At 37.5% G+C, this 116,113-nt stretch overlaps 3 protein-coding genes and 2 pseudogenes across 4 annotated transcripts; all 5 read right to left on the minus strand.

Annotated features, from left to right (window-relative positions):
• Window positions 1–39,988: 39,988 nt before the first annotated feature.
• On the minus strand, window positions 39,989–45,009 carry LOC137253094 (carboxylesterase 3A-like; annotated as a pseudogene).
• Window positions 45,010–46,389: 1,380 nt separating this feature from the next.
• LOC137253105 (glutactin-like) lies at window positions 46,390–49,063 on the minus strand (annotated as a pseudogene).
• Window positions 49,064–59,184: 10,121 nt separating this feature from the next.
• LOC137254492 (carboxylesterase 3A-like) lies at window positions 59,185–62,083 on the minus strand. Its single transcript, XM_067792194.1, has 5 exons — window positions 61,861–62,083; window positions 60,483–60,632; window positions 59,873–60,388; window positions 59,429–59,564; window positions 59,185–59,364 (listed from the first exon to the last, which is right to left on the minus strand). Exons 1-5 carry the CDS (start codon window positions 62,056–62,058, stop codon window positions 59,348–59,350), a joined length of 1,017 nt encoding a protein of 338 aa, XP_067648295.1. The 5' UTR covers window positions 62,059–62,083; the 3' UTR covers window positions 59,185–59,347.
• Window positions 62,084–75,161: 13,078 nt separating this feature from the next.
• LOC137251662 (putative inactive carboxylesterase 4) lies at window positions 75,162–78,080 on the minus strand. Its single transcript, XM_067786371.1, has 5 exons — window positions 77,842–78,080; window positions 76,464–76,613; window positions 75,851–76,366; window positions 75,406–75,541; window positions 75,162–75,341 (listed from the first exon to the last, which is right to left on the minus strand). Exons 1-5 carry the CDS (start codon window positions 78,037–78,039, stop codon window positions 75,325–75,327), a joined length of 1,017 nt encoding a protein of 338 aa, XP_067642472.1. The 5' UTR covers window positions 78,040–78,080; the 3' UTR covers window positions 75,162–75,324.
• Window positions 78,081–99,275: 21,195 nt separating this feature from the next.
• LOC137233581 (glutactin-like) lies at window positions 99,276–113,670 on the minus strand. 2 transcript variants are annotated; one of them, XM_067756685.1, is made up of 7 exons: window positions 113,442–113,670; window positions 106,496–106,648; window positions 105,873–106,388; window positions 104,878–105,013; window positions 104,618–104,808; window positions 104,238–104,559; window positions 99,276–99,497 (listed from the first exon to the last, which is right to left on the minus strand). In XM_067756685.1, exons 1-7 carry the CDS (start codon window positions 113,637–113,639, stop codon window positions 99,370–99,372), a joined length of 1,644 nt encoding a protein of 547 aa, XP_067612786.1. In that variant the 5' UTR covers window positions 113,640–113,670; the 3' UTR covers window positions 99,276–99,369. The 2 variants fall into 2 exon arrangements, with proteins under 2 accessions (XP_067612786.1, XP_067612788.1); XM_067756687.1 differs by lacking the exon at window positions 113,442–113,670 and adding an exon at window positions 107,979–108,190.
• Between the last annotated feature and the right edge of the window lie 2,443 nt (window positions 113,671–116,113).

Here is a 116,113-nt window from a genome sequence, read left to right on the forward strand (position 1 = left end):
TTGCTGCTCCGACAACCTCGGCAAGTTTTATATACCAAGATAGCCCAGGTGATTCACAAAGCAAATCTGTCATACCTTCATGATAGCTGACGCCAATTAAAAATAGCTGCATAAGGCAAAACTTTAAACAGTCGCACCTTTCCAAGCATTTTATAGTTCTCTCTGGCGCTATACGCTGGTTAAAAATAAAAAATCTGATTTGACTTCTCTGCTGCGCTTCAGTGCGTTACAGTCGTAAAAATTGTATCTCGAGTACCGCAAGGGTCTTGTATGATGTACTCATAACTAATTCGCGTTGCAGTAATTGTTATAAAGAAAGGATGACTGGTCTAGCTTTGCAGCTAATCGAATATCCAAGGCTTGTTTTGTACTAAGGTTCACTGGACCTTTCTTTGTATCCTTAGAATTCAAAGGTGTATGTTTGCATCGACACATGAGATGCAAGTTTTAATAGAATAGTCCCCTCTTGACCTGGTGTTGATACAGAAAGCTATACCCTTCAGATTAGGAAGGGATTTGAGTATGCTTGCTGCCCATTCACTTTAAATTATCGACATATTGAGAGGTTACTTCATTAACAAAAGCAGATTGGCGGGCATAGTTTCAAGTCTTTGACAAAAAAGTTGGGAAAATTCTAGCACGTCGAGTGCATCCGGGACGTTTCAATTTTTTCATATAATCCCTACTTCAGATTTAATCTGAGTATGGAATTTCTATTAAGTCATGGTTCTCTTAGTGCACTGTTGAATAACAGAGCCTTGAGAAATGGGGAGATGTATGCGTGGGGATTGTTTGAAGATTGGCTTCCTGTGTTGTGTATGTCCGCACCACTAGACATAAGTAAGTAAGTAGTTAGGGAGTAATTGTTGCGGTTAATGCGTTCGACGTAAGTAGGGCCTTCTCCACTATTAATACGTTGGAGTTATTAAACAAATTTGCTGTGGATGTTTTAGAAGGAGAAGATGGAGGATGGGAGCTGGTGGTTAAAGTGGTTAGGACGTATGGCCGTTTTAGCCCCAACACATTTCTCCTTTTATATTTTTTTCTATTTTTCATTTTGAACTGCCGATCCGCAGTAGGTAGAAACTCAACCGGGAGAAGCTACACCTGCTCAAAGGATTTTAAGTTGGTACCAAGAGGAGCATATATCCCGTGGAGCTTGCTTCTTCTCTGTTCATTTTGGATAGAACCGGAAACATCGTGATGGCATAGCATCGCAAATTACTACCAATGGTACTAGCTGCCGTGGTTTGGCTTGCTCCTTCGATTATTAAAAACATATTAGGGATGACCAGAAATGTTTCACAAGCGATATTATACAGTTAAGAAACTCGCATCCATAACTTGTCTTCGTCTGAGCTCGGAGTCCGCATTGTATCTATACAACCCAGCAAAAACGAGTCCGGTGTTAGCGGTTTTTTTCTAGAGATCTCACTGGGCTGATGTTTATAATATTTCGGATATTATTAAGGTAGGCACTTCCAAAGGTTTGTACAAGCAACTTCCTCCTAACATCCACCAGCTGCTGGGTTCGGAGCGCAATCGGTAATCCACTAGATCGCACGTGCGGCACAATCTTGTTTAATGCAATCAAAATTAAGCAATACATCAGGGTCGCTGATAATTCATGTTTTGTTGGCGGCTGTATGAAATAAGAGCTTTTGCGGCTTATGCAATCTCAGGTGAAACTCGAAGACCCCAGTGCTGTTGTTTTATCCCATACTTTGCTTCTCGTTGACGGTAGATTTTCGCTTTGTGTCTGCTATTTTTCCCCGCGTTATTATTTTCGCCATTTATCTGCATTATGTAAGTCTATAATAGAGGTACTAGGGATACGACTATCGGATACCTTCCAGATAGTATCAAAACAAAAGTAATTAATATATAACAAAATACTTTTGTCTACCAAAGGTTAGATTAGGTTGAAATGGCCGCTCCATAAGGACCTCACATAGACTGAATGAGCCCGTAGTGATACCAGAAGTTTGTTTTAACGACCAAACTGAAAAACCCTATTAAAAACCAGAACATATGTTATAAAATAATTCCGTCCTCTTGGCAAATACTAGAAGCTACGTAAAACTTAAGCCACTTGCTGTTTCTAATTCTGACAGCTGTATCACTCCTAATAGCTGGAGTCTTAGCCTGGCAAGCGCAGGGCACGAGCACAGAGCGTGCTCGTTCGTTTCCTCCTCCAGCCCGCACTTCCTACATCTGCTATCACTGACCAATCATAATTTAAAGGCATGTGACACTAGAAGGCAGTGCTCAGTCAGAATACCCGTTATAAGTCTATAGTCCTCTCTTTTTAATGATAGAAGCAACTTTGTTAGTCTAAGTTTGTATGACCTACACATAATCTTCGACACTTTACAGCCCCGCACCTGAACCCATGCCTTTCCTGATTGGTCGATCATGTGCACCTCTCGCCTTCGCTTAATCTCGCCCAGTCTAATTGGGTCGTCTACGGAGCAAGCTTCAAGGGATGCGCCCTTTTTATCTAGTTAATGCGCTTTTTCATTCCCATCTATTCCCATCCCTGGGACCCAACACAGATGTTTGCTTCTCCCTGTTCCGATTCTCTCCAGGGACTGCTTACACTCTAACACGCATTTACATGCTGTGCTATGCGAGATTATTGTCTACCAAAAGGAGGGTTACTAAATCCCATCAAATGGAACCCTATTGAAAGGTAGAAGCTTCCGCAGCTTATAAGGGTGTACAGAAGCACACATATCGCTTAGCGTTCTTAAAATTTCTATGATATAGATGGATGGCTTTATTTCAAATTAATAAAAATGTTTTTGTCAAAGAAGGAAGCCTTTTGTTAGTTGACAAAATGTAAACAATTCTAGTTATATCAAGGTTTTGGATACTCCATAGCCAAAAATATCATAACAATAGCAACAAGTAGAAAAAACGGTGTAAGTAGAGCGATAACAGGGTCGATATGTTATTGTATTTTATCGAAGTTCACGTCCCTATAAAGAACTCACTGTAATATTGCATAATGCAAGGTCCTAGACACGATCGGAGCCACAACTTAATATACTCAAACACCGAAAATATTGTTGTAAAGCAATCGAGTATAAAATAATGGCATTGATTAGCGAAAATGTTGACATGTTATCGTATCCAAATTAGTATTCCCAAAGTACTTACATAAAACATGCGCTAATGAAGTATGCCAACCAATATCTATAATTTTAATTAGTGGGTACTACATTTTGTTTATCAGCCATTTCATTTGTTCGTTTCTTTGCTTTTACTTTGAACTTAAACTAATTATCAATAAATTGCATACAAATTTTCATTGTCAACCGATCGATCAACGAGATCAAACCTGATTTTTACGAAAAATTCGTAAGTTAATAATTTTCATTATATTGCGACAATTTCGGCGGCACTACAGAAGCTGTAAAAATTCAGTCCTTTGATCTCAACCTTTAAATATTTCAAATATGCCACTTTGTAAAATACCGACAAACATTACAAGAGCATCGGCCAAAAAAACCTGAAAGCACTCCCAAAAACACCTTAAAACACTATAAACACCGCAAAGTCCAACGATTATCATTTCTCATATCATCTTCCCCCCCCCCCCCCCCCCCCCCCCCCTGCAACAAATTGCAAATCACACAACAAAGTACTCGCAAACACAATTTTCGAAATTCGTTAACGGCGACAAATAATTATCGGTAAACTTCATTGATTGGTGATCAAGGCAACAAAGATCAGTACGATCTGCAATACCAATAACACATGATAATCACATAAAAATGATCATAATCATCGATTAGCAATAAAATAATGCACATTTTAAAAGCCATCGAACAAAAGCTGAAAATGTTAAGGGGCAAGGAAGAAATGATAAAAGCAGAAAGGCATTCTGTAATCACTTTCCAAGTACGCGAGTAAATGTGTCAAATAATTTTCGTAAATCTCTTTAAAAGTTGTATTGATTTTTAGTTTTCGTTTTTTGTGTAAGAACAGGCGTCATCACACACAGGGCCAGATTAAACCTCATGGGGACCTAGGCAACCATCAATTTTGGGGCCCATTTTTTCACGTCCCTTCTCTTCTTTTTTCGATTAAAAAATACAAACTTATATCTTTCATAAAAATGTTATTGTCACAATGTAATAATATCAATGAAATTACTATCTACATTTTAAACATGTTGTTTTCTACATTTGTTTTCGGCAAATTCATCAATTATATCATAAATATTGATTTTGTTCAATAAATTTAAGTCAATTCAAAGTATACCTAACATCTCGATTCGTTCTTGTCACGTTGGAGCTCTTTCAGCAGCTTTGATTCTTTTTAATTGCGAGAAGGATCATTCGGCAGAACAATTTGTGATCACTAATGTTAAAAAATCCGAAGAGCTATTTCTGTGTTAGGAAAAACATCGGCTAATTGATCTGCCATTAAAATCTTATACAAATGACTATAAGTTTTTTGTGCATTAGTGTATCCGGAGTTCACGTAACTTTGGAATTATTTCATTTCAATGAAATATTCTTTCAAATCTCTAGAATAAACAAGAACTAAGTTATTTATAGCTCCGTAGAGGTCTCCATCACTTAGAGAAAAGTTGATGAAAAATGCAAATCTCTCTGAAACTTTCATACACACTTTCGCACGTCGTTTGATTTCACTGTGCAGATTGTCGATGATTTCGAGAAAACCTTTTGTTTTAAAATCATCGCGAGGCGAACTTCTACTTCTGGTTGGTTTTTTTCAACGACGAGTACGTTTTACGATTTCTGTATAACCTACACCAGGTAATAATTTGTTTTGTTTTTTTCCTCGAAATCATTGAACTTTTCACGGAATGAAACTAAACTCTCTTCTAACGATCCGTACAATAGATATCAGGAAATCCCCAAATTCGTTACAATACATTCATTTATTTTTCATCCATCATTAATCATTTTCTCTAATTTTAATCTAGTTGAAATTTCCGCTTAAAGGCTTCTACACACTCTGTTCCAAAAATAACAGAAATTTTTCGAAATAAAAACAAGCAGTGTACGTTTTGAGATAATTCTTTTTTATTATTCAATATACTCTCCTTTCACTTCGATGCACTTCTTTACACGCTCATACAATTTGTCAAATGAGTCGGAAATGTCCTTTTTAGGAACCTTGTCTAGCTCGTCGGTCGTCGCCTTTTGAATGCGTTCAATTGAGTTTTATTTATTTGAGTAAGATTTATTTTCAGTTGCGATTATATTTTTCTTTTACTCTCTAGAATTTTATGTCTGTAAGAACATTTTAGAAGTCTTTTTCATTTTTCGTGGGCCCCAGGAAACTGCCTATTCTGCCTACTTGTTATTCCGGCCCTGATTACACATCAAACACACACAACCCCTTCACCTGCGCTGCTGTGAAGATTTCCAAAATTGTCGTTTCCACAATCGATCATAAAAACAATGCCGATCAACGATCACCGATGAATGTATGTTTTTATGTAGTTGACAAAAATTTTGCAGTTCTTTTACCTTGCAACAATTTGTTGCAAGCTGAGTGCTAGGCGCGCTGTACACCGCTGAAGAAGGCTACAGCGTGAAATATCTACTTAGTTGCCAAATCAATTTGAGACATCAGCGAATTTAAACGTCTGCGCCAATTTGTTGACGAAAGCCACATTTTTACATGTCTGTCAAGGACTTTTGCGCGCTTTGCCTCCGTTTTAATTCGGCAGCTGACTTGTGATCGTCATATTTGCTGCATCGCATTTACGCCGCCTGCCTGCTGCTAAAAAGCCGACAAAGCTTAGGGCGGCATTTTGAATAGCATTATTGGCATTATCGATGCCGCCTAAAACGTGATAAAATGTTTTAACGCATCAGCAGCGCAAGATCATTTAATTCGACAGTTTGTAAGCATAATTATACTTGAATAGCGCTCTGATTTTTCTAATATAAACAAATATGTTGTTGATGTAAACTTTGTACTTATGTGTTGCACTGAGTTCAAGTTTTTGCTTAGTCAGTTGTAACTCAAAGCTATAAGGAATAGTATGGTGATCGAAGACAGGTGGATTATTCTCAGTGAAGGCACTGACGTGAGGATGTGACCCCTGGACCTTAATGCAGGTAAACATTGATGAAATGCCTCAGTTGTAATTACTTTTCTTTCATGCAAACTGAATTCTTAAAGAATTTTCGGTGAATCCGGAGAAGACATCTAACATGTTGCTGAATTCGATGGACTACACCTTGTCGTTCTCAGAAGATTTCTGGAAATTATGTTTAAAAATTATTCATATTGTAACGAGTTTTGGTAAATTCCGCATATCTGCAACCTTCTATTAACGTTCGTATCGCTAAACTGTTGAATAAATAACTCCAATATTCAATAATGCAAAATGGTCCTTATTAGACTACTTTCACAATAATACTTCTACTTCTCAACCGATAGCGTGCTTAAATCAAACTGATTACTGATTCTTAGCTTTACCTCCTTTTATACTCTGTGATTTCCTCGTTCGCATACTTCTAGGCGTTTCTAGAATTTAACTTAGTTACCAGCTATAAAATGACCAGCTATAACTACAGATGCACGTTATAGCTTCTCATATGCCTGTGTATATGTGAGTGATACTTGCACAAATGATTGCCTACTTTTGTGAGCATCTCAGATAAGATATATGCATGTGTTTGTGCGTTTCTCACCGCTGCGTGTACGTACATATGTGTAGACATAATGATTGATTTGTTTATGTAGATACAAGTGACTGCTTGCTTTATTGTTGTTGTGGCTTTATTTACTTAGTATCAGATTAGTGATGTGAGTATGACTTAGTGTCACTAATATTCGTCACAATATAAACTAAAAGGTAGAATTATTATTACATCCATCATCATCATCGATTGGCGCTTAATCGCCTTAACGATATTGGTCGTTTTGTTATACGCCAGCTTTCCCTGTTTCGCGATAACTGACCCCGAATTGGAACAGCAAGAGAGATCAAGCTTACTTCTTATACATCAAACTTAATTATACATCATTCGATACTCTCCGTCAACAACACGGACAGGACCATAAATCTTCTATAAAAATGTTTCTCTCAAATACTCCAAAAGCCGTCAGATCTTCTCCCGATACCGTCCATGACTCCGAGTGTAGTAATTTAAACCACGTATTATTTTTTAAACAAAACTTTAAATTATATTTTTTTTAAACACGCCTAAAAGTATGCGTCTATTTTATTTTTTTATTTTTCACAATAATGAAAATTTTTGAAAATGTAAAATCAATTTTGAAACTTAAAATATTGATAATACATTTAAAAATTAAAAAGTTCAAAGTAACTAAAATACAAAGTAAAATAAAAATAATAAGAACCCCACATTACTCCCCCTTCAAGAAAATTTATCATTAAACAAATTGAATGTAACTCTCTTTTTATGTAAATTCTTGGTGTTGTTTGTGTCTGTTGTCTCAATTATTGCAGGCTTTAATCTATCAATAGGAATAGTTTTAATATTATTATCTATTTCAAGTTTAAAACATTTTTTGTCTTTTTCCACAATTTTGTAAAGTCCTTCATATGGTTGTTGTAATGAATGTTTATTAATGACTCGAACGAATGCAAATTTACAAGGTTGAAGATCTTTTGGAACATAAATTCCAGTATCAGCATCTTTATGATGACTTAAATTTGATCTAACATTTCGAAAATGTTCACGTAAATTACTTAAAACTTCAGTTGATGAGAAATTTTTAGCTGATGGCACAACAAGTTCCCCTGGCAAACGTAAATTCTGACCGAAAACCATTTCCGCTGGTGTAGCCGAAATATCTTCTTTGTAAATAGATCGCAAACCAAGTAATATGACAGGTAACTCGTCATACCAATTATTTGTGTCCTCTCTAGCTATTATAGTAGTCTTTAATTGTCTATGAAACCTTTCAACCATACCATTTCCTTGAGGGTGATATGCGGATGTTGTAATTTGGTGGCTACCAAGTAATTTAGTTAACTCTGAAAACAATTTCGATGTAAATTGGCTACCTTGATCAGTTGTTATCTTTAACGGAACTCCAAACCGAGAAATACTTACTTACTTACTTAATTGGCGCTTAACCGTCTAAACGGTTATGGCCGTCCAACAAGGCGCGCCAGTCGCTCCTTCGCTCCGCCAACCGGCGCCAATTGGTCACACCAAGGGAGTTTAAATCGTTTTCCACCTGGTCCTTCCAACGGAGTGGGGGCCGCCCTCTACCTCTGCTTCCATAGGCGGGTTCCGATAGAAACACTTTCCTGGCCGGAGCATCATCTTTCATTCGCATAACATGGCCTAGCCAGCGCAGCCGCTGCGTTTTAATTCGCTGGACTATGTTGATGTCTGCGTATAGCTCGTACAGCTCATCATTAAATCTTCTTCGGTACTCGCCATCGCCAACGTGTAGAGGTCCATAAATCTTTCGAAGAACTTTTCTCTCGAACACTCCCAAAGCCGCTTCATCTGCTGTTGTCATGGTCCATGCTTCTGCCCCATATAGCAGGACGGGTACGATAAGTGACTTGTAGAGTATGATTTTCGTTCGCCGAGAGAGGACTTTACTTTTCAATTGCCTACCTAGTCCAAAGTAGCATTTATTGGCAAGATTGATTCTTCGCTGGATTTCAGTGCTGATGTTGTTGCAAATGTTGATGCTGGTTCCCAAATAAACGAAGTCTTTTACTATTTCGAAATTATGGCTGCCAACAGTAGCGTGGTTGCCAAGGCGCATATGCGCTGACTCTTTGCTCGATGACAGCAGGTACTTCGTTTTGTCCTCATTCACCATCAAACCCATCTTTACCGCTTCTTTTTCCAGCTTGGAGTAAGCAGAACTAACAGCGCGGGTGTTTAGGCCGATGATATCAATGTCATCAGCATATGCCAGTAATTGCACGCTTTTATAGTATATTGTTCCAGTGCGGTTAAGTTCTGCAGCTAGTATAATTTTCTCCAGCATCAAATTAAAGAAATCGCACGATAGGGGGTCACCCTGTCTGAAACCTCGTTTAGTTTCGAACGGCTCGGAGAGGTCCTTCCCAATTCTGACTGAGCTGATGGTGTTGCTCAACGTCATTTTGCACAGCCGTATAAGTTTTGCGGGGAAACCAAATTCAGACATAGCGGCATATAGGCAGCTCCTTTTCGTGCTGTCGAAGGCGGCTTTAAAGTCGACGAAGAGGTGATGTGTGTCGATTCTCTTTTCACGGGTTTTTTCCAAGATTTGGCGCATTGTGAAAATCTGGTCGATGGTAGATTTACCAGGTCTGAAGCCGCACTGATAAGGTCCAATCAGCCGGTTCACGGTGGGCTTCAATCTTTCGCACAATACACTTGAAAGGACCTTATATGCGATATTAAGAAGGCTGATTCCACGATAGTTGGTGCATTTTGCAGTATCCCCCTTCTTGTGGACTGGGCAAAGAACACTTAGATTCCAACCGTCGGGCATGCTTTCGTCCGCCCATATTTTGCTAAGAAGCTGCTGCATGCGCCTTACCAACTCCTCGCCGCCGAACTTGAATAGCTCCGCAGGCAATCCATCAGCGCCCACGGCTTTGTTGTTTTTCAATCTGGTTATTGCTATTCTAACTTCGTCATAATCGGGCGGGGGGACATATATTCCATCATCATCGATTGCGGGATCGGGTTCTTCATCTCTGCGCGGTGAATTGCTGCCTCCATTTAGGAGAGCAGAGAAGTGTTCCCTCCATAATCTAAGCACTCTCTGGACATCAGTTACAAGGTCGCCGTTTTCATTCCTACAGGAGTTTGCCCCGGTCTTAAAACCTTCCGTCTGTCGCCGTATTTTTTGGTAGAATTTTCGGGCGTTATTCCTGGTAGTTGCTGAAATATCTTTTAATGCATATGCCTCAGGCCAACGGGTAAATCTTTCAATAATCGTTAAAATATAGCGATGTCCTTTTGAAATAGGTAATGGTCCAACTATATCTAAATGGATGTGTTCAAATCTATTCTTGGGAATTTGAATTTTGACAACAGGGGATTTTGTATGACGATAAACTTTAGACTTTTGACAATTAAGACACTCTTTTGACCAAATATTAATATCCTTATTCATATTAGGCCAATAATATTTTTTAACTATGAGCCGTCGTGTAGCTCTTATACCCGGATGTGCTATTCCATGTAAAATATCAAATACTGTCTTTCGCAAATTATTCGGTACAAATGGCCTAGGAGTTTCTCCTGAAATTTCACACCAAATATCAAAATTTAAAATGGGAATATTAATTAACTTTAAATTTAGATATTAAGAATCAGATACAAATTGATTTAAGTCATAATCTTTTTGTTGTTCAGTTTGTAAAATTTTAAAATTAAGTTCTGTTTTATATATTGCATTAACCTCAAAAGCTCTAGATAGCGTATCTACTACAACATTGGATTCTCCTTTAATGTATTGTATGACATCAGTAAATTGTGCTATAAATTCCAAGTGTCTCGTTTGTCTAGGACTTCGTTCTGTTTTTGAATTTAAAGCAGTAGTCAAAGGTTTATGGTCCGTATAAACTGTAAATTGTCGTCCTTCCAAAAGATATCTAAAATGTTTTATATTTAAATAAATCGCCAATAATTCCCTATCAAAAGCACTATACTTAATTTCAGGTGGAGAAAGTTTTTTAGAAAAGAATGCAATGGGCTCAATTTTATTATTGTAATTTTGTTGTATAACGTCCCCAATCGCTGTGTTAGATGCATCTACTGTTAAAGATAATTTAGCATCTTTGTTAAAATGATTTAACAATATCGTAGATGCAAATTTATCTTTAATGCATTCAAAAGCTTCATTCGAATTCTCATCCCATACCAAAGTTTTGTCACGTTTCTTATTTACTTTGTTAATTAGATCATAAATTTTGTTTGTAAATTCTGCTATTTTTGGAATGTATCTATGATAATAATTTACCATACCAATAAATTTCTGTGCCTGCTTAACTGATTTTGGACGTTCGAAATTGCGAATAGCTGATACCTTTCCATCAGAAGGTCGAATACCTGTTCCAGAAATGTTATGTCCTAAAAAATCTATATTCGTTAAACCAAAAGTACATTTACTTGGTTTAATGTTTAAACCGTACTCTGTAAGGCGTTGAAAAAGGATACGTAAATCTTTTAAATGTTTTCTTCGTCTGTACTTGCAATAAGTAAGTCGTCGATGTAAGCATATACAAAGTCTAAGTCACCTACTACCTCATTTATGAATCGTTGAAAGGTTTGTGCAGAATTTCTAAGTCCGAAAGGCATTCTCATGAATTCAAACATACCGAAAGGAGTTGTAATAGCAGTTTTATAAATATCTTCTCCAGCCATAGGAATTTGGTGATATGCCCTAACTAAATCTAATTTTGAAAATATATTTTTATTATGAAGGTTCATATTAAAATCTTGAATGTGAGGTAAGGGATAACGATCGGGAACAGTTACAATATTCAATCTTCTAAAATCACCACATGGACGCCAATCAGTCAACTCTGTTTTAGGTACAAGGTGAAGTGGTGACGCTACTGAAGAATTTGAAGGCCGACAAATGCCTGTTTTAACTAAGAAATCAAACTTTTCGCGACTTTGTATTTTACCGGATCTAAGCGCCTGGGCTTAGAAAATGGAAGATTACCTTCTGTTACAAGTCGATGTACTGTTGTATGTTTAACAGGTTTAGTATAATCTGGTTCAGAAATAAGTGACGGAAACTCTTTTAATAATTTTGTAAATTTATTGTCAACCACAAATAATTTCGGTAATGGAATATCACAAAAGTAGGATACTGTATTAACTGAGAGATTGGTTAATGGATCTACCAAACGTTTATGTTTAATGTCTATAAGAAGACCATATTTAAAAGAAAATCAGCGCCAATTATTGGCTTGGCTATATCTGCAATCAAAAATGTAAACGGAAATTCACGTCTTAAACCCAAATTTACGTTTAAAATCCTTTTCCCGTAAGTGACAATTGTTGAGCCATTAGCTGCAGTGAGAATTATGTCTGAACGTTTCGTATGAGGAAATTTAGACGCGGGTAATACCGAAATTTCTGCTCCACTATCGATTAAAAAATTTTGTTTGTTTTCTCTATCAAAAATAAATAAGCGACGCGTCGAAAATTCTAAGTTTCCGTTGTTCGTCGCTGCAACAACGGAAGAATTTAGTTTGTTGAGTCTTTGTTTTTTGTTATAAGAACAAGGATGTTCACAACTTCTAGCATTATTTCCAAATTTGTAGTGAAATCTACACAACCAATTTGGATTACTACTCGAGTTAGATCGACGCCTAAAAGAATTTCTAAAATTGTTTCTAGGATTAGAACGCGACCTAGATTTATTCCGATACATTTCTGTTTTAATTTCACCTAACTGCAAAGAAAGTTTCTGAAAATTTTCACTCACCAAAGAGGTGGTTTTAACCAAGTTTTCAACAACAGAATTTGTGCTTTTGTATCCGAAAAATTATTAACCGAAAATACTTCATTTTTGTTTATCACTTCCAAAATATTGTCTGCTAATTTTGTTAATTCGGTAATATTATTAGAACTCGAACTAGCCAAAATCATACTCAAATTTTTAGGAAGTTTACGCATCCAAATTTTCTTTAAAATATTTTCACTAAAATTTGATCCGGCTAATATAATTAATGAACGATAAAATTCTGATGGCTTACGATCACCCGTCTCAGAATCGTTTAAAATTTTATCAAGTTTCGAATTTTCGCTAAGTGAGTGTCTTTCTATCAACACTTTTTTTAAGTTCAGTAAATTTGTTATTAATGGGGGGATTTTGGATAAAATCCAAAATAGTTATTATCACTTCCTGCGGAAGTGCTGTAATGATGTGTTCGTATTTAGTGTTTTCTTGTGTAATGTTTTTAGTACTAAATTGTGTTTCGACATGAATAAAGCATGCTTCAGGACAATTAGTCCAAAATTGTGGAAGTTTTACTGAAACTGACAAAATTTCATTTTGAGTAACATTTGCATATGGATTTTTAATTTGTTGTTGAGAAGTGTCATGTGGTAAATCTATCAAAGTGTCGTTTAAATTGTTAGTAAATGTAGATGTTTGCGTTGTATGTTGTGGTGAACGAATCATATTGAATTAAATGAAAAAAGAGTTAACTAACAAAAAAGTAAAATAAACTAGTAATTCTATAAAGAGAGAGTTTACAATAATAATAATAATATATCTATATATTAGTATACATACATAAACACATATAATATAAATATAACTGTTCACCAAAATACTTGCTGTGAATGTGCAGTTTGTTGCTGTTAATGCAATGGCTTTTGATGTTTTAGCTGCTCAATCAGGGAACTCAAAAATAACAGTTGTGTTTATGCAATGGCTTTAGAAAGGATTGAGCCTCTGACAGATTGATTGATGCTGGTTTCACTGTTTTGAAGCATTTGCATTTGACAAATGTGGACCTCCTTTTTAATAATTTTCGTTAATTGTATGTGATTTAATTAAGTTAAATATTTTAATAGAACGTTTCATTCGCACAAACGCATAAATGACTTTTGTTCAAAGAACTCATAGGTTCCAAATCAAAAATGCATAGCAGGTGTTAGAAGCAAATGTCGATTATGATACGACTTAAATTGCGTACATATATATTTTTCATTGAGTTATATTGTTTATTTAGTTTTTTTTTTAAATACAAATTGTTTAATTTGTGGCGTTGTGCACTATATTGCGATTTTTATCGAATTGAACAGCCGTCTGAATTATCTTGGTCAAATATGACCTCAAAATAAAAACGTTTTTGATAATTCCACCACACCAAGTTAAATTTTTGAAATAGGCAGAGATCGCCAATGTAGTAATTTAAACCACGTATTATTTTTTAAACAAAACTTTAAATTATATTTTTTTTTAAACACGCCTAAAAGTATGCGTCTATTTTATTTTTTTATTTTTCACAATAATGAAAATTTTTGAAAATTGAAAATCAATTTTGAAACTTAAAATATTGATAATACATTTAAAAATTAAAAAGTTCAAAGTAACTAAAATACAAAGTAAAATAAAAATAATAAGAACCCTACACCGAGCCATACGTCAGCACAAGTATGATAAGCGACTTGTGGAGCGTGATTTTTGTTCGTCGAGAAATGACTGCTTTTCAATTGCCTTCTCAGCCCAAATTAGCACTTATTGGCCAGAGTTATTCTCCATTTAATTTTTAAGTTGACATTGTTTTTGCTGTTAATGCTGGCTCCCAAATAAACGAAATCCTTCACATTTTCGAACTTATATCCGTAAACAGTGACGTGCGTTGGCTTTTACTTCCTTTATATTAGGTCGGTTGAATGTTTGTCCGCTTTTCATACAAATCTTGCAATCGATTTTTAAGTAACTTCTCAGTGAGCTACAAACATGAAACTTTACACATAAGTTAGAACAACCTGACAATGCAACAAAAGGAAAGAAGTCCGTTAGGTGGCGCACGGATCGAAATAATAAGATAAGAATTAGAAAATTTTCAAATCAGCTTTTAAGTAACTTCTCGATGAGCTAGAGACTTGAAATTTCAAACTTAATTCAGAGGTCTATGACAGCTGATGACACGATAAAAAAGATTCGCTAGGTGGCGCACGGGATGAGATAGATAGAAAAATAGAAATATCGTACGAAACGGAAGGAATTTTAAGATTGATTTTTATGTAAGTTCTCATTGAGCTACAACTGTAAAACTTCACAGATAGGATAACACGCCGAGAAAATTTAAGAAAAGGAGAAAAAATTCCGTTAGGTGGCGCACAGATCGAAACATTTAGATAACAATTTGGAAATTTGAAACCGGGTTTTGAGTAACTTCTCTATGAGCTAGAGGCTAAAAATTTAAAGCTTAATTCAGAGGTCGATGACAGCCGATGACACAATACAAAAAGTTTCGCTAGCGGGCGCATGAACTGAGATATTTAGAAAAATTAAATGGAACGGAGGGAATTTTGGGATTGATTTTTATGTCAGTTCTCATTGAGCTCCAAGCGTAAAACTTAACAGATAGGTTAAGACAACTAGAAAATATAAGAAAAAGAGAAAATAAAAATAAGATACAAAAATTTTAAGCACTTCCTTTATGACAAAAATCAGCGAAAAATATTTCCTTATATAAAGACATATTCTTGGTAAACATTGATTTTTAGATTTTCACATAGAAATTGGAAAAATATTTATGAGAAGTAAAAATAGAAAGGTGGAGCGCAATTGATTGACTAATAATATCTCCTTTCCTACCAACTTTACAATCCACGTAATGTGCGCTCCACTTTCATATTTTTATTTCTCATAAATATTTTTGCAATTTCTATGTCAAAATTTAAAAATCAAAGTTAGCAAGAATATGTCTTTATATAAGGAGACATTTTCGCTGATTTTTGTCCATTTATATAAAGGAAGTGCTTACAATTTTTTTAATCTTATTTTTATTTTTAGTATGACAGCAAGTAATTCATCTTGTTCTAATTTACCGTAAGGCCAATTTTTTTTGAGCGTCTTCATCATATCCAGAGAAGGCAGAACTCAGGCGCGTCTGTTAACGCGAATAATATCAAACACCAATAACGTACAATCCTGACCATCTCGGAAACAATTTAATGTGACTACATTGAATCTTCCATCCACTAAGCTACAGTATCCGCAGTTGCATTCACCATCACTTAGCTCCACCGTTGATTTGAGACACCTGCCAACTGGTCATCGATTTGCCGACTCCACCAGCAATTCTGGGTGTCTGTAAACAAATTCACTCTTCACACATTTAATATAAATTTTTGGCATCAGTCAGCGAAATTAATGAATATATAGGAGTACGCTTTAGACAGCGCTTTTGCTGTCTTTAACCGCAGTTCCTTCCAAGCGGAAGCCTATGCTACAGAAAGAGTAGGTCCCATTTTACAAGGGGTTTCAGTAATATCGATAACTACAGCTAACTACACAGCCAGAGAGCAGTTTGAAATAGATTTGAGCACAGCTTTCAAACTCGGTCTTCTTTAAGTAATCTCGTTACGAAAACGGAAGGCTGTTGTTTAGGCAAGGAACCTAGTATTGACACTCACAGACGATTACGGATTATTAACACCCAAGCTCCTAAAAATAGTGTCCAAAATTTCACGAAGTTTAGTTAAGTAATTTAAGTGTGATGCTCTTACAAACATTCTCACAAACTTTCGCATTTATAATATGGTTTAATCTTACTTGTGAACGGAATATACACAAAAAAAAAAATAGTTTTGACAAATTCCATTTCAATATTAGTAAATCCATTGTGTAGAATTACAAAAAAACGATGAAAAGCTGAATCAGATCCATAGCATTGTACTAAACACAAAATGTAACTCTGCGCCCCAAAGTGTGGCAGGTGAAAAATAATGGCCTCACAAACTTGTTCATTTACGAATAATTGTACAATGTCTGATCGTTTAACTTCACATATCCGTATCTCATCTCAATTTGGTTATCTTAGCATGCCGAGTTTTCGAGCAACTCAACAACCTAAAGCGAATGCCTAAATCTCTAAACAGTTTGTGTGTTAAGAAATCCAGCTGACTGCTATTGGCATCTGCAACATATAATTTCCAGCCAACAAAATAAAAAATAGAAAACAAAAAATTACAAAAACAACAAAACTATGAAAAAAAATCAAAATATCTACAAAAGATGCTATAAAAAAATTAAAACTCCTAAATTAGGCGCGTGTCTACGAAATAAAATCACAAAATCAACTCATCTTTAGTGCGCGTTGACTGTTCGTCGTCCGTCTGTGCGCAGAGTCCGTCCTCAATTGCATATTGCGGCGATGCTCGTAAAGATGACTGTTTGTGTGTGTGTGTGTTGTTATATCCTTTAGGCCAGACTTTCAGCTGATGCACAGACAAGAATTGTGGCCAAGAATGGATGCAGGTATAAATGTTGTGTGTAGAGGGGCTTGTGGCAAGGATTTGCTCTGTGACTGAATGCCAATGGTGCTACAAATTAAAAACTGCGCGCACAGAATGATCGTTTCCTTTTTTTATAATATCATTTTTTCTAGATTTTTTTTTGTTTGTTTTTTGTTGAACGAGTATTTCTTTTCAAGCTGCAAGCGGGAAATTGTTGAACGCACCTTTCGTTGTCAGTCGTTTTGCTAAAGCGACAGGTGCGCATGATGGAGGCGCACAAAAACAACAACAAGCTACAGAAGAATATACAAAACATTTAAAACATAAGCGGCGACAAAGCAACAGCACAACAACAATGCCTGTTTAGAAGTCCTGACAGCTCTTTAATCTATATACACACACATATACATATACAAGTTATAAGGTGTGCGTGTGTGTATGTATAAACTAAATACGTTCGCAATCCCCATCAAGTGAGCTGCTCAAGGAGATTCGTGTCCTTTTCGCTGTTACTTATTAAATCGCAGGACGACGACCACAAAGACCGTATGTTGGCTGGCTCTTGGCTGCTGATCCTGATTATTTGCAACACAAGTCAAGTCAAGTCATGTGGCGCAATGAGAGCAGATTCGCGCCCTTCTGATCTGTCATTGTGTGTGCATTAGGGCGGGACGATTTAAAAATCGCTCATTGCTCTGTGAAAATCGTATTCTAGGGATCAAAATAAGAAACTTTGCCGAAGGAACCATACCTCTAAAACGTATTCTGATGCCCCCCCCCCCCCTTTGGGTCGAACTTTTGGGTAGGGGCAATTTCAATTCTACCTGCTGTGTCTTGTGGTGGCTTAAAAAAAACAACACAAGCAATTTTACGATCTGCAATTGTGTTTTTTAAAACGGTTGAATAAAAAACCCACACAACTATGTTTACGACATGCAAATGCATCACAGTGATGCCTTGGTTTTAAAAGAGGGTTGTAAAAACGCTAATTTCTAATAATTTTTTTTAATTTCTTTTCTATTACTAAGTTAAATTCATTTTTTCATTTACACATGCTCTCACTAAATAAATGTCTAAAGAGAAAAATAAACTCCAAAAAGAAAAAACATAGGCATTTCAAAGTGGGATTCTACGACCCAAAGGGGGGGACATCAGAATTCGTTTTAGAGGTATGGTTGCTTCGGCAAAGTTTCTTATTTTGATCCCTAGAATATGATTTTCACAGAGCAATGGGCGATTTTTTTTTGCCTCCCCACAAATCGACCCGGCCTAGTGTGCATGCTTTTACTTTTATTTTGCGACAACCAGTGCAGTGTGTTATCCTTTTTGCCGCCGCCGCCAACGGCAACAAAAATCTACAACATATATTCGCAACTGTTTGTTAGTTATTATTGTTATTGTTTACGGCTATCTCAAAGATTCACAGTTGCAACTGCAATTGCATGTTGCATGCCTTCGGTGAGTTGCGCGAAACAACCAAACGAGCAGCGAATATTGGACGAGAGGACAAAACAAAATTAATTCTTTGCAATAATTTATAATTCAACAGATGACACGAGCCAAGCCACAAGGCAATTGCACTGAACCAGTGACGAGAGCTGTGAAACGGATCAGCGCTACAAGCCAGTGAATTAGCATTCGGCGGCGAAGCAAGCAGCGCCCAACATACGGCATGCGGTTCAAATAGGGAGACGTGAAGCACCACTCAATGCGACCTTAATGTGCGGCACATGCCGCACAGGTTGCTTCTTCGCAAATTGTTGTTGGCGTGCGGCAACTGTTTTGCGTGCCAATTTTGTTGTTTTTTTGTTGTTGTTGTGACTTTTGTTATTTTATTTTTTGTGTGGCATTGTAGCACAATGGAAAGGGTAGCAGCCAGCGTCTCTTACTTTAGCTACTTCGCGCAAAGTCAGATCGGTAAAATATTTATATTTTGTGTTTTTTTTTTTTTGTTCGTTTCCAATTTAATATCCTCTTCATGCTATTGTGCAACTATTTAAAGAATCGGTTCTAGGAAGTCCGGTTCCAAGATTAGGTTGAGTGTTCACTTCCCAATCAAAGGACAGCTAATTTTGGCTCTTTTTTTGGTTGTTGTGCTACCACGTTCTCTAACGGTGATAAGGTACACATCTAGATCGGATATTTCAGATGCAGAGTCGAATACATCCCCCCGATATACTTTCACCTTCTCCGACCAAAGATTGGACAGCTGAGCATAAAGTTAGTGGATAATTCCAAAGCGTCGATCTCCAAACAGCTAACACATCTGGGCTTGTTCAGGATGTTTACGCGCACTGCAGGAACTCCAATTAGGTAGTGCCATGTTTACACTACCATTGACGTAGAAGTCATAGAAGTCCATTGACGATAGCTTGCAGCCAACAACTGGCTAAAAAAGCTCACTCCTTGGCAAGATGTCTTCTCACTCCAGCGCTTGCTTAACCAGGTCGAGGCCCACATGGCTAGAATCGGAAGCCAAGTGGCTAACGGAATCCCAAACCACTATCTTAGTAAATATTAAATTCCCTCACAGCTAGAGCGGCGGATAGCATCCCATTGCCATCCGTGCTGCGGTCATTTTGCCCACTACAGCAAACGGAAGTTGCTTCAGGAAGAAGTAAAGGTTACGGTAGATAACCATGCCCACATTTTATAAGGGTAAGGTTGAACTGGCTAGTCAGTAAGAACCTCCCATTGACTGAATGAGTCCATAGTGTTACCAGAAATTTTCTCAACGACCAAAAACCTGGAACTATATTATAAAATAAATACGTTCTCTTGGCAAATATTATAAGATTTGTAGGACCTATGCTAGCTGATGCTTCTAGATCCCTTTAGGTTAGGTTAGGTTAGGTGGTAGCTGCCCTGATAAGGATAGCTCACTTGGACAACACGAAGATCCGTTGTGATACCACATACACCAAAAATAACGGTTAGATACTTAGCGAATCGTTGGGTAGCTACGATAAATCTCCGAATGATACCGATCTTAACTTTGAATAAATCCTCGGGAGATCCAAATGAGTCGCGACGGAAGTGTTTTCGCCTAGTTCTGACAAAAGCTGGGCAATCAAGCATAAAGTGATTTGGTGATTCCACCTCATCATCTTCCATACAGCTGCAGCAGGATGGAGTTTCCAGTATATTGAGACGTACCGCATGGATACCTATGGGACAGTGCCCTGTCAAAACTCCAATGACCATTGATAGGTGAGCCTTACTGAACCAAATTATTTCAGCAGACCTCCTGCCATACACTTTCGGCCAGAAAGGTCCTGCTACCCTGCAAGACGTGGTGTCTGCCCAACGTTAGCTGAGCTGACTCGAGGCCCAGCTATGGAGGAGCAACCCACAGGTGGAAAGCGAAATTCCGAAATCCCTACAGCCATCTTCGTCCAGTTCAGTTGTACCGATGCGGGCTAAGAGATTCGCTTGACAGTTACCCGGGATATCACTATGGCCCGGGACCCAGATAGTCTTAATTGTAAAATAATTCGATGCAATCGCAAGCAAGGTCAGGCACTCCCAGACCATCCTCGATCGCACTGTAGTTGAGCTCAAGGCCTTGATAGCCGCTTGGCTCTCAGAGTAGATGTTAAATTCCCTAACCGTAGTAGTACTGAATAGCATTCCATCCACCGCATCCTTAATCGCAGCAACTTCCGCTAGATCCCTTTCCTGTATCATTCCCATTCCTATATCTTGCTATCACTGAATAGACGTAATTTAAAAGCATAAGACGCCAAAAGGCAATGCCCCGTAAGAATGCCCATCATCGACGATATGTACTTTAAAAAATAAAAATAAATACAGATGTTCTTCCGATGAGGTAGGAGATTTTCGAAACGACAGGCAATACAGCGTAATTTTCCACTCATCCAGCTCAGCTGGGGGCCATTTTATTATCACCGTGCTATCGGTTTGTTATCGACGAGTCATCGACTTCTCATTGGCTTCTTTTCGGCTTGCTATCGACGGGTTATATGTCGTCAGTTTTATATTGAAGTTTTATCGGTATCTGCCTCGTAAGTAGCCGATGACTCGTTATCAATAAAAAGATAACACGCCGGAAGGCAAAAGGTAACACTCCGATACGAAATCGATAACTTTTCGATAGCTACCCGATATATTTTTGATAAAAAACCGAAAACTTTGCGGTACCAAATAAATAACACACCGAAACCGATTTAGTAACACTGTTTAATAAAGAATTTTTCAATAGTACATCAATAACTCTTCGATAAAAATCGATAACTTTTTGGTAATCGATAACAGGCCGGTGTCAAATTGGAAACACTCTAATAATATATTGATAATTTTTCGATAACAAATTCATAACTTTTTGGTAATACATCGATAGTTAAGGGATATCCTTCGATGAGCATGATTCATTAAAGTACCCTCTATTCTGTATTCGGTTCATCGCATAACGACCAGCTACACTAAAACCACCAATTTGAGCCTCTTTGGCGGTTTTGCCAAAATTATTGTATTTGCTTGTTTGTTGTATTCATTTGCAAAATTATTTGATATTGTTGACGCCGTTGTTATTTTATGTTCACAAAACATCAGTTATCGGTTTGTTGAACTTTTGTGTCACCGTCGTTGACCTGTTAATCGGCTCATTCGCCTAAACAAAAAGAGGATCTAAAGATCCTTCAATCAACCAAACACACACTGAGTCAACCGATTGCCATTTAATTTACAAACATTTAACAGTTATTCTCGATTGTCCTGCGGCAGCATTTGCCAAAAAAATGTACCGCAATGTTGCCTTGTTTGTTGTTATATTGATTTCTGACGCATACTATTCAATGAGGTTAGTTACCTATGCAAGGCTTTAGGGGGCTTTTTCATCTTTACACAACTCAGATGACTCGTAAGCTCTCATGCACCTGTGCTCTTTGGCTCGATCAACAGGTCATTCAATGCGTGCTTGATCTACGTAACTAATTTATTGATTCTCGACACTAATAAAGAATCGTCCTTAATTGAAAATGTTTAAATTCAAAATATTTGCAATAAATAAGAATTATCGCGAAATCAAATAAGAAAAATCAGCAAATTCAGTGGGACTACTTAGAAGTTACGAAAACTACATATCTCTTAACAATTTTCCGAAGCATGAACGTTGAGAACCGAATATTTGGGAATTTGGAGTAAAATATTTGGGAATGATAATGTTAAGACTATGCTGTCTGGATCATGTTGTTCGAGTGAAGTAGATTCGTAATATATTTTTATCGAAATTTACAGGTGGTGGCATAAGTAGGAGGAGCTCTCACCTCGCAAATACCATATCTACAATATTACAAGATTTGAAATTGTAGACTAATCGTATTTGTTTTTCGCACGTTAGGGGGTCAGAATATACCCGTGGTAGGTATGCCTGTCGTAAGAGGCGACTAAAATACCAGATTCAAGGGGCTGGTTAGCGCAACCCTTCAGGTTGCTAGCGCAATATATAGCTTCCCCAAACCCAATTGTCAACCTCACCTATCCGCGGCGAATCCTGTTTCACTAACAGACGAGGCTCTGGCGACCCCAAGCTTCTCATGGGACTTGGTGGTGGGGAGGGAGGGATGGCCTGAAGGCTTAATTTGGCTACATAATTCGTTCCCGAGATGGTCGGGCTAGCACCTTAATGGTGCTGTGTTACCGGAGCGTACTGGATCAGTATCCGGCAAATGATCATGACATCGATAACACTCCCCAAAGCCTTCGGTGAGCAACCGTATCGCTACAACAACAACAACAACATGAAGGTACGAATTTGCGTCGTAACGCGTGGAACATAATAAAAAGGAATTTCTTACACATAGTTTTCGACAGTTTTCAGTCCTGCGCTTGGTTACCTGCTTGGTTTATCATCCGTAACTCATTTCGTCCTTTTTGTCTTTGCCAATCTGGTTGGAGTTTCTAGAGTAAAGGCTTCAAACGCACCCTCAGTTGCAAGCTCATCTGCACTTTCATCACCATTTTTGTATGCCTAAACGACCGAGGACCCAATCCTGATTTAAGTATCTCCTTATGATAACTCTTTGTAGTGCTTTTTTGTACTCCAGTATGTAAGTAAATGATGTGCTTAATTACGTACTTAATTGGCGCTTAATTATGACCGTCGAATAAAGCGCGTCAGTCGCTTCTTCGCTATGCTAACTGGCGCCAATTCATAACGATAAGAGCATTTAAATTGTTTATCACCTGGTCCTTCGAGCGGACCAGTCCTCTTCCTCTGCTTCCGTCGGCGGGTTCCGATAAGAAATCTTTCGTAGCTTCATCCTTCATTCGCAGAATATGCCCTCGCCAGCATAGTAACCGCGTTGACTTATGCGTAAAACCCGCAAAGCTCATCATTAAATTTTCTTCAGTACTCGCCGTTGCTAGTGTAAAGAGTTGCGTAATTCTTGATAACGCGATAATGTTCTGTGTCAGATTAATGCACTAATAACACCAATATAATAAGCAACGCCCTCGTTTTGCAAGTCTAGCCTGCTTAATCCAGTATAACTTCCACCATCGTCAGGTATTTACGCAGGAAAGGCACCGCAATGATCTAACAACTGGGACGATCCCCTTATTTCCGGATCGGCACAGTACAAAGCAGACCCTACCTATTCCAGTAGCTTGCATATTCTACACGTCGAACTTAGCTCACTTGTTTTCGCTACCTTGCGCCAATAATCAATCTCTATTGTTCCTCTGAGTCCCTTTTTTGGCTTTACGATGAGCCCTTCGCCCTCTCCTCAACAAAATCCTTCATTCCACCATGTGTTGACTGGTTGCTCGACGAATCCTCTAAGCAATTAGTGGATAATTAGCGTCCACAGCAGATTATACCCCGCCCTGTTCACGGATTTTTTTGCCTTACATAAACCACATTTTACATAATCTTTCTGCAGTTTGGCATGCAGCAGCAGGGCTTCCCCTTTCGCTTATTTTCATTGCTCTACTCACAATGGGAGTTTCACGGTTAGCGCATCTTAAGTATAAGCAGGTCAGTAAGGTCTATGATATGGAGACCTGCTTCACTTTACCAGCCAACTTCGAGGAGCGTTGTCGATGTGATGGTGCTTTGCCGTTTATAAACCCGATATGCGCTAGTTACATCCGCTCTAGGTCTGTTTGCAAACAATTTAAAAGACCGTTAGCTGTTTACCAAAAATAATATTTGGGATTGAAAAATTTCACCTTATCTGGTTGAAAATTTGTCTAGGGAGAAATCAAAACTGTCACAATGTTATGTCAGCCAGTTAGTTCCACATCAACGACATTAACTGTAGGAATGCCGGAAAATCGTTCCGATATACTTACATCAATTATCTACACTGTCGGAAAACCCACAAAACAAAATGAATCGCATACAAAGCTTCACAGCTTCCGCAACCCAATTGTCAACCTCACCTAACCAAGGGAAATCCTTTACTCATATTTATCAGGCGAGGCTATGGCGAGCTCAAGTCTCTCATGGAACTAGGGGTGCGGTGAGAGATGGTCTAGAAGGTTCAATGTGGTCACACTGAATTGTTCCCGAAATGGTCAGGGATGTAACTAAACAGTGCTTATTACCCAATGGCGGATACAGGGGGGGGGGAGCGATGGGGCGATCGCCCCCCCCCCCCGGCCTACCTGAATAAATATTGAGCGTGCTTAATTTGCCAGAAATTGAAATGCATTTTTTAGATTTCCGTAAAATTGAGATTGAATGAAATATTTCTTATCTTCTTTTGTCTGCTTGTCTAGCGAAAAAAGGTAAATAATAAATAAGTGAGTTTTGCTTTTTCCGCTTATTGCCGCAGATATGCCATGGTTTGTGAATAAAATAATTGAAACATGGTGACCTTGCAAAACATAAAAAAATTCTTCATATCACCAACCAACTTCATTTTTTTTTTTATAAAAGTTCCGGAACACACCTAATATGTCGTTTCATTTATGCAATATCAGAGCCACTGATGACCTGATACGAAACTTTTATTCTCTCTCAATTCGTTTCCAGGAATGGGGCTCTTAATCAGCTGTCTGTTCATTCAATTGTAAACAAAAGTTCATTCGTTGTAAACAAAAGTTCATTCGTTTCCAAGAATGGGGTCTGAAGTCAAATTATTCATCTCTTTTTTTCCTCTTTTGATTGCTGCAATAGATATAGATTCAAAATAACTCCACTTAGTTAAAGCCACAAGTGAAACTCTCTTATCAGAAAGAACTAGTTTCTACCTTTGAGCTGTATAAAATCATTTCTTGGTTGTTTTTTGTTCGAATTCTTTCAATTAGTTGAGCTAATTTGAGTGCTTAAAGATAAATTCGATACGTTTATTTGTAGTTATGTCAAAATTGTGTTCTGAAGTTAATCATTAATTTATATTACTGACTTCCATGGCAAAAATTGATTTTGAGCTTTCGGCCATGATCGCCTCCCCCCCCCCCTCATCTGGAGACCTGTATCCGCCCCTGTTATTACCGGAACGTACCTGGACTATATTCGGCAAAGCAACATCAACATTGATAACAATCTATAAAACCAACGCGGAGTGTCTTTATCGCTACAGCAATAACAACAAAAATAAGTAACAACTTAACAAAATAACTTTACCAATAAATAAAAGTTTCTGAAAATTTGTTTTTTGCGCCAACAACGCGCCGGACAATAGCTAGTATGTATATACGAGTATTTACAATCTAACTAAATAACTATGTAAAAAGTAACGATCAAAGTATTTACGCACCTTTTATCTAGTAAATAGCTATAAAGATAGTCTACCTATACTAAAGGGTTAAACACCTGCGCCCGCATGATTTGTCAGGCTTTTCCGGTCGCGTCGATCGCGCATCCCTTTTTTACCTCATTTTTAAGCATTCGCAGTCAGTTTCAATATGAAAAATTACAAAGTGAAAGGCTTAGCTTTATGCGGGCGGAATTTCTAATATTAAATTGCTTAGTCGCTTGATTAAATTAGTAATTAAACAAAGCGGAAATGCATGGTCTAACCTCAATAACAGGACAAAGAACCCATTATTAGGTTATTTGTATTCGAGACGAAGAACATAGTGGATTAGGGAATAAATGCCTTTACTTTTAAGCGTTTGAATGAGGGCACAGGTAACAATCATTCGGAAATACTCAGAATAAACAAAAAATCCTCAAATAGGGGTTAATGCGCCCTTCTAATCCTGACACTTGAAGGCATTGTCCTGCGCAATGCACCTACGAATAAAAATAGCAGCAACAACAAACAACAAGAATATCGCCTTTTTTAAAGTGGCAAATAAAGTGACTGCAACAATGGCCCAATCCGGAATGCGCAGGTGACTTTTTCGAAACAAAAAAAAAAAAAAAACAACAAGAAACCAAATTGTACCTTAAACGCGCTTAGCTCAGCTCCTTTGCCGCAATATTAACAAATATAAAAGTATCAGTTAATGAAATAAATATAAAAAAATGAAAAATTTACTTAGTAAATTAAATGAGCAAAAGAACTCAAAAATGCAGAACAAAAATGAAATAAGTGACGAATAGCGGAAGAGCGGAGACCATGGGCATTCTGTAATATGTATTTGTTGTTGCTTATTGCCTACTGCTAGCCTAGCAGGTTACTTACACCAACAGAAAAACAATGTCTTAGGTCAGGATGCGTAATTCAACAAAAATAACAACAAAAACGAAAATATGAAAAAAGAAGACTGAATTTAGCGGCAACAGGCAAAACAGGTGGGCAGGTGATGGAGTTTTGGTGTGCGTTGGTTTGGTTGTTTGTGTTTCTGCTGTTCGAACTACTTTTGAGAACAAGTGTTTTGCTTGCGTGAATTTTATATGTAGAGGAGATGTGCGGCACGGAGAAATTCATGCCGACAACAATTAAAATGATCATTATTTATTTAGTTATAATAAAACAACAATAACCAATAAAAGCTAACACTTTAATATTGTAAAAAAGCTGTTAATTTGGCCGAAAGCTCAATGCAGAAAGAAGAAGAAAAAGAGGAAATTGCGTGCAAGGAACGTAAACATGTCGTAAATGAAATGAAATTGAAAGTAAATTTTCGAAAATGTTCGAAAAGTTCAGTTTAAATGGAGTATCTTTGAGAGCTTCGTAAAGCTCCACTACCGACATTCCTGCAGGAGTAAAAGTGTGACCATGGCCACAACATACGGCATAGATGTTTAGATAGGCGATATATCGCTGGTCTGGTAGAAAAAAATTACAATTCTTATATTTGCATTTATTGTTTTAATAAATTGTATTCCTTCCATGATTGTCATCTATATAAACTATACACACTACCCTTCCAAGTAGGAATGATTGTAATTGTACCCCATATTAGCTAATAACAGGAGACAAATCTACTTCGACGGCTTCATGGTGGAGTCTAGTGTGGAGGCTGAATTATATTGGAATTCTCTAGAAATTTAAACGTCATTCATACTGGCATTGTTGTTGTTTGTTGTTGTTGTAGCGATAAGGCCATGGGGAGTGTTAACAATGTTGATGATCCTTTGTCGGATGCAGATCCAGGTACGTTCCGGTAACAAGCACCACTAACGTACTAGCCCGACCATCTCGGTAATGATTTGGTATGACCACATGAAACGTTCTAGGCCATACCGCCCTCCCACTCCCTAAGTCCATAAGGAACTTAGGGTCGCCAGAGCATTAGCTGTTAAAGAAACCGGATTCACCACGGGTAGATGAGATTGACAATTGGGTTGGAGAAGCTATATATTACGCTGGCAACCCCCTGAAATGGTTGCGCTACACAACCCCTTGAATCAATTGTGTATTTTGGTCGCCTTTCACGTCAGTCATACATGCCGCTGGTATATTCTAAGCCTCCTAACTCGCTAGGGTGTTCAAACTGGCTTCATACTGTAGAGTGTTTTAATTCGAAGTAGGTATACCACACGGGCTGTGTACTACAAAAAGCTGATGGGCAGACTACAGTGAAAGGAAGATAAGAAGTCTACTAGAGACGGCACCCATCATCTCTTGGCAGTCTGCAGCGGCCATTGGGCTCTAGGCACGCATTCGAAAAAGATAGATGTTACACATAATGATCACAGCAAAAATGTACAAACGCAACAACCAAAAAGAAGGGCGCAGTCATTATACCTGCCTACCTACCTAAGATTTCCAGCTATGCTGGGATGTCAGTACATCAACAATGACACGTAACTTGGTTTATAACCCAATCTTCAAAAATACCTGGGCCATATGAGCACCGCTCATTTAAAAATGGGTGGGCATTGTTTAAAATCTCCAAATTTTATAAAAAGTTTGTAGCCTTCACATAACACAGGTAATGAAGGCCGTAATTCACTTACCTACTTACTTAATTGGCGCTTAACCGTTTAAACGTTTATGACTGTCCAAAGAGGCGCTGCACCCGCTTCATCTTTGAAATATCAGGCCCAATTGGCCACACCAGGGGAGTTAAAATATTTTCCACCTAGTCCAGAGTGGCGGGTTCTGATATCAAAACATTTTTGCCCAGAGCATCATCTTTCTTTCGCGTAACATGACCTTGCTAGCATAGCCGTTGTATTTTAATTCACTGGACTATGTTGGTTGGCGGCCACCGTGGTGTGATGATAGCGTGCTCCGCCTATCACACCGTATGCCCTGGGTTCAACTCCCGGACAAAGCAACATCAAAATTGTAGAAATAAAGTTTTTCAATTAGAAGAAAATTTTTCTAAGCGGGGTCGCCCCTCGGCAGTGTCTGGCAAGCGCTCCGAGTGTATTTCTGCCATGAAAAGCTCTCAGCGAAAACTCATCTGCCTTGCAGATGCCGTTCGGAGTCGGCATAAAACATGTAGGTCCCGTCCGGCCAATTTGCAGCGAAAATCAAGAGGAGCACGACGCAAATTGGAAGAGAAGCTCGGCCTTAGATCTCTTCGGAGGTTATCGCGCCTTACATTTATTTATTTTATGTTGGTTCTGCATAAAGCTCGTACAGCTCATCATTAATGGTCCATGCTTCTGCACCATATGATTGAATGAAGGCCCATTATTCAATTATACTTAATTTATTATTCGTTAATAAATTGGTACCTAACCGTCTAAGCACTTCTGCCCTCCAACTGTTTTCCTGCTCAATGAAAAACTTGGGTATCAAAATGAATGTTTTCTGGGCCAGAGTGGCCTTATTCATTCGCATGACGTAATTCTGTCTGCAAAACCATCGCTGTCCTTTATTTATAACTGCACAAAATATATGTTCATATAAATGTCGGTTATAACTAGGAATTGGGCTATTGGTTTTGATGAACGAGGTTACTAAATCCTCCGCCCCTTATTTAAAACATAGACGTCCCAAATATCGACCATTTTGAAAATACACGTCGATGGCACTACGCTACCTACTGTCCTACATCCCAAAATTTTCGGTGTGACTTTTGATCAGGATCTACATTTTGGTGAGCATGCAGCCGCAATTGTACCGATAATACAGAGCCGTAATAAAATCCTCAAATCTCTTGCTGGCAGCACTTGGGGAAAAGACAAAGAAACACTCATTACCACTTACAAAACAATTGGTCTGCCTGGGCGAGAATACTCCCCATCAGGGAGAGAAATGAGATTCTAACCAAACAGTTCCTGTTGAATACCCAGAAACCTGAGCATCCCAACAGGCATCTGATTGATGACCCAACACCGCCCAGGGGCTTAAGGAGTAATCTCCGTAAGCATTCTGAAGAAATAAGGCTCCTGATAACTCAGCTGTATGAAGCCAAAGAGCACAAGCAGGTCCTCAGCGAACTCCACAAACAGGCGTCGGACCTTTATGCCAGGAATTGCCCGGTGAATCCAGTACTCAAAGAACAGTACCCAAAACTAGCGGAAGAGGAACGCATACTCCCCGGGGAAACGCGAGTCACTCTAGCTCAACTTCGTTCTGGATACTGTAACAGGTTAAACTCTTACCTATCCATAATCAACCCCGACATAAATAATGTATGCCCGCTTGCAATGTGTCCCCACATGATACCAACCATCTCTTCAATTGTATTGTGGAACCAAAGCCTCTAACACCCGTCTCATTATGGTCCACCCCTGTTGAAACTGCAGGTTTCCTTGGACTCCCGTTAGAGGATATTGATGACAATTTGTGATCGGTCGCACCTATTGGATGGGGCGAAGCACTGCTATAACAACAACAACGAATGAGCTTGAAATACAGCAGTCATGTACCATCTTCCGGAGGCTATCAACAGAACACCTTCTGTGCTGTAGTTGCTTAAGATATGTTGGAACACCTTTCTTCGGCAACTGCCAATATGAAAACCCATCAATCCTTCACTATTCCTAAATTGATCAAAATCCCTTTATTCATTTGGTTCTGGAATGGAACACGCCGTGGCAGCTGTAATTTTCTCTCATAATTTAAAAGTCCGTAGCAATTTACTTCGTTAATTTGTCAAAATTCTCGAAGCGGATTCAGTTGGCATCGATTAAGTTGATACAGCAATGCAAAGCACTAATTACAGGGTTTAAGAGATTCTTATGGAAAAAATGAAACATCTCTATATGCCTCTTTATCAGACCTCCACGAACTATCGGGATCTGTTTAAAGTATAGCAATATCACTAGCAGTAACTATAACTGCATTGCGGAAGCTTGAGACCAAAGCTCCATAACAAATTTATGGATGTGAGTAAATAAAAAGAAAAAAACCAACGAAAGAAATCTCGAATGATTGGCTGGGCTTTGCTGTTCTCAAACGTGGAAGCCGAACGCGTCATCTATCCTGTTAAGTGTCTATTAGTAGGAGCAAGTAAGATTGAGTAGGTTTTCTGGGGCTGCCAAATGTTAGGCCATCATTGATTGGATTATATATACCCCGAGCATTCAGTCTTCTATTCCATACTCCTTCGTTAATTGCTCCTTTCCTTTTTAATTTACTTTTATTATCCTGCCACGCATATTTCTCGATATTTGACTCTGTCTACAGCTATCTCTATGCTAAGAATCCGAATTATTTTTTCTACTTACAATAGAAACTTGTATGTTGGAGCGAACACTACAATATTATTACATATTTCCTTTCATATCCTTTTTTTTGTCTGGTTGTAAATTTTACATACAATGAATGCCTACTTTATAAGAAATCTGCACCTGTCTTCATAAATGAGTCCTGGGTGTCGACGTTGCTATTCCTTATGCTGCCTCCTTAGCTCAATCAAACGAATAAATGACTATGACGATTGACTGACTGACTAGTTGTCTGCTCTTGACTGTTGTAACCTGCTGCCTGCTGTTAGCGCAAAGTTACATACTTACACAATTTTGAACGTCGCAATGTGCTCAATGCGCCCAATGTTGAGCTACAGTAGCCGCCGGTTCGCTGTGCAGGCCTGGCAGCCGATTCTATGAATACAATGCTTTACAATGCTCTACACTAAACAAGTAAGGAAGGCTAAGCTCGGGTGTAAACGAACATTACATACTCAGCTGAGAGCTTTGGAGACAAAATAAGGGAAAATCACCATGTAGGAAAATAAACCTAGGGTAACCCTGGAATGTGTTTGTATGACATGGTGGACCAGGGGTGACTCTAGAATGTGTTTGTACGATATGGGTATCAAATTAAAAGTATTAATGAGGGTTTTAAAAGGGAGTGGTGGTAGTTTTATATGTGAAGGCGTTTTCGAGATATCCACCAAAGTGTGGACCAGGGTGACCCAGAACATCTTCTGTCGGGTACCGCTAATGTATTCATATATGTCATACCACGAACTGTATTCCTGCCAAGATTCCAAGGGCTTTTTATTTCGCCCTGCAGAACTTTTTCATTTTCTTCTACTTAATATGGTAGGTGTCACACCCATTTTACAAAGTTCTTTCTAAAGTTATATTTTGCGTCAATAAAGCAATTCAATTACCATGTTTCATCCCTTTTTTCGTATTTAATATAGAATTATGGCATTTTTTTTCATTTTTCGTAATTTTCGATATCGAAAAAGTGGGCGCGGTCATAGTCGGATTTCGACCATTTTTTATACCAATACAAAGTGAGCTCAGATAAGTACGTGAACTGAGTTTAATAAAGATATATCGATTTTTGCTCAAGTTATTGTGTTAACGGCCGAGCGGAAGGACAGACGGTTGACTGTGTATAAAAACTGGGCGTGGCTTCAACCGATTTCGCCCTTTTTCACAGAAAACAGTTATCGTCCTAGAATCTAAAATTTTACGAGGATTTGTAAATTTTTGTTCGACTTATGGCATTAAAGGTATCCTAGACAAATTAAATGGAAAAGGGCGGAGCCACGCCCATTTTGAAATTTTCTTTTATTTTTGTATTTTGTTGCATCATATCATTACTGGAGTTGAATTTTGACTTAATTTACTTATATACAGTAAAGATATTAAATTTTTTGTTAAAATTTGAATTTAAAAAAATTTTTTTTTAAAAAGTGGGCGTGTTCTTCATCCAATTTTGCTAATTTTTATTTAGCTCATATAGTGTAATAGTAGTAACGTTCCTGCCAAATTTCATCATGATATCTTCAACGACTGCCAAATTACAGCTTGCAAAACTTCTAAATTACCTTCTTTTAAAAGTGGGCGGTGCCACGCCCGTTGTCCAAAATTTTATAATTTTCTATTCTGCATCATAAGTTCAACTCAGCTACCAAGTTTCATCGCTTTATCCGTCTTTGGTAATGAATTATCGCACTTTTTCGATTTTTCGAAATTTTCGATATCGAAAAAATGGGCGTGGTTATAGTTCGATATCGTTCATTTTAAATGAGATGAGTTCTCAGGAGCCTACATACCAAATTTCATCAAGATACCTCAAAATTTACTCAAGTTATCGTGTTTGCAGACGGACGGACGGACGGACGGACGGACAGACATGGCTAAATGCATTTTTTTTTTCACCCAGATCATTTTGATATATAGAAGTCTATATCTATCTCGATTAATTTATGCCGTTACGGATTACCGTTATGCGAACAAAATTAATATACTCTGTGAGCTCTGCTCAACTGAGTATAAAACGCGCCGCATCACTGATGTTGCCATAAATATCATTGGCTGGCGCTTCTTTTCATACATATCTACATACATATATATTTTGCATGTTGTAAACAACGCGTTCCGCATGTTGCAAGTGATGGCCTCACAAACACGTTCCAGCTCATTTGAATGCAAATCACAGCCGTAATATCCTTGAATAGTATACAAAACTTGAATTAAGCTCAGTGGCAGCTGGTAAGTAGAAACCCGGGCATGCATCAAAGAGTTCCCTAAGAGAGAGAGAACCTAAACAATTCAACCGATCTCTGGGCGTCATTAGTAGAAATATTTCGCTACCATACCAGAAATAGTGTCAGATCAGCGCCTGCTTGAAAAAAGTTCAATTAAATTTTATCCGCTTGGAGTAAAACGGCTGTTGCACCTTCTTACCAAATTTTTTGTTAAGCTCCATACTTTTGCCACATTCATCAATTCTCCATCGTACCAACTCAATATAGAATTTTGTTGTTGTTGACCTGCTGCCACATTGGCTACACCTGTCGTCAGTGCTGGTGCTGCCCTCTTCTTGTACATTTTTTTCTGCTTTCGTTTGCGCGTATTTGCCTTTTTATTTGTATTATTTTTTCATTTCTTCAATTTATTTTGTTGTGCCTGCTGCTGGTCTGGGACTCCCTTACAACAACACAACTTTAGTCAATCGCATTGACCTAATTTTTTACGCCCGATTTTTTTGATTTTGGAAATTTTTGTTTTCTTTTTACCTACTGCAAAACCGTTTCGGGCAGCTGAGAGTCCAATACATACACATATATAAATCTGAAAATCGAGTTGAGTATGATAGAGGTAAAGGGTGGTTGAACTACTTACATACATATAATTCCAAACCTACCTTTGCGAAAATATTAAAATCAACGAAGTAAAAAAAAAAAAATACTTGGCGCGATTCACCACCGAAGAACTTTAGATCGAGCTTCTCTTCCAATTTTTCCTTAACAAAGCAGATGAATTTTTACTTAGAAGCTTTTCATGGCAGAAATTCACATGGAGTGCTTGCCATATTTTCGGGACTTGAACTTAGGACCTTTGGTATGCTAGCCGGAGCACGCCACCACTACACCACGGCCGCAGTTGTTAGAATTTTTTAAGCGAAAATGCCGATAGGCAATGTATGCGCCGTATCATTTTCAGAAGAATGGCATAAATAAAACAAAAATAAATGTAAGGCGCGATAACCTCCGAAGAGATCTAAGGCCGAGCTTCTCTTCCAATTTGCGTCGTGCTCCTCTTGATTTTCGCTGCAAATTGGCCGGACGGGACCTACATGTTTTATGCCGACTCCGAACGGCATCTGCAAGGGGATTGAGTTTTCACTGAGAGCTTTTCATGGCAGAAATACATCCGAAGCGCTTGCCAAACACTGCCGAGGGGTGACCCCGCTAAGAAAAATTTTCTTCTAATTGAAAAACCTTATTTCTAAAATTTTGATGTTGCTTTGCCCGGGGTGTGAACCCAGGGCATACGGTGTGGTAGGCGGAGCACGCTACCATCACACCACGATGGCCGCCAGAAGAATGACGTACTTCCAGAAAATATAAAGGTTGGAAAACCTCAGATACACCGATCTTAAGTTTATTCTTGAAAGGAACTTTCAGTATAACATTGACAACAATTTTCTAAGTTAAGGTGTATCGATTTATTCCAACTGGTTCTAGGTAACAGTGGATCGAACAGACCTGGATTGAAGAATTATCTACTAGTGGTAAACAATTTGTTTTTTCGTTTATCTTTCGAAACGATCGTCCAACAAAGCAGACCAGTCGCTCCAAGGAAACTTAAATCGTTTTCCATGTGGTCTTACCAGCAAAATAATGTTCTCTCTCTTCCTATGGTTCTATCCTAGAGGGGAAAAGGGTAACATTTGACCCAGTGGAAGACCTTCGTGGAATTCCGTTTCAAACATCAAAACGACAACATTTGCAATATTATACCCTCATAAAACGTCACTGATCCCCATGTCATTGATTTTCACCTACTGATATTTCCAATTTCGCAAAATTGTCTTCTTATCGGTTTTATTTTGCATTTACGAACAATCGGAATCCATTCAAGTTGCCAAATATATTCTAGGATTAGACTTGTTATTTGTGCAAAACTTGTGAAAATCTTAATCCGTTTCGATTAAGAAAGACGTATAAATAAATAAACAGAAAAACAATGCAGTCGATGACTTGTGAATGGAAAAGGAAGCAAAGCGGCCAAAGACCGCCATGACCGCCATGACCGTCATGATAAATCCAAGTTAAGAACGCTTAAAAAATCAAGTAAAATGAAAATTATAGAGCTAACAGAATGCGGGGTAGACTTCGCATTGTACATGTGGGTTGTTTAATTTGATGTTAGGGTGCGCCAGAAAAAAAGTGCATACGTAAAAATTTAAAATTTTGATGATAAGACAAATGTGACGCTGTAGAAGGTCAGTAACACATTATAGTACAGAGCTTAAAAAGATACAGCAAAATATTACATTATCTTCATTATCTTGTAGCTGTTATTTTTGTTGTTGTGACGGCGAAATATTTCGCGAGGGCTTGGGAGATAGGAAGCCGATAGCCGCGTGGAGTCAACATATTTTTCTGTCTAATAGTGAGTGGTTTTTGATCTACAGATCCGCAATCAATTTTACACCACTAGCCGTGGAGGCAACTCCTTATCATCTTCTTCTTAATTAGCGATCAATGTCCTAAAAAAATTTTGAAATAAGACATTAGAGTGTGTTCGTAGCAATACGAAATAAAAAAGCTGTAGAAGTCCGCCGCTAAATGTCAAGCCCTGGAAAAATAACCTTTAATGAAAGAACTTTTGAAACTATTTTTTAATCTAGTCTAGAGTAGGTATATTCCAACGGTATCTTCCTTTTGAATCAAATGGTTTTATGGCGCATTTAATTCCTAGTAATAAAGTCGTGAAAACCATAATATGAATATTAGATAGAATTCTGAATTTCGTAGCTAAAATTATCACCTTCTTAAGCTCAACTTTAATCAACTTAGAAAATAGCATTCTTGCAAGAATGGTTAGTTTAAGAGGGTTCAGGAACTTTTTGAGCTAGTGCTGTAACGACAAAATCTGAACTTTGAATCCGTTAAGACAGCCACGTTCCGATTCGTATACCGGCAGACGCGGAATCATCAATATCGATTTTCAATATATTTTTTTCCATGATTTATAAACTCTTCTCGTTAGGCTCGGTAAATCTAAGTTTATCATTGATTTGAAAAGGTTTTTATGATACCTACCGTGCGCGATATCTGACAAATCCGTTGACGTGTTACGCCTAAGTGTATCTCAGCCCCGCAGAGCAATGCCTAAAATTGGAGTATGTTACTAACTGTATCCCTAGCTTTAAAGTTGTTGTTGTTGTTGTTGTAGCAGTGGCCTAGTAGCAGTGCCTAGCTTTAAAGTAATGTGTTACTTTAATGCACAACTTCGATTAGGAAAACTGTTTTAACTGAAGAAATTTGTAAATTCTTGTCGATATTTTGTGCATGTCTCTTCTCAAAGTTCTACCACCCTAACGCATGTATGTATGTATGTGTGGTTACTTAAATTGCACAAAGGGGTTAAATTAAAGCAAAATGGCTTTGTAAATGCTAAATGACAAAAGCAGTGAGATATCAGTCATTACAAATGATGAGGGTTTAAACCTACAAATGAGCGTTAAATGGGAATGCGCTGTAAAGCAATTAAATTGCAAAATCTAGAACTTGCAGGCGCGATTTGTTTGTGTTTAAATCTAATGCACTGTTCTAAGTATCTAGAGAACAAATACGCGTGGCTTGTCGCAACGTACGAGAGTCAAAACTAAAGGAAACCATAGAGCTATTTACCCTCAGCCAATCCAAACTGATTTCAAATCAATCGATAAAGAAATTTGAGACAACCTTTGTATTTAGAAAAGTCGACGACACAATAAGGAAAAAGATTTATTTTCATTACTTTTGCACAACACGATTTTTAAAAGAATAACAACAAACATTTAAATGTAACATGGAGAATATTTAACTACTTTACAAAATTATTTTTTGAAGAACCAAAATTTTGAATTTAAAAATCTTTATCAGGACGATCTAATTTCTTGTTTTCCGGATCTTTCATGGTCACTGTTAACTCCTTCAGAAGATCATCGTCCATTTTAAATTGTTGATTGATATGAAAATATGGACCACGTGCCGCTGTAACGTAAAAAATTATTTATTTAAGTATATTTTAATTTAACAACTAAAGGAGAAGATTTAAATTTTGGGTGGATTGGAACAGCTGCGTTTAAAACGGTACATATTTGAGAGATTTATCGTACCGTTTAGCACATTTAGTTTGAGATTTTTTACAGTTAGGCCCACTTGCAGAACTGCAAGTTATCTTTTTTGCGCAGCGTTAATTAAAACCAGTAAGCATGGGACTGTCTTCGGCTGTGCCGCAGACTTCATACCTTTCATAAATGGGGCTGAACAATAATCTTATCCCGTTCGTAATCTCCAAATAATCGGATGTATAAGATAAGAAATATATAGTGAACAGACGTACATACCTAAATAAAATAAAAAATGGCAAAAAACCCCCTTATCTAAACGATCGGTTATATGGGATATATATTATATATAGTTCCGATCGAAATGATTCTTACAGGAAATCTTCTATGATATATTAGAATATATATCACCAAGTTTCACGTTTTTATATTGGAAACTAAGGGAGAAATGGCCAAAATTCTTTCTATCTGAACGATCGGGGTATTCTATCCCATTTTGACCAATTTTGAACCCGACCCCTTTAGTATTGGCTGAAAGTTTTTCTTCTTTTTCTAGCTTACGAAACGTAAGAATTTTTTCAAATTTTTTCATCCAACTCAAAAAAAGTTATGAATTTAAAATTGAGTTTTTAAATGCTATAACTTTTTCAAAAATTGATCGTTTGGGATACTTTTTTTTAATTTGTTTTTAAATGTACTTTTCGAAAAAAATACAAAAAAATTTTAAGTTTTTTTTTTTTCAATTAAAAAAAAAAAAAAATCGGCCCACTCCGGAATTAGTGGGGATGATTGCAGAATTAATTGAAGTTTTTTATGAGAAAAAAAAAATGGCGAAATTCGAAAAATCTCGAAAAACTGAAAAATTACAAAAAAAAAAACTTTAAAAATTTTTTTGTATTTTTTTCCGAAAAGTACATTTAAAAACAAATTAAAAAAAAAAAGATCCCAAACGGTCAATTTTTGAAAAAGCTATAGCATTTTGAAAACAAAAACGGTGTTTTTTATAAATTCATAACTTTTTTTGAGTTGGATGAAAAAATTCTGAAAAACGTCTTTCGTAAGCTAGAAAAAGAAGAAAAACTTTCAGCCAATTCTAAAGGGGTCGGGTTCAAAATTGGTCGAAATGGGATAGAATACCCCATATATACTATATGGCGGCCACCGTGGTGTGATGGTAGCGTGCTCTGCCTACCACACCGGATGCCCTGAGTTCAAACCCCGGGCAAAGCAACATCAAAAATTTTAGAAATAAGGTTTTTCAATTAGAAGAAATTTTTTCTAAGCGGGGTCGCCCCTCGGCAGTGTTTGGCAAGCGCTCCGGGTGTATTTCTGCCATGAAAAGCTCTCAGTGAAAACTCATCTGCCTTGCAGGAGCACAACGCAAATTGGAAGAGAAGCTCGGCCTTAGATCTCTTCGGAGGTTATCGCGCCTTACATTTAGTTATTTTCATTTTTTTATATACGTATACCTCCGATAAAAGTGATTTTTTCAGGAAATCTTCTATGATATATTACAATAAATAAATCCAAATTTAACGTTTTTATATTGGAAATTAAGGCAAAAATGGCTAAAAATCTTTCTATCTGAACGATCGGTTGTATGGGATATATATTATATATAACTCCGATCGAAATGATTTTTTCATGAAATCTTCTATGATATATTAAAATATATCCCCGATTTTCACGTTTATACTTTCTAAATTGCGGCAGGAATGACTAAAATCGTCTTATATATACTATTGGTTGTATAGTAGATATATGTTATAGTGGTCCGATCCTACCGGCTCCGATAAATGTCTAATATAATACAAAAATACATCCTTGTGCCAAATTTCATTGAGATATCTCAAAATTTGAGGGACTAGTTTGCGTTCAAACAGACAGACGGGCGGACGGACAGACGGACATGGCTATATCCACTAAGTTCGTCGCTTTGATCAATTCGGTATACTTAATGGTGAGTTTATCTTCTATATTTCTCAATGTTACAAACATCGGACCAAAGTTAATATACCATTTCATGTTCATGAAAGGTATAAAAATTTCTCAAAAATTTATGAGTTAACCCCCCATGCCATGTTAACTCTGATTTAAAAAGATAACTTGCCGTTCTGCAAGTGAGCTTTGGTATTCGTTTGTGAAAAACTAACCGGCTTAATTTTATTATATTTGTACTTGTATCGTAAGTTTTTAAATTAAAATAAGGTAATGTTTCCAAGAAAAGATAGTGTAAACATTGATAAGGATATTTTAGCTTCAATAGTCCTGATCACGGACGGACAAACGGGCATAGTGGGAAAGATTGATCTTTGAAATATTTGAGAAGCCTACATATATTATTCCGTTCCTCCCAGTCCAATTCTTTACACTGTGACAATTAACCTTTCGTTGGGCAAATATACCCTATTAACCAATATTTTTGTATATAAAAATGTTCAAACTCACTTTTCATAGGCAAAATAAGCGAATCTTCCGCCAATTGCGGCGCTCCCGTCTTTGCAAAGGTAGTCCACAAAGCCACCATTCTTTTCGCCATCTCAGTATCTACCTTGTTTAACGGTTTCATTTCAAATAAATATAACAAATCATCACCATGATGTACTCCACCGTTGAAAGGATATTGTCAGTTGCCCATATCGAAACCGAAATGGTTCTGTTCACCCGCGTAATCAAAGGTGTAGAAATAAATGGGCGACGAATTAGATTTAGTTAGATAGTTTTTGTGGAGACAGCAAACTAGTCACTGCATTATTGATCAACTCAGTGGTGTCATACATCATATTCAGTGGCAAGTTGTCCCACCGTCATAGCACTAAAGCTTGCACCTAAAGCTTTGAGCTCATCGTACAACACTTTGTATAATAGAAAAAAAGAGCGCGAGTTTTCATATTTTAAAGTACAACCCCTAAAACTAGGCATAAGTATACTTACGAGCAAGGTACATCGATCCATCATGTTTTGTAAAGCCGCTCATTATGGGAACACTTATGCTCGATTTCTTAATAAGCTCGGAGGGTTGTTGCGGCAGGGTTCCGTGAAAGTCTCCAATTATTAAGCCAAAACTTTCCTAATAAAAAAATGTAATTTTGAGAGCTGGCTAACAGCAGTTTAAACTCTTGGTCTTAAAGCTTTTAAAACCGTAATTATTTCTACTGGCAGCACTTAAAATTGCAATATTTATAAACAGCCGCTAGTTATTGCAACTTTTTCGAGTTGGTGCTATTTGGGAAAAAATTTACAATTTTTCAAAAGTTCCATCAAAAAGAGCTATGAGCAATTTTCTCAAATAAATGTTTTTTTTTTTTTTTTAATTTCCAAACACCAATCTAAATTCCTGTGGTTTGTTTTAAACCCAGATGTGACAGGTTTCTATGCTTGGATTTTTTTTTTTAACTTTTTGGTTTGATTTTAAACTAATTTCAATACTTTTAACTTATTGTTCAAATAAGTTTTAAATTGAAATCGGATCAAATTAAAAAAACACCTTAGAAAATTAAGAAGTTTCCACTTTAGCAGAAAAATTAAAAAAAAGTGCTTTAACCGATGAATGATTTAAAATTCAGGCTCAAATTTCTAACCGTGTGGTTAAGCTTAAAACAGAAACAGCATACATACATTTCGCGACACTCTTAAAATATCCGCTACAGCAGCTTTTTTCAAACAACTCTCCATTTCTTCAATACGTTCGCAATCTTGACATTGCAAAGCGCGACATAGACGTTCCACTTGAGCTTGGGGCTCTTGATTCAAAAGAAAACTGTCCACAGCCGATCCAGATTGTATAATAACACGTTGAAAGCTCGATGGCCGAGTTTTAGGGCTCACTAGTAGAGCGCCATTCAGATCAGCACCTGAACTCTCACCAAAAAGCGTTACCTGTGACTTGTCACCACCGAAAGCTGAGATGTGTTGTTGTACCCATTCTAAAGCCAACATGATGTCCATAAAACCGAGATCCAGGCATATTCGATGTTTTTGTGCCAGAAAAACCGAGCACACCAACACGATATTGAATTACCACTAAAACAATATCTTGCTCGAGCAAATAACCTGGCGGATAATAAGAGGCAAAGCCAATTTTTAAACCTCCACCGTGGATATAGAACATAACGGGTTGCTTTGCATTAAGCTAAGTAGAAGAACATGTTTTTTAAGTTTTCCTGTTTGAAAAAAAAAATATTTTAAGTATATCTAAGTTTTCATTTAACTCACGTTTTTGGTGAACACATTCAAGGTAAGACAATCTTCGAGATCATCATCCGGTTGGTCAACTGGCATTTTTAAGCCACCGAACAATTGAGGGCATATACGTCCATATTTGGTAGCTTGAAGAGGGGTTGACCACGGTTTACGTGCCACCGGAGTCTACATGAAAACAAAATTTTGGAGAAATTTAAGTGGACAACTTGTTCTTTAATTTTACGGAAAATTTTGAAAGTTTCATAAAAGTTTTAATTCTAAATAACTAAAATGACCGATAGGTAATTGGTAGTGCTCAAGTCACTACTAGTCAAGCAGACATATGGAAAAAATTTTGTTATTATTTGAATACTGGCTTTTAAGCATAAAGGGATGAATGCTTAATTTCTCAATCGTTTTCTTTAATCAAATTTCGTCTTTTTTTTAAAACGAACCTTATTTTTCCACGATGAGAGAACCTACCTCAAATCAATGTTCACCACTAGGTGCCTCAGCATATGGTATACTACGGAACTGCATATAAGTTTTACCCGTCCAAAGTGTTATATTTGTATTTCCAATTACTGTACCAAGTCCTGGTAGGTCTACACTAACTTCCGAAACCAAAACGTTGGCAAAATTTGCAGGAATTAGCACAAAGCATACGCTAAACGTGATTATTGGAAGATAAACCATACTGAACTCAAGCATCGACTGTAACCGACTAAAAATATATATAATATGTCATTTTCGTAGTTTATTCAATTGCCCCGTGATCGCATTGTCGCAAAATGTTTGCCGTATCAAAATATGGCTTCGTAAAATAAACGATATTTTTTAACAAATATCTACAGTTTGTCACGAAAAAATGAAGTAAACATGAACGAAGTAAACATTTTTTCGTGACAAACTGTAGATATTTGTTAAAAAATATCGTTTATTTTATGAATCCATATTTTAATAAGGCAAATATTTTGCGGCAATATGATCGCGGGTTTGTGTTTCTAAAACGCCCACTGGTTTTCAGACAAGAGTATTGTAGTCTCAAAAGCAGAGCTGCTCAACCCCTATACACTTGTAGCACTTTTGTTTTTGTTTTGCCCTGAATCATAGGTACATATTCAAATTCACACTTTGAATAAAAAAAAAAATTTCATAGCACTCCCGTATGCCCTCACATATAATTTCGAATCATATAAAAATGCTTGAATTTCTTATGAAAGTGCCAAGAAAAAGCACTCCCGTATGAAGCTCAGCCACTTGTGTATGATAAAAAAATTTACACTAACAATTTCACAACTAAAAATTATTCAAAAACATTATTATAGCACTGAACAAATTTTGTAATCAAATTTGATTCATAAATAAAATTAAAATAGATAATTGACCGCGGAGCTGAAATATATGGGGCATATAGTTACATAAATGTATCCACACCCCTAATCCTACATATACTTATAGTACTAATACATAATTTATCTATTTACTACAATTTTTTATTAAAATTTTGACTTTTTGGTAATGAATTAACGCCTTTTTTCGGTTTTTCGAAATTTTCGATATCGAAAAAGTGGGCGTGGTTATAGTCCGATTTCGTTCATTTTAAATAGCGATCTGAGATAAGTGCCCAGGAACTTACATACCAAATTTCATTAAGATACCTGAAAATTTACTCAAGTTATCGTGTTTACGGGCGGACGGACGGCAAAATGAATTTCTTTTTTCACCCAGAGCATTTTGATATACAGAAGTCTATATCTATCTCGATTAGTTTATGCCGTTACGGGGTACCGTTATGCGAACAAAATATACGCTGTAAACTCTGCTCAGCTGAGTATAAAAATGGTTGGTGTCATGTAGAGACACTTGAAATGTAGGGGACACACATTGCGTATTTAGGGTTTGGTTTTGGATAAATAAGTGTTGAACTTATTGCAGTACCCAGATCTAAGTTGTCACATAAGTGATACGCGTTCTCCTGAGAAGTCCGCTTTCCTCTAATACGAGAATCGGGTATTGCACACTGAGGACAGGGTTCGTCGTGTTTTCATCGGCATAAGACTTTGTCGCATCTTTTTGGATGAGGCTGGGGCCCTGTTTATGCTTTTTTGGATCAAACGGCTGAATGTTTGTGTGACAGATTTATTCATAGTTCTTGCCGAGACGACTCGTTATATACCTGGGAGCTGGGGAGCTTAAATCAGTTGTCTGTTAGAAAGCCCAATTCTGGTGATACGATAGACTCATTCAGTCTAAGTTAGGTCATCACGGACCAGCCAGCTCTACCTAAAATGCTCAGATTTCTGAGCATTCAACAGAAACTGTTTGTAAAGCGCTTCCTTTCTCTACTTTATTGGGAGTATTGCCGCCTCATTGTGTTCACAATGCTCCGAAGACATAAGAAAATATCCCGTTTCCATTCTAGTGCAGTGTTTTTAACGGCTTGCAGCTTTTTTATCGCTTCTCCTAAACTGGGCCCGTATCATGTTATACGATCCGTGATCGAAATACATTTTTTAAAGCCCAATAGCTTTGAAATTATTTATCGGATGGTATCGGAAATGGTGGCTACCAGCACTCGTTAGATCCATAACCTACAATTTTTATGAACTTTTCGAACGACTTATATTTATCGTTTATTCGTGAAATTGCTTCTCAATACGTAATCGTATAACACGATACGGGCCCATATTATAATAATAACGGTGTCGTCAACAACATAACCTCACTTTTTCGGTAGCTCTATTTTCCAGTATTTACTTGTATTACAAAACTATTAAATTTTGACTGCTTCATTTTCATACTTTTTCTTTTTGACTTAACAATTCTAGTAGCGCCACCGTGGTGTGATGGTAGCCTGCTCCGCCTATCACACCGTATGCCCTGGGTTCAACTCCCGGTCAAAGCAACATCAAAATTTTAGAAATAAGATTTTTCAATTAGAAGAAAATTTTTCTAAGCGGGGTCGCCCCTCGGCAGTGTCTGGCAAGCGCTCCGATTGTATTTCTGCCATGAAAAGCTCTCAGTGAAAACTCATCTGCCTTGCAGATGCCGTTCGGAGTCGGCATAAAACATGTAGGTCCCGTCCGGCCAATTTGTAGGGAAAAATCAAGAGGAGCACGACCTTAGATCTCTTCGGAGGTTATCGCGCCTTACATTTATTTATTTATTTATTTCTAAACGTAAAATCTACTCCAATCGTAGTAGAACTCAAAGGCAGTTCTTTATAATAGGCAACCCTCTAAAATATGCATGCCGAACTTGTCAAAATAAGGGAAAACGTCAACGGGATGAGTATTCATCACATCATGCCGCGGCCTGATGTGTGGGTCAACCTTATCCTCAGCACACTTCTCTTCTTTATAAATTATAGTGTTCATATATCCCCACTCCTGGGGAACTTCTCTTTCAAACCTAATGTTTGGGACCTAAAGCGAAGATTGTATTGGCTTATGTTAGTAGACATAGGACCTCATTCTCTATTGCGAAACGAACATTGGTTTCTTCTCAGAAGCGGTTGCATTTTGTTAAACGGTAGCAGCATACTATTTGACTATATTTTCGCCTTCCTCTTTGACATAACGCACATCGTTCATTTGTGAGAATACCATTGCTTGACGAAATCGCTAAGAGACGACTCGTTTGTCTGGGCTCTCGTCCGCAATACAGAATGATGCCCTTAATGAAGCATCATAACCACACTAACTGTCGAAGTCTGGAAGACGTGAATTTGGTATGACAGGTAAACTTACTTACTTACTTACTTAATTGGCGCTTAACCGTCTAAACGGTTATGGCCGTCCAACAAGGCGCGCCAGTCGCTCCTTCGCTCGCGCCAATTGGTCACATCAAGGGAGTTTAAATCGTTTTCCACCTTCCTTCCAACGGAGTGGGGCCGCCCTCTACCTCTGCTTCCATAGGCGGGTTCCGATAGAAATGCTGGCTCCCAAATAAATAAAGTGTTTTACTATTTCGAAATTATGGCTGCCAACAGTAGGGTGGTTGCCAAGGCGCGTATGCGCTGACTCTTTGCTCGATGACAGCAGGTACTTCGTTTTATCCTCATTCACCATCAAACCAATTTTTACCGCTTCTTTTTCCAGTTTGGTGTAAACAGAACTAACAGCGCGGGTGTTTAGGCCGATGATATCAATGTCATCAGCATATGCCAGTAATTGCACGCTTTTATAGAATATTGTTCCAGTGCGGTTCAACTAGGTTGAAACAAACATTTTTGTTCTTTTTAAAAATGTACGTCGGATCTGTTTGAGTATTCTCAGTATTCGGTAGAAAATAGAAAATCGCACATAGAACATTTTTAAAGCGATAAATAGAACAAAAACAACAACAAATACCAAGTTTCTCTGAAAACCGCCTTACAAACAGGCATAACTTCAACACATAATTACATACGAATTATGTGATGTGTGGAAGATAATATATGCGAAAAAGAAGGCAATTGGAAAAAATTTTACAACAACTAAGGCATGACGTAGCTGAATGCGTTTATAACCATTTCAACTATCGTAGGAGTGCGGGTTCGACTCCCGCTCCCGGGAGAAAAGGCTTTGAAGAGATTTACAAGGTATAATCGAAACAGCTGTCGCCTTATCCATCCTGATGTCACGTTGTTCATCTTTTTCCCAAATTATTAAATAAGCGATAAAGAGATATTTACCCTCGATCTATCAAATTAGTTTCCAAAACAATAAAAAAGAATTTTTGTGTTTTTGCGAAAAAAGCGAGATTATGGAAAAAATGTTTATTCAAAAATAATATAATCGTTGGCCCACTTCCTGAACGGAAAAGTTTTCTTTTAAATTCAATGTTAGCTTCTCATGCCGCTGTTAAACTCTTACAATTTTGACAAGTTTTAAAATTTACTTTGAGTTAAAAAGTACTGCAAGTGGGCCTTATTAAATATGAACATATATAAAGTTTTTTACACATACAATTAACCAGTGAAATTATATAGAGCCGAAACTATCAACTTAGAATGGCTTATTCGGACGGTATAGTTTCTTGTTATCCGGATCGTTTATTGTTACAGTAAATTCCTTCAGCAGATCAGCATCCATCTTAACTTCTTGATTTATATGAAAACATGAGCCATGTGCGTCTGTTAAAGATAAATTGAAATAATAAAATATACAGAAAACATTTAGATCTCATTCGCTAAAAAATTATCAAATTTAGCCTATGAGTTTTTATAATAACCTGTCAACCTGAAATGTCGCGAGTATAAAAATGTTAATGTTAAAACTTACGCTTCAGTGGCAAAAGAAGTGGACCCTCCGCTACTTTCGGCTCTCCAGTCGTTGCAAAGGAAGTCATCAAACCCACCATTTTCTTTGCCATCTCACTATCGACCGCATTCAACTGGTTCGATGCAAACAAATATAAAAAACCATCACCGTGATGCACTCCACCGTTGAATGGATATTGTGAGTTACCAAAACCAAAACCAAAAGTGGTATATTCACCCGCATAGTCAAATGTGTAGTAATAAATGGGCGACTTATAAGACTTAGCGAAAAGACTATTTGTGTAGCCGATCATATTTGATTTGAAAAAAATTGTACTAGCTCATGACTAGCTCCTTAGACTCAAATCAAAGTATTGTGGTATTGCGCGCTTATGATCAAAGCTCTCCCATAGTTCTTATGGAAATAGCAATTTTGCCATTACATTATTGGTCAACTCGGTGGTGTCATTCAACAAACTCATAATACCATTGGCAAATTGTCCCACCGTCACGGAGCTAAACTTTCTACTTGCAGCTTTGAACACATCGTACATTGCTATATAAAAAAAGAAAAGTGGATAGTTTACATTTTTTAATGTAAATCAACAAAAATTTCGTAAATGTATACACACCAGCCACGTACATCGATCCATCATCTTTTGTAAAGCCGCTCATTATGGGAACATCTATACTGGAAGTCTTAATAAGTTCGGCAGGTAGTTCGGGCAGAGTTCCATGGAAGTCTCCAATTGTTAAACCAAAACGTTCCTAATTTATACAATTCGTGGTTTTAAAGGTGACTTACCATGGATTATAAATTCTTATGTTAAAGCTAAAAAACCATAACCATATCTAATATTAGAAATTTATAATGCAATATTTATAAACAGCTTATTTTTATATAAAGTCAAGAAATTAGAAGTGCAAGCAAGCAATGAAAATAAAAGCTTAAAATGCAGTGATCGCGAAAAAATTGTGTTTTTAAGGTAAATTTTATCATTTTTGTCAACAACTCCTTCAGTTTTGAATTTATGATGCTAACATTTTTTTTTTTAATAATCTATTTTGTTTTCAACAACTATCCATAAAGTAATATCGAAGAAGGTTTTCCATAACATAAAGCCTCCATGCGACTGGTTGTCATAGCTGTTTGCAATAGCTGTTTGTTTATGATTATGGTTCTGGCACCAGTAACTTTAACTAACTTCAATCTTCAAAAAAAAAAAAAAAAATAATAAAAAATCATACATACATTTTCCGCCACTCTCAAAATATCCGCTACGTTAGCCTCTATCAAACAATCCTCCATTTTGTTAACTTGTTCACATCCTTCACATTTCAATGCGCGACAAATACGTTCCACTTGAGTTTGGGTTCTCGAATAAATTTACCCACAGCCGAATCAGATTGCATGATGACACGTGCAAAGGTCGACGGCGGAGTTTTAGGGCTTGCCAACAATGCTCCAATCACATTAGCACCTGAGCTCTGCCCAAAAACGGTAACCTGTGATTTGTCACCACCAAAAGCCGAGATATGCTGTTGTACCCATTCCAAGGCGAGCATGATATCCATCAATCCGAGATTGCCAGGCATATTCAATGTTTTTGTGCCAGAAAAACCGAGTACTCCGATACGATATTGAATTATTACTAAAACAATGTCTTTCACGAGCAAATAATTTGGTGGAAAACGTGAAGCCCAGCCGATTTGTAAAGCACCACCATGAATATAGAACATAACGGGTTGTTTTGTAGTAATCTAAAGGCATTTTTTTTACTTTACTGATTGAAACAAAAATATTTTTAGTGCATTTAAGTATTCCTGAAACTTACGTTTTTGGTGAAGAGATCACCAGCCGGTTGATCACCTGGCAAATTTAGGCCAGTGAAAAATTGAGGGAAATAGCGTCCATATTTTGTGGGTTGAAGGGGTTTTGGCCAGGGTTTACGCGCTACCGGAGGCTACTTGAAAACCAAAATTTTGGTTACATGTTGAGAATTATAATAAATCAAAATTACTGGGGCAGATGTGAACTACAATCTACAGATTTAATTTAATTGAAGTGTTGTTCGCAGTATAAAATAAAAAGGGTTTCATTAAATGAAAATTATTAAAAAAACACCACCTCCCGTGTTACTGCGGAACATTATCAGAATAAAGGAGTCTAGAGCCTTAAGTCGGCAACGCTCGAATCGCATTTCACTTACCTTAATTCGATGTTCAGCACTAGGAGCCTCAGCATATGGTATACCACGGAACTGCATGTAAGTTTTACCCGTCCAAAGTGTTGTATTTGTATTTCCAATTACTTTACCAAGTCCTGGCAAATCTACACTAACTACCGAAGGTGAATCAACAGCATTCGCAGGAATTAATGCGAAGCTTAAGCTTAGCGCAATGATTAGAAGGAAATTCATACTTAATTGAAACATCGAATACAAGCGTTCAAAAAGCTGTATGAATTCGATGTGATTTCCCACGTATTTATTAAGAAAATTGGACCCATCGCATTTATGTACGAAATAACGAATGATAGAACAAACGAGATGTTTGCACAAATACAGTTTCAATGTTTGCTTTCCAGAAACTTAAAGAAATGTTACTTTGTGTTTACAAATATAAACAAAAAAGCTTCCCGATGTGGCCCAGTTGCTATTTGATAAAATAGGATTAATAGGTGCTTTCAAAAAACACAAATACAACACAATATTTTGAGAACCATTGTTTGATTTAGCAGTCGCAGTTCATAAAACACAATTTCTATCACTCAACTGTCGGAAACGTGTTTGCAACGTCAGCTGGCGTGCCATAGTAAGATTAAAAACAAGAGTTTTATATGGGAATCTCGGTCCCAAATCCGACTCTCGACTGATCCCAATATTACGGCAGCTTAATCAGTAGTGATAAAACTTTTAGAAAAAGTATCGATACGTGTATTCATTTAAAATCCTCGAACCCGCGATCTAACAAGTAAGGAGGTTTAGTTTGGGAGAAACCGTATATTATATATTTATATGTGTGCTCTCACATACATATTAGAGTCACATTTGAAGAGAAACATCATGAACGGCCCGATTTACAATGCTTTTAAAACTTTCGTTCGTTGCACTACTTTGGTACTACATCTCTATTGAAGTGTAGTTACGTCCCGTAAATATATTGCAAATTTTGGTAAAATTAAACCTTCAAGCAAATTTTTTTTACAAAACAGGCGAAGACCTCGATTTTGCTCAGATCTATACCAGAGACCATACTTCCGCAAAATGATAACAATGGCATGTAAAACTTAAAATGTCTTCTACTATTAGAATTTTACTAAATTTTTATTCAGCGTCATAAAGTTAATGTTCTTGCTGAGTTTCACCACTATATCAGTGGGCGTGGTTATATTCTGATTTCGAAAATTTTCTTCACCAATATACCAATCGACAATATGCTGTGGCGGACGCCGTGGTGTGTTGGAAGCGTGCTCCGCCTACCACACCTAAGATCCTAGGTTCAAGTCCCGAGCAAGCAACATCAAAAATTGAGGAATAAGTTTTTCAACTAGAAAAAAAATTTCAAGCGGGTTCGCCCGCGGCAGTGATTTGACAAACACTCCGAGTGTATTTCTGCCATTAAAAGCTTCTCAGTGAAAACTCATCTGTCTTGTAGATGCCGTTCGGAGTCGGCGTAAAACATGAAGGGCCCGTACCGCCAATTTGTCGGTAAAACTAAAAGGAGTACGACAATATCTTCGGAGCTATAACGCGCTTTTTTCTTTTTTTTTTTAATATGCGAGCTCCATTTAACAAAATTTCACAGTAGAACGAAAAAACTCAATTAAATGAAAACGTCACCATAAACTCGACATTTTAAAATGTACTGAAAGTTTATGGAGCCAATAGCTTTTCATAATTTTGCTGGTATTGTGAAATTTTCTTTTTAGAAATTTTTAGTTATTCTGGACAATTAACACGTACTTTGCTTTTACCACCATATGCTGTTATCGTCTCCCTTTCCACCATCATCAAAATGTCGTGAAAGTTTTTACCGCGTCATCGACGATATCATGAGTTGAGATAAGCTCCGCGTACCAGATTTGGTGAAGTCATACCAATTTTTGCCAAAGTTGTCGTGTTAATGGACTGTACTTTGTTGGACTTAAACCTGTAAACCATCGGCACTTGGTAAAGTATCGGGGAAAGTATCGATATTTAGCTCACTACTTGGTTAAAGGAATCGAGTACAAAACACTCGAGTATATTTTGGAAAAGTATCGATACTACTCACGCAGTACTCGCAAAATCTTATCAATATTAATAAATAAGTTAATGATATATATTTGAAATCGCGCTAATGTTAATAAAAGAGTTTTAACATAAATGTACACCTTTATTCATGAAAAAATACATTTTCATAAAGCTTTTTAAAATGTTATTCAATAAGGGGGTACATTTAGACCGTATGTTTCTTTCTCTGCAATTAGAAGAAAATTTTTCTAAGCAGGTCGCCTCCCGGCAGTGTTTGGCAAGCACTTCGAGTGTATTTCTGCCATGAAAAGCTCTGAGTGCCTTGCAGATGCCGTTCGAAGTCGGCATAAAACAAGAAGGTCCCGTCCCGCCAATTTGTAGGAAAAATTTAAAAAGTAGCACGACGCAAATTGGAAGAGAAGCCCGGCCTAAAATCTCTTCGGAGGTTATAGCGCCTTACATTTATTTATTTTTTAGACCGTATGTTGCCTAGAAAGTTGGTTTTTTGATTGATTGCATGAAGCGAACACCTGCAAAACTTTCCATAGATTTGTTATTTATTCACGTTTATTAATCAAATAATTGTGAATTTTAGAACCCCTTGTGACTCAGACCTTGTGAGTGGACCGTCAGCAAAGAAGAAACGAATATGAATATGAAGATGTTAAAAGACAACACATTGCGATAGTTCCTGTTGTTGTTGTTGTATTAACGATAAATATACTCCCCGAAGGCTTTGGGGAGTGTTATCGGTGTTGATGATCCTTTGCAGGATATAGATCCGGTACGTTCCGGTAACTAAGCACGATAAAGGTACTAGCCCGACCATCTCGGGAACAATTTATATGGCCACATTAAACCTTCAAGGCCAACCTTCCCTCCCCACTCCCTAGTTCCCTGAGGAGCTTGGGGTCGCCAGAGCCTCCTCTGTTAATGAAACAGGATCCGCCGTGGGTAGGTGAGGTTGAAAATTGGGTTGAAGGAAACCCCTTGAGAAAGTTGCGCTACACAACCCCTTGAAACCCGATAAATCCTTCTGTGATTAAGAGGTTTCGAGATAACAAGACTAAACAGCAATAATGGAGATTTTGGAGTTACATTCCCTTAGTATTGGAAAAAATGACAATAAGGGAAAATATTTATTTTCAACAGCAAAAAGCTTATTAATACATATTATAATTAGCCCTTAAACCTGAGAGCCTTAGTAAAATATTTCGGATTAGGTTAAGTTAGGTTAGGTTAGGTTAGGTGGAACTGGTCGGTCCATGAGGACTTCACATAGACTGAATGAGTCCGTAGTGTTACCAGAAGTTTGTTTTAACTACCAAACTGAAAAACCCTATCAAAAACCAGGGCCTGTGTTATAAAGTAACTCCGTACTCTTGGCAAATACTAGAAGCTTCCTAGGACTTAAGCCACTTGCTGCTTCTAGATCTAACAGCTGTATCACTCCTAATAGCTGGAGTCTTCAGTCCAGTGTGGAGTCCAGTCAGAATACCCGTCATGAGTCTACAGTCCTAACTTTTTAATGATAGAAGCAACTTTGTTAGTCTAAGGTTGAAAGACCTACACACAATCTTCGACACTTTACAGCCACGCGCTTGAACCCACACCTTTCCCACTTGGTCGATCATGTGCACCTCTCGCCTTCGCTTAATCTCGCGCAGTCTAATTGGGATATCTACAGAGCAAACTTCAAGGGATGCGCCTTTTTTAGCTAGTTCATGCGCTTTTTCATTTCCATCTATTCCCATATGCCCTGGGGCCCAATATAGATATATGCTTCCCCTGTCCCGATTCTCTCCAGGGACTGTTTATACTCTAACATGTATTTAGATGCTGTGCTATGCGAGATTATTGCCTTAATTGCAGCTTGACTGTCAATATAAGAGTTAACACGGTTGCAGCTTAAGCTTTTCTCTTCCAAGGTTTCTACTGCTTTGGTTACGGCTACTATTTCCGCTTGGAAAACGCTACAGTAATCTGGCAGCTTGTAGGATCTGTTTATTTCTGGATCAGCACAGTATACCGCAGACCCAACTCCTTCCACTACTTTCGAACCATCTGTGTACACATGTATCGCCTCGTCCGCCATTTGAGCACCCTTGCGCCAAATAATCCACCCCTATTGTGGGCTTAAGATCACCCTCGAAGCTAAAATAGGGAATCAGGTAGTATGTTCGTCTTGTGATTGATGACGCTATACTATTATGGCCGTATGGTTGGCGGTTAAGCTGCCCCGAGCCACCGAGCCTGGTTGCAGTTGTTAACGCTATGTTCTTTGCTACCAGGTGTACAGGTGGAATGTGCAGAATGGCATACAGTGCAGCCGTCGTGGTTGTTTTCAGGGATCCCGTAATGCCAAGCATTGATAATCTGCATACCTCCTCTAATTTTTTGAGGTAGGTAGTTTTTTGTGTGGCTTTCCACCAAACAAGAACTCCATAGTATAGAACAGGGCTTACAATCACTGCAAAACCCAATGAGAAAGAGAGGGCGATAAGCCCGACGTACATCCCAGCAATCTTTTACATGCATAAAGTGCCGTTGAAGCCTTCTTCACTCTCTCCTCCACGTTGAACTTCCATAACAAGTTACTGTCTAGGATGATTCCTAGATACTTTGTCCAAGGTTTTTCCTGTAGGGTCAGCCTTCCTAACTTAGTCCAGATCCAATTTGGGACCTTGTACCTCTTTTTAAACAATACCATATCCGTCTTCTCCGCGTTGACTTTCAACCCTACATTTGATGGTCAGGTATGAATATCCAGAAGCGCCCGATCCATGAAAGAGTTAATCGTTGGAAGGCACTTTCCACTTATGACAATTGCAATGTCATCTGCGTAAGCCGTAAGTTTTACGGGTCCGTCATCGAATCGTCTGAGCAGTTGGTTAATGACCAGCATCCACAGCAGAGGTGAGAGCACCTCTCCCTGCGGCGTGCCCCTTTCCACTGATTTCGTGGCCTCGTACAATCCCCATTGTGATGTAATCTTCCTGCAATTTAATATGCAGCCGATCCATCTTCTTAAGGCTTGATGTACTTTAATATAATTAAAACCATCCATAATCGCCCATTTAGAAACATTATTGAAAGCCCCGGCAATGTCTATGAAGACTCCTAAAGCGTATTCCTTATATTCCAGTGCTGTTTGTATGCTTATTATCACCCTATGCAATGCGGTGTCTACCGACTTGCCTTTGGTCTACGCATGTTGTGTTGTGGAGAGCAGCTTTTCATCCACGTTGGACTTTATGTACACATCTATCAGCCTCTCAAAGGTTTTGAACAGAAATGATGTTCAGCTAATGGGTCTATAGACTTTGGTATACTCGTGCCCGATCTTCCCCGCCTTTGGTAGAAAATCTACACGAGCAGTTCTCCAAGAGTGCGGTACATGATTCAGTCTTATGCACCCATCGAATATTATTTTAAGCCATTCCATGACCGCTCTACTTGAAACTTGTAGCATGACCGGGAATATACCATCTGGGCCCAGCGATTTAAACATAGAAAACGTCTTCACTGCCCATTCGATCTTGGTATCGGTCACCAAGCGCGGCACTACCCGATCCGTGATCGAAGTAAGAGTGCTGTCTGCTGGCTCTTCTAAACCATTTCCCGATGGGAAATGTGTATCGAGAAGCAAGGGATTCCTCACTATTTCGTGACCATTCCCCGTTCTCTTTCTTTATTAGTCCCTGGAATATAGTTCCTCTTGCTAGGACTTTTTTCAACCGTGCCATTTCGCTGGAGCACTCTATGTCCGTACAGAAATGTTTCCATGAGATTCTCTTCGCTCTGGAAATTTCACGCTTGTAGATCCTCAGTAGATCCCTGTACTCGTCCCGACACGCTCCGCTTTCCGCGGTCTTTGCGAGCTTAAACATTTCTTTTACCTGTCTTCTTAGAAGACTCAGCTCATTGCTACACCATGGCGGCTTTGCTTTTCCTCTGAATCTTCTTAGAGGGCAACCTTTGGTATACGCAGTCATAAGCGTCCTTGTTAGGAATTCATTCCGCTCCTCCAGTTACTCCACATTGGCAATCTCTTTGGGTTTTCCCAGTTTTGTTTCTACCTCTTTCTAGAATTTAGTCTAGTTGGTTGACCTAGGGTTTCTAAAGGTTCCACCCTTCTCTACCCTCTTTAGCGAAATGCTGAAGTTGATATACGCATGGTCGGAGAAGGATGGTCTACCAAGAACTATCCAATCATACCTTGATATATCACGCTGAATATCATATATCATGCTGAATGTTGGACCAATGTATGTAGGGACATTTCCCCTGTTGGCTATCTGAAAATTGATTTGCAGGATGTAACAAAATAGAGATTCACCTCTCTCGTTCGTATCTGCTCCTCCCGACGCATTGTGGTGCACATTTGCATCTGCGCCTATGACCAACCGCCCTTTGCGCCCTTCCTCCTGTACTAGCCTTTTGCATTCCATCGGTGGAACATCCGCAGCATGGCATGTAGCAGGATGCCAGGATAAATGCCTGCTTATTCTTTTGCTCAACGGCCACCACTAAGAAGTCGTCAGTAGTGTAATTAGGCAGCATACATGAATGCAGCTGTTTCCTTACCATTACTACAACTCGCACCCGTCCTTCTATTTGCGTGTGGTAAACGCCAAACCCGCGCGCGCTAAGTCCAGAAAGAAATAAAGAAATATGAAATATGAAACCTTTCCTCCCGCTGAGAGCCACCGCTCCTGGATCAGCGCCACGTCAAACGAACCCTCCTCAAGGGATAGGAGGAGTTCGCTCGACGCCACTTTACTGTGTTGGAGGTTTATCTGTAGGACTCGCAGCACCATTGGGCTGTTTGTCCCCATCCAGCATCTTCGTCGTGACGTCGTCGTCCTCCCTTGCCATTTTGGTTTAGAGTATTCGAGGCCTCCTTCAGCCTATTGTAACTGTTGTGCCGGATGTTCCTCTATGCGAGTCACAGTACCATTGGGCGGTTGGCCCTCTTCTAACACGTTCGTGGTGACGTCGGCTACCTCCACCTGTCTTTTTTCTCTTAGGCTTTTGGGGTCCTTTTCGACTTCGCCCACCTCTAGCGTGTTAGGATTTTTATCCTCGGGACTTCTTTTTCTGAGTCGCATGTAAATTTTGGCTGTGCCAAAGGACATTTTACTGCGTGTACAATATATATTTTTCGCCTGCTTTTTTATTTGGAAGATGTAGAACTGACCTTCCTCCGTAGACGAGATACAGTAAGTACCTTCCAATCCTTTGTTGGTATGTTCAGATTCTGATTCTGCAGAAGTCGTAGTGTATCCTCCGACTTCATCACACATGGTATCCATACCGTACCGTGGGGATTTGCTCTTTATCCACCACCTCAAACCGCGCGTTCGTGTCTTGCCTTTGGACGCTTGGAACCACTTCATCCAGCCACCGCAAGCTCGCGATGTTGTCGCGCGCTATCATCTTCACACCATTATACCATCCCCCAGGTTGGAAGGGGCTTACTTAGTTGTTCTCGCATCATCTTAAGCGTTAAGCTAATAAGCTTCCTTTCTACAGATCTACGCCTTTCAGTAGTCATCTGCCCGAACGGACTGCTACGATCAACCAGCGCCACAGTCAGTGACGGCTTTGCCACATCACTCATCTTCTCGGGAAAAGCCGGAGTTTTAGTGTTATTTTCCTTTGGCACCTCCGAGAAAGCCGGAATCTTAGCGTGAACTCCCTTTAGCACCTCCGAAAAAGCCGGAGTTTTAGCGTTATCTCCCTTTCGCTTATCTCCTACTTCCGTTGTTGAAACTTCCCTTTGACTCGCAGCTTTCGAGGTACTTGCTAACTCGTTATTGTGGCCTATCTGTCTTACAGCGTTGGGCCTACTTGTCTTGTATATGCGACTGCCCTGCCTCGCGGCTCTGGGACTGGGTCCTTTCTGCCTCTTGAAAGCAGGCTTGCCTTCCGCCGAACGTTGCCTTTTCATTCTGCCATTCGACGCTTCTTCCTCCTCATACCGGTTGTACAACCGAAGATTTCTCGCAGCAAACCTTTTGAACTGCCTTCGAACTACTTCTACCGCCTCATGGGCACATTCCAAGCGCTCGATCTCCACTTTTGTTGGGTGGACCACTGCTCCCAAGCGTTGTACAATTCTTAGTGCTGCACTGTACTGCGAGAGAGCTCTTTTATTTCATCTGCTACGTACCCTTCTCCACTCTTTTACTTTTGCCTTTGAATCCTTCTCTAGATGAAAATGGCGTTCTTCGAGTAAATGGTCGATTATCCAACTCCAATCTCCCACATAATGAAAAACGCCCAATAAGTATCCCTGAATCTTCACTTTTGTGCTATCTATTTCTCCAGGTTTTACACAATGTATTGATGCATGCTGAGCATCAACTCACGATTAGGATGGTCAGACAAGAGTATTTCATTCCTCGACTAAAGTCGAAAATAAAACCATGTATTCGCCGTTGCAAAACGTGCACCATTTTTAAGAAACATACTCAATCCCAAATCATGGCAGCATTATCACCAGAACGTTCCAACTTCTCCTTGCCATTCACATTTAATGGGTTGGACTATGCAGGTTCTTTGGATCTCAGGTCGTCAGATCTCCAAAAATCGTCCATAATAAAGGGTTACGTATGCGTCTTTGTATGTTTCTCAACAAAAGCAATTCATTTGAGCCTTGTTCTGACCTTTCCAGCAAAGCCTTCGAAGCAGCATTTCTACGATTCATTGTAAGGCGTGGGCTACCAAAATGTGTATTTTCCAACAACGGGAAAAACTTTCTCAGCGCAAACCGAGCCTTGCAAAGGGATTTTGACCGATTCCTCAAATCCACGTCCGTCGATCTTCAATCATACATGGCATACATGGGTTCGAATGGCAGTTCTTACCACCGAATGCACCGCACATGGGTGGCCTGTGGGAGGCAGCTGTCAAAAGTTTCTAGTTGTATTTTAAACGTGTTGCTGGAAGTCATCACTTCACCTTCGAATATTTAGCTACATTGATCGCGCGAATCGAAGCGGTGCTCAATTCCCGTGCGCTATCGCCTATCTCGAACAATCCTGACGAATTTCTAGCCTTAACACCAGAACATTTTCCGCGCAGTGCGCCATTGTTGGCTCCCGCAGAACCCCGAATAGATAATCTTTCACTTCAGAATCGATAGGAAAAACTAAAGATTCTTCACCAAAAATTCAGCCAGAGATGAAAGGAAGAGGATCCTAAGGAGTTACATCGACGTTGTAAATGGATATACCCTCAGAAAGATATCTCCGTAGGTGACTTTACGGTCGTAAAAAATGACTTACTTCCCGCTCAAGAGTGGCGCTTAGGTTTACCTTGCAGCGGATAATCGCATCCGAGTTGCGGATATTCGAAAACAGCATGGTCGTTTTACTAGACCAATCGTAAAACTATGTCCCCGACCAATTTATTCCATTTCGTCAAATCCCTCAACTCCCTAATTTCACATACACTAACTTCACAATCTCACACAACCAGCTTCTTATCGCTTTATTGAATTATGATTAAAGCCATCTTTATTTACAGACAATCCCCACAACTTCCGTCACCGATTCGGGCGCCACTCACGCCATGCGTTATTGTCACAAATTTCTGGATATGCCCACTAATGAGCGCATCCAATGTGTACGACAACATAAGTATTGTCCTAATTGTTTGGCGCGCAACCACGACAACGTACGCCAGTGCTCGTCGCCGGAAACCTGCAAAATTTGCCATTGGCCGCAACATACGCTCTTGCACTGTCCGCAAGCCCGTGAAGATCCAGTTCCGACCCAGCTACCACGCAGAGCACGGCCAATACCTTTAGACGCGCGTACCCAATTAAACAGGGTTATTCGAGAATTGGAGACACTAAGGAACAGCCTTGAACCGGTGCAGAGGGGGCGCGATGTTTAAGTGAGTTGCTCCACTTAAAATCTCTTCCATAACTCACGCTCATGTGAAGAGTCAATGAGTATTGCGGTGACTCACGTTCCCGCAGCTTCCCCCACATGACTCACATGTATGTGCAGAATGCATCCTTGCATGCACTCGTTGTTACTCGTTATTAATTGGCAACTCATTGGAACGGGCTTCCAATGTTCAAAAAGCTATAAAAACGTTGGGCGCTTTTCCACTTCCTTCTCTTTTTCATCAACAATCGACAGGACGGAGCATCTCCCGTAACTACACGGGATCCTAATCAACAACAACTACAATCAACAATTCATAAGTATCACAATACATGATCCCCATTTTATCCCTTTCATTAAATTAAAGTTTCACTTTGCAATTACCTTAAATAATTAACAGATTAATTTTATATTTTGTAAACCTTCTTTTTAATGAATTCATAGTACTTGAAGTGAATAAGTAAATTAATTTTAACTGTATATTAGACCAAGGCCAATTGTTTGAATAAATCGCATATCATTGAATTCAAAATATAAATCATCTAGTGATTTAACTCGTATTTGAAGCTTAAAACTTATACAAATCTGTAAATAATAGAAGATTTGACATATTTTATTGAATCTTTGTTAAAAGGCAGCAGATACTTACACGCCTCCACAACAGATCCATCATGCTTTGTGAAACTGGTCCTTGTAGGCCCGTCTATATTGGAAGTTCCAATAAGTTGAGCCGGAGTTTGTGGAATGGTTCCATAAAAATCTCCAACAATCAAGCCATAGTTTTCCTAATTTATAAATTAGAGTGGTGATTTACTTAAATACTACATAAAATGTAATTAAATTACTGGTGTACTTAAAAGAGTTCTTTAAAGATTATGTAATAAAAATAACAGGAAATTAAATTTGCAAACTTTAGCTATAATGCATCGATTGTGCAACAAAAGTTCGTTAGTAAATCTGCTTATATTTGGCGAAGAAAGAAACTTCCTTGATAAATATCTAATATTCAGAGATCAGCTTTTTCATACTCCTATGGTTATGGTTATGCGACCAGTAATATAACCTTAATATTACAGTAAACAAAGAAACTTACACTGTCCCCCGCCCTCAAAATGTTCCAAAGATCAGCGTTTACCACACAAGTCTCCATATCCTCGATACGCTCGCATTGTGTACATCTCAATGCCCGGCAAACACGCTGTACTTGGCCTATAGGATCTTCATTTACAAGTACCGTATCCACAGCCGATCCAGATTGTGTGATAAGACGATGAAAGCTCGATGCGGGAGTTTTAGGGCTTGCAAGTAATGCGCCACCTAAATCGCCCCTAGAGCTTTCATCAAAAACTGTAACATTTGACTTATCACCACCGAAAGCGGAGATATGTTGTTGTACCCATTCCAAGGCCAGCATGATATCCATGAAACCGAGATTGCCAGGCATCTTGTATGATTTTGTGCCAGCAAAACCGAATACGCCAAGACGATATTGAGGTACCACTAAAACAATGTCTTGCTCGAGCAAATAACCCGGTGGATACTGAGAGGCAAACCCGTCTTTTAAGCTACCGCCGTGCACATAAAATATGACGGGTTGTTTTGCATTGAGCTATAAAGAAGAAATGTTTTATGTTAAAAAAAGATAATATAAAATAAAGAATTATTTCCATAAATACATATATTCAGTTCATTATTTAACTCACATTTTTGGTGAAGACGTTCAAGCTAAGACAATCTTCGCGATCTTCTCCTGTCATCAGATTAGGTAAACGGTTGAACTCTTTCAATTGTGGGCAAACACGTCCATATTCTGTTGCTTGGAAAGTTGACCATGGTTGACGTTTTACTGGAGCCTACTTGAACAAAAATTCCAATTAAATTTCAAGAATTACTATGACTGAGAAAAGAAGAACGAGGAAACTAGCGACTATAACCGAAAAGGCTACAGATATAGCGATGTGTTTATTAAACCCATAGAAAGTTGATCGCAAATTGCACAAATAATAAGTCACGTAGTCAAAACTTGTCGAAAATAAAAAATTGTATATCCAAAAAGTTAATAAATCCACCAACTTAAATATTTATAGGTTCTGAATGTGACTATAAACCAAAAACCAATTGGATCAGATGTTTTACTCGTATATGGATATGGTACGGCAAGTTTGCCAGGGCCTTAACATCTGATTTAAGAACGTAACGGAAGTTACTAAGCGAAATCGGAGGGTAAGCAGGGCGCAATTAGACTTATTTAATTTGAAAAGGGAATGAAATATAAATACGCTATGATAATACTTTTAGTGGAAATCGCAGTGCAAAAATTATTTAAAGAGAAATGCAAAAAAAATATTCCATCTAAAAACCCCAAGCGCACGGTTGCGAAAACTTTGTACGTTTTTCCTTTTAAACTGATCAACTTCCGTTTAAATCCGATTACAAATATTTGGAACCGAAATCGGAAAGCTAAATAATCAGAAGTTTCTACAAATCGGAATCAAAGCTCTGTTGAATCTTTATTTTAAAAACCAAAATCGAAAAAATTATCTGAAGTACTAAGTGAAAAGGCAATAATTTTCTCTTATTGTACAACGATTTGGACTTATTGTTTTCTGATTTAAACCTAGTTTACATACAACGAGATTATCTTCATTTTTGTACTTAATAATTAAATGGTAATTAAATAACTAGATCTCCTATATAAATATTTGCTTTCGCTAATGGGTATTTGTGAACAATGTTTGAGATGGCGATTTTTTTCCTAGTCCAAGAGTCATCTCTAAATAGAAGCACGAAATAAAAGAGAAATGTGAAAAAATATTCAGCTAATAGTCTAGATCCTTAGATTAATTATAGCAAACGAGGTCTTAAGACCCAAACATATTTGACTTTTGAAATTTTTTTGCGCTGGCGTCACTTTGAAATAAAGGATTAAGGGACTCAGTCACAGTTTTTTGAGTAAAAGCGCGTGCATTTTACGCGACGTTATATTTTTTGTGTGGATTGTTTCATAAGAATATATGCAAAGAATGTTTTGGAGGGTAGATAGATGTGGCCTGGCTTTAAGACATATGAGTACGTACATACCTTAAACTGATTCCTACCACTCGGTGCCTGAGCATACGGTATACCACGAAACTGCATAAATGTTTTACCCGTCCTTAATGTTGTATTTGTATTTCCAATGACTTTACCAAGTCCTGGCAATTGAACACTAACTTTGGCAAAACTTGGAAGAATTAGCGCTAAGCATAAGCTTAACGAGATTATTATCGGAGATCCCATACTAAGTTCAAGCACTGACTAAAACCGACTTAGAACTGATCTGAATGTAATTTGCTTTTAAATATTTTGCAATATTTACTAAGAAGCAAAATAAGAAAAATAATTTTATATGACCGTATATGTAGTATGTAATTAAGACATACAACCCCGACAAATATTGAAACAATTGTTCGCGCTAAGTTCACACATATTCCCTGTAGTCAAAAACTAAAGTAGTCAGCAAATATTCTAGTTCATTGACTAGGATTTTGTGGGGTTATTCATACTAGTTAGTATTTGAATAATTTATTCGACTAGAATTTCGTCTGTCTGACTCGAGGAAATTAGTGAGTGCTTTCTGTAGCCAATTTGCTTCAGTTGACAGTGTTAACTTTCGTCCAGAGAGCACATAAACACAAGCATGACGAGCCGCACCTCAATGTTTCCTCAATTAAAGCAGCCATTGGAAAGGAGAAGCCTTCCATATAAATAATATTAGACGGAAAAGCTATGCCGGTGCCAAAACACATTGGCCATGAGGACATTAGCAGCGTAGGGCATGTTTTCTACTTGCCGTTAAAAGCCTTTGCCATTCCAGAATAACGGAGAATGGCAAGGATAAACCCACTACCAAAGATCGGAAACCCAGCCAGCATCTACCGATATTATCCGCTTAGTCAGTAATGAAAACGTTTAAATCCATTGTGATTCCCTCATTTAAACGTTATATTTTGGTTATCCAGCCATCAACATGTCTTCCGTAAAGTGCGTATCACTACCACCTTTCTGAAGTCCATTAACACTCATCATAGGACGGTGCTAGTGCAGCTTGGCCTGTTTTGACACAGTCAACCATGACTGGTTCGTTGCATCTGCGTTAGATAGATAAATAATTTATTGAGGATTGCACTGCGACCATTGGTCTTTTGTGCCCTTACCTCCTTCACAGCACCTCATCCAAGCCGACTTCCTTGATGAACCCCAGCAGTTCTCTTGGCTTAAGGGATTTAATGTGGGATTGTTCTGGCCATGGTGAGCCCATAAACCTGCGTCTTGAGATTGCGTCACATTCCAGGAGGATATGGTCCGCCGTCTCCGCTGATCGATCACAAAATCGACATGTTATATATAATTTCTCAACCAAACCAGGAATATTATATTAACTAGTAGGATGCAAATATCGACTAGTATGTCAACTGGTATGTTGATGTTGAATACAATAACTAGTCAATTGGTATGATTTTGGTGTATATAATGACTAGTTTGCCAATTGGTATGATGCTGATGCAGAGACTGGACTGGCCATCGCCGTGTATAAAATACCAGTTGCTAATATGGAGAAATTACAGAGCTCATACTAGTTGGGATTTTTGGCAAGTTAGTATTCTTCTAGTGTACAATTAGTTGGTTTGACTGTAGGATTATTATTCTCTTTAGTTTGTTGTGCGTCACTCGCAATGTTGACGAATGTTGTCCACAAAAATATAAACAAACAAAAATATGTAAACAAAAACATCTAAGCAAAAATATGTAAACAAAAATATCTAAGCAAAACTATGTATTAGGGGGTAAATTCTGCAAAAAAATTTATCTTAGGATAAACCATTATTTTACTGAGTAGAATAACGCAAAGCCACGCAGCAAAGGATAATCGCAATAATCGCGCTCTCACTAACGCATCTGCATTTTCATTTTGCCGACGTCTGGGAGAGTTGCACTGAGAATAAATATTGTATTGGGTTGCACTGATTGAGAAATGAAAGCACGGTTGCCATGTTTTCTTTTGAGACCAAAATTCATCGAAAAAAGGACCAAATCTCAAAGAAATGGACCAAACTTTTGTATTTTTAGTTGGTTTACAAACAAATCGGCAATTCGCAAATGTGTCGCATTCGTTGTAATATCATAGATTTTAGGTTGCTTCCATGGTTTCCATAAAAAAATGTTTATTAAACGAAAAGAGAACTCTGTGAACCGCCTTATGTATGTATGTATATTTTAGAAATAACAAAAGGTCGCACAAGGAAACATAAAGTGTATTTTTAGGTAGTACGTTTCTACAATTCTAGGGTTAGCCTGCTACACTTTCGTTTTAACAAACAGCCTTATATAAATATTTGTTTTAAAAACACCTTAGACGAAAACACAAATGAGTTCAACTTTATTTACATAAAAGTCTTATTAAACGGTTTTATTTTTAAACTAAATTTCTCCAGAGATCGGTTGTACAACTTTATATTATAAAAGCAGTCCTAAAATTAAAAAAAAAATCTTTCGCAAAACCTGGGTGTTTCAATTTTTTTAATTATACGCAAATTTAATTATTTTCTCTCCCGTTTACCAATACACCCTTACGCTTCAATTTTCCCATCTATTGCCTAGACTTAGTAAGTGCGAGTTTGGAAAAGTACACTTTTTTCCGTATAATTTGTTTTAGAGAACCATGTACATTTGAAACCTCACATTTATTGAATCTAGCCACAGGTCTCAGATTAATCATTCAAAAGTTAAAAGTTTAAACTTCAGCGAATTAAAACGCAGCGGCTGCGGTGGCTAGGCCATGTTATGCGAATTAAAGATAATGGTCCGACCAAGAAAGTGTTTCTATTGGAACCCGCCTATGGAAGCAGAGGTAGAGGGCGGCCCCCACTCCGTTGGAAGGACCAGGTGGAAAACGATTTAAACTCCCTTGGTGTGACCAATTGGCGCCGGTTGGCGGAGCGAAGGAACGACTAGCGCGCCTTGTTGGACGGCCATAACCATTTAGACGGTTAAGCGCCAATTAAGTAAGTAAGAAAAAGTTTCAAATGTGTAGTAATGGAATTTTGATGACATTTAACTATGTAGGTACGAGAAATTATTTAACAATGTTATTATTAAAGTTTTTGTGGTTCTCCTCTTCAACGGGATTAATTTGACACAAAGCGTTCTACGTTGAGTATATGTAAAGTTAACGCTTTCAAAAAATATTTCTGTCTTACTTCCAATAAAAATATTCCTTGGGTCAAGATACTTAGTATTGTAAATTATGTACACTGAAATTTTTTAAATATCCAATATTTGATATAATCATTGTACCTAAAATGTTTCAAATTGTTCTTTATATTGATCGTCTAATATCGGCAGACAAGATTTTTCTGATTGAACTCTTTCTCGCAGTTGTATAGCAGAAACGCCATCCACAACGAAGATCCTGGGTTCACGCCCCGGGCAAAGCAGCATCAAACAATTTCATCAATTAAGAAAAAAAAATGTCTAAGCAGGGTTGCCCCTCGGCGGTGTTTGGCAAGCTCTCCGAGTGTATTTCTGCCATGAAAAGCTTCTCAGTGAAAACTCATCTGCCTTGCAGATGCCGTTCGGAGTCGCCATAAAACTATTTGTAGGTAAAACTAAAAGGAGCACGACGCAAATTGGAAGAGAATCTCGACCTTAAATCCCTTCGGAGGTTATTGCGCCTTCCATTTTAAAACCGTTTTATTTAGGTCGACTTGACAGGCTGCACGGCCGGCCGTTGTGAACGAATTTTGTAATTAAAATTTAAATAACTTCCCGATACGATACAAGCTTGAAACTTGGAATATAGTTCAGAACCCGATGACAATGCAAAAATAAGAAAAAATAACCACTCGTGGCGCAAGGATCGAGATATTCACAAAAATCGTATTTGTGGTCCGATTTGGCTCATATTTGGAACACATAATACATACAAGAATAGAAAGCGACCTATAAAAAATATCGCCGCTAGGTAGCGGAAGGATCGAGATATTCACAAAAATCGTATTTGTGGTCCGATTTAGCTCATATTTGGAACACATAAGTAATACATACAAGAATAGTAAGCGACCTATAAAAAAAATCGCCGCTAGATGGCGCAAGGATCAAGATATTCACAAAAATCGTATTTGTGGTCCGATTTGGCTCATATTTGGAACAAATATTACATGCAGTCCGGTAGAAGTGACATCAAAATATTTTGGAGTTGGAGGAGGGACGAGCATACGTGGCGCAGAGTCGAGTAAAGTCTTTGGAAGGATTATTTATTGAGGACTTAGATTGTAAATAATTGTCAGGAAAGAGTCCTTGTAATAATGAGTCACTAAATAGAATGAGAGATAATAGGCAATTAAATAAAGACTAAAAACTTGAAAACAAAATAATTAAAAAAAATGTTTAAGTTAAACGGTTTTATTGAAAACAATACATACATGAAGTTATAATAATACTAAAAGCTAGAAAATAATTAGGTAGGTCCTAGGTACTAGTCATCACACTCCTCATCAATCTAGGGCGTTGATCAGACAATTAATTATTTTATTAATTATTTTATTTATATTTATTTATTTATAGCAGAGACGCCATTAGCTTCCAGACACAAGGATACAAAATATAGCCGTATTGCAGTGTGAGGCGTACGTAAGAAGATACTTTCCGGAGTGAACCAATGAGTAAAATAAATTCCTAGTATCCTACGTGGCTAAATACCACAAAAGTCTTGGAATTCCTTAAACTCTTTAATTTGCTTTGGGATGTGTGAGAAAAATTTAAATTTGACATCCCAAAAGAAATATAAAACTTTCAAAATTCTTACAGAGGATTCCTTTATAAACATTTTTTAATGGTCACTTTTTGTTTGGTACGTGGATATATTGCTTCACATACTCTCAATATTTGTCGGTATGCATAGCTTAAGAGAGTGGCAAGTGCACTTAATATAAAACAAGCTAGTCTCATGTTTTAATTTATCTTTCAATTCCAGAATGGTTTCATTATTGGCAAACTCCTTCTTTAAGGGGCACGTGCATTTGGAAGAACTTTTTTTAAGCTTAAATAATGACAAAAATCTATAACGAAAAGTGTTTGATAACCGATCGAAATATGTAGCCACCAAAACAATATTTTCTGATTAGCCGCTTTTTTATCAACAATTAACGAAAATTGATGTGCTTCAAGATCCCACACTTGTCTATATTATCTGCTAGGTGAAGTGTCATTATTCTGCTACATTTTAATGACAGAAATTTTTTTGGTGAGAAATCCGTTGAGGTAAATTGAAAATTATATAAGGATTAATAAAAGTGTAGAAAAGTTCGTGAGTAGTATTGTACATTTTAACCCCAATGAAAAAGAAAAAAAAGTACCGAAACCTCGGTCACAGCTTAAAAAGGACCAAAATTAAAAAAATGGATCAGCGGACCAAATGGGCTTGGAAAGGACCATTTTTGGTCCAAATGGGCGAATGTGGCAACCGTGAATGGAAGCACAAAACGCACTTTCACATTATTGCAAAGAATGAGAACAAAATAAAAACAAAATGCAAGGTCATATTTCCTTGGAATTCTGTGCTTTTGTTTACGGTTCTAAATATTATTAAATGAGATTAATAATTAGAGTTCCACTTAAGGAAAAAGCTCAAGAACGGGACGACTTACAATGTTTTTAAAACTTCCGTTCATTGCACTACTTTGGTACCACATCTGTATTGGAGTGTAGTTACGTTCCGTGAATATATTGCAAATTTTGTTAAAATTAAACCTTCAAGCAATTTTTTTTTACAAAACAGGCGAGGTTCTCAACCGATTTTGCTCAGATCTATATCAGGGATTATGGTTAGGTTAGATTTGTAACATTTAGCGCTTTAAATTTTTAACAGAATAATTATAAATTGGGGCAAATGTGAGGCTGCTAATGTCTAAGGAGAATTCCATTGAAAATTGTTAGGAGGCTAACAAGGTCTTCTTTCGGCGTATGTGGTATGCTTCAATCAAATTTTAGTTTGGAAACCATGGAAACAACTGAAATCTTAAAATTTTACACACTCTTTTGAATTGCCTATGTATATTTTTGCCGAGAGTAAGAATAATTTAAAATTAATATAAACTGCAAATAACAAATCTTGAAAACCCCAATAAATACACAAAAGTCCATTTACACCTTTACATATGCCCCATTTCTACGAACTAGCGAACAGTAAATCCACAAAAGTCCATTTACACCTTTACATATGCCCCATTCCTACGAACTATATTATTAGCTGTGAGATCCGTAGGCCGGGTATCTTGTTGACACATTTTTAGGTTTATCTTATATATTTCGTGTTTCCTTCTACGGATGTAACCCCACAGACTATCGGCATCTCCATAATTTTGTCATGTTTACCGATTATCGAAGAGCGGAGTTTATATAGAAAGTGAAGTGATCTATTCAATTCCCAATTAGAAGTTAAGTACGAAAATGAGCACAATTTCATTATTATTAAATGGTCCTAGGGCCGTTTACCCCTTTTTTTATTGGACAGAAAAACCTTAAGCTTTCACTTCAGAAAATGTTCCCTATTCCTTTAAAAGTTTTTTTTTATACCTTTCATGAAAATAAAATGGCATTTTGTCATTCTCAAAATTGTAAGTCCTTAAAGAAAAGAGATGTTTGTATGTAAACTAGTCCCTCAATTGTTGAAATATCTTGATAAAATTTGGTGAGAAAGTATATTTAGGTGTCGGACCACTATAGCATATATCCCACATACAACCGATTTTTGAGAAAAGAGGATTTTTTTCATATCTTCCTCAATTTATCAGATTGAAGCTTCAAATTTCACCACATGCTTTCGAATATTGCATATATTTTTGTCTGAAAAAATCATAGAGATCGGTGGTATATATAGTACATACCCATATAAACTGTCATTTCTGTCCCCTTTTTAACGGCTAGAAACTTCAAATTTCATCAAATACTGACGCTTACGTCATATATTGTTGAAATACGTGATTCTTAGTCATAGTTTTTTCATGCAGACCATAAAAAACGTGAAACTTTACATCCTCACACAAAATACCTACATATTTTGCTTTCTTTATATTAGGCCGTTTGAATGTTTGTCCGTTTTTCATACAAATCTTGCAATCGATTTTTATGTAACTTCTCATCGAGCTACAAACGTGAAACTTTACACATAAGTTAGAACACCGTAACAATGCAACAAAAGGAAAAAAATCCGTTTGGTAGCGCACGGATCGAAATAATTAGATAAGAATTTGAAAATTTCCAAACCAGCTTTTAAGTAGCTTCTCGATGAGCTGGAGATTTGAAATTTCAAACCTAATTCAGAGGTCGATGACAGCTGAAGGCACGATAAAAATGATTCGCTAGGGGACGCACGGGATGAGATATTTAGAAAAATCATACGAAACAGAAGGAACTTTGGGAATAATTTTTATGTAAGTTCTCATTGAGCTACAATTGTGAAACTTCATAGCTAGGATAAGACGCCGAGAAAATTTAAGAGAAGGAGAAAAAAAATTGCGTTATGTGGTGCACGGATCGAAATATTTAGAAAAGAATTTTGAAATTTGGAGTTTTAAGATCGATTTTTAAATAACTTCTCATTGAGCTACAATCATAGGTTAAGGCGCCGTGACAAAGGAACAAAAGGAGAAAAAATTCCGTAAGGTGGCGCACGAATCAAAATAATAATAAGATAATAAAGATTTTGATACGAATTTCGAAATTGGGAATTAAGAGATCCGTTTTCAATTCTGAATTAATAAAAGTAAGTATTTCACCTTGTAAATCGTAAGGGAGTACTCTTTTCCATCTAGAACTGAAAAGGAGAAAATAAAAATAAAACAAAAAAATTTTAAGCGCTTCCTTTATATAAATGGACAAAAATCAACGAAAAATGTCTCCTTATATAAAGACATATTCTTGCTAAACTTTGATTTTTAAAGTTTTACATAGAAATTGCAAAAATATTATTGAGAAATAAAAATATAAAGGTGGAGCGTAATAGATTGACTAATAATATCTCATTTCCTACTAACTTTCCAATGGATATTACGGATGGGAAAGATTATTGTTTAGCCGCATTCATGAAAGGTATGAAGTCTTATGTACAGCCGAATACAGTCCCGTCCTTACTTGTTTATTTCTGATTTCTGGATTAAGCATATGTATGGAATATGTACTTTTCACGCAATAACAATGCTTTAGATAATCGCAGCATCATTTTTTCTCTATGGGAACTGAATTTCGTAAATGTCCCATGCAAGTACTCCAGCCTCCCTAGAAACACTTTCATTGTAGCGCTGTATATTTTTTAAATATAAATATGACATTGTTTTTGTGGTACTAAAGCTCTTTTACTTTTTCCGAAAAATAATTATGACCCTTTAGCTCTACAGGACTACCACTGGGCATGAGATTTCGTACACCCATTATAGGAGGGTCTTCTCCATATTTACACATTATATGCCCTTTTAGGATTGGCACGTAATTAGAGCTGACATCTTACCAAACACAGTAAACTAATGTCCTTGAGAAATATCAAAACCTTGTTCTTACAGCAGTTATCATTACTATACTAACTGCCTACAAACGGGTCGAATCCTTAATTGTTTTGTTAAAATTTTATATCGTAAAAATAATTTTTATTGGAGTGTCTCTCAAATCTGCTTTTGAAGGGGCAAGCCGCCTCGATCCTTTAACATGACCATGTCTACCGAACGTACTTACTTAGGAAGGCAAGGGTGAAAATTAGCACAGACAATACAAACCGGTGCCAAATCTATCGATAAATGAAGTTGAATATATTTGAGGGTTTTTGTTTAAAATCGATTATTCGGCTAAACGACTTGTCTATTAGCAACTTTTGTATTGATTGAAAATCGACTTGCGATGTATACGATTTCAAACAAACTATTCAAGTAGCCTGACCTGGGAGCCAAAAACAAGGTTTTTTTCGGATTGGTTCCCGGACATCAGGGACATGAAGGTAATGAACATGCAGATTACCTAGCAAAGCAAGGTGCTAAAGCAGCATTCTTTGTTGACTTACAAAAGCACACACCAGGGAAACTATGAGTAACTGGGAAACTAAACAATTCAGATGTCACTGGATTGACTGCCGAGGGCAAAGACAGGCCAAGCTGTTTATACTTCCGCCAACGAAAGTATTAGCGAAACTCATTAATATAAGCAGGAAGGACCTAAGAACTCTCACTGGATACTATACGAGACACTGAAGTCTACGATATAACCTAGGTAAGTTAAATCTAGCCAGTACACAAATTTGTCGTTTATGTGAGCTGGAGGACGAAACGCCGGTTTGCGGTCTCTGCGAATGCATCACTCTAGCAGGCCAAAGGCTTTCCCATCTAGATGGTGTGACTCGTAGTCCTTATGTGATATGGAGTAAAACGCCTGAAGAGGTACGTAGATACATCAAAAACCTCCATATACAAAATTAGGCTGAAAGGTCATGAACAATAGATCTGTACAAAGGTCGCGGTGCTTCCAGGCCTAGTAATAATAATAAAAATAATAGCGGAACATGTCGCTTATCGAATAATCGTTTCTAAAAAACTTTTGCTAATCGACTGATTGATTATTCGAATAGTCAATTACCAAGAGCTATTGTATTTAGCAAAGTTAGAACCATCAGATTTTATTTACGTTTTAACGACTGAACACTATCTTTTACAAATTGTAAGAACAGGGATTTTTCATCTTAAAATTCTTTATCGGGACGGTTGAGTTTGTTGTTGTTCGGATCATCTATGGTCGCTGTGAATTCCTTCAGCACGTCATCCTCAACTGTAATTGGTTGGTTTATATGAAAATATGGGCCACGAGGGTTTATTAAATTAAAAATTAAAATCATACCAAAAAGTATATTTTTATAGTAATAAACTATGTGGATGTCTAAATTCGGGCGCAATCCAAAAGGCTCTGGTTATTATTCAGGAAAACGGCAATTAATTCCATTACTACCTTCCCCAACCATTCGGTAGTTAAACCAGATAGTAAATCCACCAAGGTTAGAGCAGTTTTTAATGCTTTCAAATCAACCTCATCTGGCAAATCTCTGAATGATATTCTCCACATTGGTCCCACTCTGCAGTCTGATCTTATGTTAGTAATTTTAAATTGGCGCCTTTACAAATTTGTATTCAACAGAGATATACAGAATATATACCGCCAAATATTATTATACGAGGAGGATCATCAATTTCAAAGGATTCTTTTACGCAGGAGCAACGAAGCGAAGCTTACCAATTTTGCACTCAAGACTGTCACGTTTGGAGTAAACTGCGCGCCGTACTTAGCCATACGCACCTTACATCAGTTGGCGAATGATTCGAGAGTCACTTATCCCCTAGCAAATCGAACCCAGCTCCCTTCTAGTGCAACCAAGAGGCAGGTTTTATTGTCGGTTTCGAAATTTTTTGACCCCGCAGGGTGGCTAGCGCCAATTCTCATTCAGGCGAAAATATTGTTGCAACAAATATGGTTGGAAGGCACGGATTGAGATGAATTCGCCAAACCTTTATCTTTCCAAAAATGGCTACAATTTTTAGCAGATTTCTCAACGATAGAGCAAATTCGAATACCAAGATGGACTGAATTTTCACCTACTAATAAAATACAAGTACATGGATTTTGTGATGCTTCAGAGAAAGCATATTGTGCAGCCGTTTACCTTCGTTCGCAGTCAAACAGCAAAGTCTCGCCTCATTTACTTTTATCTAAAACTAAGGTTGCGCCATTACAAACAGCGAGCCTCCCGTGCTTTGATCTGTGTGGAGTAGTGTTACGGTCTAAATGCATAAAAAATGTCATCAATCAACTTCCCTTAGGAAATATCGAACTCCTTTTATGGTCCGATTCATCGATCGTATTCTCGTGGCTTGAAAAACCGCCATGCACATGGAAAGTCTCCGTGGCAAATCGCACATCCCAGATAACATAGAATGTTGGAAACATCAAATGGCGCCACGTATCTACGAACTACAACCCTGCTGATTTCGGTACTACAGCGTATAGGACGCAGGATTTAACCCAACTATAACTTTGGTGAAAAGACCCGGACTGGCTGCTAAAAACTTCCGATGAATGGCCTATTTCGTCCATACAAAAGATAGCCCCTCCAGAAGAACGAAAAGCGCAAGTTGTACTTACTTTGGATAGTGAACCTGATATACTTTATCGCTTCTTATCATAGCCGAGAGCCCTCCGGGTGATAACTTACATGTTCCGTTTCATACATAGAATCAAGGCCATACAGTCCACTCAATCAATAAATTATAAATCCCTAGTTATCTCCCAAGCAGAAATTCACTGGGTCAAAGTACCTCTGATTAGGCTCACTCTGGAAACATATTACCATCATGAATTCGCCAAAATTTCGAACCAACTACCGATTTCCAACAAAAGAAAACTTTTGCCTTTGAATCCTTCCCTAGATGAAAATGGCATTCTTCGAGTAAATGGTCGATTAGCCAACTCCAATCTCCCACATAATGAAAAACACCCAATAAGTATCCCTAAATCTTCACGTTTGTGCTATCTATTTCTCCAGGTTTTACACAATGTATTGATATATGCTGAGCATCAACCCACGATTAGGATGGTCAAACATGAGTATTTCATTCCTCGACTAAAGTCGAAAATAAAACCATGTATTCGCCGTTGCAAAACGTGCACAATTTTTAAGAAACATGCTCAATCCCAAGTCATGGCAGCATTACCACCAGAACGTTCCAACTTTTTCTTACCATTCACATTTAACGGGTTGTACTATGCAGGTTCCTTGGATCTCAGGTCGTCAGATCTCCGGAAATCGTCCATAATAAAGTGTTATGTATGTGTCTTTGTATGTTTCTCAACAAAAGCAATTCATTTGGAGCCTTGTTCTGACCTTTCCAGCAAAACCTTTGTAGCAGCATTTCTGCGATTCATTGGAAGGCGTAGGCTACCAAAATGTGTCTTTTCCAACAACGGGAAAAACTTTGTAGGCGCAAACCGAGCCTTTCAAAGGGATTTCGACCGGTTCCTCAAATCCACGTCCGTCGATCTTCAATCATACATGGCATACATGGGTTCGAATCGCAGTTCTTACCACCAAAGGCACCGCACATGGGTGGCCTGTGGGAGGCAGCTGTCAAAAGTTTCAAGTTGTATTTTAAACGTGTCGCTGGAAGTCATCACTTCACCTTTGAAGAATTAGCTACATTGCTCGCGCGCATCGAATTGGTGCTCAATTCCCGTTCGCTATCGCCTATGTGGAACAATCCTGACGAATTGCTAGCCTTAACACCAGGGCATTTTCTACGCTGTGCGCCATTGCTGGCTCCCCTAGAACCCGGAATAGATAATCTTTCACTTCAGAATCGATGGAAAAAACTAAAGATTCGTCACCAACAATTCAGCAGGAGATGTAAGGACGAGTATCTTAAGGAGTTACATCGGCGTTATAAATGGAAATACCCTCAGAAAGATATCTCCGTAGGTGACTTTGTGGTCATAAAAAATGACTTACTTCCCCCTCAAGAGTGGCGCTTAGGCCGAATTGAAAAGGTCTACCTTGCAACGAATAATCGCGTCCGAGTTGCGGTTGTTCGAACACAGCATGGTCGTTTCACTAGACCAATCGTAAAACTATGTCCCCTACTCCGTAATTTCACATACAGTAACTTCACAATCTCACACAACCAGCTTCTTATCGCTTTATTGAATTATGATTAAAGCCATCTTTCTTTACAGACGATCCCCACAACTTCCGTCACCGATTCGGGCGCCACGAAACCCACGGCTTCATATGTGTTAGCTTTGCCAGTGGTATCACGCCTTGCGTTATTGTCCCAAATTTCTGGATATGTCGACTAATTAGCGCATCCAATGTGTACGACAACATAAGTATTTTCCTAATTGTTTGGCGCGCAACCAATGTTTAAGTTAGTTGCCCCACTTAAAACACTCTTCCATGACTCACGCTCATGTTAAGAGTCAATGAGTATTGCGGTGACTCACGTAGTTTTCCACACATGACTCACATGTATGTGCAGAATGCATCCCTGCATGCACTCGTTGTTACTCGTTATTAACTGACAACTCATTGGAACGGGCTTCCAATGTTAAAAAAGCTTTATAAGCGTTGGGCGCTTTTCCACTTCCTTCTCTTTTTCATCAACAATCCACAGGACGGAGCATCTCCCGTAACTACACGGGATCCTAATCAACAACAACTACAATCAACAATTCATAAGTATCACAATACATGATCCCCATTTTATCCCTTTCATTAAATTAAAGTTTCACTTTGCAATTACCTTAAATAATTAACAGATTAATTTTATATTTTGTAAACCTTCTTTTTAATGAATTCATAGTACTTGAAGTGAATAAGTAAATTACATTTAACTGTATATTAGACCAAGGCCAATTGTTAGAATAAATCGCATATCATTGAATTCAAAATATAAATCATCTCGTGATTTAACTCGTATTTGAAGCTTAAAACTCATACAAATCTGTAAATAATAGAAGATTTGACATATTTTATTGAATCTTTGTTAAAAGGCAGCAGATACTTACACGCCTCCACAACAGATCCATCATGCTTTGTGAAACTGGTCCTTGTAGGCCCGTCTATATTGGAAGTTCCAACAAGTTGAGCCGGAGTTTGTGGAATGGTTCCATAAAAATCTCCAACAATCAAGCCATAGTTTTCCTAATTTATAAATTAGAGTGGTGATTTACTTAAATACTACATAAAATGTAATTAAATTACTGGTGTACTTAAAAGAGTTCTTTAAAGATTATGTAATAAAAATAACAGGAAATTAAATTTTGCAAACTTTAGCTATAATGCATCGATTGTGCAACAAAAGTTCGTTAGTAAATCTGCTTATATTTGGCGAAGAAAGAAACTTCCTTGATAAATATCTAATATTCAGAGATCAGCTTTTTCATACTCCTATGGTTATGGTTATGCGACCAGTAATATAAACTTAATATTACAGTAAACAAAGAAACTTACACTGTCCCCCGCCCTCAAAATGTTCCAAAGATCAGCGTTTACCACACAAGTCTCCATATCCTCGATACGCTCGCATTGTGTACATCTCAATGCCCGGCAAACACGCTGTACTTGGCCTATAGGATCTTCATTTACAAGTACCGTATCCACAGCCGATCCAGATTGTGTGATAAGACGATGAAAGCTCGATGCGGGAGTTTTAGGGCTTGCAAGTAATGCGCCACCCAAATCTCCCCTAGAGCTCTCATCAAAAACTGTAACATTTGACTTATCACCACCGAAAGCGGAGATATGTTGTTGTACCCATTCCAAGGCCAGCATGATATCCATGAAACCGAGATTGCCAGGCATCTTGTATGATTTTGTGCCAGCAAAACCGAATACGCCAAGACGATATTGAGGTACCACTAAAACAATGTCTTGCTCGAGCAAATAACCCGGTGGATACTGAGAGGCAAACCCGTCTTTTAAGTTACCGCCGTGCACATAAAATATGACGGGTTGTTTTGCATTGAGCTATAAAGTAGAATTGATTTATGTTAAAAAAAAAAGATAATATAAAATAAAGAATTATTTCCATAAATACATATATTCAGTTCATTATTTAACTCACATTTTTGGTGAAGACGTTCAAGCTAAGACAATCTTCGCGATCTTCTCCTGTCATCAGATTAGGTAAACGGTTGAACTCTTTCAATTGTGGGCAAACACGTCCATATTCTGTTGCTTGGAAAGTTGACCATGGTTGACGTTTTACTGGAGCCTACTTGAATAAAAATTCCAATTAAATTTCAAGAATTACTATGACTGAGAAAAGAAGAACGAGGAAACTAGCGACTATAACCGAAAAGGCTACAGATATAGCGATGTGTTTATTAAACCCATAGAAAGTTGATCGCAAATTGCACAAATAATAAGTCACGTAGTCAAAACTTGTCGAAAATAAAAAATTGTATATCCAAAAAGTTAATAAATCCACCAACTTAAATATTTATAGGTTCTGAATGTGACTATAAACCAAAAACCAATTGGATCAGATGTTTTACTCGTATATGGATATGGTACGGCAAGTTTGCCAGGGCCTTAATATCTGATTTAAGAACGTAACGGAAGTTACTAAGCGAAATCGGAGGGTAAGCAGGGCGCAATTAGACTTACCTAATTTGAAAAGGGAATGAAATATAAATACGCTATGATAATACTTTTAGTGGAAATCGCAGTGCAAAAATTATTTAAAGAGACATGCAAAAAAAATATTCCATCTAAAAACCCCAAGCGCACGGTTGCGAAAACTTTGTACGTTTTTCCTTTTAAACTGATCAACTTCCGTTTATATCCGATTACAAACATTTTGAACCGAAATCGGAAATCTAAATAATCAGAAGTTTCTACAAATCGGAATCAAAGCTTTGTTAGATCTTTATTTCAAAAACCAAAACCGAAAAAATTATCTGAAGTACTAAGTGAAAACTCAATAATTTTCTCTTATTGTACAACGATTTGGACTTATTGTTTTCTGATTTAAACCTAGTTTACATACAACGAGATTATCTTCATTTTTGTACTTAATAATTAAATGGTAATTTAATAACTAGATCTCCTATATAAATATTTGCTTTCGCTAATGGGTATTTGTGAACAATGTTTGAGATGGCGATTTTTTTCCTAGTCCAAGAGTCATCTCTAAATAGAAGCACGAAATAAAAGAGAAATGTGAAAAAATATTCAGCTAATAGTCTAGATCCTTAGATTAATTATAGCAAACGAGGTCTTAAGACCCAAACATATTTGACTTTTGAAATTTTTTTGCGCTGGCGTCACTTTGAAATAAAGGATTCAGGGACTCAGTCACAGTTTTTTGAGTAAAAGCGCGTGCATTTTACGCGACGTTATATTTTTTGTGTGGATTGTTTCATAAGAATATATGCAAAGAATGTTTTGGAGGGTAGATAGATGTGGCCTGGCTTTAAGACATATGAGTACGTACATACCTTAAACTGATTCCTACCACTCGGTGCCTGAGCATACGGTATACCACGAAACTGCATAAATGTTTTACCCGTCCTTAATGTTGTATTTGTATTTCCAATGACTTTACCAAGTCCTGGCAATTGAACACTAACTTTGGCAAAACTTGGAAGAATTAGCGCTAAGCATAAGCTTAACGAGATTATTATCGGAGAACCCATACTAAGTTCAAGCACTGACTAAAACCGACTTAGAACTGATCTGAATGTAATTTGCTTTTAAATATTTTGCAATATTTACTATGGAGCAAAATAAGAAAAATAATTTTATATGACCGTATATGTAGTATGTAATTAAGACATACAACCCCGACAAATATTGAAACAATTGTTCGCGCTAAGTTCACACATATTCCCTGTAGTCAAAAACTAAAGTAGTCAGCAAATATTCTAGTTCATTGACTAGGATCTTGTGGGGTTATTCATACTAGTTAGTATTTGAATAATTTATTCGACTAGAATTTCGTCTGTCTGACTCGAGGAAATTAGTGAGTGCTTTCTGTAGCCAATTTGCAATACATACTTCAGTTGACAGTGTTAACTTTCGTCCAGAGGGCACATAAACACAAGCATGACGAGCCGCACCTCAATGTTTCCTCAATTAAAGCAGCCATTGGAAAGGAGAAGCCTTCCATATAAATAGTATTAGACGGAAAACCTATGCCGGTGCCAAAACACATTGGCCGTGAGGACATCATCAGCGTAGCGCATGTTTTCTACTTGCCGTTAAAAGCCTTTGCCATTCCAGAATAACGGAGAATGGCAAGGATAAACCCAGTACCAAAGACCGGAATCCCAGCCAGCATCTACCGATATTATCCGCTTAGTCAGTAATGAAAACGTTTAAATCCATTGTGATTCCCTCATTTAAACGTTATATTTTGGTTATCCAGCCATCAACATGTCTTCCGTAAAGTGCGTATCACTACCACCTTTCTGAACTCCATTAACACTCATCATAGGACGGTGCTAGTGCAGCTTGGCCTGTTTTGACACAGTCAACCATGACTGGTTCGTTGCATCTGCGTTAGATAGATAAATAATTTATTGAGGATTGCACTGCGACCATTGGTCTTTTGTGCCCTTACCTCCTTCACAGCACCTCATCCAAGCCGACTTTCTTGATGAACCCTAGCAGTTCGGATTTAATGTGGGAAAGTTCCGGCCATAGTGAGCCCATAAACCTGCATCTTGAAATTGTGTAACATTCCAGGAGGATATATGGTCCGTTGTCTCCGCTGATCGATGGCAAAATCGACATGTTATATATAATTTCTCAACCAAACCAGGAATAGTATATTAACTAGTAGGATGTAAATATCGACTAGTATGTCAACTGGTATGTTGATGTTGAATACAATAACTAGTTTGTATGTCAATTGGTATGATTTTGGTGTATATAATGACTAGTTTGTGTATGATGCTGATGCAGAGACTGGACTGGCAATTGATATTTCGTAGGACATCGCCGTGTATAAAATACCAGTTGCTAATATGGAGAAATTAAAGAGCTCATACTAGTTGGGATTTGTTGCAAGTTAGTATTCTTCTACTGTACAATTAGTTGGTTTGACTGTAGGATTATTATTCTCTTTAGTTTGTTGTGCGTCACTCGCAATGTTGACGAATGTTGTCCACAAAAATATAAACAAACAAAAATATGTAAACAAAAATATCTAAGTAAAAATATGTAAAAAAATACGTAAACAAAAATATCTAAGCAAAAATATGTAAACAAAAATATGTAAACAAAAATATCTAAGCAAAACTATGTATTAAGGGGTAAATTCTGCAAAAAAATTTATCTTAGGATAAACCATTATTTTACTGAGTAGAATTGAGAAAATTAAAAAATAATAACAATAAACGATTTTGTCTCGTTGCTTAAAATAAGCGAATGAATAACGCAAAGCTATGCAGCAAATGATAAGCGCAATCATCGCGCTCTCACTAACATTTTCATTCTGCATTTTCATTTTGCCGACGTCTGGGAGAGTTGCACTGAGAATAAAGATTTATTGGGGTGCATTGATTGAGAAATGAAAGCACGGTTGCCACACCATGTGTTTTTTTAGGACCAAAATTCATCGAAAAAAAGGACCAAATCTCAAAGAAATGGACCAAACTTTTGTGTTTTTAGTTGGTTTACAAACAAATAGGCAATTCACAAATGTGTCGCATTCGTTGTAATATCATAGATTTTAGGTTGCTTCCATGGTTTCCATAAAAAAAATTTTATTAAACGAAAAGAGAACTCTGTGAACCGCCTTATGTATGTATGTATATATTAAAAATAACAAAAGGTCGCACAAGGAAAAATAAAGTGTATTTTTAGGTAGTACGTTTCTACAATTCTAGGGTTAGCCTGCTTTGGTAAAGTAAAACGTCACACACACTTTCGTTTTAACAAACAGCCTTATATAAATATTTGTTTTAACAAAAAAACTTAGACGAAAACACAAATAAGTTCAACTTTATTTACATAAAAGTCTTATTAGACGGTTTTATTTTTAAACTAAATTTCTCCAGAGATCGGTTGCACAACTTTATTATAAAATTAGTCCTAAAATTAAAAAAAAAAAAATTGTTCGCAATACCTGGGTGTTCCAATTTTTTTAATGATACGCAAATTTAATTATTTTCTCTCCCGTTTACCAATACACCCTTACGCTTCAATTTTCCCATCTATTGGCTAGATTTAGTAAGTGCGAGTTTGGAAAAGTACACTTTTTTCCGTATAATTTGTTTTAGAGAACCATGCACATTTGAAAACTCACATTTATTGAATCTAACCACAGCTCTCAGATTAATCATTGAAAAGTCAAAAGTTAAAAATTTCAACTTCAGCGAAAGATGATGCTCCGGCCAAGAAAATATTTCTATCGGAACCCACCTATGGAAGCAGAGGTAGAGGGCGGCCCTCACTTCGTTGGAAGGACCAGGTGGAAAACGATTTAAACTCCCTTGGTGTGATCAATTGGCGCCGGTTGGCGGAGCGAAGGAGCGACTGGCGCGCCTTGTTGGACGGTCATAACCATTTAGACGGTTAAGCGCCAATTATGTAAGTAAGTAAAAGTTTCAAATGTGTAGTAATGGAATTTTGATGACATTTAACTATGTAGGTACGAGAAATTATTTAACAATGTTATTATTAAAGTTTTTGTGGTTCTCCTCTTCAACGGGATTAATTTGACACAAAGCGTTCTACGTTGAGTATATGTAAAGTTAACGCTTTCAAAAATATTTTGATATAATCATTGTACCTAAAATGTTTCAAATTGTTCTTTATATTGATCGTCTAATATCGGCAGACAAGATTTTTCTGATTGAACTCTTTCTCGCAGTTGTATAGCAGAAATGCCATCCACAACGAAGATCCTGGGTTCACGCCCCGGGCAAAGCAACATCAAAATTTTCGAAACAGTTTTATCAATTAAAAAAAAATTTTCTAATCGGGGTTGCCCCTCGGCAGTGTTTGGAAAGCTCTCCGAGTGTATTTCTGCCATGAAAAGCTTCTCAGTGAAAACTCACTGCCGTTCGGTGTCGCAATAAAAGCTCGGTCTAAAATCTCTTCGGAGGTTATCGCGCCTTCAATTTTTTTTTATTTTTTTATTTATAGCAGAAACGCCATTAGCTTCCAGACACAAGGATACAAAATATAGCCGCATTGCAGTGTGAGGCATACGCAAGAAGATACTTTCCAGAGTGAGCCAAGAAGAAAAATAAATTCCTAGTATCCTGCGTGGCTAAACACCACAAAAGTATTGGAATTCCTTAAACTCTTTACTTTGCTTTGGGATGCGTGTGAAAAATATAAATATCGACATCCCAAACGAAATGTAAAACTTTCAAAATTCTTACATAGGATTCCTTTATAAACATTTTTTAATGGCCACTTTTTGTTTGGTACGTGAATATATTGCTTCACAAACTCTCAAGATTTGTCGGTATGCATAATTTAAGGGAGTGGCAAGTGCACTTAAATAAAACAAGCTAGTCTCATGTTTTAATTAATCTTTCAATTCCAGAATGGTTTCATTATTGGCAAACTCCGTCTTTGAGGGGCACGTGCATTTGGAAGAACTTTTTTTAAGCTCAAATAGTGACAAAAATCTATAACGAAAAGTATTTGATAACCGATCGAAATATGAAGCCACCAAAACAATATTTTCTGATTAGCCGCTTTTTTATCAACAATTAACGAAAATTGGTTTGCTTCAAGATCCCACACTTGTCTATATTATCTGCTAGGTGAAATGCCATTATCCTGCTACATTTTAATGACAGCAATTTTTTTGCTGAGAAATCCGTTGAGGTAAATTGAAAATTATATAAGGATTAATAAAGGTGTAGAAAAGTTCGTGGGCAGTATTGTACATTTTAACCCCAATGAAAAAGAAAAAAGTACCGAAATCTTGGTCACAGCTTAAAAAGGACCAAAATTGAAAAAAGTGGATCAGCGGACCAAATTGGCTTGGAAAGGACAATTTTTGGCCCAAATGGACCAAAGTGGCAACCGTGAATGAAAGCACAAAACGCACTTTCTTTGCAATAATAAGAATGAGAACAAAACAAAAACAAAATGCAAGGTCATATTTTCTTGGAATTCTGTGCTTTTGTTTACGGTTCTAAATATTATTAAATGAGGTTAATAATTGGAGTTACACTTAAGGAAAAAGCTCAAGAACGGGACGAATTACAATGTTTTTAAAACTTCCGTTCATTGCACTACTTTGGTACCTCATCTGTATTGGAGTGTAGTTACGTTCCGCAAAAATATTGCAAATTTTGTTAAAATTAAACCTTCAAGCAATTTTTTTTTACAAAACAGGCGAGGTTCTCAACCGATTTTGCTCAGATCTATACCAGGGATCATGGTTAGGTTAGGTTAGGTTAGAGTGGCCACCGGTGCGAGCACCAGTGCACTTAGGCCCAAAAGGTCCCATTGTGATACCACGTGGATCTCCCTTCTACTCAAACCAACACGTCGATTCAGCAAACGTCAGGAATTTCTTAGGTTCCAACTTAGCCAGATCAAAAAGATCGTGAAAGAAGTGAGATCCCAGAGATTGCTTCCTCTTGCGCCAAAACGCAGGACAGTCGCACAAAAAATGCTTGACTGTTTCTATCTCCTCTTCGTCTTTGCAGCTCCTGCAGTAATCATTATAAGGAGCACTCGTTGTGCATGCTTCCCGATTGCTATGTGGACGGTTATAAGTCCAACCACCAGAAATATGTCCCCCCCCCCCCCCCCCTTCTAAGAAGAAGGAGACTTCTTGTACGTCTCGCGTCCCATTCAGGCCACACGAGCTTAGTGTGGTAGTAGGATACGAGATTGCTCCATCTCACACCCGCTTCCCTAAGGAGAATCCCTTTCATAGTGAGCTTACAAGTAGCGAGCGGCATGCTCAATCGCTTCCAGGACGACGAAAGCGGAACGAATGTACCCCTCTTGCAAGTTCGTCATCCATCTCATTGCCCGGTATTTCCGAGTGTTCAGGCACCCATACCAGACTGAGGTAAGTTTGCTCAGCGATCTCGTTAAGAGATTTGCGGCTTTTCTCCACTGTCCTGGACTTACATGTGACCGATCCAAGCGCTTTTAGTGCAACCTGGCTGTCAGAGTAAATACAAATTTTATTATAGCCGTGAACAGCATTCCGCCTGGAAGACGCTGCAATGATCGGGTAGGCTGAAAGAAATGTTCCACGCTAGTTGAGGCGCAAAGACCCCGCTGCCCACCTTTTTATCCAGTTTGGAGCCTTCAGTATAAATTTGTAGCCTATCGCTCAGGTCCGGCGGCTCCTTCGACCAATAATCCCTATCCGGGATAACAACCTCGTACTTCATATCGAAAAATGCAGTCGGAGCGCAATAGTCCGACGAAGGCGAATCCAGATTCTTACGGATGGCTGTATGGCCAACCGGATAACTTCCGCAGCCGTAGAGCAGAAAAGGCCGCACATTGCTTGGCCATTAAATCTATTGGCAACACATTAAAAAAGTAAGCCGCCACGCAGACTAAAACACTTCTTTGTACCTTCTAGAATACTCGTAGGTTTGATTTTGTATCTAAGCTCGTCCACCAGACCAAAGCCCCGTATAGAAGGATTGGTCTAACCACAGCAGTGTATAGCCACAGGGTAATATCCGGCGATAGTCCCCATCTTCGTGCAACAGCTCCCCTACAGATGTACAGTGCCACCGTTGCTTTCCTCACACGCTCCTGTGCGTTTTCCCTCCAGGATAGTTTCCTATCCAAAATTACCAGGGATCATACTCCGAAAAAGTCGCAAAATTATAGCAATCGCTTGTGAAACTTAAATTTTCTTCTACTATTAGGATTGTACTAAATTTATATTCAGCGTCATAGAGTTAATGCACTCGCTGAGTTTCACCACTATATCAGCGGGCGTGGTTATATTCAGATTTCGAACATTTTCTACACCAATATACCGCCGACAATATGCTGTGGCGGACGCCGTGGTGTGATGATAGCGTGCTCCGCCAACCACACCGAAGATCCTGGGTTCGACATGAGTTTAGATAAGCCCCGCGTACTCGACTTGGTGAATATATACCAATTTGTCGTGTTAATGGCCTGTACTTTGTTGGACTTCCTGTAGAATATCGGCACTCGGTAAAGAATCGTGGAAAGTATCGAGGCATAGTACCGATATTTGGCTCCGTACTTGATTAAAACTGAATTGATGTTGTGAACTTTTCAAATGGCCATAACATCAAAAGACCTTATGAGCACTTCAAATGAGCACAACATCAGTTGACTTTATTACAATTTCTTTCATTTTACTTTATGGCCATTTATGAAACTTCCATTTGACTTTATGATCCTTTCGGGAAAAGTACCATAACCATATAGGAACAACAATTTCAGATCAGCACAAAAGCAAAAAACTTCTGCAGGATTGGTTAGACGTTAAGTTGAAAATATTCTTTTTTACAAGAAGGTAATTTAAAAGTTTTGCAAGCTGTAATTTGGCAGTCGTTGAAGATAAAATAAAAAAAAATAAATGTAAGGCGCGATAACCTCCGAAGAGATCTAAGGCCGAGCTTCTCTTCCAATTTGCGTCGTGCTCCTCTTGATTTTTCCCTACAAATTGGCCGGACGGGACCTACATGTTTTATGGCGACTCCGAACGGCATCTGCAAGACAGATGAGTTTTCACTGAGAGCTTTTCATGGCAGAAATACAATCGGAGCGCTTGCCAGACACTGCCGAGGGGCGACCCCGCTTAGAAAAATTTTCTTCTAATTGAAAAAACTTATTTCTAAAATTTTGATGTTGCTTTGCCCGGGAGTTGAACTCAGGGCATACGGTGTGATAGGCGGAGCACGCTACCATCACACCACGGTGGCCGCCAAGTCGTTGAAGATATCATGATGAAATTTGGCAGGAACGTTACTACTATTACTATATATGTGCTAAATAAAAATTAGCAAAATTGGATGAAGAACGCGCCCACTTTTTAAAAAAAATTTTTTTTTTAATTCAAATTTTAACAAAAAATTTAATATCTTTACTGTATATAAGTAAATTAAGTCAAAATTCAACTCCAGTAATGATATGATGCAACAAAATACAAAAATAAAAGAAAATTTCAAAATGGGCGTGGCTCCGCCTATTTTCATTTAGTTTGTCTAGAATACTTTTAATGCCATAAGTCGAACAAAAATTTACCAATCCTTCTCAAATTTGGTAGGGGCATAGATTCTATGACGGTAACTGTTCTCTGTGAAAATGGGGGAAATCGGTGGAAGCCACGCCCAGTTTTTATACACAGTCCACCGTCTGTCCTTCCGCTCGGCCGTTAACACAATATGTTGAGCAAAAACCGATATATCTTTACTAAACTTAGCCCACGTACTTATCTGAACTCACTTTATCTTGGTATAAAAAATGGCCGAAATCCGACCATAACCACGCCCAAATTGAAAAAAATGAAAAAAATGCCATAATTCTATATCAAATACGAAAAAAGGGATGAAACATGGTAACTGGATTGGTTTATTGACGCAAAATATAACTTTGGAAAAAACTTTGTAAAATGGGTGTGACACCTACCATATTAAGTAGAAGAAAATGAAAAAGTTCTACAAGGCGAAATCAACAACCCTTGGAATCTTGGCAGGAATACTGTTATTGGTATTGCATATATAAATAAATTAGCAGTACCCGACAGATGATTTTCTGGATCACCTGGTTCACATTTTGGTCGATATCGCGAGAACGCCTTCACATATACATCTAAGGGCCACTCGCTTTTAAAACCCTCATTAATACCTTTAATTTGATATCCATATCGTACAAACACATTCCAGAGTCACCCCTGGCCCACCCTAATGGCGATATCTCGAAAAGGCGTCCACCTATAGACCTAATGCCCACTCCCTCTTAAAATGCTCAGTAACACCTTTCGTTTGATACCCATATCGTACAAACATTCTAGAGTCACCCCTGGCCCACCCTAATGGCGATATCTCGAAAAGGCGTCCACCTATAAACCTAATGCCCACTCCCTCTTAAAATGCTCAGTAACAACTTTTGTTTGATACCCATATCGTACAAACATTCTAGAGTCACCCCTGGCCCACCCTAATGGCGATATCTCGAAAAGGCGTCCACCTATAGACCTAATTCCCACTCCCTCTTAAAATGCTCAGTAACACCTTTCGTTTGATACCCATATCGTACAAACATTCTAGAGTCACCCTTGGTCCACCTTTATGGCGATATCTCGAAAAGGCGTCCACCTATAGAACTAAGGATTACTCCCTTTTAAAATACTCATTACCACCTTTCATTTGATACCCATATCGTACAAACACATTCTAGAGTCACCCCTGGCCCACCCTAATGGTGGTATCTCGAAAAGGCGTCCACCTATAGACCTAATGCCCACTCCCTCTTAAAATGCTCAGTAACACCTTTCGTTTGATACCCATATCGTACAAACATTCTAGAGTCACCCCTGGCCCACCCTAATGGCGATATCTCGAAAAGGCGTCCACCTATAGACCTAATGCCCACTCCCTCTTAAAATGCTCAGTAACACCTTTGGTTTGATACCCGTATCGTACAAACACATTCTAGAGTCACCCCTGGCCCACCCTAATGACGTAATCTCGAAAAGGCGTCCACCTACAGACCTCATGCCCACTCCCTCTTAAAATGCTCAGTAACACCTTTCTTTTGATACCCATATCGTACAAACATTCTGGAGTCACCCTTGGTCCACCTTTATGGCGATATCTCGAAAAGGCGTCCACCTATAGAACTAAGGATTACTCCCTTTTAAAATACTCATTACCACCTTTCATTTGATACCCATATCGTACAAACACATTCTAGAGTCACCCCTGGTTCACCTTAATAGCGATATCTCGAAAAGGCGTCCACCGATAGACCTAAGGTTCACTCCCTCTTAAAATGCTCAGTAACACCTTTCATTTGATACCCATATCGTACAAACAAATTCTAGAGTCAGCCCTGGTCCACCTTTATGGCGATATCCCTAAATGGCGTCCATCCATAGAACTATGGCCTACTCTCTCTTAAAATACTCTTTAATACCTTCCATTTGATACACATGTCATACAACCACATTCCAGGGTTACCCTAGGTTCATTTTCCTACATGGTGATTTTCCTTATTTTGTCTCCATAGCTCTCAACTGAGTATGTAATGTTCGGTTACACCCAAACTTAGCCTTCCTTACTTGTTATTCAATATTTTAACAAACTTGAATTTATATAATTTGACCTTATGTCACTCTTCCTCATTTCACATAGAAAAGAAAAAGTAAAACTTCTTAAATACATATATATTTCCTTCACGCCTGAAGCTCTATATCTAAAATTTAATTTAAATCATAGATGTTAAGTAATGATTAGATAATGCTAATGATTGCTAATTAACCTTCATTTGCGAAATTCTTTGATTCATTAAATAATTAGAATTAGTTCAACTAATTCCCATTAGATAATTGAAATTTTTATTGCAATGGTAAATCTAATTGCAATTAGGTGCCATTAGCAAAAAAATTGGTTTACCTTTACAATTAGAAATCTAATTGACTTCTGCTAATGCTATTAGATATTCAATTAGCTCGAATTAGAATCAATTATTTTGATAAAGATACATTTTTTTTAAAGAATTATTGAAGTGAACGAATAATGATGTAAATAAATATAAGTAATTGATTCTAATTCGAGCTAATTGAATATCTAATTGCATTAGCAGAAGTCAATTAGATTTCTAATTGTAAAGGTAACCCAATTTTTTTTGCTAATGGCAACTAATTGCAATTAGATTTATCATTAGAATAAAAATTTCAATTACCTAATGGGAATTAGTTGAACTATTTCTAATTGTTTAATGAATTAGAGTATATAAACCAATTGCATCAATTGCTAATTCTAATTGGAATTTAACATGTATGATATAAATTATAATTTTTTAATTTTTGTATCTTCTCGTGTGATGTTTATTAACTATTGAAAAACGCTTTCAATTAATATTACACAGCCACAAAAAAAACTTGTCGGATGTGGTAATGCGACACATGTTTGAAGCGATGCATCCCAATCCGCTACTGCTACAGGATTGTCTTTTCCCGATTCGGCCTTAGGCTTAAAAACGCTCAATCGCCAGTGTCTGATATTTAATATAAGGGCAGAACCACATCAAGGACATCAAAAGTCATAAGAGTGCATGTGTCGCATTACTTAATCCGACTTTTTTGTTGGGCGTGCATTGCTTCCCTAAACTGAACTTGGGGAAAGTTTTTGCACTTCCAACAATAAGTGTTTTGAATTAAAGTGGTAAGATCAATATTACTGATTTTGTGCCTGCCGTGGTGCCATTTAAAAGCCAAATTTTACAACAAATATAATTGACTACATATAAATGGAAAAAAAAAACTTATGAACTTGTGCCTGGCATACTGCCATTAAAATACTTAATTGAATAAAAAACTTCGAATTGAAATTAACATTTGTAGGAGAAATAACGGAATTGAAATATAATTAAATAACGCAGCTACTGTTAATAACGGAGCTTTTGTGAATAACGGAGGAACATGTGAAATGAAACGATAATTTAGAAAAACCATTTCGATTTTGTACCTGGCACCATGGACACAGAACCCTGCCATTAATCCTAAATCACAAAAAAAAGAGTTTCGCCAGTCCGCCGAGTTGTATTTGTATTTCTAATTACTGTATCAAGTACTAGCAATTTTACACTAACTCGGGCAAAAATTGCTGGAGTTAGCACAAAGCAAAAGCTCAACGAGATGGTTATTGGAAAACCCATATGGAACTCAAGATTTGACCGAAATCGACTAAAAAATTGTGTGAATATATTTTGTTGTTCAAGTAATAAGCAACATTTTTTTCCAGGAAGTAACATTTTTTAAGGTTAATTTATAACAGTCGTGATAATATTATCACGAAATGCTTGCTTTGTCAAAATATTAAATGAATCGGTGCTAGAATTTTCTCTTTAGAACATTTAAAATAGTTTTGAATATAATGATTTCTATACGTTAACACTTAAACTACGAAAATAAATTGCAATAATATCAACTATGAGAACCAGTGCTACCACTTTAGAATGTTACTACACTCAAAAAAATAATGTGCAGTGTTAACATTTTTTCAGAGTTATATCAAAACAAACTTTGGTGTACTTTTAAATTTAGCACCAAAGTAGTGCAGTCAATTCAAACATTTGAAAAATTTAGTTGTATTTTTGCGATCAGTTTGATTATGTACATGTATTTTTTGAGTAGGCTAGTCTGATCTAATATTTCCTGGTAAAATTGAGATTTATGTTCACCACTCTTAGGTGTTCAATTTGACATTTCTCGCAGCCGGCTGGATCGGACCACTATAGCATATATGTATCCCCCATACAACCGATTTTTCAGAAAAGAGGATTTTTGTCATATCTTCCAGATATCAGATTGAAGCTTCAAACTTCGCCATTTGCTTTCGTATAGCAGATATTGTTGCCTGAAAAAATGAATAAGATTGGATATATATCTAGTTATATAGCATATGTCCCCTACAACCGATTGTTCAGATAAGAAACTTTTCGTAATTTCTAACAAGCAAGTGATTCATGGTCAAAGCTATTTCATGCAGACCACAAAAAACGTGCAACTTTGCATCCTCACACAAAGTACCTACATATTTTTTTTTTATTTTATATTTATCTTAACACAGCCAAAGACAGTCCCGTCCTTACTAGATTAAACAACATAACACAACTTAAGAAAGCCGTATTTACAAAGCCTTATTTACAGACTTACGCATAGATCATAACTACTATAGAATATCTTAACCATTTTGTTCCCTTTTTATAAAAAGTAAGCTGCGCAAATGAAATGTACTGTTTAATTATTTTACCACCGAGACCCAAGCACTTTTTATTACAAACAAGATTTGTAACATTTAGGGCCTTAAATTTTTAACAGAATAACTATAAAATAGGGCAAATGTGAGGCTGATAATTTCTAAGGAGAATTCCATGGAAAATTGTTAGGCAGTTCACAAGGTCTTCTTTCGACGTATGCGGCATGCTTCAATCAAATTTTAGTTTAGAAAGCATGGAAACAACTGAACTCTTAAAATTTTACACACTCTTGTGAATTGCCTGTGTATATTTTTGCCGAGAGTAAGAAGAATTTAAAATTAATATAAAACTGCAAATAACAAATCTTGAAAATCCTAATAAATCCACAAAGGTTCATTTACACCTTTACATATGCCCCATTCATTAGCTGTGGGATCCGTGGGTCGGGTATCTTGTTGACATATTTTTAGGTTTATCTTATATATTTCGTCCTTCCATCTAGGGATGTAACCCCACAAAGTATCGGCATCTCCTTAATTTCGTCAGATTTACCGATTATCGAAGAGAGGAGTTTATATGGAAAATGTAGCCGTGGCGTAGTGAGGTTTTCTTGCGCCCGGGCCAAGATAAACCTTAAACTTTCTCTCCAGAAAATTTCCCTTATTCCTTTAACCGTTTTTTTTTATTTCTGAATTAAGCCTATGAATGCAATACGTACATTTCGTACATTACATGAACAATGCTTTAGATAAACACAGCATCATTTTTTCTCTATGGGAGATGAGAAAATGCAAATTTAAAAACTGAATTTCGTGTCCCATGCAAATATTCAAGTCTCCCTACAAACATTTTCGTTGTAGTGCTGTATATTTTTTTAAAATAAATTGACATTGTTTTTCTGGTCGTAAACTCTTAAGCTTTTTTACTTTTTCCGAAAAAGAATTATGGCCCTGTAGCTCTGCAGGACTACCACTGGGCATGAGAATTCGTACACCCTTTATAGCAGTGGCTACTCCCACCTTTACACATTCTATGCCCTTTTAAGATTGGCATGTAATTCAAGCTGGCATCCTACCAAACACAGTAAACTAATTTCCTTGAGAAATATCAAAGCCTTGTTCTTACAGTAAAAGCATTCTCTCACGCACTATACAGATGCCACTGTTAGAACAATTGTGGATAAAAGAAGTGTGATATCTTATCCGTCAACTGCCTGACAGGATGTTCAATATGGCTACTTCTTAGCATTTTAGCAGCGTTTTGACAGTATGTTCAATATGGCGAGCACAATGGTCGGTGTAGGGTTATATTCTTTGTAAAACATACTTTAATTTTTAAATTATTTTTATGTTATGTTACTTTTAATCTTATTTCAAAATGAAAATTTTCTAACAGTTATCTTTAAAAATTTTAAAAGTGAACATAATAAATAATAAAAAAATTTATTTAAATACATAGTTTAATTTTAAACTATAATGGCGATCCTGCCACGAGTGTTGTGAAAGTTGAAATATTACGTGATACCTCCGACAAATCAACAGTTTTTGAACGACAATTTCCTAGAAGTGAAAAATCCATTTACGGAATAAGCGAAGATACTGTAAAGCAGCTATTGCTGAATTCAAGATTCAAAATAACAACCTGTGCCCATTTCTACCACAAGATCGCGTTCAAGATTTTACTAAAATGGATCCCAAAAAAAATTTTCTACAATACCATAAACTCAGTTGGTAGTACTGAAACTATTACTAAATTCGAGGAACTGTTAAAATAACGAGTAAGTTTTGTATCTGAGGCTGATAGTGTCAAAAAGAAGAAAGATGCATTGGAACAGTTACAAGTACAATTCAATATACTCCAACAGCTACAATGTACAGGTACAATGAACAACAGAAATACCAAAACAGGTGAGATATTTGTGAAGCAAAAAAATTGCAATAAGAAACACAAAAAACTCACGTAACGTATCATTCGTACAAGATATAACAAAAACTCACATCTGTTTTATGGAAAATTTCTAAATACTACATATTTCTAAATCTTTCATTAAGCCAAATTACAAACAAAATATTAAATTTATATTTCAATATAAATTATTGATATAAATTATTGAAATAATTTTTCTAAATTATAATTTAATTAAGTACATTTTAATTATGTGCACTTCTTCTCGAGTTTATATTCAAGAATATTTATCATCTACACATATAAGATATTTTACAACAACAGACATACAAACTCCACAATGCAAATAAATTCATATTCAATTCGAAAATAACACAATACACTACAAAAAAAGAAATATCTTTGATTTTTAAAAATCAAACAAACTTCTACAATTTTAAAAAATCTCTAAAGATTTTTTAAAATAAATTTTAACGAAATATTTTCCAAAATATCAATATTTCACATTGCAATGTAAATCATATTAAAAACTCAACAATATACCTATTAACATGACTCATTTAATGATAAATTCATATAACCCATGAACGAATAAAATATTCAACTTTTCATTCCTTATCAACAACTTGGACATACATTATGCAGAGTACAATTATATACTGAACATATATTCTGCATGATACAAGTTTTTAATTTTTGAGTAATTGTGCACACAAAGTTGCCATCTACTATCATTCAGCCACATTCTAGGCTTTTCAAACACATTATAATTGACAATATTTAACAAACAACTATTAAGTTATTTTTAACCTCAACAACATAGCAATAACACAACCAAATATTAATATACATAAAATAGTAATACAATAAGTAAGCAATAACAACAACTAAAAATAAACTATCAAGTACATCGAATCATCAATACCAAACTAAAATTTTAACACAATTAACAAAAAAATACATTTCTCATTTCTCAAAACTCTGACATTTAAAAAAAAATACAATATATCTACAACACAAAATTCAAACGTTTTTCAAACTACAACACAAAATTCTTACAGTAATCAATATACACTGTAAATAAACATTTAAAATATAAATTTTTCGAGTCTCTGGAGGGTGAGTATATGTAGGGTTATCTACTTTGTAAAACATACTTTAATTTTTAAATTATTTTTATGTTATGTTGCTTTTAATCTTTTTTCAAAATGAAGATTTTCTAACAGTTATCTTTAAAATGTTTAAAAGTGAATATAATAAATAATAAATAAAAAATGTATTTAAATATATAGTTTAATTTTAAACTATAGTCGTTTCCATAGGCCAAAAATAAAAACTTAAAGTGAAAAGTTTGTCACCAAATGTATCGTTAGTATCTCTTATTAGAACAGCCTTTTAAAGGGTATATTTGTTTTTGTTGTATTCGAACTGTACTCTTTAATAATAGCTTCAAAATTGAGGTTATGATATTAGGTGGTTTTTGCAGCGTGAGCAGATTAAAAATAAAGTGCAAGTTTAAGCTATTTAAAAATACATAAAATATCACTGTATTGAAATAAATAAAAACGAGTATTGAAGTCAAAGGTATTTACTTAATTTTGAAATAATTTTAGTTTCTTTTGCTTGTTGTGTGTTTTTTTTTTTTTTTTTTTTGTTATTTAAAATTTCACCAGTGCATTTATTAGTGTTTATTTGCACAAATATTTCAATTTCAGCTAAAGGTTTAGTTGGGTTCCTCATCGATCCCCACTTTGGGACTTATATTTTATTATTATTCAAAGTTTTATTATTCTAAAGTGTTAATAACAGCTGCCACTTTCTGCCACTAATTATGTTTTGTGACAGTTTTCTGATAGCGTTACACTGATAAATTATTGTCGTATGTTATATGTGCCCACATCAAACATACGACAGTATTTTATCTAGTCGACGATATACAAAATGTAAACTTTTGTGTGTTTTTGTTGTTTTGTTATTGTTATGTATGCAAGATCTTTCAATAACTTTAATTTCTTTATTTAATCCTATTAAACATTGTATTTGCGATAGACACATCTTACAACTTTTCCCCCCATATCTACTTACTTTTTGTATGCATGCGGTGAAAGTGGGTGGTTGTGGGTCGCTATGGAGGTATCACCCGCATTAATTTTATGTAGAAATAATTCTCACATATTTGTAAATCCGTGACCAAAATTTCATGTTGATATCTCTACTAGAAGTATTTTTGGCCAATAACTCCATATAAGACAGACCACTGTGCGGCGCATAGGGCCGGCTATCTTCAGCGGGTGATAGAAAGAGTTAGAGAATGAGACAGCGATAGTCAATTAAAAATCAGGTGATCTGTTCTATTTGTAATTTCACAAAAATTAAGTTATCACACTTGTTTTATCCACAATGGTTAGAACAGCGGGTGTACTGGAGCTGTGCTTATTTTCGATTTTTCACACACATTCAATTCAGTTATCAATATTGTCACGGATATTAGCATCACTAAATTATCCCATCACTAAGGCGATGCTAAGGCCATGCCAAGCAGTATTTACGTTAATAATTAAATCAAGTATACACATATATAAGGCAGCCCAGAGAGATGTCACACACAGATGCATTTACTTATACGGCTATGTGCGCGCGAGAGACTGTAAACTACAAACATTCGCATCAATAATTCAATCTTTATGTGTTTACATAAACGAATAAATAATTGCGTCTACACATATGTACGTATACGAGCAGCGGAGCGGCAATGCACAAACACATGCATATATCTTATCTCAGTGGTCACAAGAGAGGGCAATAATTTGTGCACGTAGTTGTGGCTGGCGATTTTGTAGCCGAAACAACTAGTAACTTCTGGAAATCGTAGAGCCTAGAAGTATGCAGCGTAAACTATAAAAGCGGTGCAGGCGAGTAAGAAGTAATTCAGTTTGATTTGAGTTGATCAGCAGTTACGACTAAGAAGATATCTAGCGAGCAATACCAGTATTATTTTGATTAGTGGAGTTTCATTTGAGCTATCAGTTTGGTTATTAAGCTATTCGTTGCACAGTTTGAGTTTTATTGTGAAGCATTTTAATAAAGGCCATTTTTCCATTATTCAATATTGGAGTTATTTATTCAACAGTTTAGCGATACGAACCTAGCAAAAGGGGCAAATAAGAGGATTTGCAAGTAAATTCGTTACAATTGGTGTCAGAAGAGGAATTGTTGGATAAATTCTAGAGGACAACAAGGACATGGCAAAGTTCAGTGAATTGAGGATCCAGCAGCTGAAGAAGGAGTTGGAGAGCCGTGGATTGAATACAAGCGGCGTTAAACTTGAACTTCAGGCACGGCTACGAGAGGCAATGGAAGCAGAAGGAATTGATGTGGAAGAGTATGTCTTTCATCTTGATGGCGAGGAGACAACGAAAATTGAAGAGAAAAACGAAACATCGCAGACGGTTAGCAGCACAGACTTGAACATGATATTGGCTGCAATATCTGCACAAACATCGACAGTAGCATCAATATCGTCGCAACTGGCATCTCAACTGAAAGCACAAGAGGCACGTATAACAGAAATGTCATCACAAATATCCACCAACATGTCATCACAACTGGAAGAACAGAAAACGTATATGTCATCACAGATGGAATCCCAGGAGACACGTATCTCAGAAATGTCGTCGCAAATGTCATCTCAACTGGAAGAACAGAAGACATATATGGCATCGCAACTGGAAGAACAGAAGACATATATGATATCTCAGTTGGCTCAGCAGTTGAAAGCGCAAGAGGATCGCATATCATCGCAGTTGGAGGGTTTTAGTGAACGACAAGATAAAATGGAAGCTGAGATGGATGCTTTGAAAGATCGGATTCAGCAGTTACAATTAAATCGTCCAGCAGTTTCAGCGAGTAATCCAAAGGTAAAAACACCATCCTTTGACGGTTCTGTTCCTTTCCAGGTCTTTAAGCTACAGTTTGAGAAGACCGCAGCAGTGAACAACTGGAATGTGGAAGATAAAGTTGCCGCACTCTTCGTAGCATTGAAAGGACCAGCTGCCGAAATCTTACAGACTATTCCAGAGTACGAACGGAACAGTTATGACGCATTGATGGCTGCTGTAGAACGGCGATACGGAAGCGAACACAGGAAACAGATATTCCAAATTGAGTTGCAAAACCGCTACCAAAAAGCTAACGAGACTTTGCAGGAGTTTGCTTCGGACATTGAAAGATTGGCTCATCTTGCAAATGCGGATGCACCCATGGAATACACTGAAAGGGTAAAGATTCAGAGCTTTATAAATGGCATACGGGACGTCGAAACAAAGCGAGCTACATACGCAAACCCAAAGCCAACATTCGCAGAAACGGTGTCACAAGCTCTGATTCAGGAAACAGCGTTGCTTCTGTGTAAGCCTGTTTTCAAAGCACGCCGTGTGGAAGTAGAAAGGCCAGAGTGGGTAGAAACAATTTTGGAAGCACTGAAGGGATCTCAACAGAAGAATGCCGGAGTTATTAAATGTCTCAAGTGCGGCAACCCAGGTCACATTGCACGTCATTGCGATCTTGGTCCTAATAGTTCCAACAATGTGGGTGGCCATAAGCGCAAAGCTGGAGGAGATGAGCAAGAGCGAGTAAGAGGTAGAGAGCTAGACCGGGCTATTGAATGCCCTGTGATATCTGTGTCGCAAATTGGTAGAAAAACGAGCAGTCTTACCGTCAGAGGGAATGTGGATGGCAAAGAACGAGTACTGACTGTAGATACGGGCGCATCTCATTCCTTGATCCGATCTGACTTGGTCAACAGGAGAGTAAAACCGCTACCTGGAGCAAAGTTGCATACGGTCACTGGCGAGTATAACCAAGTTCAGGGAGAAGTGATATGTGAAGTATTGATTGGGAAGGTCATGGTTCTACACAAATTTGTTGTGGCGGAGATTGTTGATGAAGTTATATTGGGAGTGGATTTCTTGGTTGACCATGACATCAAGATCGATATGCAGAGAAGGGTGATGCGTTATGAGAACCAAGATGTGCCACTTAACTTTAGTTTGGAAAAAGGGTTCAGCAGTAATCGGGTACTGGTGGAGAATACTCAACGAAGGCCACGAAATTCAAAGGTAAAGGTTGATGAAACGAATGGGCCAAATAAATCAAAATCAAAAGTACCTGCGAGAGAAACACTGGCATTGACAAAACCTAAAAGACGCAGGAAAACGAAGCAACGAATTTCCGAGAAAGAATGCGAGGGCAGTTTCAAGCCGGAGCGCACTACTGTTGTAAAATGTGGGAACGATACCGATTATGCAAAGAAAATTCGTACAGCGCAAGCTCTACGAAGTGGTTCATTGGCCAAACAACAGAGTGTGAAGGAACGAACCAGGGTATTGAGTGGTACGATGAAACACAGGTACCATGAGAACAATAATTCGAAAGGTTTCTTGGCGGGAGATTTGGTACTGTTATACAAACCTCACCGGCGGACAGGTGTTCCATCCAAATTTCGGTGCAGTTGGGAAGGCCCGTACAAGGTTGTGAAGAAGATCAGTGATACCATCTACCGCATACAAAGCATTGAGAAACCACGGAGTAGAAGAGTGGTACATTTGGCGATGCTAGCAGCGTTTAGATCGAGAGATTTGTCTGATCGGGACGAGAAGACTTAGGTGGAGGGCAGTGTCACGGATATTAGCATCACTAAATTATCCCATCACTAAGGCGATGCTAAGGCCATGCCAAGCAGTATTTACGTTAATAATTAAATCAAGTATACACATATATAAGGCAGCCCAGAGAGATGTCACACACAGATGCATTTACTTATACGGCTATGTGCGCGCGAGAGACTGTAAACTACAAACATTCACATCAATAATTCAATCTTTATATGTTTACATAAACGAATAAATAATTGCGTCTACACATATGTACGTATACGAGCAGCGGAGCGGCAATGCACAAACACATGCATATATCTTATCTCAGTGGTCACAAGAGAGGGCAATAATTTGTGCACGTAGTTGTGGCTGGCGATTTTGTAGCCGAAACAACTAGTAACTTCTGGAAATCGAAGAGCCTAGAAGTATGCAGCGTAAACTATAAAAGCGGTGCAGGCGAGTAAGAAGTAATTCAGTTTGATTTGAGTTGATCAGCAGTTACGACTAAGAAGATATCTAGCGAGCAATACCAGTATTATTTTGATTAGTGGAGTTTCATTTGAGCTATCAGTTTGGTTATTAAGCTATTCGTTGCACAGTTTGAGTTTTATTGTGAAGCATTTTAATAAAGGCCATTTTTCCATTATTCAATATTGGAGTTATTTATTCAACAGTTTAGCGATACGAACCTAGCAAAAGGGGCAAATAAGAGGATTTGCAGCAAATTCGTTACAATATTATACTAACTGCCTACAAACGGGTCGGATCCTTAATTGTTTTGTTAAAATTTTATATCGTAAAGATAATTTTTATTGGGGTATCTTATTACTACTCAAACCTGCTCACCAGAGGGATGCCACCCTCGCTATGAGCATGACATTGGCGTAGTAAAGCACGAGGACTCCGATTGTGAAAAATAAATGTTGGTATACAGGAAATAAAAAGCTTTGAAGGGGCACAGACGCCGCGATGCTTTAGCAGAACAAAGTCTACCGAAAGGACTTACGGCAAGGGTGAAAATTAGCACGTAAAATACAAACCGGCTCCAAATCTATCGATAAATGAAGTTAAATATAAGGTAGGGCTTTCGTTTAAAATCGATTATTCGGCAAGTTTTGTATTGATTGAAAATCGACTTCCTGGTATTCCATTTCAACATAGCATGCAATACTGACGGTTTCAGAGATTCAATGTTTTGTCAAAAAAATTATATTGGTTTGGTGCAAAAGAGGCTCCCGAAAACGAACTTGCATATAGAATTTTCTTTCTAGTTCCTGAGGATGCCAAACATGCAAACTTAAAAATATGGGATCTGCAGATGACAGTATACATAGATACAGTAACTCCATAACGTCTTTACGAAACGCAGATCTTAACTAGTCGATTATTGCCAATCGTTTCTAAAGAAACTTTTGCTTATCGACTGATTGATTATTCGAATAGTCAATTATAAAGAGCTGTTGTATTTAGCATAGTTAATACCATCATATTATATTTACGTTTTAACGAGTTTACACTATCTTTTACAAATTTTAAGAACAGGAATTTTCAATCTTAAAATTCTTTATCGGGACGGTCGAGTTTGTTGTTGTTCCGATCGTCTATAGTCGCTGTGAATTCCTTTAGCACGTCATCCTCAACTGTAATTGGTTGGTTTATATGAAAATATGGGCCACGAGGGTCTATTAAATTAAAAATTAAAATCATATTAAAAGGTATATTTTTATAGTAATAAAATGTGAAGATGTCTAAATTCGGGGCAATCCAAAAGGCTCTGGTTAGAAACGTCGGGTAGATATTTTACAGAAGGACGAAACCATCCTTATTCAAATTTTATTTAGATATTTCATCCCGAGCTCGCCCAAAGCACGTATTTTTATAATTTGTTTCCAATTTTTCAGAGCAGCTCACAATCTCGTTTTATATGTCAGACATTCGGAAAAATTCCAACAAACCTGGAAAAATCTCCATAACCTAAACTTTGCGCAGGTAATCCAGAAAAAAACGTTATTATATTGTTACGAATATTAGCAAAACTAAGGAGTGCTGCCAGCTCTAAGCCGATCTAAGCAGTGACGTGAATGCACATCAATAATTCAATCATTATGTATCTACATAAACGAATAAATAATTGCGTCTACACATATGTACACATTCCGACGAGCAACATTTACATACAAGGCAGCAAGAGATGAGATGTCACACACCGATGAATTTACTTATACACTTATGTGTGTGCGGGAGACTGTAAACTACAAACACATGCATATACCTTATCTGAGTTGTCACAAGAGAGAGCAATAATTTGTGCACGTAGTTGTGGCTGGCGATTTTGTAGCCGAAACAACTAGTAACTTCTGGAAATCGAAGAGCCTAGAAGTATGCAGCGTAAACTATAAAAGCGGCGCCAGCGAGTAAGAAGTAATTCAGTTTGATTTGAATTGTCAAGCAGTTACGAGTAAGACGATATCTAGCGAGCAATAGCACTATTATTTTGAAAGTCAGTTTCCTTTAAGCTATCAGTTTGGTTATTAAGCTATTCGTTGTACAGTTGGAGTGTTATTGTGAAGTACTTTAATAAAGGCCATTTTGCATTACTACAAATTGGAGTTATTTATTCAACAGTTTAGTGATTCGAACTTAGCAGAGGATTGCAAATAAGAGGATTTGCAAGTAAATTCGTTACAATTGGTGTCAGAAGAGGAATTGTTGAATAAATTCCGGAGGACAACAAGGACATGGCAAAGTTCAGTGAATTGAAGATCCAGCAACTAAAGAAGGAGTTGGAGAGCCGTGGATTGAATACAAGCGGCGTTAAACTTGAACTTCAGGCACGGCTACGAGAGGCAATGGAAGCGGAAGGAATTGATGTGGAAGAGTATGACTTTCATCTTGATGGCGAGGAAGTAACAAAAATTGAAGAGAAAAACGAAACATCGCAGACGGTTACCAGCACAGACTTGAACATGATATTGGCTGCAATATCTGCACAAACATCGACTGTAGCATCAATGTCGTCACAAATGTCATCACAACTGGAAGAGCAGAAGACATATATGGCATCACAACTGGAAGAACAAAAAACGTATATGTCATCTCAACTGGAAGAACAGAAAACGTATATGTCATCTCAACTGGAATCACAGGAGACACGTATTACATCCAAGATGGAAACTCAACTGGCAGAGCAGAAGACATATATGGCATCCCAACTGGAATCACAGGAGGCACGTATTTCAGAAATGACGTCGCAAGTGTCATCTCAACTGGAAGACCAAAAGACATATATGGCATCTCAATTGGAAGCGCAAGAGGCACGTATGTCTGAAATTTCGGCAGAAATTTTGGAACAGGTATCATCAAAACTGGAAGCGCAGGATGCAAAAATGGCTCAATTTCAGGCAGAAGTAGATGATTTAAAAGGTCGTATGGAGCAGTTACAACTAAATCGCCCAGCTGTTTCAGCGAGTAATCCAAAGGTAAAGACACCATCCTTTGACGGTTCTGTTCCTTTTCAGGTCTTTAAGCTACAGTTTGAGAAGACCGCAGCAGTGAACCAATGGAATGCTGAAGATAAAGTTGCAGCTCTGTTCGTGGCACTGAAAGGGCCTGCCGCGGAAATCTTACAGACCATCCCAGAGTACGAGCGGAACCATTACGAAACATTGATGAGCGCTTTAGAGAGACGTTACGGAAGCGAGCATAGGAAACAGATATTCCAAATTGAGTTGCAAAACCGCTACCAAAAAGCAAATGAGACATTGCAGGAGTTTGCTTCAGATATTGAAAGATTGGCTCATCTTGCGAATGCGGACGCACCCGTGGAATACACTGAAAGGGTAAAAATCCAGAGTTTCATAAATGGCATACGGGACGTTGAAACGAAGCGAGCTACATACGCAAACCCAAAGCTGACATTTGCTGAAACGGTATCACATGCATTGACCCAGGAAACGGCCTCACTATTGAGTAAACCAGCATACAAAGCTCATCGTGTGGAAGTAGAAAGGCCGGAGTGGGTAGACACAATTTTGGAAGCACTAAGGGGATCTCAACAGAAGAATGCCGGAGTTATTAAATGTTTCAAGTGCGGCAACCCAGGTCACATTGCACGTCATTGCGATCTTGATCCTAATAGTTCCAACAATGTGGGTGGCCGTAAACGCAAAGCTGGCGGAAATGAGCAAGAGCGTGTCGAATGTAAAGAACGAAAACTTGCCCCGGCTGTTGAATGTCCTGTGATATCTGTGTCGCAAATTGGAAGGAAATCAAGCAGTCTTACCGTCAGAGGGAATGTGGATGGTAAAGAGCGTGTACTGACTGTAGATACGGGGGCATCTCATTCCTTGATTCGATCTGATTTGGTCTACAGGAGAGTAAAGTCATTACCTGGAGCAAGGTTGCGTACGGTAACAGGCGAATATAATCAAGTCCAAGGCGAAGTGGTATGTGAGGTATTAATTGGAAAAGTCATGGTTCTACACAAATTCGTTGTGGCGGAGATCGTTGATGAAGTCATATTGGGAGTGGACTTCTTGGTTGACCATGACGTCAGGATCGATATGCGGAGAAAAATTATGCGCTATAAGAACCAGGACATACCACTTAACTTCAGTTTGGAAAAAGGGTTCAGCAGTAAGCGAGTGCTGGTCGAGGAGATTCGACAGAGACCACGAAAGTCAAGGAAAGTAGATCGAGCAAAGGTTGATGGATCGAATGTGCCAAATAAAGCGAAATTAAAAGTACCTGCGAGGAAAAGACCGGCATCAACAAACCCTAATGGACGCACTAAATTCACTGAAAGAATTTTTCAGAAAGAATGCAAGGATGATTTCAAGCCAGCGCGCACTTTTGTTGGGAAACGTCGGAACGATACTGAGTATGTGAAGCCAATCCGTCAAGAACAAGCTCTACAAAGTAGTTCTTCATTGGCCAAGCAACAGAGTGCGAGAGAACGATCCAGAATAATGAGTAGTAAGATGGAACACAGGTACCATGAGAACAATAATTCGAAAAGTTTCTTGGCGGGAGATTTGGCACTGTTATACAACCCTCATCGGCGGAAAGTTGTTCCATCCAAATTTCGGTGCAGTTGGGAAGGCCCGTACAAGATTGTGAAGAAGCTCAGTGATACCATCTACCGCATACAAAGCATTGAGAAACGACGGAGTAGAAGAGTGGTACATTTGGCGATGCTAGCAGCGTTTAGATCAAGAGATGGAGGGCAGTGTTACGAATATTAGCAAAACTAAGGAGTGCTGCCAGCTCTAAGCCGATCTAAGCAGTGACGTGAATGCACATCAATAATTCAATCATTATGTATCTACATAAACGAATAAATAATTGCGTCTACACATATGTACACATTCCGACGAGCAACATTTACATACAAGGCAGCAAGAGATGAGATGTCACACACCGATGAATTTACTTATACGCTTATGTGTGTGCGGGAGACTGTAAACTACAAACACATGCATATACCTTATCTGAGTTGTCACAAGAGAGAGCAATAATTTGTGCACGTAGTTGTGGCTGGCGATTTTGTAGCCGAAACAACTAGTAACTTCTGGAAATCGAAGAGCCTAGAAGTATGCAGCGTAAACTATAAAAGCGGCGCCAGCGAGTAAGAAGTAATTCAGTTTGATTTGAATTGTCAAGCAGTTACGAGTAAGACGATATCTAGCGAGCAATAGCACTATTATTTTGAAAGTCAGTTTCCTTTAAGCTATCAGTTTGGTTATTAAGCTATTCGTTGTACAGTTGGAGTGTTATTGTGAAGTACTTTAATAAAGGCCATTTTGCATTACTACAAATTGGAGTTATTTATTCAACAGTTTAGTGATTCGAACTTAGCAGAGGATTGCAAATAAGAGGATTTGCAAGTAAATTCGTTACAATATCAAATATGGAAACTAGCAAAAGACGGAAATTAATTTCTAGTGTTAACCCAATAAAATATCGACTTAAGTTCAAAAAAACGCATTTTTTCTTTTTTATTTAGATTGTATATGGTTGCAATCAGGAGCGTGCGAAGGAATTGCCTGGGGGGTTTGAACATATGGAAGCTCATAGTAAGCATCCGTGATTGTCAAGACTAGTTTTGCTATAAAAATTAATAGAAACGGGAAGAAATCCGATAATGAAAGATTTTTATTTATTTCATATTTCAAAGCCCCTCTTGCGCACGACCCTGGGGTATTCGCTATTGAGTTTAAAATGGACTGACAAAACTTTGTCATTACTTTAAATTGATATTGCTGTCAAACAAATTTCACTTAAATTTATATATATAAAGAAGACGAGGTGAAAATTTGAGAAGACCCTTATATCTGCCTACATATATATTTATATGGCTGCCTCTACTACGATTAGCTGAAGAAAGGTGAAGTGTCCTATCTAACGAAAATATTTAAACTCACATTGCATGGGCAATACAGGTGGACCTTCCGCCAATTTCGGCGCTCCGGTCATTGCAAATGAGGTCCACAAAGCCACCATTTTTTTCGCCATCTCAGTATCCGCCGTGTTTAATGGTTTCATTGGAAACAAATATAACAAATCATCAGTATGATGCACCCCACCGTTGAATGGATATTGAGAGTTGCCTGTGTCAAAACCAAAGTTCGTCTGAGCACCCTCGTAGTCAAAGGTGTAGAAATAAATGGGCGACGAATAAGACTTAGCGAAGAGTTTATTTGTAAAACCAATCTCATTTGATTTGAAGAAGAGTATATTTGCCAACTGAAATTGAAAACACGTTTATTATATGTACAAAAATTTTCTTGATCGTCAAACTTACATCAAAGTATGCTGGTATTGCACGCTTATGATCAGAACTATTCCATAGATTGAGTGGAAATAATAAGCGGGTTAATGCGTTGTCAGTCATTCCAGAGGTGTCATTCAGATAACCCAAAAGGCCATTAGCGAATTGCCCCACCTTTAGAGAGCTAAAACTCGTATTTGAAGCTTTAAACGCATCATACAAAGCTGCAAAGGAAAGAAAAGAAGATTTGACATATTTAATTGAATCTTGGTTAAAAGTCAGCAGATACTCACAGCCCACCACAAGAGATCCATCATGCTTTGTGAAACCGGTCATTATAGGCACGTCTATATTGGAAGTTGCAATAAGTTGAGCCGGAGTTTGTGGAATGGTTCCATGAAAATCTCCAACAATTAAGCCATAACCTTCCTAATTTATAAAGTAAGTGGTCTTAACCTTCCTATATTCGCGCATTGGTCTCCGAGACCGACGTAACACATTTTCATAATTATTTTTATGCACGAAAATCTGGAGAAAGCGACCTCTATGATAGCTGTCGGATTATTGGATTACTTCGTTTTAGTGCACGCTGTGCGTTCGTGCGTGTTGTAGCATTTGGCGCCAATCGGCCCGTGAGACCGACGCGAGTATGCCCTGATTGTTATGGTGAGGCTCAAAACTCAGCCAAACATAGATAAATATATACTTTGATATGTATTTTATTATCATTAATAAGTTTATTTTGTTTTTAAGAAAAAGTTTAGATATCTATTTGAAGTCTGATTTGTGACAGACTGAAAGCCTGTAAAATAATTAATAAATGAAGTACTATGCACACTATTTTGTTTCATTATGCCCTAAATTTAAAATAATTATAATATTAAAAAAAAAGTATGTAAAAAATATATTGTAAGGGGTATGAACTATCCGTTTGTGAGACCGTGCGCGAGTATAGATGTTACAATAATTGGCGCGAGTATAGGAAGGTTAAGAACCGGTGCTTTATTTAAATACTACAGAAAATTTAATTAAATTACTGGTATATTTAAGAAATTTTTTAAAGATTATGTAATAAGAAGAGCAGGAAATTACAAAATTGAAAACTCTAGCTATAATCCATCGATTGAGCAACAAAAACTCGTGAGTAAGTAAATATATTCGGGGAATCTGCTTATATTTGGCGAAGAAAAGAAAACTTTCTTTATAAATATCTATCAACTTTTTTATATGGTTATAGTTATGCAACCAGTAATTTAACCATAACATTAAAGCAAACAATGAAACTTACAGTTTCCGTCGCCCGCAAAATGTCCCAAACGTCAGCCTTTTTCAAACAACTCTCCATTTTGTCGATACGCTCGCATTGTCTACATTGCAATGCCCGGCAAACACGTTCTACTTGACCTATAGGATCTTGATTCACAAGTAGCTTATCCACAGCCGATCCAGATTGTGTGATAAGACGATGAAAACTCGATGGGGGAGTTTTAGGGCTCGCAAGCAAGGCGCCACCCAAATCTCCGCCAGAGCTCTCACCAAAAACTGTAACTTTTGACTTATCACCACCGAAGGCGGAGATATATTGTTGTACCCATTCCAAGGCCAACATTGTATCCATTAAACCGAGATTTCCAGGCATGTTGGACGTTTTTGTGCCGGAAAAACCGAGCATGCCAAGACGATATTGAATTACCACTAAAACAATGTCTTGCTCAAGCAAATAACCACCTGGATAATCATAGGCAAAACCGACTTGTAAGCTACCGCCGTGCACATAAAACATAACGGGTTGTTTTGCATTGAGCTTTAAAGAAGAAATATTTTATGTTAAAAAAAAATAATAATATAAAATAAAGAATTGTTTTCAATGAAAACTTTTCATAAATATATTTAGTTCATTATTTAACTCACAGTTTTGGTGAAGACGTTCAAGGTAAGACAATCTTCGAGATCTCCTGTCAGCTGATCAGCTGGTAAACGGTTGTAAGTAAACAATTGTGGGCAAATACGTCCATATTCTGTTGCTAGAAAAGGTGTTGACCATGGTTTACGTCGTACTGGAGCCTACATAAACAAAAATTCCAATAAAGTTTCAAGAACTGCTATTAAGGAGAAGAGAAGAACAAGGAAAGTAACGACTATAACCGAAAATGCTACAGATATGTATAGCGATGTGTTTATTAAACCCAAAAAAAATTTGATCGCCGCCCCTCCTAATTTTTGTTATTTCTGTGATAAATTCATATTTCGCAGATTCGTCTTTTTCCAATATCTTGGTATTCAAATGCCAACAATTACCACCAAATTTCACAAATAATAGTCACGTAGTCAAAACTTATCGAAAATAAAAAATTAAATATCCAAAAAGTTAATAAATCCACTAACTCAAATATTTATAGGTTCTGAATGTGACTAAAAACCAGAAACCAACTGGATCAGCTGTTTTACTCGTATATGGATATGGTACGGCAAGTTTGCCAGGGCCTTAATATCTGATTTAAGAACGTAACAGAAGTTACGAAGCGAAATCGGTGGTGTAAGCAGGGTGCAATTAGACTTATCTAATTTGAGAAGGGAATGAAATATAAATGTGATATGATTTGTTTTACTTTTAGTGGAAAAATGCAGTCAAAAAAATATTTAAAGACACATACAAAAAAATGTTTCCATCTGAAAAACCCAAGCGCACGGTTGCGAAAACTTTAAACGTTTCTTCATTTAAACTGATCGACTTCCGTTTAAACCCGATTACAAACATTTGGAACCGAAATCGGAAATCTAAATAATCAGAAGTTTCTACAAATCGGAATCAAAGCTCTGTTGAATCTTTATTTTAAAAACCAAAATCGAAAAAATCATCTGAAGTACTAAGTGAAAACTCAATAATTTTCTCTTATTGTACAACGATTTGGACTTATTGTTTTCTGACTTAGACCTAATTTGCATACAACGAGATTATCTTCATTTTCGTACTTAATAATTAAATGGTAATTAAATAACTAGATCTCCTATATAAATATTTGCTTTCACTAATGGGTATTTGTGAACAATGTTTGAGATGGCGATTTTTTTCCTAGTCCAAGAGTCATCTCTAAATAGAAGCACGAAATAAAAGAGAAACGTGAAAAAATATTCAGCTAATAGTCTAGATCCTTAGATTAATTACAGTACACGAGGTCTTAAGACCCAAACATATTTGTCTTTAGAAATTTTTTGGCGCTGGCGTCACTTTGAAATAAAGGCTTCGGGACTCAGTCACAGTTTTTTGAGTAAAAGCGCGTGCATTTTACGCGACGTTATATTTTTTGTGTGGATTACTCCATAAGAATACATGCAAAGAATGTTTTGGAGGGTAGATAGATGTGGCCTGGCTTTAAGACATACGAGTACATACCTTAAACCGGTTCCTACCACTCGGTGCCTCAGCATACGGTATACCACGAAACTGCATAAATGTTTTACCCGTCCATAATGTTCCATAATGTTGTATTTGTATTTCCAATTACTGTACCAAGTCCTGGCAATTGAACACTAACTTTGGCAAAACTTGGAAGAATTAGCGCTAAGCATAACCTTAACGAAATTATTATCGGAGAATCCATATCAAGTTCAAGCACTGACTAAAACCGACTTAGAACTGATCTGAATGTAATTTGCTTTTAAATATCTTGCAATATTTACTATGGAGCAAAATAAGAAAAATTATTTTATATGACCGTATATGTAGTATGTATTAAGACATACAATCTCGACAAATATTGAAACAATTGTTCGCACTCAATTCACACGTATTCCCTGCAGTCAAAAGTCATAGCAGTCAGCAAACATTCTAGTTCATTGACCATAATTTTGTGGTATCATTCATACTAGTTAGTATTTGAATAATTTATTCGACTAGAATTTCGTCCGTCGGACTGGAGGAAATTAGTGAGTGCTTTCTGTAGCCAATTTGCAATACATACTTCAGTTGACAATGCTAAATATCGTCCAGATCAAAGGGCACATAAACAGAAGTATGACGAGCCGCACCTCAACGTTACATCATTTAGGGAAGCCATTGAAAAGGCGAAGCCTTCCATATTAATAGTATTAGACGGAAAACCTATGCCGATGCCAAAACACAGAGGCCATGAGGACATCAGCAGCGTAACGTATGTTTTCTACTTGCCGTTAAAAGCCTTTGCCATTCCAGAATAACGGAGAAATGCAAGGATAAACCCACTACCAAAGACCTGAAACCCGGCCAGCATCTACCGATATTATCCGCTTAGTCAGTAATGAAAACGTTTAAAGCCGTTATGATTCCCTCATTTAAACGTTATATTTTGGTTATCCAGCCATCAGCACGTCTTCCGCAAAGTGCATATCACTACCACCTTTCTGAACTCCATTAACACTCATCATAGAACGGTGCTAGTGCAGCTTGGCCTGTTTTGACACAGTCAACCATGACTGGTTCGTTGCTTCTCCGTTAGATAGACAAATAATTTACTGAGGATTGCACTGCGACCGATGGTCTTTTGTGCCTTTACCTCCTTCACAGCACCTCATCCAAGCCGTCTTCCTTGATGAACCCTAGCAGTTCTTTTGGCTTAGGGGATTTAATGTGGGAATGTTCTGGCCATGGTGATCCCATAAACCTCCGTCTTGAGATTGCGTCACATTCCAGGAGGATATGGTCCGCCGTCTCCGCTGATCGATCACAAAATCGACATGTGTTATTCCGTTACTTTTTAGTTTTTATATATATGTATTTATTTTTATTAAAATTTATTCCAAAGTATAGTATAAATGTATATATATACATACTTTTTATATATATCTAAAATTTGTTTAGTTCAATAAAAAAAAACTTTCCATTAGAGTGTAGGGTACGCGCACTGTTAGCGTCACTGTATCAGACCTAGCCGATATGACACGCCTTTCATTCGATACTCATATTCTGAACACCCATCCATGGTAGCCCTAGCTAGTCAATATTAAAGTCTATATCCCGAAAACGCATCGAGATGTCATCCACCCAATAAAGTTCAATTAACTCAACGGGCAGGTAAACTATTCCTCACTTTAAAGTCAACTTTAACGATTTTCGTTTTCTCATGTGCCCTGTAAAATGAAGCTTGCATTTGATTAATATGTGGCAACGTCACATTAAAACTGCAATACCTTAACAGTAAAAGTATACTACTTTTATTTGCTGCATACTTTTAAGTTTGACATGATATGCTTTAATTTAAACCTAAGTATATAATATATTGTTGCGCCTGATCCTGATAAGTCGCCGCTACTTTTTGCTGGCACCTGTTTTTATTACATTTTTATACTCAGCTGAGCAGAGCTCACAGAGTATATTAACTTTGTTCGCATAACGGCAATCCGTAACGGCATAAACTAATCGAGATAGATATAGACTTCTATATATCAAAATTATCTGGGAGAAAAAAGAAATTCATTTAGCCATGTCCGTCCGTCCGTCTGTCCGTCCGTCTGTAAACACGACAACTTGAGTAAATTTTGAGGTATCTTGATGAAATTTGGTTTGTAGGTTTCTGGGCGCTCATCTCAGATCGCTATTCAAAATGAACGAAATCGGACTACAACCACGCCCACTTTTTCGATATTGAAAATTTCGAAAAACGGAAAAAGTGCTATAATTCATTACCAAAGACGGATAAAGCGATGAAACTTGGTAGGTGTTATGACGCAAAGTAGAAAATTAGAAAAATTTTGGACAGGGCGTGGCACCGCCCACTTTTAAAAGAAGGTAATTTAGAAGTTTTGCAAGCTGTAATTTGGCAGTCGTTGAAGATATCATGATGAAATTTGGTAGGCACGTTACTCCTATTACTATATATGTGCTAAATAAAAATTAGTGAAATCGGGTGACGAACACGCCCACTTTTAAAAAAAATTTTTTTTTAAGTCAAATTTAACAAAAAAATTAATATCTTTACAGTATAAAAGTAAATTATGTCAACATTCGACTCCAGTAATGATATGGCGCAACAAAATACAAAGATAAAAGAAAATTTCAAAATGGGCGTAACTCCGCCCTTTTTCATTTAATTCGTCTAGAATACTTTTAATGCCATAAGTCGAACAAAAATTTACCAACCCTTGGTAGGGACATAGATTCTATGACGATAACTGTTCTGTGAAAATGGTCGAAATCGTTTGAAGCCACGCCCAGTTTTTATGCACAGTCGACCGTCTGTCCTTCCGCTCCGCCGTTAACACGATAATTTGCGCAAAAAACCATATATCTTAACTAAACTTAGTTCACATACTTATCTGAAGTCACTTTATCTTGGTATAAAATATGGCCGAAATCCGACTATGACCACGCCCATTTTTCCGATATCGAAAATTACGAAAAATGAAAAACATGCCATAATTCTGTACCAAATATGAAAAAAGAGATGAAACATGGTAATTGGATTGGTTTATTGACGCAAAACATAACTTAAGAAAAAACTTTGTAAAATGGGTGTGACCCTACCATATTAAGTAGAAGAAAATGAAAAAGTTCTGCAGGGCGAAATCAAAAGCCCTTGGAATCTTGGCGGGAATACTGTTCGTGGTATGACATATATAAATAAATTAGCGGTACCGGACAGAAGATGTTCTGGGTCACCCTGGTCCACATTTTGGTCGATATCTCGAAAACGCCTTCACATATACAACTAAGGGCTACTCCCTTTTAAACCCCTCATTAATACTTTTAATTTGATACCCATATCGTACAAACACATTCTAGAGTCACCCCTGGTCCACCCTTATTGCGATATCTCGAAAAGGCGTCCACCTATAGAACTAAGGCCCACTACGTTTTAAATAATCATTAACACCTTTCATTTGATACACATGTCATACAAACACATTCCAGGGTTACCCTAGGTTCATTTTGCTAAATGGTGATTTTCCCTTATTTTGTCTCCAAAGCTCTCAGCTGAGTATGTAATGTTCGGTTACACCCGAACTTAGCCTTCCTTGCTTGTTTTTATTTACGTTTAAACCTAAAAGTAAATTTTAAAGGGCAGATGAGCTGCCGGTAAATTTTTCCGCCCGGTAATTTAAAAAGAACTTGAGCAATCGGAAATTTATTTATAGGCAGGATAAAGTGAGCGCTAAAATTAAAGGCTAGATGAGAAAACGGCCCTTAAGCTAACACAAAGAGCTTCAATTTGATACCCATAATGTAAAAACACATCCTATTATTACCCTGATCCACGTTTTGGCCTATATTTCGAGACCCTAGTCACCAATAGGTATGAAAACTACCCTCTACTACAGCACTCATCAATAGCTTTCATTTGTTATCCATATTGTATAAACACATTTTAGGGATACATGGGCCCACATTTTGGCCTAAATCTCGAGACCTTAGTCACCCAGGGGTACGAAAATACCTCAAATCAAAGTACTTATAAACAGCTTCTATTTGATACCCATATTGTACAAACACATCCCAGGATTACCCAGGTCCAGGTTTTGATCTCAAGACCCTATCCACCTAGTGATAAAAGGTAGACATTGACACATTCTCAGACCTACCCAATATGTGCACAAAATTCCGTGAGAATCAGAATTTTATATATTAGATATAATGAATAAAATGAATTTGAGCTAATTTATCAATTTTCAAATAATTTTTCAACAAAAATTCCATTAAAGTTTCAAGAACTACTATGAAGGAGAAGAGAACTCCATAAACAGGCATCGGACCTTTATGCCAGAAATTGCCCGCTGAATCCTGTACTCAAAGAACAATACCCAAAACTAGCAGAAGAGGAACGCACACTCCCTAGGGAAACGCGAGTCACTCTAGCTCAACTTCGATCTGAATACTGTAACAGGTTAAACTCTTACATATCCAGAATCAACCCTGACATACAAAATATATGTCCTGCTTGTAACGTGTCCCCACATGACATCAACCATCTCTTCAACTGTATTGTGGAACCAACGCCTCTAACACCCCTTTCCTTATAGTCGACCCCTGTTGAAATAGCAAGTTTACTTGGACTCCCGGTATAGGATATTGATGACAATTTGTGATCGATTACACTTATTGGATGGGACGAAGCACTGCTACAACAACAACAACAACAACAAGGAGAAGAGAAGAAAGAAACTAGCGACTATAACCGAAATTGCTACAGATATAGCGATGTGTTTATTAAACCCAAAAAATTCGATCCCCCGCCCTTTCTCCTTTTTTTTTTTTGTTATCTCTGTGATAAATAAATATTTCACAGATTCGTTTTTTTTTTTTTTCAATATCTTGGTATTCAAATGCAAACAATTACCACCAAATTACACAAATCCAAAAAGTTAATAAATCCACTAACTCAAATATTTATAGGTTCTGAATATGGCGAAAAACCAAAAACTAATTGGATCAGCTGTTTTATATGGTTATGGTACGGCAAGGGACTTAACATCTGATTTAGGAACGTAACGGAAGTTACAGGGTACAATTAGACTTATCTAATTCGAAAAGGGAATAATATATAATTTCGATATGATTTGTTTTACTTTTGGAGGAAAAATTCAGTAAAAAAAAATGATTTACACACAAACAAAAAAATGTTTTCATCTCAAAAACCAAGCGTACGGTTGCGTAAACTTTGTACGTTTTTCCATTTAAAGTGATTGACTTCCGTTTACATCCGATTACAAACATTCGGAACCGAAATCGGAAATATAAATCAATCAGAAGTTTCTACGAATCGGAATTAAAGCTCTCTTAGATCTGAAGTCCGGCGACCCTGGGATTACTCCATAAGAATACATGCAAGGACTGTTGTGGAGGGTAGTTAGATGTGGCCTGGCTTTAAGAAATATGAGTACATACCTTAAACCGATGCTCACCACTCGGTGCCTCAGCATACGGTATACCACGAAACTGCATAAATGTTTTACCCGTCCATAATGTTGTATTTGTATTTCCAATTACTGTACCAAGTCTTGGCAAATTTACACTAACTTGTGCAAAGCTTGGAAGAATTAGCGCTAACCATAAGCTTAACGAGATTATTATCGGAGAACCCATACTAAGTTCAAGCACTGACTAAAAGCGACTAAAAATTTATCTGAATGTAATTTGCTTTTAACTGTTTGGCGATATTTACTATGAAGCAAAATAAAATAATTTTATATGACCGTATATGTATGTGCCAGAACAACAAGTCATACAATCCCGAACCCCGAAACGCGCAAGACAATGAACAAGGATTATGGTACCAAACTGCTTTCTTAAATTTGTTCTAGAAATTCAGTTTTTCCGAATTCAGGAATGGCATAATTTTTATGGGCACTATTACAAAAATTACTGTCTTTCGCGAATTTGTTCTTATTGATGAAGATTTGTTGCTAAATTTCTTCATTTCGAACAAAACCTTTTAAACAATAAAGAAAATAATTTAACATCATAGTCTGTAATAATTTGATTAATACAAACATATTTCCATAAATCTTTGAAAATAAAAATCTACTGGAGTTTCGCGATATCTATTTTAGAATACCGAAATCTCGTGATTGGTCAAATATTACGAGACTTAATGCCCTAATATCAGTATGATATACATAAGTTACAAAACCTGATATATATTTACGCATAGGTACCTACATATTTGTATAGTTGCACTGAGAATACCGATTTTATTGGGGTTTTTCCGCAACCAAAAATTTCTGTGTTGCGCTGATTGAGAAATGGAAGCACAAAATGCACTCTCCCACTATTGCAAAGAATGAGAACAAAACAAAAACAAAATTCCTGATCATATTTTCTTGGAATTCTGTACTTTTGTTTACGGTTCTATATATGTGCCCCGGTCTATTAAAAGGTGACTTATGACTCAAAAAAATAAATTGCGAGAAACAGCTGTTAACAGCTGTTTTTTTTTTGAGTCATAAGCCACGTTTCATTTCAGAATACCGTTAATGGTCAACAAAATGTTTTTGTTCACGATTACAATATTTTAATCGTAATATTTTCTTACTACAATTAGAGTTATTCAAACCATGATTTTCACAATTTTAATCTTAAACTGGAAAATTAGTCGTGAATGAAAAAAAATTTCAATTCGATGTGTCGCACAGGATTGAAATAAGCATATATTATTATTATTATTATTATTGTTATTATTATTATGCTTTGTTGCTTTTTATAGATCTTAATTAAGATAAGTAATGCCATTAATATTTTGTGCACAAAGTCAGAATTCATGAGCAAGAATATAGAATTTATATTTTATCGTAATAAAGCAAGGCATTTAGTAAAAGGAATTTCAAGATTATAATTTGGCGAATAAACTAGGTTAGGTTGGTTGAACTGGCCGGTTCATGAGGACCTCACATAGACTGAATAAGTCCGTATTGTTACCAGAAGTTTGTTTTAACTACCAAACTGAAAAAACCCTATCAACAACCAGGAGCTATGTTATAAAATAACTCCGTTTTCTTGGCAAATACTAGAAGCTTTCTAGGATTTAAAGCGCTTGCTCCTTCTAGATCTGTCAGCTGTATCACTCCTAATAGCTGGAGTCTTAGCCTGACAAGCGTAGGGCAAGATCACAGAACGTGCTCGATCGTTTCCTCCTCCAGGCCGTACTTCCTACATCTGCTACCACTGACCCAGCCTAATTTAAAGGCATGTGACGCCAGAAGGTAGTGTCCAGTCAGAATACCCGTCATGAGTCTGCAGTCCTCTCTTTTTAATGATAGAAGCAACTTTGTTAGTCTGTAAGACCTGCACATAATCTTCGACACTTTACATCCCCGCGCTTGAACCCACGACTTTCCTGCTTGGTTGATCACATGCACCTCTCGCCTTCGCTTAATTTCGCCCAGTCTAATTGGGACGTCTACGAAGCAAGCTTCAAGCGATGCGCCCTTTTTAGCTAGTTCACCCGCTTTTTCATTCCCAGCTATTCCCATATGCCCTGGGACCCAATATAGATGTATGCTTCAACCTGTGGAGAGAATCGTCCAGGGACTGCTTACACCCTAACACGCATTTATATGCTGTGCAATGCGAGATTATTTTTGCCTTAATTGCTGCTTGACTGTCAATATAAAAGTCAATACGATTGCAGTTTGGGCTATTTTCTTCCAGGGTTTTTACTGCTTTGGTTGCGGCTACTATTTCCACTTGGAAAACGCTACAGTAATCCGGCAGCCGGTAGGATCTGTTTATTTCAGGATCAGCACAGTATACCGCAGACCCGCGAATAAACTAAATTTACAAAGATAACAAAATTCATCGAGATAACGGCCAAAGTTACTTGCAGTTAAAATCTAAATTTGTTTTGAACCATTTGAAATATCTTTGATAAGAATTAAACAGCTATTCATGATATTTAAGTGTTTATTAATAACTTTTACTCATTTTATTGCGTGGACACAAAAAGAACAAACTTAGTTTTACGGCGGGCTCTTAAAAATTGTTAACTTATAAATAAAAATAAATGTAAGGCGCGATAACCTCCGAAGAGATCTAAGGCCGAGAATCTCTTCCCATTTGCG

The sequence above is a fragment of the Eurosta solidaginis genome, chromosome 5, assembly GCF_040869045.1.
Source record: "Eurosta solidaginis isolate ZX-2024a chromosome 5, ASM4086904v1, whole genome shotgun sequence".
In the NCBI taxonomy this organism is placed as follows: Eukaryota; Metazoa; Arthropoda; class Insecta; order Diptera; family Tephritidae; genus Eurosta; species Eurosta solidaginis.

Bases quoted from the DNA above. Each gene is read 5' to 3' on its own strand.
- LOC137254492 (XM_067792194.1), bottom strand. From the start codon at position 62,058: ATGGGATCTCCGATAATAATCTCGTTAAGCTTATGCTTAGCGCTAATT. The intron at 60,389-60,482 runs GTGAGTTAAATA...TCTTCTTTATAG, and splicing joins TGAACGTCTTCACCAAAAAT to CTCAATGCAAAACAACCCGT. The intron at 59,565-59,872 runs GTAAGTTTCTTT...TTTATAAATTAG, and splicing joins TTTTGAGGGCGGGGGACAGT to GAAAACTATGGCTTGATTGT.
- LOC137251662 (XM_067786371.1), bottom strand. From the start codon at position 78,039: ATGGGTTCTCCGATAATAATCTCGTTAAGCTTATGCTTAGCGCTAATT. The intron at 76,367-76,463 runs GTGAGTTAAATA...TCTACTTTATAG, and splicing joins TGAACGTCTTCACCAAAAAT to CTCAATGCAAAACAACCCGT. The intron at 75,542-75,850 runs GTAAGTTTCTTT...TTTATAAATTAG, and splicing joins TTTTGAGGGCGGGGGACAGT to GAAAACTATGGCTTGATTGT.
- LOC137233581 (XM_067756685.1), bottom strand. From the start codon at position 113,639: ATGGGTTCTCCGATAATAATCTCGTTAAGCTTATGGTTAGCGCTAATT. The intron at 105,014-105,872 runs GTAAGTTTCATT...TTTATAAATTAG, and splicing joins TTTTGCGGGCGACGGAAACT to GAAGGTTATGGCTTAATTGT. The intron at 104,809-104,877 runs GTGAGTATCTGC...TTTCCTTTGCAG, and splicing joins TGGATCTCTTGTGGTGGGCT to CTTTGTATGATGCGTTTAAA.